The 116,232-nt window shown below is 41.8% G+C and overlaps 9 protein-coding genes across 13 annotated transcripts; 4 read left to right on the top strand and 5 right to left on the bottom strand.

The window, feature by feature from the left end:
* The first annotated feature begins 10,816 nt into the window (after nt 1-10,816).
* On the top strand, nt 10,817-13,568 carry ribc2 (RIB43A domain with coiled-coils 2). The gene is made up of 7 exons (XM_069686323.1): nt 10,817-10,953; nt 11,742-11,823; nt 12,009-12,326; nt 12,403-12,521; nt 12,894-13,052; nt 13,151-13,317; nt 13,410-13,568. Exons 1-7 carry the CDS (start codon nt 10,837-10,839, stop codon nt 13,477-13,479), a joined length of 1,032 nt encoding a protein of 343 aa, XP_069542424.1. The 5' UTR covers nt 10,817-10,836; the 3' UTR covers nt 13,480-13,568.
* Nucleotides 13,430-22,029, bottom strand: ada2a (adenosine deaminase 2a). Of its 2 annotated transcripts, none has more exons than XM_069686321.1 (10): nt 21,992-22,029; nt 21,020-21,333; nt 20,267-20,486; nt 18,106-18,319; nt 17,897-18,024; nt 17,697-17,787; nt 15,533-15,641; nt 14,890-15,047; nt 14,534-14,736; nt 13,430-14,425 (listed from the first exon to the last, which is right to left on the bottom strand). In XM_069686321.1, the coding sequence occupies exons 2-10, from the start codon at nt 21,330-21,332 to the stop codon at nt 14,335-14,337; spliced, it is 1,527 nt and encodes a 508-aa protein (XP_069542422.1). In that variant the 5' UTR covers nt 21,333; nt 21,992-22,029; the 3' UTR covers nt 13,430-14,334. The 2 variants fall into 2 exon arrangements, with proteins under 2 accessions (XP_069542422.1, XP_069542423.1); XM_069686322.1 differs by lacking the exon at nt 21,992-22,029 and adding an exon at nt 21,729-21,786.
* Nucleotides 22,030-23,261: 1,232 nt separating this feature from the next.
* On the bottom strand, nt 23,262-63,782 carry cecr2 (CECR2 histone acetyl-lysine reader). Its single transcript, XM_069686787.1, has 19 exons — nt 63,538-63,782; nt 45,109-45,203; nt 41,542-41,725; nt 39,300-39,427; nt 38,984-39,067; nt 37,210-37,313; nt 36,907-37,067; nt 33,474-33,566; nt 33,037-33,187; nt 31,987-32,116; nt 31,859-31,896; nt 31,680-31,771; nt 31,393-31,519; nt 30,311-30,690; nt 29,970-30,119; nt 29,041-29,845; nt 26,455-28,498; nt 26,005-26,072; nt 23,262-25,789 (listed from the first exon to the last, which is right to left on the bottom strand). Exons 1-18 carry the CDS (start codon nt 63,655-63,657, stop codon nt 26,021-26,023), a joined length of 4,938 nt encoding a protein of 1,645 aa, XP_069542888.1. The 5' UTR covers nt 63,658-63,782; the 3' UTR covers nt 23,262-25,789; nt 26,005-26,020.
* Nucleotides 63,783-67,099: 3,317 nt separating this feature from the next.
* On the top strand, nt 67,100-75,549 carry slc25a18 (solute carrier family 25 member 18). Its single transcript, XM_069686447.1, has 10 exons — nt 67,100-67,215; nt 68,297-68,687; nt 68,916-69,038; nt 70,053-70,108; nt 70,348-70,438; nt 71,551-71,666; nt 72,228-72,414; nt 72,976-73,148; nt 73,916-73,991; nt 74,097-75,549. The coding sequence occupies exons 2-10, from the start codon at nt 68,668-68,670 to the stop codon at nt 74,236-74,238; spliced, it is 984 nt and encodes a 327-aa protein (XP_069542548.1). The 5' UTR covers nt 67,100-67,215; nt 68,297-68,667; the 3' UTR covers nt 74,239-75,549.
* A 15-nt stretch (nt 75,550-75,564) lies between these two features.
* atp6v1e1a (ATPase H+ transporting V1 subunit E1a) lies at nt 75,565-80,442 on the bottom strand. The gene is made up of 9 exons (XM_069686446.1): nt 80,289-80,442; nt 79,404-79,469; nt 79,206-79,315; nt 77,918-77,984; nt 77,634-77,723; nt 77,466-77,534; nt 77,225-77,319; nt 77,050-77,137; nt 75,565-76,172 (listed from the first exon to the last, which is right to left on the bottom strand). Exons 1-9 carry the CDS (start codon nt 80,319-80,321, stop codon nt 76,110-76,112), a joined length of 681 nt encoding a protein of 226 aa, XP_069542547.1. The 5' UTR covers nt 80,322-80,442; the 3' UTR covers nt 75,565-76,109.
* A 2,257-nt stretch (nt 80,443-82,699) lies between these two features.
* Nucleotides 82,700-99,101, top strand: bcl2l13 (BCL2 like 13). The gene is made up of 6 exons (XM_069686451.1): nt 82,700-82,899; nt 84,725-84,808; nt 86,262-86,418; nt 89,365-89,437; nt 89,566-89,694; nt 96,365-99,101. The coding sequence occupies exons 1-6, from the start codon at nt 82,758-82,760 to the stop codon at nt 97,394-97,396; spliced, it is 1,617 nt and encodes a 538-aa protein (XP_069542552.1). The 5' UTR covers nt 82,700-82,757; the 3' UTR covers nt 97,397-99,101.
* A 135-nt stretch (nt 99,102-99,236) lies between these two features.
* bida (BH3 interacting domain death agonist) lies at nt 99,237-102,309 on the bottom strand. 2 transcript variants are annotated; one of them, XM_069686648.1, is made up of 4 exons: nt 102,214-102,309; nt 101,642-101,923; nt 100,450-100,580; nt 99,237-99,806 (listed from the first exon to the last, which is right to left on the bottom strand). In XM_069686648.1, the coding sequence occupies exons 2-4, from the start codon at nt 101,904-101,906 to the stop codon at nt 99,609-99,611; spliced, it is 594 nt and encodes a 197-aa protein (XP_069542749.1). In that variant the 5' UTR covers nt 101,907-101,923; nt 102,214-102,309; the 3' UTR covers nt 99,237-99,608. The 2 variants fall into 2 exon arrangements, with proteins under 2 accessions (XP_069542749.1, XP_069542750.1); XM_069686649.1 differs by having other exon boundaries at nt 101,678-101,923.
* A 1,129-nt stretch (nt 102,310-103,438) lies between these two features.
* On the bottom strand, nt 103,439-108,600 carry wee2 (WEE2 oocyte meiosis inhibiting kinase). 2 transcript variants are annotated; one of them, XM_069686810.1, is made up of 12 exons: nt 108,457-108,600; nt 107,411-107,689; nt 106,343-106,551; nt 105,913-105,970; nt 105,388-105,557; nt 105,166-105,287; nt 104,905-105,051; nt 104,707-104,811; nt 104,534-104,619; nt 104,237-104,407; nt 103,909-104,057; nt 103,439-103,755 (listed from the first exon to the last, which is right to left on the bottom strand). In XM_069686810.1, the coding sequence occupies exons 2-12, from the start codon at nt 107,678-107,680 to the stop codon at nt 103,590-103,592; spliced, it is 1,653 nt and encodes a 550-aa protein (XP_069542911.1). In that variant the 5' UTR covers nt 107,681-107,689; nt 108,457-108,600; the 3' UTR covers nt 103,439-103,589. The 2 variants fall into 2 exon arrangements, with proteins under 2 accessions (XP_069542911.1, XP_069542913.1); XM_069686812.1 differs by lacking the exon at nt 108,457-108,600 and having other exon boundaries at nt 107,411-108,001.
* A 383-nt stretch (nt 108,601-108,983) lies between these two features.
* dennd11 (DENN domain containing 11) lies at nt 108,984-115,541 on the top strand. Of its 2 annotated transcripts, none has more exons than XM_069686576.1 (9): nt 108,984-109,544; nt 110,193-110,292; nt 110,415-110,573; nt 111,441-111,594; nt 111,686-111,824; nt 112,351-112,482; nt 112,576-112,726; nt 112,931-112,999; nt 113,100-115,541. In XM_069686576.1, the coding sequence occupies exons 1-9, from the start codon at nt 109,118-109,120 to the stop codon at nt 113,293-113,295; spliced, it is 1,527 nt and encodes a 508-aa protein (XP_069542677.1). In that variant the 5' UTR covers nt 108,984-109,117; the 3' UTR covers nt 113,296-115,541. The 2 variants fall into 2 exon arrangements, with proteins under 2 accessions (XP_069542677.1, XP_069542678.1); XM_069686577.1 differs by having other exon boundaries at nt 113,134-113,238.
* The last annotated feature ends 691 nt before the right edge of the window (nt 115,542-116,232 follow it).

Below are 116,232 nucleotides of genomic sequence, written 5' to 3'. Positions count from 1 at the left end.
AGTCGGACAGACAACCAGCATCAAGTGACAGAGGCATTAGATCAAGATCATCGAGAGAAATACGACAGAAATCCACCACCGTGCTACAGGTAAGCTTCTCTTTCTTTCTCCTTGATGAAGCAGCGTTTCTGAGCTCAAGAGACACAAACTGTTTCATCTACATTTTACTGCAGAGACAGAATCTATGTGTCTAACACACAGGCGTACAATACAGCAATGTAGCTGGTAACCTGTTATCCTTAATCAAAGAAAATTAAACTTCATTCTCCATTTCTCTCATTTCTTTTCAGATTTCAGAAAAAATCACAAAACACGTTTTCAGCCTACCCTGACCTACGACTAAAAAGATTCACGTTCATGGAGAAGCTGGGTGAAGGTGGCTTTGGCATGGTGTTGAAATGTTTGGACCCGGACACCAGAGACACCGTGGCTGTGAAGCTTCCCAAATTCAATGACGTTTCAATACAGGAGGTGAGATAGTCAGAGTTCAGGAGGTGCCTTGTTTGTTGTCAGTTATATTTGGTGTGATTGAGTATAACATAAATGGGTATTGCTGTTAACATATGGCGCTGCCTGGACTTAGCTTAAAGCAACACAATATGCAGACAGTCCACCAACATCAAAGCAGTAAATGTCGTCAATTCAAGCAGCAAATAAGACCCATATTTAGGACGTTTTAAGGTGGCGGCCTCTAGTGGCCGTAGATTTTATGACGGAAGCATTGGAGGAAGTCAGGTGACGTAGAATTAAGAGGGAGTAAACTTCAGTCAGAGAACCATGGTGTCAGACTCGGAGATGCTGACTCTGATGTGGTTGAAGTTAACATTTGGGACTTTGAGGAGACTTTAAAAGTAGGAAGTCAGGACAAGTCAGGAACATGATGTAACTTACATCAGTTAGAATAATTGAACTTTGACTTTTGGTCTCACATTGGACTAAAACTGGTCTCTGGTTTCCTTGAACGCCACCATTTCTCTACTAAACTACATCACCTGATAATCTAAATACATTAATTTAAAGTTTGTGTAGACCGACACAGAAAAAAGGGAAATATGTGTCCACGAACACAAATCTATATTATAATTTGGTAATTATTTTGTGGGTGTAGGGGTCACTGACGATCGACCTCTCTGTCATTTGGAGGACGTGTAACAACATGATGTCATGACTTTCAAATTGTTCTAAGCAGCCATTGTTTTTCCTGATATTTATAATTTTAAACATAATGACTTACTTTAAAAACGTGTCATTGCCTCTTTAGGTCACCATACTGAGAAAGTTGATGGACAAAGACATGGACGACTGCAACATTGTCAAGTTCTGCGGCTGTTTCGACATAACACTTGGACCGGCGCTCGCCTTTGAGAACTTAGATATCGCCTTAGCGGACTACCTTGACTACAACAAATCTGAAGCTATGATGTTAGATGACATTAGGATCATCACCCAACAGGTATGAATACAGCACCATCATTAGAAAGTACAGGTCTGTAAAACATGGTTCAGTCTCTGAAATTATTTATGACTTTGTGCTTGCAGCTGGCCACAGCGCTTAACACACTGAAGAGCGTTGGGGTGATCCATACGGACATGAAACCAGACGACATCATGCTGGTGACTCTGACACAACCCTTTGAAGTCAAGCTGATAGACTTCGGCTTGGCCATAACCAGATCTCAAGCCATGCCGGGAATGGCTATGCAAACTATTTGCTTCAGGTAAGAACCAGAGAAATGACGATTTTCAATTCATTCATTCGATTTGTGAGATGTTCTCTCTGTGTGTATTTTGAATCCTAAAATATGACAGTGTAGCTCATTGTGATTCGTTCTTCCACAGAGCTCCAGAGATTCATTTGGGCCTACCATTTTCAGAGGCCATTGATATGTGGGCATTGGGGCAGTTGGTTTTCACCATGCTCTTTGGTTGTCTACTAATCAGAGCAAAGTCTGAATATGAAGCAGTAAGTAATTTTCTACTCAACTTTTTTTTGTCCACTCTTCCTAAAAGATTGAGTCCAGCTACAAACGCAAGAAAGCGATTTGTCCATTGTTAAAGTTAACTTTCAGGATGATTGAGGGACATAATGTGATGTTTGATGCTTAGAGATCTTTGAATGTTAGCTATGGCAGTAGTTACTAGCATTAGCATGTAGAGCAGACGAGAAACGAAGCGTTCCTGCTGCATTTCTCACGTGACACTCTTTTATCTCCAGATGAAGTTAATAGTTGATCTTCTGGGTGTGCCACCTGACGATCTTCTCAACCAAGGGATAAGGGCGCACCTCTTTTTCATAAAGACGGAGTCCGACACCTGGAGGCTTAAGGTACTAAAAGTTGGTTTAAAGTGTGTTTCCATCAACTGGTTTGTGGGGAATGAGCTCATTCAACATATTCACACAGTGGATATTTCCTCTGACGTCTTGCTCAGGGTGGAAAGCACAAATGTTGTTCTAATGCTGTTATCTAGTTTTGCTAATCATATATACTTCATGAATCTATCTATTGATCATTTCACTGCGTTGCAATTGAACAGAAACTGTAAAGACAATGGACTGTTAGGAGAAAAACGTATTACTTATCACCCAATTAACAACAGTTAAAGGTACAATTCAACCATTTCCTAGCCAGCGTTACGGTTTGTTGTGTTAAACCACAAGATAGAGAAGGTGCCACTTCCTAGCTAATGGTAACGCTGGCTAATTATCAGTAACGTTAGCAAGAAAAGGGTCGCCTACGAGTTATGAACAGAACGTATTTGCAAGCTCATAAGAACAGCTCATTTAAATCAGCTAACACAACACTTAACCAGTTCCTGGCTAACATGACTAGGAATTCACATCTTTCCAATCCTGTCTTATAACACTACCAAATGGTGGTTTTAGCGAGGACACGGCTGAATACTAATGTAGATGCTGTCAAATGGTAGCTGATGAGTTATGAAATTAGTTGTTTTAATAAGAACATTAAAATGAATTCATTGAACTTTTCTTTTGGACACCTGAGGAGTATCTGGGGAAAGCCCCTGACAGCACATTCATTGGATATACATTTTCCTCCCTGGATGACCTGAAAACAGTAAATGTGAAGTTCTGTCATTTTTAGTTTAGTTTCTTTTCATGAATCATGAGGATCACTTGATTGATGGTGGATTTGACACTTGTTTCCTAAACTAGATCTATCGGGAAACAAGAAACGAAAAAGCCGAGGCTGGGCAGACAGAGCAGTGCTTCGAGCTGCTCAAGGCCATGATGACGATGGATGAGAGCCAGAGGATCACTCCCCTTGGAGTCCTCAGTCATCCATTCATCACTCAGGACAACCAGCAAGACCAACAAGACCAGCAAGACCAGCAAGACTACCAAGACAACCAAGACCTCCAAGACCAACAAGACTACCAAGACGACCAAGACCTCCAAGACCACCAAGACCAACAAGACTACCAAGACGACCAAGACCTCCAAGACCACCAAGACCAACAAGACCAGCAAGACCACCAAGACCACCAAGATGACCAAGACCAACAAGACTACCAAGACGACCAAGAACAACAAGACCAACAAGACCAGTAAGTAGAGTTTTTGAGTATTTCCATGTTGGTGGACCATTTCTATTGCAGTGTTTAGAAAGGTTAAGACCTTTACATCAGACTAACAGTGATTGTTTGTACACAGGAAGCGTACAACCAATGAGGGAACCATTCCACCTCCCACAGCCCCTCCATCCCGTGAGATCCAGGTCCAGCCTGCAGCAGCCGAGAACACGCTGCAGCTGGAAGATGAGGAGAGAGCCGACAGGTAAGGGACTTTTACTTTCTGAACTGTAGAATAACTGCTTCTACTTAAAGATCAAAGAACTTCTACCATCTCTGTGTTTATGTGTTCATGACAATCACAGGAACAAAACTCTAACTGCGCGTGTGTGTTTAGTTTGCAGGACGGGCCCAACGAGACATTTGAGGTCTCATGTGACACATCACCACCTCAATCACCAGGGATGACTTCAGAGGACAGCAAGGATGAGCAACAGAAGAAGAAGAAGAAGGTCTGCCAGCGCATCTGGTCATGGATGAAGAGGACCTTCTGCTGCAACCGGGTCGGCGTCGTTGGGAATGAGGATGGTAAGAAGTGAAGCTCTGTGAAGGTTTGTGCAGCACAGTTATCGTGCTGCACAAACCTTCACAGAGCTTCACAGAGCTTCTGAGGGCAGCACGGTGGCTCGGTGGTTGGCACCGCAGCCTCACAGCAGAACCACTTCCTGTCTGTGTGGAGTTTGCATGTCCTCCCTGTGCATTCGTGGGTTTCCACCGGGCGCTCTGGTTTCCTCCCACAGTCCAAAAACATGCAGCTTGTAGGTCAATCGGACACTTTAAATTGCCCCTTAATCTGGTCAGAGAAGAAAAAATAAAAAGTGAATTAACAATTGAAAAAGAATTTGAACTCTGTGTTGTGACTTTGACTCAAACTAAGTGAAGAAATAAATGCTTTTGAACTGATTGACTGTGTGCTGGTCATTATAACAAGTTATTTCACTGTTTGCTAATTGAATCAATAATAATGCTTCATATTTAATAAAAAGCTGATATCATTTGTGTAGAAACACTTCAGGTGTTTTTATGTTTCCTTGTTGGACCTCCTCTCAGGTCTGTGGGGGTGTGAACAAAACGTGCTTGACTGACAGCTCTCTCATCCTTGTGTTGACTTTGTTTTACTTTCTTTTTACAAATTGGTGAAGTCGCATCCTTCCCAGCCTTTAACACCTGACCAGAGGCCTCTGAGACGCTTAACCTGCACAAATGAGACAACAGAAACTGACTGAAAAGAGATGCACCCCAGACTGTGCTGCAGGTGAAACAGCATCTCTGTTGCATTTATAGTCACTTTGTCTTATTAAAGCATTTAATATTATTTACTATCTAAATAACTCATCATGCAGACATTTGAGCCTCATGGCAATAAAAAACCAAACACCAGCGCCAGGCATGGACAGGCCATCTGGGGTACCGGGCAATACCTTTGGGCCGGCCCGGGGCTGTCATAATTTAACCAAAAAAGTATATCATAAATCATTTCTATCGACCATTGGTAGATTTTCTTGAAGGACATTGGGCTAATCCAATGACATCTCTCAGCCCCAGGGGTCGCGTTAACCAAATATTTTCCCTCGTTGACCGTTTTTTTAAAACGGTGACGGAAAAATCTGAAGGCCATCTGTCATTTTGACAGATTGCAATTCACACCCCTGACCACTTGGTGGCGACTGAGCATATTAATTAGCTATGGACAGGAGGCTTTGACCACTACGGGTCACAGACCGGTGCCGCTCAACCACTGGTGCAGAAGGAGCGCATGCTGCGGGATTTCCTCCCGCTGAAGCAAGTGCTTGCGGGATCAAGAAACCCCTCGTTCAGAGAGTCTTGCCGACTTCTGATCACTTCACTTGGAGAAATGTTCCCTGATATCAAAACTTTGGCTGAAGTGGCGCTTGTAATTCCATTCTCCAGTGTGGCAGCAGAGCGCAGATTCAGCCTCCAGAACAACATCAAAACAGCCATGAGAAGTCGTCTGTCCGAGGCAAAAGTCCAAAGCCTCATGACAATAGTCTCTGCAGCAATCCCACTTGAGACATTTGATTACGCACAAGCGGGCACGCAATTCAAGTCCATGCGGACCAGGAGGAAGGTGTGAGACTGTATGTTCAGGCCACAGCAGGTGAACTGTTCATGCAATCGTTTAATTTCATTGTTCACATGTAGCTACCGGGGAAACAGTCAGTGTTTTTTGTCACTGCGGAGAAAAAGTTGTAACTGCTTGGTGTGTGATGTCACGGTGTATATTGAATATGTCATTATTATCATTTTAAAAAATTAAAGTGACGGGTAAAAATTGATTATGACGGGATTTTTATGACCCTTTCAGTCAAAATGACAGACAACGAAAAACTCTAGCGCAACCTCTACTCGCTGTTGTATTTAACTTCAGAGTAGAGTTGCTGACCTCTGAGTGCCATATATCGCTTAAAAGTCCACTTCTCAGGAACTAAAAAAAAAACAACCGAGTCCTCTCTTCAGTTTAAAAAACGTGGGGTTAAATGGTTCGTTAGCTCAAGAAGGAGGAGAGATTTCTCAGCATGTGACCGATCAATTATCTAATTCTCGGAACTACATTCTCGGACAGATGTAGTGGAGTTAAAAGTACAATATTTACCTCTCAGATGTGGTGGAGTAGACATATTTAGTACCACAGCATGTAAATACTTAAGAAAAGCACCTTGTTTTGCACTTAAAGTAATGATGTATTTTGTTAGGCTTCATTATACAGTGAATTTAAGATCGTATACTTGTGTAATTAAATTTGTTAAATAATTTAAAATTATTATGACTTCTAATTGAGTATGGATTAGGATGGTGTACTCCACAGTCACCTCTAAACAGTCATGAGGGATTGCTTGAGCACTGGTTACGGGACCTACTACTTTGCTCAGCAGTAAATTCATTGAATAGTAGCCTATACCATACTCTTTGAGGAGGCCGCAAGGACGTTGAACTGGTGGATCATGTTCAATTGATTGTAGGGGCGGCTCTGGGAAAAAAATGCCAGGGCCTATTTTTTGTCCCAGTCCAGCCCTGACCAGCCGTCTGCAGAGAGCTGGTGGAAACTGCAGTGCTGTATTTATAAGAGGTGTCACGCTCAGACTTTCCAACCATCATGGGAACAATTCCACCTCTGTGTGACCTAAGAATCACAATACTGTGTAAATAATAGTTTGACATTATTATATGTAAAATCAGGGGTTACACTCACCCCGGACAGTCACACTTTCCCCGATGCTTGGAGACAGCATGGAGCCGTTACAAAGGACAGGATAAGAGAGGAGTTATATCTGGTCGAGCTGCTCTGGAGGTTTCACTGTCTACATTACAGACACAGAAACTGGACTCACATCTGTTGAGGCTGGACTTGCTTCATCAACTGAGATCTTTGAGATTATATCTTAAATAATTCTTTAAAAAGCTGCGACTTTAAAAACTCTAAAGTCTCAGTGATTTCAATAAAAACCTGTTATGAACGGTTATGGAAAGTCTTACAAAATGATTCCAGGGGTGACAGTGAAATATTGGAGTCTGCTGTGATAACAAAGGTTGTGAAATAAAATCAAACATTTCCTGCATTAACCCTCCACAAACCTGAAAGTACATGTAGGACACCTGAAAGCCTGGACAAGTGAAAGTAGGCTTTGTTAAACTGTAACTCATGACTTCCTGTTCAGGGGCGGATCCAGAGGGGTGGTCTGGAAATCTGATTGGCCACCCCAACATCCTCAACCAGGATTGGCTATTTGCCTTGTCAGAGGCGGGACTTGTGTTAAAATCAACTCTTGAGGCTGTGTTGCAACAGGCTGCTAGAAGCTTTCTTTCCATTTCAATGTGGCACATTTCCTTTAGTACTTTAAATTGTTACTCTGACCACATCTTCTGTTTGAGTTTGAGAAAGAATTAAACTTAGAAGGAAGGGTTAATTAAATGCTATTCATTTGCGTGTGTGTGGACAAATACTTCATGCCATTCCCTGCATAAGTCAGTGCCCCAGTTGAGCCAACTCAGTCAAAAAAGTGTCAAGGTGCAAGGAGAAGCGTAATGCCGCCACCTTGTGTTGCATTTACTTGCACTCGAACATTGGAGTTTCACTCTTGTAAATTTCTGACCAGCCTCAAATACATGAATATATACCTTTGTTTTGGATGATGTTTAATGTTATCATTCAAAATTGGGGTGGCAGCTGGGGTGGCAAGACATTTTTAAAGGGTGGCAGCTGCAGCCCCATGCCACCCCGGTAGATCCGCCCCTGAACGTATCCCATTTTACAGTTGGTGTTTTTCCTTTTGAATCCTTTTGTCAGCAGTAGTATGAATTTCTGTGATGTAATTGCAACCAAAATATTGCTTCATATCGAGGTTTAAGGAGTTGTCTGGTGTGTTGTGTTGGTAACTTTATGCAACATGTTACGGTCCAGACTTGCCTGCAATTTAGATTAGTCCACTAATCTGTTAGTGAAGAGTCATATAGCCTCTCTAAAGGGATTTTGTGTTGTTGTGTTTGATTCATTTTCAGTTGACTTCAGTTAATGTTTTGTTTGTTTCATTGTCCTTAAATAAATCCTGTGTATTTGAGTGTTTTAAGGTGTTTCACATGGTTATTTATTGTTCAGATTGTGGGTTGTTGCCTGCCCCATAGGGCCGTCGCCTTAGGGTCAGGTGTAACAGCTTCACTTTTGTAACATGAGAGGAGGTGGTGATGCATTGTTCATCTTTATATAAACTCTTTTCTTACAACCACTTAAAAACAGGCTTTACTTATATGGAATATTATGTGCTAATTATCAATGAAAAATAACCACCGAGCTAATGTAATGCTGAAGAGCAACCATGTTGCTGCCTCTGTAATATTGAGTTACACAATCCGATCAATAAATTAATAAATAAAATCATCTCTTGTCAGTGGTTGTTAAATAGCTACTGGACCAGTTGCGGCACCAGTAGGAAGACTTGAGAAGAATCAAACGTGAAGCTACCAGGAACCCATTATCCTCCAGTGCTGTCATATTCCAGAACTGCAACCTACCTGGAGTGTCCAGAAGTACAAGGTGTTCAGTGCTCAGAGACATGGCCAAGGTAAGAAAGGCTGAAACCCGACCACCACTGAACAAGACACATACGTTGAAACGCCACGACTGGGCCAAGAAATATCTGAAGACAGATTTTTCAAAGGTTTTATGGACTGATGAGATGAGAGTGACTCTTGATGGACCAGATAGATGGGCCCGTGGCTGGATCAGCAATGGGCATAGAGCTCCACTCCGACTCAGACGCCAGCAGGGTGGAGGTGGGGTACTGGTATGGGCTGGAATTATTAAAGATGAGCTTGTTGGACCTTTTCATGTTGAAGATGGACTCAAACTCAACTCCCAAACCGACTGCCAGTTTCTAGAAGACACTTTCTTCACACAGTGGTACAGGGAAAAGTCTCCATCTTCCAAGAAGACCATGATTTTTATGCAGGACAATTCTCCATCTCATGCATCATTGTACTCCACTGCGTGGCTAGCCAGTAAAGGCCTTAAAGATGAAAGAATAATGACATGGCCCCCTTCTTCACCTGACCTAAACCCTATTGAGAACTTGTGGGGCCTTCTTAAACGTGAGATGTACAGTGAAGGAAAACAGTACACCTCTATGAACAGTGACTGGGAGGCTGTGGTTGCTGCTGCAAAAAGAGTTGATGGTCAAGTGATCAAGACACTGACAGACTCCATGGATGGAAGACTTTTGAGTGTTATTGAAAAGAAGGGTGGCTATATTGGTCACTGATTTCTTTTTTTGAAATGTCAGAAATGTTTATTTGTAAAGTTTGAGTTGTTTGTTTATTATTCTGACTGTAAAAGATGAAAATAAAGAAGTGAGATGGGAATATTTTTGTTTTTCTTTGAGTTGCGTAGTAATTGTGCACACTTATAGTTGCCTAATAATTGTGCACACACAGATATTCTCTAAAAGCCAAAACCTCACTTTCAATTCCTTAAATATTCAGGTTTGAGGTTTATTAACATTTTGGATTGACCAAGAGCACTGTTGTTGTTAAAATAACAAAACTAATCCTCAAAAGTGCAACTTGCCTAATAATTGTGCACGCAGTGTAGATTGACAGTCACTGGAACACTCACTAGCCTATACTGTGGTTACACTAGTCCACAAAGTTAGAAACAACATAGAAATAGTCACAGAAACTATAGCCAGTTAAATGCAGTAGCCTAATACAACTTTCACACTTTTCAACTTTGAAAGGGTTAACTAGCATGTAAACAAACCGAAAACAACATCCCTAAAATCGACCACAGCAAAAGCAAACACTAACATGTAACATTAACGTTAATTCACTCACTACATGTCTATGGACTCACACACATCAAAGAATGTCTGTCGGAGATCACGGTTGTGTCTCTGAAGCAGGTGAGGTCAGCGCTTCATCACTGCTGTGTGTTACGGGAGATGAGCTGCGTGGGAATGCGGAGTTCAGGTGCGCAGGAAAAAGCAGCATGAACTGAAACGTGACTCTGATCAGACGTGACCTCCTTCGACACTTGAGAAGTTGACCAATTCAACCTGGTTAAAGTTGAGGCTCTGTTCTTCACTCGTGCCCACTCTATCCCGTTGCCAGAACCCACGCTGCTGCCGAACAATCAAAGCATTACACATCTGCCGAATAATGCTTCCACAGTGTTTATTTCTAAAGATCTGTAAACCAGGGTGTCTAACTTAATGATATTGGTTGTTGTAACAAAACTGTTACTTCCAAAATACGTCTATAGGATTGACCCTGCTTTGCTGGAAATGTCTGTCCCTTGTAAAAAAAAAAAAAAAAAAGGTTTTTTTTTCCCGATCTGTATGATTTTTAGCCTTTTTATTTATTTATGTAGGACTATTGATTTATTTATTTCTGTTTGATCACACGTACTTACTAACACATTTTTGATAAATTGTTTTGTGTCACAGAATGTTTTGTGAAAAATGAAAATAAACAGTTTTAAAAAAAGATCTGTAAAGCAAATGCACAAAAAGAAGGTTTATATCGTTTCTAAACAGTACTTTGCCATAGAAAGCACAATATCTGAGTTGTGTGCGTTCTCAGAGCAAGGACTCGGTATTACACCGGAAAATGCCGACTTCCTACGAACGCTTACAAACTTTAGTTTCCTAGCAACCTGACTGTTTGAAATATAGTTCGTGTGTTAGGCCTTCAATAGTCTCCGTAAACACTGAAAACTAAATATTTGAAGCCAAAATGTTTAACGTGGAGTTACTGTCAGGCCGCATCGCTAAAGCGAGTCTTCAGAGGCGTCGCATCGAAGAAACTGCGAGACAAGAAAGGATTTTTAATGACAAAGTGAGGACGATCGGGGTAAGCTAACTCATCTAGCAGAGGAATGCTAACCAAAGGATGCTAACGCTAAGTGTTAACTTGTTATAAACATACATTTAACTGCTGTGGTTTTTGAAGTATTCGAAATCTGTACTCAAGTAAAACTACTAATACCATACGGTAAAAAAAATACTCCGTTACGAGTATAAAAGCCTGCATTAAAAATAACTCCAAATTATCAGGAAATTTTACGACGAGTATAAAAAGTAGAAGTCATTCTGTTACTGTTATAGCCTACTATTAATGAATAGCCATATAATTATTTTTACTCATGCATTACTATAAAAGCAGGATTCAACTGTTGTAGTTAGTTGAGGTTGGGCTTATGTTTTATCATTTTGAATAAATTAAATTAATAAAAACTATTAATTAAAAAAATAATAATCATGAAATGGTGAGAAATGCTGCCACGATTATTTAGTGACACTTTCACAATGCTTATTTGGACAAAAACAACTTAAAGAGGATAACGAGAATCATAAAATCCTGTCATTTGAAAAGTTGGAATGACTTAGCATTTAAATAGGACATGTACATTGTGTTAATAAATAGTTATAAATAGTAATTTTATAACAAAGCATCATATTTTATAAGGTCTTTGTAAGTTCTGGAATGCAATAATCTCAATTTGAGAAGTAACCAAAGTTTTAAAATACCTGTAGAATAAGTACAAGTACATCAGATCTGTATAAAGGTAAAGTACCTGAATTAAAGTACGTAGTTTCATTTCCCCACTGTGCTATAACAATTGTGTTTTGTTTTTATAGGTTGACAAGGAAGCCCTGGACACACAAATAAAAGAAAAGAAAAAACAAGAGGAGGCTGCAAGAGAGAAACAAAATGCTTATGGTGAGCTCTTTCTTAATGTCACATGACTGAAATTTATCACAGAAAGAGAAAGAGAGAATTTAATCAGGAAAAGAATGAGCTTACACGTCCATATACAAACGCATTATGGACTATATGCTTGTGCAGTTATAATTTTGTATAGTCTCTATCATTGTGTCTGTGTTTGGGATGTGTTCCCCCTCTAGATGCCGACATGCTCCATAATAGCAAAGTAGCTTGCCTTCTCCATAACAGACAAGTGAAGGAGAGGCATGCGGTGGAGAAGGCCATCGTCAGTTACCGGCATCAGTACCAGCAGCCACGGAGCCAGCGAGAGTATGACCTGAACGACCCGGACTGTAGAAAAACAGAGCTGGGTGCTGCACAGATGATGCTCCCGGGCCTGGTGGGTGAGGATCTGGAAAGTAAGAGCAGACGGCAGAGGCAAAGAGAGCAGCTCAGAGGGTGGCTCATGCAGCAGCAGAGCGAACGAGCTTCAGGAGGACATCAACAAAAACTGGAAGGTAGATCCCACACAGGACTCGGAGTTCTCAACCACATAAAACCCAAGCTCACTTCATCCTCTTTGCTGTCCTTCAGAGCAGCGCAATGACCAAAGCAGAGTAGAAATGGACACCAGAGCTCTGCAGCTTCAGAGCCTCGACACTGAGAGGAGAAGAGCTGCAGCTGTTGCCACTAAAGAGTACAACCTGGCCAAGGTAAGACATTCTGGTAATCGCTCAGACTGTCAGGTTAAGGGGGTTAACTTAGACTTAACTTGCTTAGATCACACCCGGAGATGTAATAATTGTAATGGAATGTACTTTGAATGCCATTTGAGGCACCAAATGTCATGCATGTAAACAGGCCAAAACAGATTGTATGAAGATCATTTATAATGTGACCTGGATTGAACCTGCCTTTTCCATTAAGTGAAAAACCTTTGACCTCACTGACGTATTAAAAAAAAACAATAATATTTTAATTCATTTTGAACAATAAAATTAAGTTTTTACTTGAGTTCAACTTTGAGGTGTAGCAACTTTCTATCATCCCCCCCTCCTTTTTTTGCTGCATCTGGATGCGCAAAGATTGAAGAGAAGAAGCTCTGTCAGAGAGATTATCAATCAGACACCACCCATGGAATGCTGAGAGTGCCTGGTCTTTGTCACAGCAGTGATAGGACAACCCCTCCAGAGAGCCTGCAGCAGGTCATCCAGTTCCAGAAATTTCAAATGGAGGAGAAAAGGGTAAAACTGGGACACCTGACACTGAAGATTCTTTCTTTAACTCTTAGAACAATGTGGGAGATGTTTACTGTGTTTGTGTGTTATCTGTGCATCTGTAGAGGATAGAAATGCAGAAAAAGCAAGAAGAGGAGCAACATGATCGTGTCCGTTTGGACTCAGCTCGTGCAGCTCTGCTGACTGAGAGGAAGCAGGCGCGACTGAACAAGCAGCTGAGGCAACACCTGGACAGCACCAACGTCCAACTGGCTGAAACACACAAAAAACAGTCAGTATCATTAAGTAAAGTGCATTTTATGTGTATTCAAGCAAATAAAGCATATTATCTCACTGTTTTTTTTAAACTGGTGTCATTTAAAGGAAACCAGACATCGAGAGAGGATGCATAGACGACAGCTTCTTCTCCAAGTTCAACACCTGCAGCAGATGATGGATGAGCTGTCCATTGATGACTGGTTTGTTACAAGTACTGATAACAGTGCCACATCAGAAGAACAATGAATAAACTGAACCATGCAGTAAATTATCAGATTTTTTTAATGTCAAATTTAGGTTTGGCAGTTGACAATGTTTAAATATCTCTGGATGATGCCGACTGTTCAAATCTTGGCTATTGCTATAAAAGTATGTTTGAATAATTCTCTTATTCTAATTATGTGTCTTATGGATTACATGAAATGTGCCTGCATGAGCAAAGCTCAACTATGCCCCCTTCCAACACCTTTCTAAGCTAAAACTCCACATTCAAATACATGAAAATTTTACATTCAAGTACAAAGAAAAAACAAATAAAACTATGTAAAAACTGTGTCTTCAGGAAGAGTGTTCAAAGCTTACTGAATTTGACACATTATCAGGATATCGAAATCACTCTTACAAAGCACATGCAGCACCACAAAATCAAACAGTAATAACAATGCTGCCTGGCACCTTTACTGTCCCCAAATATGAGCCTGTACCTTAAAGTCCAAACATATTAAAAGTCTTCAACAAAACTGGACACAACAAGACACCTTCCTTTGAAGCTTTTTACAATATTTAGCCCAAATTATTGACCTACATGTTATAGTACACAGCTTAAGCACGTTTCACACTGCTCAATGTATGAACTGTTTACAGCCAATTCCACTTTGTGGCAACTTGGACAGACACTTTTTCCACAGCAGATATGACTTGTCACGATAGGAAAGACACTTCTCCTATTCACTTTTAGAATTTGACCACGTCAAAAGGCTTTCCTTTCTCAAAGGAACATGAAGGCATTTGAAGATTGCTGCAGTTCCTCCTAAGGAGCATTTTCAGAGACAAATTTATCCCATCTTCTCTGCCACAGAGCCAGGGCTTTCTCCTGCTGCTTTGGACTTAAAGAACTGTACCTGAAAGACAGACAGACAGGGACATGTCAGTGAGCGGGCAGTGAGCACTCAGGCACAATTCAGCTGTAATTTTAAACTCCATTTCTTATCATCTCAGCTGAACATTACCTAATAGAGTTCATGGCCAGCTCTTTGAGGGAGCCTAAATGAGAACTGATGCCCCCAAAGCCCACAAAAGTTTCATAGAAGTCATGAGAGAGTCCAGAGGAACCGAACATGGCGGGGTCGTCGGAACTGATGACCACTGGTTGGTTCTCTGACATCAGAGCAGCTGCTGGATGGTTTCGCAGATCTTTTACAAGTTTCAACACCTGGAGGAGAATAAAAAGAAGGATGATTGTTTACAAGACACAAGAGCAATTCAATTACAGTGATGTTTCATAAGATTCAAAGTATTTCACTCTAGAACCTATAAAATGTGTGTATTTTGATGGTCCAGGTTGGTTTCCAGGATTACAGAGTACCTGGTTAGAGATGGGGCACACTTCCACAGCCACCCCTCTCTTCTTGGACATGTCTTTGGCCACCGGATGGCGAAGCAGAGCAAATCCATGTCCAATACGAGAAGTGTTCAACAAAATGGCATCTAACAAGTTCTGGTCCACCTCTGTGCCCTCCAGATCTACATGTTGTAGAGAGGAATTGTTATTTTAGGATGTTTTAATAACAACGTGATGGTTCTTATACAACCTTTATTTCTTCATTTCATTGTGTGTGTGTGTGTGTGTGTGTGTGTGTGTGTGTGTGTGTGTGTGTGTGATAAATAAAAAAAATCTAACACTTACATTGATTGTGTTCTTCTGTCACAACCTTTTTGACTATGAATGGATTTGAATCTTTGAAAGAAGCTTAACAGTTCCCCCTTGTGGAACATTAAAATACTACATTCTATAATCTACACCTTTACATATTGGTGTATTTTATTGATAAACTTTGAATCTTACATTCGTCTACATGCAAGGAATGAGCTACTTCTTTCACACATATTTATCTAGACAAAGTTGATTATCTCATCTGTTTAAAAACTACTGAGCCGCACACTCTGGTATCCTGTAAATGCACAAACTGAATGCTGAAGTTTTACACATCAGGCACTGACAAGCTCACCTGTCTCTCCAGCATGGAAAAAGAAAGGAAGCGTCACTCCTCTCTCTACTGGCATTGATAAGGCCTCTCTGAAGTACCACAGGGGTCTACCACTGTCCTCACGGCCCACCTGTACACATAGAGACAAAGTTCCTCCACAAATTAGCCCTGATTTTAAATTAGACATGTTTACAATTGTAGCTTCTTATGAAACAGACTGAAATGAATACTGATGCATCTATATGACCTACAAACAATGTCTGTAACCGCTGCAACAAGGTCGGTGTTGGGCGGAGATTGACAGATTAACTTTGTTTACATTTTCTGACTCACAAAGAGTGATACATTTGACTGTTGAAAGTTTAAAAATGTGTTTAAAAAAAATCAGATGCCGTTATTAGAATAATCCTAGAATAAAAAGGAAGGTTGTACATCTTTCATGGTCTGATTTAGAATTGTATTACCTTGCCTCTCAAGCATTTTACCTAGGCCATATTGCCAAAAAATATTATTAGAAGAGCAATGGAGGGTTGAAAATATACAGGTCTGTACTCAAAACCTCTTTTCATACATATTTACAAATGATAGAGGAACTACTTTTATGGTAAGGAACTTGGAGGTAACTTTGAGGAAAATGAAGAGATTTCTGAGCAATTCTAAAACATTCTTAAAGTTACAATAGTTGTTAGATATTCTTCAAAATTCCCCATTAAGCTGGACTTGGACTGATATTCAGACCAGATTTTGTTTGTCTAGTGAAGAATTTTTCAGGTATATGCAGCCAAGAAGTTAATGTAAAATCTCTTACCTTCTTTTATTTATTTATTTTATTTATTTATGTACAGCATTGTACAGTGATTTGAGGAAGCTATATCTGAATCTAAAGCAGGTAATAAATTAAACTGTAACGCGACTGTGCTAAATACTTGATTCTGATTGGTTAATTACGGCATTCCAAGGTCTGCTATTTCTCAATAACAGGCCGTTGTTATGAAGTACAGACCGTTGCTAGGGATATGGCTCCAATCGTACAATTCGGAGGACTAACTGTAATCATATGAATCCGTGCAAAGAACTCCTGCATATTTGAGATCGTTTTGTTTACAGCGGGCAAAAAAGATTGGACAAAAACAGCTGAGAGAAAAGATGCAAAAACTGAAGGCTGCGACAGAGAGATCTACAAAACTGATGACGGCACATGAAGTAAGCATAAACAGAACACAGTACAGGATACGTTGGTGTTTAAAGAGGGTGAATGGAAAAGAAAATGTCAACAGACTCTGACAGTGACGAGACAAAAAAAACCTCAGTCAAGTGCTGTGTTGATTCCTGCGGTCCGGTTCACTGTGTCTTCCTTCATCATCAGTGGAAATGTTTCCATAATGTGAGTAATAACAGCTAGCTTAGCTCATTTTAAAGTTTTAATCTCTAAGATCTCAGTTTATTTTTATCATTGTTGAGCAGGAGACCACCACATAGGTGACAATCAACACAGGAAATATATGATTAAAAAAAAAACATAAACTTCCATTTTGAGTTCAACAGAACTTGAATAAAGCTTACCTTTATCAGCGTTTAAAGTAAAAATCTGTTATTGGTACTAAACACCAGTGGTGTGACCAAGTCATCTTTGCCCAAGTATGTCTCAAGTCATTTTGTCAAAGTCTCAAGCAAGTCTGGAGTCAAGTCCCAAGTCATGTCACTTTTTTTCCACCCAAGATCCAGCACTCTTACCTGTAGTATCCGGTCTTTATAAAGAGAAAAGACAAGGTGTTAGCAGCCCGTCTAATAATGATATTGGCCAATTAATATAACCTGTTCAAAAAGTATGACAATGAATTGTATCTGTTTTATCTTGGCACAGGCTTCGATGTTGCATGTTGCCATAGCGAGGAGTTTGACTGACAGCCAGCCATCCAATCATTACGATCACAGACCGGGGGGCTTTTTGAGTCATCCAATCATGATTCCCACTTTGCACTGCGTACATACTGGATAGTTAGATAGAAACTTGACAGTGAACAGTGAATTTTATCATTTTATATTTATCATCAATTATTTTCATTTATTTTTGTCAAGTCAAGTCGCAAGTCATCAAAACAGTGACTCGAGTCGACTTGACTCGAGTCTCAAGTCCACATCTCTGCTAAACACTGCCCACACTATAACTGCTGCTGCCTCTCACCAGGTCAAAACCAGCCATGATGTCTGGGAAGTCCCTCTTAAGCTTCATAGCCTTCTCCACAACTCCAATCATCACGGACATATTTACTCCCCTGAAACGCACAGTGTTCAAGTGTGATCAATGTAAAAAGCATCTCAATAAGAAGAATGCATTTCTAACTAATCAGTACAATCCTTTGCAAGGACACTCAGAGGATTTACCTGTTGACTGTGAAGATTATTCTTGCTCCAAAGAAGTCTGGGTGCTCGGCTGTGAACCGTCTAGTGACCTCCTGGTAGGTCTTCAGAGTCCACACTGTGTCGTGAGTGCTCCCGTCCAACTCGTATATCTGAGAACCACAATTATTTTTAACAATACATAAACAGACAGGTGATATACTGAACACAACATGCTCATGGCATTTCTGTACCTCTGGGAGTAGAGCTCGCAGCTCCAGATACATGATGTTGTCCATGTAGAACTGGGTGAGGCCTTCGTAGTAGTAGTCTCTGAACACAGGTGCGTATGTGACCAGACCCCACGCTGCGAGGAAGGCCTGTTCAAACCTGGACCACACCACATCCTGGCTGGGGTACACAGTTTCTGGATCCTGGTCGGTGTAGAGCGTCAGGTTACCCATGATGCTATTAGTGAAATCATGAAGACATGTTGTGATCAGAATATTTGGATGAGTTTGGATCCACATATTTATTTCTTGTTTTTTCTGTGTAGACGACCTTGAACTTTAAGGAAAACATCTAAAGTTGTGACCAAAAAGTACAACCATAAAGTTATAATCTCAAAGATCTCAGTTTTGTTCTCTTTGGGCGGCACCCGTGGTGATAAACAGTAATAGCGGGAGCACACTTCCCAGATATCCAGACAGTGCTGCATGTGTGACGTCCACGGTTGGCTCCGGTTGTAACTCTTGATTTTCCTGGCTGACGGTCGCTTTCCTTTTCAGACTGTTTGCTTCATCTGAGCGTCGAGTTTGTTTCTTTTTCTTTGGATTTTCACTTCTTGTTGAAGTTGTATCTGTAGTCATCCATCTTTTCTTTGTTTGTTCAGCCATAGTAGATTACTGTTTACTCGCAACACTTGCAGAGACCGGAAAAACAGCTGCTTAGCTCCGCCTACCCTCTCTGGCAGACCAACCACTGCTGGCTGATGGAAAACGTGTCACTAACTGGGCGCCGCTTGGGATTTGTTCTGTGAAAGTCACACCAGACACCCAGTCCATAATAATACTATATACTGCAAATGCAAAGGCTTTCATCAGTGGGCCATAGGCTCAGTCACCATTGTTACCTCATTCGGCGATAGATAGAGACTTAACAGACATTTATTTACATGAAAATCTTCGATCTTATCACTTTAAAGTAAAAATGTCAAATCTTCTACCTGTCCTACCAAATGCTGTATAACTGTCCTTCAGAATCAGGGTTTGTTGCAAGTAGATTTACACATACAAGGAATTTGTCTTGGTGTTTTGGTGCATTACTGTAAACATACAGTCAGAATAAACAATGGGAAACAAAGTGAGCATCTGTACTTTGATAAAATGATAAAATAAACAATATAAATATAAAAGAATAGTATATAAAATCTGTAAAATATGTCTTTGGTGTATGAAAACAGCGGTTAAGTTTGTAAAAGAATGCAGTGTTGCCAAGGCAGCGTGTAAAAGTTTACAGTATGAACTAACCAAGTTAACATTTGATATCTTGCCACAACATCTTGTTTGGGAAATACATCACGGTAAAGAAGTAATGATATGATTTTATGGAACTATAAATAAATAAACTGTATTGTGTTAAACCTGATCTAAATTAAACTGCCATCCTGGATAAACAAACAATGATTACTTCAGTTAGATATTTCCTGTTTTCCTTGTGCCATTCAGGTAACGGGCAATAGTATCAGAGTGTGAAGATACACCGATTTAAGTGATTAAACGTACTGCAAACTGTTTTTAAGTATGAAAGTAAGAGCGCTGTACTGGTGCAGGGCAGCGGTGGCATGACAGGTCAGAGGGAGAGACCGGACATCCTGCAGCTTAAAAAGACGCCACATTGGGAGGAAGTATTTGACAGGTGGAACTTCAAGCTACTGTGGGGAACAATCTTTTTGTGTCCATCTTGGCGACCCCTGTGGACAAAGCGGTACATCATATCTCTTTGCTGATCTTGTCCTGTACATGCAGGCGCTCAGAGGGAGGGTGCGGGTGAGTTCGGACTGAAGTGATGACGTAATATGAAACTTTGTTTGCTCATGAAGCCTGATGCTCCTCCGCAGCTCTGCGTTTAACACTGAAATATATGAACTGCACAGCATATGGACATATGACAGCGTGTGGAAACGGAGTTTATACTTTAGATCAGATCGTGACGTTATTGAATAAGGTACAGAGCATGAGGAACACACACAGATCAGCGTCCTCACTGCATGATTACAGCATTGCTGCCGTCTCTTCTTCTTGTTATTGCCTACTAGTGCGCTTCAGAGAAGAAATAGTCTAATCTTTGTGACGTGATGACATAATGTAGTGTTGTTAATATAGTGTTGTTCTGCCTGTCTTCAGTTAAAGTCACCTGTTGTCTAGATCTGTGGGGTTGACCATCTTGGCCCTGAGGTTCTCCAGCAGGGTCCAGGCAGAGCAGCGAGCCAGCGCTTTGGGCACTCGTGACGAGAAGATGAATCTGATGGAGTGGTTGTCTGTGCAGCACATGTAGCAGTTTGGACGATAGGTCACGTTCTTCACCAACCACTCAGCATTAACCATAGAGAGGTCGTGGACATGGAGAGCTCCCCCTGAAGAACACATTATGAAAGAAATACAGAAATTAACAAATCAGATCCTGTGTTAGTTTTGAACCTCTAAATAAACCAGCTTGGACAAACTGAACTCATACCCACAAATTCTGCCCAGAACCTGGGTGTTATAATTGACGATCAGCTAACCGTTCATGTGGCCTCGATTGCTCTGTCAGGTCGATTTGCCCTGTACAATGTCAGGAAGATCAGACCCTACTTGTCAGAGCATGCAACACAACTGCTTGTACAGGCTCTCTTTAAATCACGCGTTGACTGAAAATTGCCTCAGAATGACTGTAGCACAGTCTACCTATATTGAGGATGCTCTGTCTATATGATTGTTGAGTTGAGAAGTTGCCCTGTGTCTCTCAAGGTTTTTGATGTTATTTAGACCCCTTTATCGCCTGCTGACTCGCTGAAGTTGTATGTGGCTGCAAATTAAAACCCAAAGCAACAACCACCAGTCTACAAAGACAATAGCAAGAGTAAGACATGAAAAAGCTTGTGTTTCGATGTGACACTAAACATACCTTTGGGCATCTTCTGGAGCAGGCTAAAGATGGGGCTGTTATTGATGAGGGACCTGGCCCTGAAGAAGTGCATGGCAGGAGGAAAGTCTGCCTTAATTATCTCCTCCTGCTTCATTTTAAACAGAAGAGCATCCAGACGCTGCTCAGCATCAGTTAAAACCACCCGTCCACCTGTCTGCATGGAGGCCTCCAGCTGCATCAGGGCCTCTCTCTGCCGGGGGTCTGGGATGGACAGGCAACCATTCAGGCAGTATAAGAGCAGACAGAAGACAGCCGCGTGGGGGCGCTGTGGTAAGACTGTCATGGTCTGCATGCTGTGAGAGGAAACAGTTACAGAGGTAAACAACAAGCCCGATTGAGGAGACAGATATGAAACGATTTTTCTAAGAGCATCAAAAACAAATGTTTGACATAAGCTAAGCTAAACCTTCAACTTCAGCTAGAAAATAGAAATCATTGACCCGGTGTTTTCTCAAACCGCAGATAGAGTAAAAGGGGAAGCACTGCTCATGTTTAGTGACGTTATATCTTAAAGTGCACTGCATTCAGGGAAACAGTACATTACAACAACAAGGGAAGGCTAGGTTAACTCAGTCATATATGTGTTAATACGAGAGGAACATTGACTTATATCGTGCAAAACAGGTTAAACACTAAACAGACATTGACACTTCATTGCCTGTTAACGTTATGAATGTAAAATCCTTACTACGCTTATATCTTAACTGAAGGTTGAAGGTGAAGAGAAATCTGTCGCTTAGCTGGTGCTTCCACAAGTGACGATGATTCAGTCAACAGTCCATTTGGGAGTCACCTATCAAACAGCAGACAATCGCTAAACTTACTCGACAGTGTCAGAAGAAATATCCTTGTTGTCAGATAGCTTACACTGTTACATCAGTTTCACGAAACAGGCTCGCAAACAAAGACCGCTAACACGAAAGCTACCGGGGGTAACGTTTATTAAAGCACCTTATTGGGTTTGTAGTCCTTGTGCTTAGCCTGGCAGGCAAACGTTATTTTAGCTGTATCTTAATCCCGCCTCCTTCGCTCTGATTGGCCGAAAATCAAAACTGATAACCATTTGATTGGTGGAGTGAGGAGGTCGGACTAATAATCGCCAAGACAAAGATTAGGGAATCAATTCCAATAGTAGTAAATGCATGTTATCTAGGGACACATTATCTTACGTATTTTCCCCCCTGAATATTTCATTCTATAAAACAAACAGTAAAAATATTGGGCTTAAGCAGTAATATCTAAAAATCCAACCGTAAATAAATATTTTTTCTAACATTATACACTGCATTTATCTACAAAATAATGCTAATAATCAAGTTTCTATATGAGGCATGCACACATATTAAACAGAAAGATAAGATAAATATTTATACCCAAGATAAAAACAAATAATCTCTCCAGTCACAATGACAAAAATATAATATAAATACAGAGACATCTGTTACCCTTTAATATACACTTTCATATCTGGTCATCGATGTGTGGAATATTTTAAAACTTACTGTCATCAAAACAACTGATATTTATCAGGGTGGAAATTATAACGCCATACACTTATTCTACAGTTCTTTATGTTTCAACAGAAATGCAATACTCTTACAGGCAAATAACACAAATGAAATTTACTATAAAAGCTGTTTGTTTACTGTTGTACACGTTCTTGTTTTCCCACTTTCAAAATTTAGTTTAACAACCTGCCTATTTAGGCTCTATTAGAGGACCTTAATTACATGCAGCATCTGCCAAGTTTGTCCTCATTAATCCTCAACAAAAGAATATATTACTTGTTAGCTCAGGAGGAGCCTCTTGACTGAAGCCTGAGGAGTCGTGTGGTGGTTCCTTCTCGTACTCTGACGTCACATCATATCTTTCACTCCTGCAGACATGAGAAGGGTCAGACAGAGCAGTGACAATCTGTGGAGGGTGTTCGTCAAGAAGAGGAGAGCTAATTAAAGGTGACGATGTGAGGTGCTCTAGTAGATTAATTCACTGTCTTGCATTGGTCCTGTTTTCCATTTTTGCATGTCATTACATTTGGCCTTTCTGTTTCTTACCGGATTACTATGGCCTTGTTGTCTGTCTAAAGAAAGACTGTTACAATAGAGGAAAATCCACCAATCTGCTCCTATCGATTTGTGCTTAGTAAGGATGAAAAGTTATTTTTTTCCTAATGAAACAACCTTTTAATTGACATTGACAAAACATACTCTTGTTCGAGAAAAGTTATTTATTTCTAAGAAATGTACAGTATAGAAAATACTCCATTCCATTTCCAAAATAATCTATGTCAGTCAGATAAGAACTTGTAAACGTCACTTAAAAATGAAAAGTACAGGTCTTCTGTTTCAATGCTGCCATGCTACTGAGGTAAAAGACAACTGCCCAAAAAACATCAAGAAATAAAGAAAACATACACCACATTTATATTAAAACAAGTCCAAAAATGTACAAAAATTATTAAAAGAGCAAATAAATATGATTCACATTTTATCACGTCTAAATGGTTTTCACTAGTGCAGAGGGATGACAGCAGAAAGAAACATGAAAGTTGAATGTAAAATTGCTGGTGCCGATTCTACACACCAGAAACACACACACAAACACACACTCACAAATCTGTTCACCATAAGAGAGTATCACTTTTAAAATCAACACTGTCCTTCACACATTAGACAGCACGGGTGAACACACTACCTCCAAAGTGGCCCAATTAGGCCCACGAAATAATGAGACAATTCAAAGACTTGTGTGACACATTTACAAAATTGTCTCACAGCTTCTAAAACTCTCCTATTTCATCTTCTTCCTCAGTTATTTCCTCACAATGTCATAGATATCTACTGCTAAAGAAATCCCCAGTAATGCAGCCAAACTCTATGCAGTCGATAACAGACCCTCGACTGGAATAACGCCTACTTTGTCTAGTTTAAACAACATGTAGGCAGGAAATCATGCAATCTGTACAACTAAAACGACCCACTTACAGAGCCCCACTTCAGACATATGACAACATATCGTCCATCATACATTTAAGACGACATTAAAAACTGAGAATGAAAGTGCTGTCTAATAAAACGATAGTGTACACTTTCAAAGGATTGCTTCTTTTGCAGAACACCTGCATTCAAAGTCGAACTGTCAGCTGAACTATCACGTCAGCATCTCGTCGACAAGGCCAACAAAACAAGCTGACAGGAAAGATTTTTCCTCCTAAGATGGTGAGGTATTGTAAGGCCATTTCACCATTAGTTCTGTAAGAATACAAACTGAAAGTGGTGCTAAAAACATCAGCTGGTGCAGGAGGGACTCTGTAGATGCCACTGAGTGTTTGGATGAGGTAGATTGTGACTGTGTTGACAAACAGTGACATCAGGAATGTAGAATAAATCACATTTAATCCCTCTCACTTGTAGTCAACTTTGAGAAGAGGGTTTTTTTGGGGGGGGGGAGTCCAACCAATAAAATAAAAAGTTCTTCACATGAGCTGGATTGATTTGCCACGGTTGCAGTCCCATTTTCCTCACGCTGCTCCTCCTTCAAATCATGCAGAAAAATACCCGTATATAGAAACTGTACACCCTGAGGATACGTTTAGTATTGACATGGGGAAGAGGAAGCACTCAAAGAAGAAACCATGCAAAGGGCAGAGCGAACACAGAGCTAAAGAGGTGGAATGCATCAATATGTCACTCTTATAAAAACAACAGGGGGTTTAATGTGTGTTTTTTCTGTGTTTGTGCATTATGCCAGCTAGAAGGACAAGTCACAGTTTGAGAATTTTAGAATTCCCTCTCCTGGGACAAGAGGTAAGGATATAGTTTCACACATATATGTTTGACTACAAATAAGACTATCCAAGGCCACTCAATTTCAGGATGTCTAGACTAACAAACTCCATAGTGCATAACAGAGTTAGCTACAGCTGGATACAAACTGCACCATCTTTGCCAGTCCCTTTCTTCTAGTTAAAGACATTCTTAACAATGAAGGCAGCTTTGAAAGATGCATATACTGTGTGTTTACTCCACGAGCAGAGAAACACTATTAAGAGTTGGGGTAGAAATGGACAGTAACTGGGCCTTTTTCAGGACGGTCAATGTGTTTGTGTCCTTTCACATGCGGCTAATCTGCTGCACACACCTCTTTGTCCACACATTCACTCATACATTCACAAAGGAAACCAAGGCAATTGTAAGGGGTCTGTGAGTGACTTAAATCAGGTGACAGTCTCATAGTACCTCCTTTTCTACACCTGAGTTTAAAGATATGGTTGGAACAGTAAATAAAAAACAGCCCCTCTTGTTTTCATCAGTCTGCGACGGCTCAAAGAGGAGAGGGCTGTCCAGTGTTCTTGAAGGCAGTGTCCCTTGTAATTGGCAGGTCGGCCTAGTGGTTAAAAAGCCTGCCCTTCTGCAGGAAGATCCAGATTCAAATGCTTATGTATGAAAGCAACCTTGAGGGCGAAGTGTCCTTGAGCAAGTCAGTGAATCCCACTGTGCTGTTCAATAAGTGACACTGTGCAAGTCAAGCCAACACAGATTTGTTCTCCAGGATTTGATAACATTTCACGTTATTATCTTGGTGCTGCCTGCTTGGATCTTAAAGTCCAGTGGAGGTCAAAACAGAGCCAAAAGTTTTTGTCCAGTGTAAGAAAAACAGAGATGTTTGTGGCGCAAAGTTTAGTCTCTGTCAGCATGCCCACACATTCTCCCTTTCGGCTCACTCCTTTTGTCTTCAATAATAACATGCCTGAAAGGAGGAGAAGAAACACTTTGTTAAACATCTACAGTTGATATCACCATGGTATCATTTCTGTGTTTGGCAGCATGTTCAGGTTCTCAGGAAGAGATACCAGAGGCAATGCATTTACATTTATATTTAAGAAAGGAAAATGAAACAGGAAATTACTGTAAGCTGTGAGAAAACATATATAGTGTATCGTGCCAAAAGTTATATCTACTCACACTAATATGGAACTTGTCACACTCCTTGTTTACTGCTCGGGCCGCCTGGAGCTGCCATCATCTGTTGCCTGTGACCACAAAGTAACAAAACAATGAATGTTGTTAACATTGTTGTTAAAAAGGTCAGCCTTCAGTGTTGGGCCAGCAGCTGACACCAAACAAAATTAACAGTGTGTTACTGTTGTCAAATTTAATAAGAAATAGCAGTTTCCTACTTTGACTCGACACAGAAACATTAATGATCTATTAGTCACAACCCACAGCTTTTTTGTGTTATTGGATTTTGTTTGTAGGTTATACAAGCATTTATTTTGAACTACAAGTTATAAGATTTAAAAGTCAGAAGTATACATATAAAAAGTAAACACTACAAATTACTACAGATACTAAGGGAATTATAATTCAAGGATTGAACCTGAAATCAACACAATACTTGATAAATCATTGTACCCTGGATGTAGGAAGTGTTCTGGTGCAAGTCCTCTCTGCTGCATCATCATGCCCTGGAAGTGCCCCATGGGTCGTGGGTGTCTGTACATGGCCATGCGAGTCTGGCCTGGGGAGTAGGGAAGCTGCTGGGGCCGCTGCAGAGCCTCCATCAGGTGTGGGTGAGGTCTTTGGGCAGCATAGCGTCCTGAATCTGGGTACGGCTGGCCAGGGTAAGGGGCTCCGTTACCACTTCCTTGAGCATGAGCCATCATGTGGGGCGGAGGAACGCCGCCTTGCTGCATCCCAGGGTGAACGGCGCGAGGGTCGTACATGAAGCCGGACACCATGTGTGCCGCAGAGGCAGGACGGTGGTGCTGTTGAGGAGGCTGGGTGCTTCGGCGGCGGGCAGCAGCATTGTGGCTGTCGAGGTCCAGGATTTCTTTAGGGCTTTCAGATCGTTCTGAGCTCTCAGTGTGAGCCTGGTTTGCTGGGCTGCCTCCACTGGCCTGCTCCCTGCCTGCACGCTTTCCCTCCTCTGAGCCGCCGGGGTGCGGCCCAACTTCAGGAGCAGGTCCAGGGGACAACAAAGAGCCCTCAGAGCCCAGTGGAGACACACTGCTCTCCTTTAACTGACCAGTTCCTCTTGAACTGAGTACAGGGACATAGGCATTGGGTGGCACTGTTTGGCGAGGCTGATAATGAGAGCGATGCCACTCCTCTGGAGGATAACTCCCTCTACTGTTGGCCTGAGCTTGTGTATGTTGTTGGGGGTAGTAGTGCTGCTGGTACTGATGAGGTGGGTACATGTTGGGATGGGCCTGAGCGTGCTGTTGGCCTGGCATGTGGTAGGAGTAGGCAGGCCCTCCTTGCTGGTGGTAGTTTGGGTGTTGAGCAGGATTGTGGAGGGGGTTCATGGTCTGATTGTGATACGGGTGGCGGGCAGATGGAGGCACGGGCCTGCTCATGTTTGTCTGGCTGTAGTTTGGATGTGGATGGTTCCCCATGCCATAAGGACCCATGGCTCCGTCTCCCTGGCCTTGGACGTGAGGGGGCATGGCTGGATTGTGAGCAGGTGCTGGCCCTCTCTGAACCTGCAGACCTGGGTTACCGCCCACCAGCGGGGTTTGATGATGATTGGGGCTGAAAGTCTGCTGTTTATAAACACCATTTGGAGGCGCTGATTTCATCACACTGTGTTGTTGGGGAACAGCAGTGCCTTCAGTGTCTGGTCTACTCGTGGGCTCACTCGGTCTTTGATCTCCGTGGTCTGCAGGGCTAGGCTGGGAGGGTAATAGTGGGGTAGGATGGCTGGGTGGCAAAGAGGTGAGAGGGGCTGGTTGAGGGGGTCCAGGTTGGGCTCCTTGTGTGGCACTCTGTGGCATCCCGTGCATGGGGCTGTTCTGTGTAGGACATTGTGGAGAGAGGTTTCGGGGAGGACGCAGAGAATTGTGTTGCTGTGTGTTCTGGGTCATCTGCTGTGGGGAACTCTGCGGGGGGCACTGAGGAGGGGAACTCTGGGCTGCTTGAGGTCTCTGCTGTTGGATGCTCTGCTGGTGTTCACTTTGCTGATGTGCATTCTGCATGTTTTGCAATTTGTTCTCTGCAACTTCCTGAGTGGAATTCTGTGATGCTGAAACCTGCAGTGGTGGTACGTTCTGCTGAGGAAGTACAGTGCTGGGAGCTTCTTGCTGTGGACTCTTCTGTGAATGTGGAGGGTGGTTATGTGGAGAGTAATTAGTGGAGCTGTCATTACTACCGTTGAAGTGGGATGAAACAGTATTGGCACAAATTTGTGAGGGATCATGGATGGCAGATTGTCTCTGGGCAGGTACGTCCTGCATGTGGCTCTCTGTTGAACTCTGGGGGATCCCTGGTCCAGACGGATTCTCCTGTGACTGGCCTGCATGAGGGGTCGGGGGGCTCTGCGTGTCCTCTGGTGGACCAGCGTGGTGTCCTGTGGGGCTATGGATGGACGGATGCTTTTGGTGTGGTGAAACAGTGTTTTTGTGTGATGATGCTTCATCTGAAATGTTGTTAGCAGCCATTTCGTTCCCTGATGTCGAGTCTGTTGACATACAAACAAACAAAGGGTAGTTAGCATTAAAAGAAACATGGAGAGCTTACTGTTGAAGACATAATAACTATTCAACAACAAGGTAGTAAGTAAATACTATTTCAAAATGCTGAGTGCTATGAAAAAGACTATCTTGACAATGTTTGTTTTCAATTTTCAAAAGCATGATTGACAAGTCAATTTAACAAAACAAAACTCATGTTTGATTTCACTCATTGAAGGTGAGACAGCAAACACATTTGTAAGCTTGCTAGTGAAGCTGAACTGATGACATGCCATCTCTTTTGTTCCCCCAAAGCCATCACTAAACTAATGAATATTCAATCTGCCACTTACTGTGAAAAATAATTAAAATCAAATTGCAAAAAACCATTGACACAGAGGACAGAAGAGAGTGGGGGCTGTGCTGATTCAAACACAGAGACTGTACATTGTACAAATAACATTTCTGTAGAGAAAGGTTAGACTGCGCTTGGGTTTCTTCATGCAGAATACAGACGGGGGAAAAAATTGAGAGAGAAGGTCAGGTCTACCTTTGGGCTGCATTTCTGTCTGTTGGGAAGGCTGGCTGTCTGGCCCATTGTCTCTAGCAGGACGCAGCAGCTGAACCTCAGGGGCAGGGGGAGGCTGCTGAGACGGCTGAGCTGGGATGCTGCCAACTCCTGATGGGGGCCCAGGCTGCTGAAAGTTGCTCATGTGCTGATGAGGGGGACCAGCAGGGGGTCCAGAAGAGGCTGACAGCTGCTGCAGGGCCAACATCTCCGGGCTTTCCAGCATGGAAGCCAAGCGTGTCCTGCCAGAGGAGTCTGGGTGGGGAACAGGGGGACGAGAGGACATGGGCCCCGGGGAGCTGACCGCTGCAGGGATTTGGTACTGGGCATTTGGAGGAGGGTGGGGGTATCCGGCAGCTTCCGGCCATGGTTTATGTCCCACTGGAGGGGGGACTCCACCGTAACTAAAGTTGCGCTGATTCACCATGTTGGGATCTTGCATGCGCATCCCATTTGGTCTCTCCTGGTGACTCATACCAGTCCACATATTGGATAGGCCCATACCAGGAGGCCTCATGCCAGGGTAGTTGTGCTGAGGAGGTCCTTCTGGCCCTGAGAATCTGTTGACCATGGGGTGCATGTTGTGGCCCTCTGGACGGTGGTGGGATGGATACATGCTAGCTTCAGGAGGAGGTCCAGGCTGGTGGGCTACAGGACGTGGGCCCAGAGATGGGCCATGTGTCGGACCCATGTATGGGTGCTGCTGCGGGTGTGGGGGCTGCTGCTGGTTAGGGTTTGGGCCTATTGGATACCTTGAAACCATGCGATGTCCTTCAACCATGCGATGCTGGGAGAAAAAAAAATGGTTATGGTTTTGTTCAACACGTACAATAGGGTGTTTCTGCTGTAAAAACTGAAGCTTAATCATGGTTATAATACATTTAATAAAAGGTACAATTAAATCCATATACCTGCATATTATAATTGTGGGGCAAGTGGTTAAAACCGGGGTCTCCATGCCGGGGAATGTGAGCCGGGTAAGGGAAGCGGGGATCCATGGCCATTCTCTGGGCATACATGTGAGGACCATGAGGACCAGGGGGGCCGTGAGGACGATGAAGCTGGTAAGATAATGCAGAGAATTCACTATTTTAGTTATTCTACAACATTTCAGACAGAAAACTAAAAGAAAAACAAAGATTAAGGTGTTTAAATGCCTTCAAATAGTGTGAGGGACAAATGACAAATTAGGTGCATGTTTATGTCTATAAATATAGAACAGCTTTAAAGAGCAAAGTTATGCTGTGGATACCTGTTGCCCAGGGTGGTACATGCCCCTGATGTTTCCTTCATGGATGTGCTGCTGGCCTGGATGAAGGCTGTGTGGGTGAGGGGGGCCGTTGGCCCAGTGAGGGGGAGGAGGTGGGCGTGTTGGTTTGTTGTCCTCTTCCTCTAAAGGTGAACTGCCTTTGCCTCCCTGGGAGTTTCTCTTACGTTGGGCTTGCTCAGTGGCCTTGATCAGACTCTCAGGTCCTAAATGTTTACTGCCACGATTGCGCTTTTTGTCCTTGCGCTCCTTGTCTTCTCTATCAATGTGGAACTCCTCGTCTGTGTCCCCGTCCTCTGATGGAAAGTGTTTCAGTAAGGCCCGGCTAAAACACCGTTCTAGAGACTCCGCCATGATGGTGTACTCTGCAGAAAGCCACACATAAAACACACAAAAACATTTACCTGTAGCACATCCAGACTTTTCATCTGCATGCCGCAAGTCACCTCCTCCCTTGTACACACACTCCCACACACACTCCAACAGGACACCTCTCTTCATCTATCGGTCATTCCCTTACACTCACACTACAGACCAATATGGAGGCCATTCCCCCACAGACACACACTTGCTGCTCTGTTCTCAGCCCAGCGCTGGCCGACTGACCAGGTCAGAGGGCGTAGGTTGACCCCTGCTCCTCGGAACCCTTCCTCCTCCTCCTCCTGCTCCACCCTGGGCCCCCTTACCACTCTCCTCCCCCCTGTCCCTGGGGAGAGTATTCAGTTGGATGGATGGCTCCAGACAGGGGGCTTAGGGGCTGGAATGTTTCTCTGGCACTGCAGGGCTCAGATCCCCCTGAGCACTGGAGCACAGCTCAATCACTCCTCATTAATCACTGTCAAGGCTGCCCTGGCCCCGGCCCCTGCACAGCACTTAGTCCGGCCCCCTTTCTTTTGCTCTCTCTCCCACTCACACCCTAAAAATTCATACATACATGCACCTCCTTCTCACAACATACACCAACTGAAATGGACTGTGATACACTAGTCTGAGGACAGATTCTATATGAAGGAAGCAGGATTTTCGGGGTGTAACTGGTTAATGTTTGTGCAGCTGTGTTCATTTACCACTGTCTTCTCCATTGTACTCATTGCAGTTCTCAAACATGAGCTTCACATCAGCCACAAACTCTTCCTTTGCAACATAGTCCCCATCATTGAGCTTCCTCTCAATGGTGGACAGGTCCATCGGGGTCTGAGGGGCAGATTAAACCAGCAGATTAAACCTCAAGTAATAATAATGTGTGTCTGTAAATTTTAATGAAGATGTTAAGCACTGTCACACAAACACAATATCACACCGTATCACCATAAACTACTATTAGATGCCAGATATTATTGCCTGTCATTAATACCTTGATGATCTCATGATAATTGGGGGCATATGAGTCGTCCACAGGCTCCAAGAAAGGCCAAGCATCTTTATGGGCTTTCAAGGCCTCAAGCACTGTTGGGTAGACAGCGAGGAGATATTAGAACAAATATAAATGCAGTTTTAGTTGAGAAAACTTTAGTAATATCTCAGTAAGCATACCTTTGTAAAGAGCCGTGTAGTCGTCATCAATTTCATAGCTGAAATGTTGAATGTAACAGTTAAAAACCTCAACCTTGACTCATTCAAATAGAAAGTAAAGTTAAAATCAAATGTTCAAAGCGTCTTACAATTCTTTATTCCTGCGTGTTCTGTGCACTGGAGAAGAAGGCTCCAGATTCAGGAGTTCAGGTGGCAGGTCTTTTCCTTGAGACAGCAGCCAGGCTTTCTCCTCTCGCATCTTCCGCCTCTTTGCTCGCTCTGAAGGATGAACACAAGAGGCAATTAGACACAAACACTGAAAAAACACCAGTCTCAAGAGGCTGCAGGTAAATATTGCTTTGATAGTTTAGGCTCTCGAGTTACAGTAAAAGTGTGTTTGCTGCTCATTGAGGCCATAAGAAGCATCAACGACTACCAGGCCTTGGTCTTTAGAGACAGAAAAGGCTTAGATAAGTAGAAAGTGAAAGATTCGTCAGCCATCTTTCATCAGGCCCAGTTGATCAAAAGAGCAGAACAGAGCAGAGAGAGTGCGTATGTATCGCTGCTTTATCTTTTAACATGAGAGGCCTGCCAGCCCCCCTGCCGTGTGGATTAAAGAGGTCTGAGGGAGGATTCCTCATATGCAATCCACACAGAGAGCAGCCCAGGTCCTGCTGTTCATCTATAATACATTAATGAGGCTCCTCCACTGAAGCACAATCAGCAGTTCATTAACCCTTGACAGATGACATCAGAGGGAGGGAGAAAAAGAGGAGTGATCCTGTGATTAAAAGGCCTGAACATTCCCTCTCACAGCCTCTCTGTACTACACATAAATCACAAGGCTTCCAGCGCTGCTGAAGATTTTTGAGTCGTGAGGAGCCAAACCACAGCGATGGAGAAGTGCAAGGAAAGTGTGTGCAAGACTGCCCTTCACAATCTATTCTTCCTGTCCCAAAGTTTGAAGAGGAGTATGAAAGCTCCCTACCTGCTGTGAAAGGTTTGTGATGAAAGAATGTGAAACTGTCGCCCCTCCTTGATATTTGACTTTTGGCACTTTGCCTAATTTTAATCTTGTAATCTTTCTAAGTTTATCTGCTTGATGCATATTATCTAAACCTGAAAAGAAAGAAAACACAAATAAAAGAGCCCTTTCCATTTGTGTTACATTCATCCATCTACACAGCCATCCATCTTACCCTCCACAGCTTTTATCTTCTCCATCTTTTCTCTCTGTTGTTCCTCCTGCAGAAGCCTTTCTTCTTCTCGTCGCTGCTCAGCCAGCAGGACCTGCCTGTCCAGCTCCTCATCTTTCTTCTTCTCCTCGTCTGTGGTGGCATTCAGGTCGTCCTGAATGTAAACATTAGCTCATTAGTCAAAACTCTGCACTCACAGAAGGACAACTTTTAATGCATATTTGAACGCTGATAGCTTGGATACCTGCAGCTATATCAGTCTTGTGCATACAACATGAAAAATGTACAGAGGCAACAAAGATACCTGGCAAACCCAAAACAAAATAAAATACATGATCTGTTATAAAATCATAACAGATTATGTCTGCAAATTGAAGCAGATGTGTTTTTTGAAATGTAGCTACCATTAAAGAAACATATGCACAAATAAAAGCACAAACCTCGTCCTCTACTTGGTTGATGTATTTTACAGAGAACCGCTGCGATGTGCGAACTGGGGTCGGATCCAGAAGCTTCTGTTTCTGCTCTCGCTCCTAAAATAGGATAAGATGATGTTCAGCTGTGCTCCTTATATCCACTGAAGGCATAATCTGTCATCCACATGTAAGAAAAATCTGGACTGAAACCACCTAACACTCCCAAACGATAATTATACTTTCAATTGTGGTCATATTTCATCTTCAATTCCAACCCTTTTTTTCCCTCTCTGAATTATATAGGTCGATACATCTGCAAGTTGTATAGTGAACAAATAACTGATTGAGTCTTCAAGACAGAGAGACAGACCACCACCCACAAGCCGACACAGTGGCAGGCCCTGGGGAGTTGCGGAGGAGCAGTGAGTATTGAGAGGTCATCGGCTCTGCTCTCCCCTCCCCCATGATGCCCTCTCTCCTCTGATGCCTGCATTCCCCCACCTTTCCCTGGGGTTTACAGCCAAGATTATGGAAAAAAGAAATAAATCAAACCCGGTGTGTCCCCACGAATTTACTAATCATATGAAATGATGAGCTCCATAGGAGAAAGAAAGGAGGTATTGCAAGGGGATGCTGTCCTGTTTGTTGTCAGCCAATCCTGCACCTTTAAAGCAAGATATTTTCAGTCTACAGTAGACAATCACATCAATGAAATATCAGTGATCCAGATATAGCACACTGTAAATGAGGGAAACACCAGTCAACAGAGTGCTCTAAGCAGAAGACCCCTTTAAGGCCTGTCTTTATCAGGGACCAGCCTCTGCAGCTCATGTCAGAGTTCATCAGGGAAGCCTGACTTTGAATATCTGTCAGCCCTGTGCAGCCAACAGCACTTAGAGGTGTCACAGTCAGGCTTCTGGTCGTCCATAAAAAAACCATGGGAGGCCTAAAAATGCACAAGCAGCTGTACGACGCCTGCGTATGTGTGCAGGTGAGGAGTTAAAAGAGGAAGGAGGATGTGGGTGGGGGAGGAGATGCAGAGAAAAGACTGATGTTCATGATCTGATCTATAGTGCCCTCTACAACTGTTCTGTCCACACTCCATCTCTGCCTTGTCTTAGCATGAAGCACCGGCATATCCTCAGGCTGCACAATCCCTCCCTACATTACCACCAGCACTACACCCCCCCCTCTCCATCCAACATGCACAAGATAGAGTGCCTCTGGTGTCACCACTTAGAGAGGTCGAGAGATTCCTGCAGCACAGCAGAGCTGTCATTCAAGAGGCTCCTTCCTGCCTCAAGGTGAGCTCCCGCCTGCTGCCAGTGCCCCATGAAATGGCTGGTGACAGCAGCCTGAGACACATGGAGGGACAGATTCAAGAGGCTACACACACTGTGTGTTGACACACTTGTACGCACACACCAGCAGAGAGACAGATAGATGTATTTAAGTTTTATATAAGTTATTATAAATTGGCCAAATTATAAAAAGGGTTTTAGAGAGGGGTTGGACTATCAGGCAAAAAGGAAACCATCAAAAACGTTACTATTAAAGTGATAATCTCGAAGATTTTCATTTAAATAAATGTCTGTTAAGTCATTGAGCCTATGCCCCGCTGATGAAAGCCTTTGCATTTGCAGAATTACAGACTGGGTGTCGGTGGCAAAAAAATCCAAAAAAGTGGCGCCCGGTTAGTCACGTGTTTTCCATCAGCCAGCAGTGGTTGGTCTGCCAGAGAGGGTAGGCGGAGCTAAACGGCTGCTTTTCCGGTCTCTGCAAATGTCTGCGTGTAAACAGTAATCTACTATGGCAGAACAAACAAAGAAAAGATCAATGACTACAGATACAACTTCAACAAGAAGTGAAAATCCAGAGAAAAAGAAACAAACTCGACGCTCAGATGAAGCAAACAGTCTGAAAAGGAAAGCGACCGTCAGCGAGGAAAATCAAGGTTACAACCGGAGCCAACCGTGGACGTCACACGTGGACGTCAAAGAAAAAGAAACTGAGATCTTGGAGATTACCACTTTAAAATTTAACTCAAAGGATAATTTGTCATCTGTTGTGTGAGATCAGTGTAATTAACTATATATACTACATGTATTAAGAACATTATGAACTGCACTTCCCTGGAATTGATTCTGTACTTTAATAATAACCTGGTTTTAACTGTCTGATATAAAAATGTAAAGCAGAAAAATCTCCTTCCCTTTAATCTTGCTCTCATTACATCTGAAGGGGGTTTCTTTATTTTAAAAATTTAAATAATTTAAAACAACAGAAACTAAAACCAAAAATCTCCAACATGCTTGTCTACCGATGAGCCAAAACAAAAAACTACTTGTAGGCATTCTTGGTTTTCCGCTTTCATTGGAAAACCACCTTCACACTCTGCTTAGTGAACAGCTACGATAAAGAGTCCCATTGAATGACATTTATAAGGCGAGTGCGAGTCTCACAGCTGAGTGATTCATCCAATGATTGCCTGTGATAAGTGACTGACCGCTCTGCTGTCATCAACTGCCAGAAGGATTCTTTACTTCTGCATCACAGGAGTGGAAAGAGCTTAAACATCTTTATGAAAACAGGTAGGATAAAGAACTAGGTGTAGCCATCGGAAACTATAGATGTTAGCTGGAAGGAAAACCGAGTAGGTAGGGTTGGCTTTGACTCATTCTTGCTGCTGTGCAAACAGTTTGTCTTTAATCTCTACTTGAGGTATTTAACACACATTCCACGTACGATATGAAAGACAAATGAGCGTGACCCTAGGAAAGGCCGAGCCCAATGCCAGAACTTCCGCCCCTCATTCATCCAAACTAGCATGAGAGCGTACAGTAGTTCTTAAGTTAAAGGCCTGGGGCACACTTCATTACCGAGATGGTGTGAAGATTTAAGGGCAAGCACAAGCCGGCTTTCCTTCACCTCACTTGTCCTGCAGCAGGCCAAGCTAAAACGTTGATAGCAAGGGGTTGCTTGTTGAGACAAACCCACAGAGAATTATCAGTCAAGATGCTAACACATTAGCCCTTAGAGTACTTTCCCCCAAACTAACACTTTCCATCGTTGTCAAACCTTGCCAAGCCTTCCTCCCTAAAAAAAAGCCTATTAAAAGGTAGAAAGCACCATATAAGTTTTTCACTACCACAGAAGAAACCACCACAAATATAACGAGTATATTGGCTGTTTGTGGCAAATAAAAACAGACAAAAGAACACTCCAGTCCTCAAATTTGTGGGAATATGGGGGGAAAAAATCAATTTGTACTTTTATATACGAACATACCTACAAACATACATAACTACCATGGTTGGGCTTGCTGTTTATGAGCTATGATTCCTTCATATTCCTCTAGGTAGTAGCTGACTCCCTCCTCCCAGACTCAATCAAATAGAAGACATAATTAACTGCTATAATGAAAACTAATAGCCGTGGTGTCTCTGTGGCGTCTGACCTTGTGCTCAATCATGCTGCTGATCTCAGGCAGGAAGTTCTGGGTGATGACTCGGTAGAGGTGGCGGTCCTCTGGGGAAGTTTTGTCCTTGATGCTTTCTGCCAGACTGACCCATTGTTCCTCCGTATCACACACCAGGGACCAGGCGCCTCGCTTACGGCCTGGTAGAAGCGAAGAGGAGATACATAGGCTTATTACGTCCAGGGAAAATGTGTAGAGAAGAGAAGATAAAACAGAAATACACTGACTCCTCAATGAACTAAACATGAAAATGAAAAGCTTATACGCATGAGATCCTTTTACCTGTGCAGGGCCGCAGATCCTCCAGCCCATTTTCTGGTTTTACTTCTGGCTTTACTTCTGGCTTTACTTCTGGCTTTACCTCTGTCACTTCAGTTTCCGTCTCACTGAAAGGTCAAAACGTTGGAGAATAATGGAGCTTCAACATTACTACAATCAACAGATCAATTAAAACTGACAACTGGTTATTTTAAACCTCCATCTGTGTCACAATTGAATGAAATATTAGGCTCATTTGACAATGATTGGACTTATATGTAAAGACCATTATTGTCATTTATCGAAGTTGGATTGGGAGTTACATTCTGCAAGTCCTTACTTTGAATCAATCAGCCTTCTTTTACTTAAAGCTCCTGTGAGGAACTCTCTGTTTGTCGATTTTGGCTCCCCGTGGACAAAGTGGTTTTTAACAAAAAATCTCATCCTGCTTTCTTTACTGCTTGTATGTATCACTCACTTTAAATGTTTGCCCTGAAAACGTAAATAAAGGCATCATGCAGTTACTCTCTTCGTCTGACACCTCCCCCCTGCCAGCAGTTTTAGGCATTAAAAATAACTATATAAAAATAATTAGGGATGCACCGATGCATCGGCTGAACATCGGAAAAGGCCGATATAAGCCGTGTTGACAGACATCGGCCCATCTGCAAATAAGGTGCCATGTGCCGATGGCAGTGGCTGTTGTTTTTATTATTTACCTGCTTTAATTGTGCAGTAAATTTAATTGTAACATTAAAGTATTTATGTTTTCAGAAAGATTTTGTTAGGCTATGTAAGCACTGAAAAATGTTTGTACTATGAGCAGGTGATTCTAAAACAAGCTGAAGAGGCTTTTCAGGCAGTTATTCTTTGAAAAAAAAAAAAAGATTACTTTTATGTGAAACAAGTTTAAATAAAAAGATGTTTTGGGAATTTGAGAGATTGAATTCATGCTTTCTCAAACAGTGTGAAAGCCTCAATACATTTATTTTTATAGTGGACCCTTAAGCAGACGAGGGCATTAATGATTACAAAAATTACAGTTATTAAAAAAAACATCAGCATCGGCCCCGATTTTCTCAATCGGTGCATCCTACAAATAATCAATCTTGTTGCTGATGGTCTGGTTTGCTTTTGTAGCTCATATAGAGTAATCAGAATACATTTCAGTCTGTTTCAGAACCAGATAAAAATTCCTCACAGGAGCTTTAAAAATGTAAATGAAAAATATACAATATAAAGAAGCAACACTATTTTGATGACTGCGTATGAGAAGAAGGGAGCTACAGTTGTGGTCAGTTGGCCAAGAAATACTTAACTCATCATTTATTAGTGTTCAGATCTAACACCAGGCTACAGGTCAGTCCAATCTTAAACACATCTCAAATGACACAATCATGCATCAGCATGTATCAACTATTTGATACAAATAAAACTAATTAACACCATGATGTCAAACCACTTCCTCTCAGTGTACAATAGTTTTCCCTCAGTATTGTACTTTGTGATTAGTTTACATTGTGCATTTGTCTGCATCTCGACATCATTGCAAATAATGGAAACACCAATAACTTTTTAGGCTTAAATACATGTTTGGTTGAATACTTAGATAATTGCTTAAACAAACACTAATATAACCACACTCAAAGACCACTATAGCAAACAGCCATGTCATCTGCTGTAACAGTTAAATGGATGTTTTCCTTTGACATAACAGGTTCATCTGTGCAGCACATGCACAGCTACATTTTAGCGTTTCTCCGCTGTTGGCAGTGACAACAAACAAAAACGTTCTCACCTGAGCTGAGGGTCTTCCAGTTTCCTCTTCTTTGGTGGTCTCCCCCTTTTCTTCTTCTCTGGTAATGATAGCTCAGAGGATTCACTGTTGGAAAGAAAAAGAAAGGAACTCTTTAAAATGATAGCCTTTTCACACGGGTAATTAGCAATGTGAGGCCTCTGTAATTAACCCTTAACAGGCCTGTAAATTAGTGTCAAACTACTACTGCAATTACCACATTCACACTAGTTTACCACAGAACAGGACCAGCGACATAACATTCATTCTTAGTGCAGTGGACAGAGAAAGAAGATACACAGCGCATCGTGGTATTTACCTGATTTTCTCTGCTTTCCTCTTGACTGGCTCTTCTTTGTACATACGAGTGCCGTAAAAGTACCAGTAGAGGGCTCCATTTCCATCCTGCCCCAGGGGTTCAACCCTCAGGCTGTCTGCATCAAGGCCCTAATGGGGGGTTGGGGGTGGTGGAAATAACATTTCTTAAATCATGTGTAGGACTCCGTTTTTAAATCATCAGTGGGTGATGTCATCCAGTCCCTTGAGCCCACACGGCTGTGAATCATGAGCTGACAAGAAGCCCTTTCAGTGTCTTATTGAGTGCATACATAAATTTAATCTGATAAATTATTGCTAAAACTCTTATCTCACGTAGATAAATACATTAATGGAAAATGATAACCTACAGACAGACAGCATGGTGGTAAATCTGTATTATCTTTTCTTCAGGTGTAATAAAAACGCTACACTAAATTTAGTTAGACTGCTAAAGTGTGTTACAAATTAAAATGTGCTTAAATAACATCTTACAGCTCCTCCTCAGGCCACAGTGAAACAACCCAGCAGTGTTTTTAAATAATAAAACAAATGAAAAACTCTTGTGATGCTTAAATATTCATCAACCAGTTTCATGTATTAACCATTAAGTGTTAATAGGATATAACGCTTAAAGGCGAGATACCATCATTCTAATGTATCTTCACTGGTGTTTTTCATCATTGCCTGTATGACTTTGAATTCACTTCAGTCATATGTATATTGTAGGGGCGGGCAGTATGACCTAAAATTTATATCACTGTATTTTTTTTTTGCTTTCTGCGGTAACAGTAATAAAAATAAAAGAGGTATTCTACTCAGAACATGATTCTAGCTCTGTTCACTCCATTGTCAATGTAAGGAAACGTATGTTAGCAGAGAAAAATGATTTTTAAAGGAACAAATATGTTTACTGGTGCAAAACCGCAAAGAAAATGAGGTAAAGGCCTGGCTTTCCCACACAAAAAGTAGCAGTAGCTGCAGTTGTGTTACGGGATGTCATCTACTATTTCTAAGAGTGTTCAAATGTATGTTTGATTAGCGTGATCATCCTCATGTCAGTAACTTTTTGAAACAAAAGCTCACCGTATTCCACTTCCTGTCGACTTGACACACACACCGTTTATGTGGCCACAGAGTTAATGTGCACCGGGACGAGGTGTCGCTGATAACAGCAATACACTCACTAAAAAGCCACCTCGCGTAAGTGTTCATCTGCCTCGATCATCCCAGAGGCACATTGGTGACAGCAGCAGCGTTGCGCGCATGTTTACAGTTTACAGGCAGGTAATCTCTATTTACAGATTCTACATAGTAGAATAGCCTACATAGTAGAATCTGTAGGCAGGGACGTGGATTTCCGATAAGGAAAGTGTTCCGGTTTTCATTTGAACTAAGCTTGTAGTCTGAGTAATATTGACCAATCACGTATCAGCAGGCTGCGGCTTATGCAAGAAAAACAGTCCGTGAGGAGAGCAAAAGCAGGCGGAACGTAATCCGCCGTAATGCCATCCCAGCCCCCATCAGTGTCATCAGACGATGATTTAGCTTCTTATTAATCTCGATTAAACAGACACCTGCATGTAAGTTCAACTAAAAATCCATTTTAGATCTAAAATTTTATTTCCCTTGTAATTCCCTTGACACTGTCACGAAAGCCGTACAGCGTTCAGATCGCCCATCTTCCTCGAATGCATCAGATCAATCCAACCTCCGTTCAACAAATGAGCATTTTAAAAGTTTTCTTCTCTTCTTGAGGAGGGCAAAGCTTGAATTTTTACTTCTCACAAATCTGCATCATAATGTTGAAATTTCGACAAAGGTAAGACCGGTTTCTCTTTCTGTAACAACGCAGCACGCGGAAAAGGAAGTCTTGACGGGAAATTGTTCATCGCTTACCGCCCAGCACGTTCACCGGTGATCCCAGAGGCCATATCGTCTCAGACTATAGCCGATGGGATCAGAGATTGACAGGCAGGTGACACAGACTCTGCATGCAGGTCAGATCAGTCTGTGCTCTGATGACGAGCTGCACTAATGTGATATCAGACGGACTTTTCCTGTTTTACTATCTGTGGGGAACACTGATATGGGTGTTACATAGGACATCAGTGTTGGAAGTGAATCTCTCTCGTCTGGCACTAAAACCAAAACGTGTGTGTACGAAAAATAAAATGTGTGTGTTTATCCCGGTAATGACGGTATTGCAAAATCCATTTTCGTGTTACTGATCCTCATGTATGTACCTTCAGCAGGTCAAAGACATCAGCAGCATCCAGGCGGTAGTCGCACAGCCGGTGAAGCAGTTCCACCTGAGTGCGAGGAGGGAGATTCTCAAAGGGGTCCTCTCTCAGTGGGTTGGGCTTCCCTTCTTCCAGTTCCCACCTGTAGCTGATGATGTCGTCCAGGTAACTGCTAAATGACTGGGGGCTAAAGGGAAAAGCAGGAGAAGAGGAGAGTAAGAGAGTGAGAGAGGCAGGTTTAAGACCATTTATGCAGAACTTTCAACAGTAAGAAAACATTTAAACATTAGATAAAACACCTAAAATACAAAATTTGCTGGATATTTAGGCAAACATTGAAATTCATTAGAAAGAGTACCAACATCAGCACAAAATGAAAGAGGTCAGATACGAGACAGTCTTAGCAGTTTCTTTTGTTGTTGTGGCCGTCTCATTATCATTATGCGCTGCGGCGGTGCTTATTCTACTGTTTTGTCTTTGGAGAATCTGCACAATAAGCCTCTGTAGTGCAGAATCACTCCCTTATCCACCTCACCTCCTTTTTTCATGAAAAGTTGTAAAAGAGACGTTACTTCCTGTGAGGTTACAGGTTGGTGGTGCTGACAGTTTTATTTACTTCCTACATGTAATCTGCATGTTGTGGTTTATTCAGAGCAATATTTTGCAGAAATTGTTATTTCCTCGGCTTGTTTCGTGACAAATGATTAGTTGCATTCAGGCTGGCTTGTTCACTGAATAGTTATTTTAAACATGCTTATTCAACTTTATAAACAAAATGGTTGGTGATTAGTTAATGCCACTGAAATGTGTGATCCATTTATGTTAGATTCAAAGATGTAACTGTTTATACAAATCTGAACTAGATCAAGTTATAAGGAAAGAAATTGTGTATTAAAGACCCCCTCTGGTGAAAATCCAGTGATTCATCTTGTGAACATCTCCATGTGGTGTTTCTCATGTGCTACAAGACATATCAGGGACATAGTCAGCAGTCATCTCCATGGCTGGGCCTGTCTGCTTATAAACTGCAGTGTACCAAGGACAGACTGAACAACACGTTTTCAGATTGGCAGGTTTGAGACGTCACAAACCTAAGGAGCCAATCCTGTTAATGGACGGGGTGACGCGATGCATATCATTATGTGCAACCTATGGCAACCACTTCGGCAATGTGCGAGCCAGCTGTCATCGTCATTTTTGCAAACTCACTACTGACTACTAACGTTACTACTACTACCGATTGCTACATTTCAAGCTACCTAAGTTTCAACAAGTTGCCTCTAAATGATGGCAGAGACGTGTTTCGTTTTTGCAACGGAGGGGGCGGTTGGAAATTTGCACAGTGGGCGGGGACTATGAAGATTGCGGATTTTTTAATGAGGGAGAAGGAGGAGATGCCTTGGGGAGATTTTTACAAATTAAAACATATTTTGCAGAAAAAAAATATCAGACACAATTTATTATTTCAAGCATAGCATTTTATATGTCTTAAAACATGACTGGAGCTGTTTTTTCACAACCTATTTAGATGTTGGGAAAAACTCTCATGATGCCAAAATAAAAAATAATCAAAAAGAAAACAGACAGGAGGTGTTTTTTGGTCCACTGGAATCTGTCAAAATAGATAAATGCAAGCAATTCAATTGCAAATTTAGCGTGCAGGTTGTCAAGCACACAGACAATGTTTCAATATCAACCAGCGTCCTTTTGTAAGGTGTAGCTTAGCAAACAAGCAAAGTTCAAACTACCACAGTTTGTGTGAAACAGAGGAGGTGGGGCTGAAAAAAAAAAGAGTAGTTTCTTTGAATAGGAGTGGGGTTGTATCTCTGCTATGAGCGAGAGCTGGTAAATAAACGTTGGTTCCGGTTCAGGTCTAGCCGATTAATCTGTACCTTTCAGTTCCAACTCACATGAACAGAACAAGGGCTTTGGGGCAGGGGTGAGCATCTATGCAGTAGCACAGAGAAAGAGGGACAGACAAAAATGGCTTATCTTGAAAGAGCAGTGTGCACTTTTCACACAGCTGCAGGCTCCCCTCCTCCGTGCTGCCCCATCCCTCTCCCACTTTCTGTCCCTCGTTCTCTCCGACATCCACCCTCCCTTTTCTCCCCCGCTCCGGCAGAGCGTTTAACACGTGCGGATGAAAAGGGCAGCTCAGTGAAAGGCCAGTGCCGAGCAGCCACCCCCAGGATGCCAGCGCCTGTCCAGTCCAATAAAGCAGGTTGTCCTCCTGTTACCGGTTGCTTGGGCAGAAATACTGGATAATTCCTGCCTGTATATGCTTATCGGTTCATTGGTACAACTCTGCTACTTTCTAATATAGGCCAGAGGAGGAGGAAATGAAGAGGGGAAGCCCCGTTTGAATATCAACCTCTGCTATGTACTCACTTTCTTCCGTCACCTGATCACGGGGAAAGAAAAGTTTCAGTGGCTTATGATGTTTTCATATTTCCTGATAGAAGTGGAGCATGATTTCACCACAGACTTTGAGTCAGCGTATGGTGAGTAAATTCTGACTCCTCAGTGAGACATTGTGCCTGTGACTCACTCTTCCTATGAGGGTTCATAGGGCTATGACTAATCTAGGTAGTTGGAAATACTGGTTATACTTTGGCAGCTACAAATCAAGCTGAATAAAGATGTTTATTGATTTTTTTCCAAGGTGTCTGTGTCACAACTACAACAATTAAAGCATCTCCTGCAAACATCAAAGTTAAAGTGATAATCTCAGAGATCTCAGTATCGTCCTCTTTGGCGGCACCTATGGTGAAGGTAACAGCGGGAGCACACTCCCAGATATCCAGACAGTGCTGCATGTGTGACGTCCACGGTTGGCTCCAGTTGTAACTCTTGATTTTCCGAGCTGACAGTACTTTCCTTTTTAGACTGTTTGCTTCATCTGAGCGTCATTTTTTTATTTTTTAGTCATCTTTCTATCTGTAGTCATTGATCTTTTCTTTGTTTGTTCAGCCATAGTAGATTATGGTTTACTCGAGAATCTATAAAAGCACATTAAACAGTAGCCGAGTACTTAGGATTTCATTAAATATTCTAAAACTGATGTCATTTTTTTGCCTGATGAAGGTCTAGTACGGAAACATTGCCAACAAATGTTTTTTTTGGTTTTTGCTGTTATTATATAGGACGACTGAAGAGAGACAAGAAATGTAGGGAGTTGGGGGGGGGGGGGTGACATGTTGAGCCTGCGATCAGTGCAGTGTGGTCTCTATATACTGGCCGCCTGCTCTACCAACTGAGCTACATCAGTGCCTGTTCTCAAATGATTTTAAGGTGGAAAATGTTTTATTCTTCAATGTACAATATCAATGTAGTACTTTTGTGGTATCACAACCATATCCCCGGTTAAATATTACAACCAGATTGATATCTTGTCCTAAAATTATAACTGATTCCCATGTGTATTGGAGATAACACAAGATGTAGACTCCCTGCCTCTCTGTCAGAAATGATGGCCCACTTTTTTTACCTTTGGATATATCCTTATGGTACAAAAAAACAGACCATGACTCCAAATCTCAGGTATGTATAGACTGATTCTTTCATACTTACGTGATGTCATTGCGCTGGTAGCATCCCTGCAACAAACAAGCAATGAGGTCCCCGAGGAAGTCCAAGTCCTGCTCGGACAGGGCTTTCTCTAGCTCCTGGACACAACAAAAAGAGAGGGCAGGGTCAATGAACACATTAAGAACTGCCTTTCTGCTAACAGACTAAAGATACATTGGTACAAAGGAATACATTTAGAGATATAACATGGTGCTAAATGTTGCTCAGCTGCACAAAGATGGAACCACATGGTTTATCAGTGTAAGGTGAGCTGGCAGAGGTGAGCAGCAGGAGGGAGGGTTGGAATTTGCAAGTTGTCCGATTAGGGCTTCTTGATTTGCCAGTGGTTGTTTGGCTGGAGCCGAGGTTCAAGTTCAGCCATGACCCCTCTCCTGCCTGGCTTTGTGTTTCAGCCATTGAGGTTTTATGAAGCGGCAGTAACCGGCAGAGCAAACTCTAAAAGACCTGAAAGCACCAAGGAGAGATGGCAGGCAGCAGGGGCCTAGAGCTGCAACACAGCCATGGCCCCCTCCTCTCCTCTGCTGACCAACCAAGACAGAGCACCCCACACGGCTTCCCAGCATGCACCGCTTTCCCCAATGATACCCAAAGGCTCTGAAATAGAACGGGAGGGGAGAAAGAGAGAGAGGGAACAGGAGGCTGAGAGGGCAGAAATGCAAATGTAAAGTGCTCCGTCAGCCAAGTGTCCATTTCACTTAAAGCCCCCTTTTTGCAGGATGCAAAGCAGCCTCTTCAGGCTGTAGCCCAACCAGTTGCTCTTTAGAAAAAGAACATGACTGACTGCAGCTGATCTCACCCCTCTGTATCCCTGCTCTCACATTGACACAGTTAAAGAGTTTGGGTCTGTTGTTTCTCTTCCTCTCAATCATAAACATTCGCAAAAGTCCGACTGCAGGTTCAAGAGGGGTAAAAATACAAAATTATCTCAAGGACGAGGAGGAACGTTTAACTATTGTGGGCTTGTCTCCTCAGTCTGCCTCTCTCTCTCCCTGGAGGAACCAGGTTGAGCTCTGGGGTCAACAAAGGTCAGCGTACACACCCGGCCACGGAGAGCGACGGAAACCAGGAGCCAACAAGTCGAGGTCGAGAAAGAAGTTGAAAAACAGAAAAAGTTTAACGTTTCTGCTTCAGGTTAGAAAAGAAAATAGTATCAGGATAAACCCGAGGCGGTGTTTTCCTGCTTCTGACTCAGGCTTCTAAAGAAACAAACCAGGAGAGCCAGTTTGATGGCATGAGATAAAAATCAGCTATGTCCCATGACTCAAAGGAAGAACAGTTCATTCATTGTAAGGTTTTTCTAAAGACCAATTTGAAAGCCTACACATCATCATGCTCACAGGGGCAGAATGGGTATGTGCATGAACAAGTAAGGGCAGGAAAACACCAGATGATATTTTAAGTCTTTTGGCATTTTCAGACCAAAGCGAACATGTTCCTCACACTACTTTATCCATGAGATATCCAATATTTTTACCACTCCAGATAAATCAGAAAAAGAGACCCCATTTTTCTAAGTTCATAACACAAGTCGGTGAACTTCACCGCCTTCTCCAGGGACTGTGCCTGGTTTAACTTCACTGCCGCTTTAACGTACTTGACCGGTGCCAGTTTGATGACCTGTTAGCGTGGTCAGGCTCGGTATCATGATGTCTTGGATGGTGAGCAACTTCTGGCACTACAAGGCCTTCTGTTTCAGTTGCAATTATCTCTGGTGTTTTAGTTTCCCACACTTAAATCTCACTTACTACACCTGTATGACGCCAAAATAAACACATTTTGCTTTGATTTAACTGCAGTAAAAGGATCCAAACGATGCTAGAATACATGCTTTGTCAGGTCTGTCTGTAAGAGGGATTGGTCATGAATTTGGAATTAATTTATATACAATCAAAAGTTCATGTGAATGATGATTATGTCATCTTGAAAATGTGTTTTTTTCCCCATTGTCCTTACGAACGCTCGGTCGGCATTAAATAACAAAAGAAGAAGAAAGCATCCGCAGCATGTGCCGGTAAAACAAGCATTGTGGGTCTTTGAATTATACTCAAACAGTGCAGTGATTATTGAATAGTATAGTGCCAGGTGATAACCTGACATTGTTCAGACCAAAAGCCAAGCCAAATGTCTTGATTATATATGAACACACCTTTAAGGTAGAAGGAAGTCACAAATTTACCAAACAAAATGTTCATCCTGCCATGTTAATTATGCAAACACTTTGAGACCAGACAGACAGATAATGTCTGAAAATAGTCAAATCCTGTCTGTGGTTAAAACACCCTTTATGATGGCTGCAAACATACATGACAAAAAATGGACAAAGTATCCCTTTACTGTCAAACAATGGCACAGCAACTGTCTGAATGGAGCACCTTTGCACATTCAGGTAGCAAGACCAAAAACTTTCAGGCATGCTTGTTAGATGGTTTAGCAGTCAACACAGACAGTATTTGATTTAGACTACAGCTGCACTAATGCTTGAGCAAACGCTTGACAAATCAGCATGTTCTTCATCTCACACTCCAGAAGGATATTCCCTCAAATCCACCCATTTGGCTGGCATACTGTACACAGTAAGGTCGTACATACAGGCGAGGCAGAGCTTTGACAACGAAGAGACGGACTAAAGGTTTAGGAAGTTCCCATAGCGAACACATGTGTCACAGCTTCTTGAAATGCATGTATCCTTTACAGCTGAAGCAGTCTGTCATCATAGCCATGAGCTCTGATCATTAAAGGATAGAAAGATAGTGTGTGTATCTCTGTGTGTACAAGCAATCCTGTGTCACGCCTCCTTCCACTTCCTGGTCCCCTGTCAGGCCGCCTCTGGGCCAGAGAGAGCCCATCCATCAGAGACAGACTGCACTTTGATCACACTTGGAAAAAGCTGGGGGCCAGGGCCGGGGGGAGAGTGCAGAGTTGAGTACGACGCAGCAGAGCCGTGGGCTCGCTACAGCCCCTGGATTAACACCGCCCTGCTCCACCTTTGAAGTGCCACACGGCATCTCAGATGGCAGAGGGAAGGGGAATTAATGTGGTGTGCGTGCCCTTTCTTCAGCCATCCATCCAGACGGCCAATCCCTCAGTGGCCGAGTGCTAACACACCAACCCTCTGCTTTATGAATGGCTGCGAGGGACACTCCTCTGCAGCTGGACATGTCCTGTGGGAACCTTTTACCCCTACAAGCACATACACACACAAAGTAGGACCAAACTTATACAGTACAAGGACACAACCCACAACCTTTGGCAAACATACTCACAAAGCAGACAAAATACACACAGTAAACAACATCCACTCATGCACCTGTCTGAACAGAATAAACAGTGCAGTACTTTGACTGCTTCACATTAATGATCAATGGGACTCAAAGATAAGACCTGATAAGTGATAAGCTATAAAGAGTATAAATCATTGAGCTGAGGCGTCAAATTTATCGCTGAGCTACTGCATTGAACAAAAAAGGCTAATCGTATTCACACTCCGGGACAAAGATTGGTGGGTGAGTCAAGGCTTAGTCAAAAGGTGTGTCATCACCACAGCCCCTCTGTAGGCCTACTTGCAATCAGCAATACAGCCTGAAGGTATTTGCCACTTCTCTCACCCGACTCCCCCGCTGTTTCTCTCTCTCTCTGGCTTAACCTCTTATTGCTCTCTTCCACACCATTTTCCTCCCCCTGTGCTGCTGCCCAGTGTCTGTGAGGGCCTCTGAGGCATTCTATTATTCCCCTGACAACACCCTCGCTCCACTCTACACCCCGCTCCTTTCCTCCCTCTGTCTTCCTTATCTCTCTCCCTCCACACATGGTCCTAACTCCAGCCAGTCGCCAGCTTCTCTGCAGCTGAGGACAGTGAAGACTCCATAGCAAAAGAGAACGTAATTGGCCATACCACTCCTGAATTGATTGATTGACACGATGGGACAAACGGAGCATGTTTACTGAAATTCTACACTCAAAACAATTATTTCTTAGCTTCTGTTCAATACAATAGCCAACAGTGTGAGAAGCAACACCTGTATTGTCATAAGAGCTCAGCTCCTGTCCTTCACAATGCCCAGTCAGACCTACCTCCACTAAGATTAACATGAAGAAATTACTCAAACACACACCAGAAACACTACTAATGTAAGTAATACTTCTGTTCAGAAAGCATAGAGCATACGGTGGATTAATACTTCATCAGCTAGAACTTACAGTTTGGTTTGCATTTATATTTTTGCATCAAATTGAAACAGTAATCTACTATGGCTGAATAAACAAAGAAAAGATGGATGACTAATGGATGGATGACAAACGAAAGCGAAGAAAATCAAGAGTTAGAAACATGACAAAGGGAGCCAGCCGTAGACGTTTGGTTAAATTGGGAAGAGTTCTCTTGCCACCACCGATTATCGCCAGTGGGAGGCGCTCAAGAGTGCAAAAATTGAAATCTTCGAGACTGTATCTTTAAACAAGTAATGGAAAGTGATGGAAAGTCAAATAGCTTAAACTACTACTGCTATTGTGATTTTGGCTACTTGCGTAAACATGAATTTATGCAGATAAACTTAAAAAATAATTACTTTTGTCCCAAGTGGTGCTTCAGCTGCACTGAGCTGGCATTGTTGACAATATAAAAAAAGATGTCAAAATGTCAGGCTTTCATTGAGATGATTGAAAGAAGCATGACAGCTAAAATGGCTTTTGTCATACGTGTGACTTACGGTGTTTAAAAAGGAGAAATGACAAGCGATTAACACCACTCCTTTATAGTTAGGCTTAAGCTACAAATGCAAAAATCAAGCAAAGTAGCAAAAACAAATGACCTAATCTGTTTTGATGACTCCCATAATGTTGACAACAAGCACAAGCCTCTGTGAAAACTTCAATCACACTCACCATTAATGATTTCTATGCGACTAAGTGTTCCTCACATTAAGGTTGTTTCATCCATGCAAAAACACAAAATACATTTTCTATAGAAGAAGACATGAACTGGTTCAGTATTACGTGTGTATGATTTACAATCAGGGCTGTTTTAAATATGGAAGGCCTAAACTAAGTGGAATATACCGAAATATCTTCATCAGGTAGAAACTGTCATTTTGAAATTTAAAAAAAATTGTTTAATTGAAAAAACATTAAATTTTTTTAACTGCTTTTATTCTATTTGTGCATGAAATAATTGATTTTAGTTGTGCTGAATGCACCAACTTTTTCAGGTTTTCAGGTGAGCCTGAAATTCAGAAACTAGGATTAGGTTTTCTCTTAATTATAGGTAGGGATGGGTATTAAGAACCAGTATTTTTTTTGGTACCGGTACATGACTGGTCAGCACCGAAAGTACTGATAAGTTCACGGACAAACGGTGCTCCTATTGTTATTCAACGTTAACATTCCGGCTCGTCGTTTTATGTTAGTTGTTTCATTCTAACGTAGCTGGCATCCGTCCCCTAGAGAGATGGAGAAAGTTTAGTAGGTCTATATGGCATACAGAGCAAAGCATTTGATAGGCTGTGCTCACTTTACCAAATTTAACTCTGGTGCATCTTTTATGTAAAAAGGCTGTTGCGTCTAAAGGGGGTAACACCAGCAACCTCGTGAAACAAAAACAAGTACAAATCTGAAGCAGTGCAGCGTGTTTGACTGCTTTAGCAAAGTGGCTAATGCTAATGCAATTGCTAGTGTTACTGCTAGGTGTCAGAATGAACACATGAACCCAATAACAACCACCTGGCAAAAAGGGCAGTGGTTGACTGACCTAACTAAAGCAAGAGGGCATCCTATAACCCTTCTCTGCTTTTGTGTTTGCTGTGTTTGTTTGATATTATCAAATGATTTTAATGTCTTGGACAGAAAAACAAAAACATGCAGAGCAACGGAGAGGTGTAAAACTGAAAGTGTTAAATAGTCCTGATCTGGTGATTTCTGTTATTCTGTGGTTTGAATGTCTGACTGAAAACTGGGGGTTTTCTGCTGAGGGTGACAACCACAAAGTAACCTGTGAAAACTTCTCACAAGATCTGGTTCAAAATAGGTCAAATGTGCATTCAGTAAACCTTTAAACTATCATTCACATACTATGTAGTGTAGTGTAGTATGAGGGGCAATTAATTATGCCAAGCTAAAATTGAGTCCCCCCTTGGTGGACCAAACCTTGGTCTGTGAAAACCAGTATGGTAACTGTTAGGAGGTGTGAGACATGAATCAAATGAGGGGAGAAAAGGAGCAGACTTTTTAAAAGAAAGGAGACATCAAGGCTGAACTGACTTCAAGGCAGAGCACACCATCTGCATTGGCAGATAAAAGTGAAATGTGCTTTTCTCAGTAGACACTAACGACTCCATCATGTGTCCCAATTCATATCTGTAGAGAGGAAAAGTGAGATAAAATGTATGCGTGACTGGCCAACACAAGCTGCAAGTGTGAGAAAGAGAGAGACAAATGATAAGCAGAGCAGCAGCGTTTGCATCAGCAGCGTTAAGGTTGTGGCAGATCCACAGAGCCTGTAGTGTCAGGGGGTTGGCCTCTCTGGCTACGCTCAGAGCAGACACTTTCCATGCCACTGCCGTTAACAGCTCCTCCGGGGTCTATATCACCAACAGTTGGAGGACGAGTGCACGGCTAGCTGGAGGGGGAAGGGAGGCCTGTTTGTTGTGTAAAGGCTCCTCTCTTCCTCTCCTTTGCTTCTTTCTTTATTCTTCCTCCCCCACTCCCCTCCCTCTTTCATCTCACACATGGTTCCTTCAGGAGCCATCATCTGACAACACCCTCCTCCCCCACATGTAGCCACCTCCTGCCACATGACAAACATGCACATGCAGCCATAACACCACAGGAAAACGCCCTCGCATCCTCAGGATGTACCGTTCATCTGATAATCAGAGGAAAGCATCAACATCTTCGACTTGCTGGCAGACACATCTGACTGACGCATCAAAAACAACAACTTGTTGACTGATTTGTCTTCATAGTCAGTCTTGATTTACAACATGTCGGTTCGAGCCAGAGTGAAAAGTCCTCCACACCTACCTTAAGTAGCATTTCAACGCATCCAAACAATTAGAGCCTCCAGGCAAGGACACCATTTGTTCATGAAAATATGTGAACAGGAAGAACGACTGCAGGTTGTAAATATACTGCACTGTGACAAACACTAAATATAGCTCATACACAAATGTAGGTTAGTTTTATTACAGTGTCAATGTCAGGGCCAGGTGGGACAGGTGGCTGGGCTGTACGAAGTGGTGGTGGTGGTGGTGGTGGTGGGTGGGGGGTAAGGGGCAGTGAACAGATCCTTCCTCAGACGAGCTCCCTGCAAACAGATGGAGACCCTTTGCCTTGGCCTGGCTCGCTGGCTATGTGGGAGAAGATCATCAAGCACAGGAGATGGGAGGCCACCCAGTGCAGCCTCTCATGCTTCCACTACCAGCTCTGAGGAAACCATATCATCAACTTCCCTATATAAAATGAAGCTTCCTGCTTCAGCAGACATCTCAGTGGTCCTATTCTCTGACTACATAAACATGCATCTGTATGTGCACATACACACACAAACAGGCCTGGGGAGAAAAGAAGTCCCCAAATCAGTGTGGTTGAGGATAAAGCAGATGGCTTTACAGCAGTGGAGTTACAACACAAATGAGGAGGCTGCTGAGACTGATATTTTAAACAAAAGTAGCCTTCAGAAAAATATGAAATTTAAACATGTAAAGTGGCGCACTAAAAACAGAATCGTATTGCTTTCAAAGACACTTTGGATACTGCTCAGTGGCAGAGACTCCAAACAGGTGGTGCAGGGGCAGCTACTAGGGGTGGGGTAAATAGGTTCTACAACGCTTTGCTGATGAATTCTGTATCGATGTAGGAAAGTCTATAATCGATTATCAACATAATTTTCAACGGCCAACCACCACCGGCTTTTTTAAAAGCTGATGTTTGGGAATACTTTGGATTTCATGAAATCGATGGTAAAAAAAAGAGCTAGACAAGGCTTATGCAATTTGCAAGACGTGTCACACAACAATCAAGTGCATAGCCAATATGACCAATATGAGAAATCATATTGGTCGTTTCAACTCTGAGCTAACTTTAGCAGGGAAAAAAACAGTTGTTGTATCCAACCAGAAAACTATTGAACAGACACTCGAATCAAAGCTGGCACCTTACTCTGATAGGACCAAAAAGATAACAAAGGCTGTCTCAAGTTTTATTATTCATTGCTAACGTTTTCTCCTGCATACCCTGGAACCAAGGTACAACGTCCTGTCCAGGCAATTCTTCACAGACATGGCTCAGGTAATGGAGTCATTAAGAAGTGCGAGTCTGAGAACTCACTCAGCTGCTGAACATTTATTTTTTCAATATAAATCAGTTTTATTTTGATGCATTAAAATGTAATGCACTACAAAAGCACTATGTTCAGTCTTATCAGGTGATTCATGTTAAATAATTTGTTACAAAAAATGATAAATAAAAGGGTTTTAATTTCACCTGATTGTTCGTATTGATGGGGGGAAATAAACCACGTATATAAATCTGAAATTGAGATGCATCATGATGCATCGAGAATCGTTTAATAATCAAATCGTGACCCTATGAATTGCATCCTTGTTTTTGGTACAATGTGCTGAACTGGCATCATAGGAGGTCATCTGTAATCTGTCTGACTAGCTGTTCAGTTCTAACTTAACAAAAGATGTGACACAACACAATGATTGTTTGTTGGCTCTAGTTCTTTGAAGTCAGCCTGCTGTGTCAATGTCCTGACATCCACTGATGCAAACAATGATGCAATCGCTTCAGTTAACTGTCTTTTGGTAGACCTGCTAGCTGACAACTGGCTAACTAAGTTGAAAACATGCACCTCACTTTTTCTGTAGTACGTCCTTGTACTGCAGCAGAGATGCATTTATGTTGAGATTGCTCCAAGTGTGCCAACCAGAAATCTTCTTTGCAGCGCCTGCAACTCATTAGTCAGCCAAATGTATGATATTCTACACCCCAAAAGAGCCTCACAAACCCACACTCTCCTATGCATCCTTTTATGCCAGTTTTCTGAATTTTTACTGAGCGATGCTGATTAGAAAGTTATCTACTTTAAAATTTGTATTCCCAACGCCCCCTCCCTCTTTGCATCGTACTTTCTATGCCTACTCTATAGGGTTTCTATAGAAACAACAGCAATATTACCGCCTCTATCTGTGAGGTTGCATCACACACACTAACAAACACTGTTTCTAGGCAAACACACACATTAATCAGTGGTTTCAGTGAGTTTTCCAGGGCTCCCACTGGATGAGCCCTGGTTTGGTGAAGTTCTCATCACATCTCGTCTCTCACTCTTCTCATCTTTGCTTCACAACATACAGCAAAAGCACAGAGTAAGAGAGCAACACTGGAGGGATGCTGCCCCAGACTGGAGACAGAGAGAGGGAACCATGGGGAGCTGCAACAATGGAGCTGGCTGAAACAAACCCTGGTGTATTCCCCTCTACCTCCCCCTTGGTGCACATGCTCCCCATGTGAAACCATCTGATGCATGTACTGCTGCTCTCACTTGTCAATCACAACTGGGGGAGGGGCAGCTGCCTCTCACAAAGCACCCCCTCACAGCGCATGCAAAGGAGGGTATTAAAAAAGACATGCAAAAAGGTCTTGATCTTCAAGGGGTAGTCACAGAGAGTGCAAAAGTTTTGAGGGCTTTATGTGCAGCCTGATCTGGAAGGGAAAGTGTCAGAGGTTGGTGTCTAAGGCTGTAAGAAGGGCTGAGCCGGGGATGTGTCAGTGGGTGGGACAGCAAGGAAAGAAAGGGATGCGAGGGATGAGTGAACAGTGCAGATCTGGGATGAGAATGGATCATTGTTGTTGTGTGGTGGGCTCAGATATCCTCCCTGACACTGACAAAGGAGATGAAGCAGCCCAAGCATGAAAGTAAACATTATCAGTGATTCAAGCCACCGGCCCTGATCTCTGATGATGATGGTGCAGATATGACAGCACAGGTTGTAGTGAAGATACAGAAGACAAATCACCAAATTTAAACCCCTACTTGCTATTGCCATCTTCATATCTGCACCACAACTATCCTTGGCCCCAACATCAAAGCCACCCAATTGGAGCCAGATTAGAAACACTTATTAAGTGAAATCTCCAGTAATAATCAACAAAAAGTGGGATTCAGCAGGACTGTGCGTATGTCTGAAGTTGGACCACGATGGAGCAACACTTAAGCCATGATCCTATTCCCCATGTTAATCCATTTTCTTGCCAGACAACAGAAACAAGGACGTGTTCACACCCAGCCTGCTCTCGGTTATTTACCAGATCTAATAGGACTAAATCTTCTTTTACAATCACACTGGGGGCTTTAGGAAAACAGGAGCCCCCTCCCCAGAATGGGCTGCAGCAGCAGCTAGCAGCACCCAGTCAGAGAGGAGACCCTCCACCCTCCAGGGGGAAGGGGAAGAAAGACCCACCATCTGGGGTTTAGTCATGGTGATGCCAGGGGCTGGGGCTCAAGGACAGGGAGACTGCTGGGGCTGGAGAAGGGGATGGGGCAAAGGGTCTGATAATGGATGTGGGGTTGTGGAACAGGGGATGGCAGTTAGGATGGGGCTTAGAGAAAAGTAGACAGACAGGATCTTTTCTTTGGAGAGGGGTTAATGTAGATTAAGCTTAGTTTTCAAATTGGAGTTTTTAATCGCTTTGATATTTACACATCTTGTTGTGTTGAAAGAAGTTCAGTTGGGAATTATTTGATGTCATTTATTCTATGAACAAACTACGATGATAATGTTATTACCTGCCCCACCCTTTCAGTTGCAATTCAACTAACAGGAGAGTGAGAGCAGGCTGTGCATGAACAAGTTCAAGGACACAATGTTGAGAAAAGGTCTCAAGAGGGAACGTAAGGAAACACTAGGAGTATTGGTTTCAGATACTGCCTCAAATGTGGTTTTAGGTAAAGGCAAGTATGCCAGTCAATGCACCGATCCCATATAATAAGTAATTAGCTCCATACAAAACCAACTGGTATCGGGTAAATTATTATGTGACGTGTGTGTATCTCGTGTGCGCTCGGAGGATTTAGCACTGTGTTACCTTCACTTGGAAATGATTTCTCATTTATGCTACAAAAGAAAATACCCATTTTAAACATTGGCAAAAGTTGCAAATTGAGGTACAGTATAATCTAATGTAAATACTACCATTCTTGTTCAACCACAAAGCACGAGATATACAAGGAAGAGACAGACTCTGTTTTATATTAACTGTGGAAAACATCTGGAGGGTCCATACATTGTCCAGAATTGCCCTTAAAGACAGGTAGCACACAACAGGTGATTGTTTGCGTCAGGTGTGTTATGAGCTGCTAGAAATATCTAATTTAGTTTAGGTAAGGGGGCGACATCAAGGTAGTGCAAGCAGGAAGAGGAGGACTCCTCCATAATGAAGACTGTCATGGAAAGCAATATACAGTAAAATAACTGTACTTTGTGCAATGTTGTAAATGTAATCAACATGTCGGCATACTCACTATAAATTATCCACAATATTAGCTCTTCTTTTTATACATTTGACTACGGGACACCTGTCAGTTTAAAGTCTGTTTAATGTCCAATTCAACTGATTGAAACATCTGCATTCTTAAAGCTTCTCTAGATGTAGGGAATATCAGATCACATTCCTGTCACACCGGGTTGCAGCAAGGCCTCACATTATGTCTTTGACTTAAAACCGTCAGGGTCATGACTGAAACCAGACCTTGCTGTACAAGACAGGCAGCTCTAACCCAAATGGGCCATAACTTAAAAACTCAATGTCTACCCTAGACACAGCTTTAACATCTTCACATTTTAAACTTCAAGATAATGTGAATCACAAAAAAAATACAATTGCTTCTTACAGTAACACTGAAAAGCAGGTCTTTAATCCTCAAACAAGACTTAAGACTCACCTCAAGAGTAAAATGCTAACGCCAGCATGCTAATTTGCACACAGTGATAATGCTCAATTGCTCAAGATTGATAGTTTTTCAAATGATTACTATTAAATTGGACGTAGCATGCTTTCATTTGCTTGCTAGCCCTAAACACCAAGTACAGCTGAGACTGATGAGAAAGCCCTGAGTGTTGCAGGCATTTGGTCATAAGTATTGGAGAAATACATTTTTATAACTTCAGGTAGAGATCAAGATAAAGTTAACCACAGTTTTTAGAATACATTCTCTGGAAACCGTGCCTGTCTGAACAAAACTTTGTGCAAATCCATCCAGGTTGAACTATTGTGTGAACTTTGCCGTGATGAAAACTGCCTTTGAAGTCAGAGGATCATCGAAGTCAAAAGGACTCCATCATAAAGCTGCTGCTATTTCAGTCTGGACCAAAGTTGTGAACTGACAGACAGACTCCCATTCTACATTCAAACTCTGCAAAGATTGTTCTTCAGCCAGAAAAAAAATAACCCTAGTTATTTCTTTATTTCTTGATCAAAACAAGGATGTGCATGGCTCTTCTTTTCAGATATCATATTGCTTTGTGACAAGAAGATTCCATCTCAAAAGATCTGGCTTTGTTAGCCCACTACTGTCATTTCTGTTATTCCTGTCATCATTCTTGACGAATTAATTAGAAGAAAAACAACTCATATGTCACAACTTCCATTAAGGGAGCTTTCACACCAACAACTGTGCAAGGAAAACTGCAAAGAGGTTTGTCGGTCACTTTTACAGGAAAAAAGTCAAATTTAGGGGCTTTAAATGTCCCATGTCCCTCTGCAAATCCCTAGTTTAATAATCAACATCTTAAAAGGGGAGACCAATTCAAGTCACAACAGGGATGATGACAGGCGGCTGATGAAGATACATGGGGAAAATGTGTGTCGATGTGCCAAAACAGGCTGCCAGCAGAGCATGGAGAGTGAAGATGACGGGGACAGAGGTCCTTGGCATGAAGGTCTATGTCTGAGGATACAGCAACAGAGGCCTACAGCGTCTGTTGGCTTTGGGATTTCAGGCATCATTTCACAGATACATAGCCAAGAAATCAAGCATACGCCGCAGAGACAAGGAGCCAGACAAGGAGGACAGGCATGTTGACCCTGAGCCTGTTTCCTGCAGATCACTCTCTCACTCCTTCACGCTAATGTGCTTTTGCTTCCTTGCTCTCCGTCTCTAGGACACTTTTTATCCATTTCCCCTCTTTCCCCTTCCCTCCCACTCATTCTTTCGTCACTCTCTATCTCACCCACTCCTCTTCCATCCACACACACACAGCCTGAGGAAAGTGGAAACCAGGGACAGTGAAGTGTATCAGCCAAGGAACAATGTGCAGGGGGCTGCTTTGTAAGGCTAGCCAAAGAGATTGGGGGGAGCCTCCATTATCACTGACCAGCTCCATGGAAGAAAAGAGCTGCCCCAACAGAACCACAGCAGAACTGTCTGAGTGAACCACTGAGTTTGTTAATGTCCACCTAGGTAGCAGTTTCACAGGCTACACAACTTTAGTGGCCTCAGTGTGGCATCCATTACAGAAGTCTCCTTTATGAGAAAGAGGAACAGGTGTTTCAACCATCCTGAGTTCTCTCTACATATTATACTTCAGCTTGGACAGAAAAAAAACTATTGTTGTTGAGTTGTTACAATACCAATATCAGTATCGGTATCGGCTTCCAATACAAACTAAAATGCTGTTAGCAAGTTTGTAAGTCAGTGCATCAATCTGATACCAAAAATGTGTAAGCCCTCCAATAAAATCAACAGGTCCTAGGTTATCAAGTGACGATACACAGAAACAGTGTGGTGGTAGCAGAGAGCTTAATGGTACATTTTGACATTTCAAGTTCAAGGGCAGGATTATCACGCCTCATCTCTGGGGCGGCTGTGGCTCAGTAGTAGAGTCGGTCTTCTCTCAATTGGAAGGTTGGGGGTTCGATCCCTGACTGCCACAGTCACATGTCAAAGTTTCCTTGAGCAAGACACTAGGCTTGTTCGAGATGACTGCCGGCTCGCCTCGACAACAAGGGAGAGTAGCCAATTGCTGTCGGGGCAGGAGTCATAAAGTCGGACACTTCTTTGTTGACAAGTTTGCTGCTCGCCTCGTCAAGCATCTGTCATACCAACACTTCACTGTAAATTGAATTGAATAAAGTCTTAATTTGTTGTTGTTGTTATTATTATTGTTCTCATTATATTTTATTCAGGGCTTTTGATAGTTATTTCGATATAAACGTCAATTAAGAGACCGTTCATGGGGAATGAGTAAAGCATTACATTGTGAATGACAGTAGGCTACTTTCATAAATGCGTTTGGTGTCTGTCTGACACTTCATTTAGTTTAATGAATAATGATGAATAAGACAGAAGTCTCATCACGTCCTTGTGGGGGGTGCAAAGCTTTGTTCAGCCGATAGGTGCTTCATTCAAACCAGAGCAAGTCGTTTCCCATCATGCATGGAGTTCTGCAGTCAGTGGAGAGCAACTGTGGCGCCTGGCCCCGAAAACTGCGGCCGCCTTGCTCCCACAGGACTTCAAAGCCTCGTGCAGTCGGGTTTTCAGAGCAAGTTGGACAATAATCTAACCGTCATGCAACATGCTCATCTCGAACAAGCCTACTGAACCCCAAATCGGGTACTACTGCATAGATCCTGATTGGAAATTGGCACTTATGTCATTGCCATCAGTGTGTGAATGAGCGAATGTTACATGTAGAGTAAACGCAGCTTTGAGGGGTCATAAGACTAGAAAAGCACATTTAAGTACAGCCCATTTACCATTTTATCTTCTATGTAAGACGCACAGAGGCGGAATGGTGGGGTGAAGTCGTTCCGCCTCTGAGCCGGCATAGGAGGTAGTAACAGAGGTGAAATTGTGTCAGTGTAAACAGCGGAGCCAGCAGGGCAGAACAGCGCTGTGTTTTGCTTCTGTACCACCAGAACACTGTAAAATAACGTACACTGAGGCAGCTTTACATCTTCGTTATGGCACTATGGCCGAATCGCAATGTAAAAACGGCTTAAATTTCAGCAAAGAGTGTTTTGACACCAACCACACATATTTTTTTATTGCACTGGTATCAGAAGGGTGGTTGATATTAGCCAATTCACGGCTGGGAATCAAGATCTGTTACGGGAAGGGAAATGACTGTCTAATGCTCTGAAATAATGATGAAACAGGAAACAACACTTCAGAGGTCATTCAAAACAATTGAGCTCCACAGTAAACTAGTGTGGAAATATGCATCCACACAGACTTCGAGGTCATCTGCACAGGCCGACACTAGAGGGCAAAACAAAAAACAAATGTCTAAGTAGTAAAAACTAACTTACTAACCCCTGCTGTCTTTACTTTAATGGCAAAGACTGACAAAGACAACAGCAGCCAATATAAGTCTCCACGTCCACAAGAAAGGAGTGATGGTATATCAGCGAATGTTGACACCAAAGCCCAGCACAGAGTGAAATCACTCGACGCCCCCCACTCTGTCATGACAAATGACAGTCACTTCCTGTCCTCCTTTCCACCTCAGATTCTTGGGTAATCCAACCTACATCCAGAGATAGGATTGCAAGTGGAGCTGACTGATATTACTCAACCATTCTTACACAAGCACGGTCAGAAGCATGCCTTAGAGGACGACAAAAGAAGATTAACTTCAAGTTGAAAGACTTTGTCAGTTGTTAAATTTATATTGATTGACTTTTACAAAAAGTGGCACTTAATTTTCATCAACCTTAACCAACAAGTCAAGACAAAGGCAAAAGGTAGAAAACAGTCAGGCCCCAGTGTTTGACTTGTGACAGTGCCCGAGCCAGCTCGTCTTGTTGCTGGTATGTGGCATTAAGCAAAACAAACATGTCCGCCTGTTTCCTTTTATTTCTATCACACAGAGGCCTCAGAAAGTAAACACGTTGGATCCAAATGTTCAGCCTCTGGAACAATCCATTACTGACTACTGTATTACATTAATGGAGTGCCAGAAGTTAGTGTTGACATTTGGGTTCGCAAAGCCACACAGAAGCAATAACTGGACAAATAGTACAGGACAATTTCAGCAGTTATCTTAATGTTGTCATATCTAAAGTGCAGAGATTTGTGTGGTCTTACTGTAGCGTATAGACTAAGGGTAGATCTGCATCACCTAATTTGTCCAAAAGCCTGCTTTATACACCAAATATAAAAGTGTACACAAGTGTAAAACCAGAGCTCCAATGCTTGTTTACTGAAAGAGACAAGAGACAAAAAAAAAAGAATGTCCTGAACAACAGCCTGGGACATGATGTTGAACAGTACCTGAGACGTCAAAACATCACTTCAGTGGGTGAACATGCAAACACAGAAAACAAAAATTCAAAGTGAGAGGGAGAGTATTTACATGACTGATTTGAGATCATGGTGTCTGCTGGGGCTTTTATTGATACCAATAGTGGATAAAAGTCTCCATATAAACACGGCTACTTAAGTAGATTTAGTCTTCCACTCACCCAGAACACAACATAACAGCATTAGAGTCGCTGGATTGCATTGCATAAAAGCCTCAGATTCAGGATCAACAAACATGACCCAAGAATGCCATATGTCCTTTTTTTCTATAATAACCCCATGTGCCCACATTCAATGACTAAAGTCATTCACTGATTTGGACCACAAATATGCAACAAACAAGGTCAACTCATGTGCTCTACTCCTGATTTTCCCACCCAAAAAGACTAAATGAAAAGTGTACTTTTTCACGTCACAGACACAATATTTCTCAAAGAAATGTGTATTCCACTGGCTTCAATCAAAAGGCCTAAAGGAGTCAGCTTCTACAATTTACTACACAGCTATTATGTAACTGCGGTTGCAAATAATTATACGAAGCACCAGAGGAGATATGACCTTGATCACTTGCATGTCAGATTGAGATGTCAAGGAATAAGGCAACTGCATCCATCTTAATATTTCCTCAAAATCCAGCTGAGGGGGTGTATCCGCACATGTGATCTGCTAAGCCATGCGTTTAAAGACGAATACATTATATATGCAGTAGAAAGACCCTCGTGTTACACTGAAGGGCTAAATTTATGCTTATGATAAAGGACATATTGTACATTAAAAACTAAGAAACTAAGCCCATCCGTTCTCTGCAACTGAATAGATGTTTTTAAGTGATTTTCTCATTAATCCAAACCCATGTTCAGGAGAAATTCAACAAAACAAGACGCTCAACTTCCATGTAAACTAGGCGCAATGCAATCCCCCATCTGCCCTGCACCTCGTTTAATAACAAAGCGGTGCCTGCGTGTGTTTCTCTGCGGAAGGGGGTGGGGATGAATGAGTGATGGGGACTGTTGATGCGTGATGTTGACCTTACCAATTTCTCTAAAGTGCAATCGTTCCTCGATAGATCAAACCATCACCGTTCACTCTTACATAATAGCTGAATAGATTCATGTTAGAAGTAGCTGTTTTGGGAAATCCGAATGCATTTAGAAGGAAAAAGGGGGTCAAATCGACTAATAAAGTTTAATTATGTCATCTTTATGGGATACATTTCATGTGCTTTGTTATAAAACATCAACCAGATGGACGATTTTACCTCTATAAGTTATTGTGCCCATATGATATCGGAAAATACGCTGAAATCATCGATTCAGCAAAACAGGACTTGCGCGAGCAAACAATGCCTGAAGAGCATCTGCGTCCCTATGGCTACCCCAGCCAGATGGCTGCAAGACAATAAACTCGAACCTCACGCCATGAACTTAACTTTATATGACAGAAAAATAAGCAAAACACTGTGGTATAGTCTTCTCCGTAAAAAGGACAACACAACGAGATACTAAGCGACTTTTCGCTCAATTAACATATTTATAGTCGCATAAATAACTTTACAATGCATTAAAAGGATACAGCTTAGGCGCTCACAAGTTTTGTATCGTTTTAGTCACTTAGTTTCAGAGCATTTTTGTTCATCTGACCTGAAATAAAGGTCGCTCTGTCACATAAACATGAGGCTCTGGCCAAATGAAAACAAACGAGTGGCACATGGTTCGGTTACAAGAGCCCCTCCGGCTAAAGTTACTCACAGTTAACACACAAGCAGCCTCTCATATAGAGCAACACGTAATATTACTACGGACCTGTGCCCATTAAACTGTATTATGATGTCTCTTATATTACTTTATAACTTTGAGGACCCATAATTAGCAAATAAAGCTAGCGTTCAGCCGTGCTAACGAGCTGGCTAGCTCGTGAACGTTACCTAACAGGATGTCCTTAGTAACGTTATCGAAGGAGAAGTTCATAGAGCAGAGCTAAGCTGGTTAACCGGGTAGCTAGTTATGCGCTCAACAGACCACGTAGACAAAAAAGCTGACACAAACAACTTTTCATTTCCGCAATGAAAGACATCTGTGTAACTTTAAGCAAGCATAACTCTTATTTACCTCTATTTCGAAGTCAGGAAGGTTGAACGCTGTCCTGAACAGCGAGCAGAAGTGGGCTATGGCGGGGACTTCCCACCAAGACTGGATCTCTTCCACAGAAACTGTACATCCCTGGGACATTTTCGGACTGAAGAAATTGTGTAACGTTAGTTCTTCACATCAGAAAGTACTTTCTTAAGCCAGTTATAACGTCTACGTTACATTACAAGTACGAGAAAAGTTGCTGTTGCCGTCCCGTTCGGACAGTTGCCATTTCGACCCGCGTAGCGCTTCAATCTGTTTCAATCAGAGCCTCACCGGAGCTGAACAGATGGGAAGGAACATACCACCGCATGACGGAAAGGGGGGGAGCGATTACTTACCTCTGTTTGTTTTTACTCCATGTACGCATAAGTAGTCCTATAATGTTAAGCACATGAATCATCTTTGATAAAAACTTATCGTTATAAAAAAGTTTCCACGTGTATTTGTCTATTTGTCATATTAGCACATGTCTACAGACAGTTGTACCCTCCGGTTTGATAGTGCGGCCATCGTTTAAAGGGAATGCTTATGACTGGTGATTGAATTAAAAAAAACAAACCAGGAAATTAAACCAGGTATGAGCCAGGTAACTTGTAGAGAAATTATCGAGATTTTAGTTTGTGCAAAAAGAATAGTTTAGTTTTAATCATTTAGCATATTTTGCTATATTTCTGTTCATTTCCTTTAATTATTGTTTTTAAATAGCAACATTTGATTTACTACAGCAAAAACAGTTTCTAAACAATCCTAAATCCTTTAGATTTGTTCAGATGATTATTGTCACGGACAGTAAATTGAAATCTCAATTTAGATTTTGTAAACAACATCGTGGGGGGAAGTTTTTGGCAATTCACTACACAGGGGCTCCCCCTATTGCAATATTTTATAAGTGCATGCTTTGAGACAGCAGCAACTCCATCCTGCAAGGCTGTTTCCAGAGTAAGATGCCCATGCACATACATCTTAAAATATACTCTTCTTTATTAATTTTAAAGGGCATGTCATTAAACAACACTCTAGATTCTACTTAAGGTGTTTGCCTTTAGAATAAAAAAGCAAACACCAATGTAGTATAAACAAAATGCAGGTGTCAACAGTTATTATCAATAGCAAAACTTAAAGTCCAAAACCTAAAACCCATTTAAGAAACCCCTAGGAGCTAAAGCTTTAGAACAAAAACATTTGAATTATTTAGTTTTACCAAAAAGTTGGGGGGGGGGGGAACTATTGCCCTGAAGGTGGCAGTAGAGGGAAGGCCACTGGCCCAACTGCTATGTCTATGTGACGGAAAAAACTTTTGGGAAGAACAAGTATCATCAGCAAATTTAATGGCACTAAATTAAATACTTAGATTCATGAGATATCCTGTGTGCAAGATGACCTAATGACCTATTGCAAATGTAAGCTCATTCATTCTCTAACATGGACAAAGTTCATTGTCCTGTGAACCTCATATATAAATGATAAACAGATAAGAGTACAAAATAAATGTATATTATATTTACATATTATTATATATACTGTATACATTGTACATATTGTTTATCATGCAATATGTGCTGGTCATAATTTACACCTAAACTCACACTCATTTATCTGTCGTGTCAGTCCACCCGTCTAAACCATCACTGTTTCATAGACAATTATTAAATAGTTGTTGCTGTCTGATATGTGTACTTTTTTTCCTTTAATGCTAAATGCTTATTTATCAAGAAGGATCGTCTTTGCATGTAATTATGAATTTATACATTTCTGTTTATTCAGATTTAGGTTCCCGTAGTTTATATTAGTAGTTTACATTATTATTATTATTCACAGTAAACCAGTCGATGTTGCTGGCCCACTGAAATACAGAAACACAAAGAAGAGGAGTTGGATCATTAGCACAAAAAGGGGTGGCATAGAGATAGTGTAAAATACCTTAATGGATTTAGCAGAATGCAGAGAAGCACCCTGGACAAATTGCCAGCTACATTTAAATGCTATATACTTAAATGCATCAGTGGTAACATAAATCAAATGTAAATGTTCCACTCTGGAAGTATTTTTAATTGAATGATTGATTGATTGATTGATTGATTGATTGATTGATTGATTGATTGATTGATTGATTGATTGATATCTTTATTTTGAACATGTAAATAAAATAACAAAGAAAACAAAAATAACAATAAATATGAAAAGGTAACCAATACAACAAATTCTACAGCTAACTTTAACACAAAGCAAACTTTATATTGGTAAAACTACCTTTTGTCTGAGAGTATTTCTGTATTTTAACTATATATTCAATAAAGGACTTTTATTTTTATACACTGGTTTTGATACTTTTTGTATCAAAGTAAGTATTTGATTACTTCTTCCAACCCTGCAGGATACCAAAAGTAACAGGTTAGTTGTTTATTTCCCAATATATCCAATCATAGTTTATGTGTATACACGTTACTGGTTAAATGGGTATGACTACCTGTTATGCTTTTCATTGTACATTAACTTTAGGGCCACATTTGACCTATTACAATTTAATGAAATCTTAAAAAATCCTTTAGTCTACTTAAGTAGGATATTTACGCATATGGTACTGTTAATAGTGGTAGCTCTCTGACCCACATATCAATATGTCACATGGAAGACCAATTAGCTTATGTGTCAACCATATTTTATAAAGAGTCAAAGTTGACATCTCTATCCTTTTTCAGTAACCATTGATCCTCTATCAAAGGATTCTTTCTTTAACCTCAGCCCAAATGTTAAGCATTGTTTCGATTGCAAAAGAGGTGTGGACAATTCTGCGCTGGCAGTTGTGTGTCCTGGTTTTTAACAGACAAACTCATGAAGTGCTATATATTGACATGCAATTTTCTATTTGCGCCTCTAATTATCGGTGTGTGTTATCACAAAGTGCTTTAAATATGACAGCTAGTTGAAAATATGTCATCTTTAATGAAAGTCTTTCCCTGCTGATGAGTGAAATGATCATTGAAAGCAATAGTTTTTTCCATTAACAGGAATCAATACGTCAGTCGATGCTCATGAGAAAATACTTTAAGGGCAGCGAGTGGTTGCTGTGGATTGTCACATGCTTTTTTCTTCTTTATATAACCATCTTGTCCTTTAATTACCTCCTTTTAAATCATTCCTTATAATAAAATGTCTCCAACAGATATAATCACATTGGTACATCACTGTTACCGTGGTATTAATTGTAAATCTGTGAACATTTGTGGTATTCATTGAGCCTAGATGTATTATGTAATCAGTGGACTGTTGAACAGAGAGCTCATTAGAGAGCAGCTCCTTTTCTGCTGCTAATCATGTTGTATTTTTGTGTATTTTTATGAAACAAGAGACCAGAGAGTTATAATTGTGGGTATTTGGCCCTCTGTTGCGTGTGTTGTGTCAGCAGCTCCACAGGCATGATTTTATGTCGAGTTGTGTTAGTGCAGAGCTGTGTTGCCGGGGCTGTGTCACACAGGGAGTCACCACGAGAGGGAGGGACTTAGGCAACAGGACAATGCTGGTGTTTGTGCAACGGCCCCTGAGTGGCGGCTGGCTCTCTCAGATCGCTCTCGCTTGACTACCATTGCTGCACACATTGTTGAAGTGAAAGGAGAGTGGACAGCTTGATCCTGTCTGTGGGATGCACCGACAGAGGTAAGATCCCCGATCCCCACTGCTGTGTCTCTGTGATGGAAGAAAGATGAAGTTTTTTTAAAGCTGTCTCGTGGGGTTTGTGCGGTGTGAACTGTGAGCAGGCTGTTCTAGTGCAGTTTTTCAGGGGGATACAGAGGTCTGGGAGAGCTGGAGGTTCGCTTGGGGTGAGGCACCCTTGTCTGTGTTTTGGCAGGGTCACTACTGTGTGTGAATGGAGCTGAGCTGAAAGAAAGTTTCACAGAAAGAGGCTCAGTGAAAGGCATGTGTAGAATGTGACTAGGATTCAGCACTGGAAAAGACAGAGTATGAGCGGGGAAATATTGGGAGATGAAAAAAGTTGAGGTGATGGACATCAAACATTCAGGATGAGTAGGATAGGAAAAACAGACTGTTGCTGTTTCTCTCTGCAGAGAAAACAGTGGAGGGTTTACTGGGGTAAAAATAGAGGCGTAATGGAGGTGGAGAGATTAAGAGAGAGATTAATTAGGGAGCTGAGAGAAGGGGGAAGTCAGGGAAGGAAAGCAGAAAGAATGGAAGAAACAGAGAACATAGTACAGGAACGCCAGAGCTGTAAACCCCTGATAAGGTTTCAACAGCCTTTTTATTATCTGTAAGACACACTTCATAAGCTATTGTACTTCGAGAGCAAAAAAGTTGTCAAACAAATTCCACAACCTTTACTCAAATCCTTTTCAGTCCTTTGGATTCCAAATGTTGAAAAAGGAATAGAGATAAGCCCTTCATTTTCAGTTCTGCCCGCCTTGCTAGATCAAATACTCTTATCCCTTTTAGCTCGCAGATTAGAGAGACTCAAGATGTTCTGTCTCAGTGTGGTCGTCCAGGGATATGCGGCTTTTATGAATGACTTAGTCTGGATTTCATCGACCTAATAGTTAATGTGAGGTGTGTCAAGCCTCCATCACAACAAAACCCTCCTACCCTCTGATAAAGCCATCACAATCGTCTATTCAACATGGCTTTGAGACAGACAATACCTGTCAGAGAACAGAGAAACTTTGGTTTCACATGCACTCTTTAGAAATGTATTATCATTATTAACTGCATGTCTTTGTGTGTCCAGGTGGTTGGAGAAAGATTGGGTTTTTGTGAGGTCCAACAAAGCAAAAAGACTGGACACGAGGCACAGATCAAACACTGGTGTTTTTAAGGACAACTGAAAAAAGGGCGTCTACCCCTGCCGAACCAAAAGAAGAAGAGGCACAAGAAGAAGGAGAAGAAGAAGAAGGTGGTTCCACATTAGAAGAAGTTTGTACAGGTGGTTCTTTTGGCACTGACTGGGCAGGTGAGAGTTGAGCTGCGGTGACAACTTTGGGCTGCGTGCCGAAGCGTGAGAGGGAAGAGGAAACAGAGGACGAAGAGGAGGAGTAGGTGGAGGAAGAGGAGGTGGGGGAGGAGTAGTGGTCCTGGGCCTGGAGCCCAAACAGAGGCAGGATGGCGGAGAAGAAGGTTAGGTAAGTTTCTTCCCCTTGTTTGTTGAGGTTAATGAAGACAGATCAGAAGGTGCTCATTAAGTGGATGCAGCAGCTGTGTTTGTGCTGATCTTTTATTCTCTTTGTGTGCTTTATTTCTATCTTTGTCCATGAATGGATGTGTCAATTGCATGTCTTGTCTTGGTGCATTGTTTGCATTGGTCTGGCATACATGCATGTGTGCGTGTGTCTGTGTTGATCCCTTCACAGCCTCCCTGCTAAGCTGATTAATGGGGGCGTGGCAGGCCTGGTTGGTGTGACATGTGTATTTCCTATTGACCTGGCCAAGACACGCCTACAGAACCAGCAGGGTGTCCAAGTCTACAAAGGAATGTGAGTAGGGCTCCCCTGGCCCGAGTTAACCCAGTCTACTGTCATTGATCTGCCACACAAGACAAGGGCTTCCTAAATACTGACATTTTTAAAGCATCCTTGAATGATAAAGAAAAACATATTTTAAAGATATGAAAGGTCTACAAACATCCTTTTTGTCTGCATTGCATATGCAAAACCAAAAACCCTGTCTGAAAATATCTGCAGCTGATGAATGGTTTTAATTAAGCTTTCCTCTAAACCGCACTCTCTCATTTGAGCTACAAACAAATCAGATTTAATTTTCAACCCGCATACTTTTCCTCTGAATCTCGGAGGGTGGAGCCATATTTGGTCCAATATTTTGGTGTGTTTGTACTAAACTCACTCATGGGATCATATAAAGAGGAATGGCCACAGACTGTATGTTTTAATAAGGAGCTGGGGTAAATATGATGGTAGATTGCATTTACTGATTTGTGTAACTACTAGAAAGATTTCATGTTCAAATACTTGGCTTGCGTTGAAGTAATAATCGAAAACACATTAAAAACTTGCAGAGAAAATAGACAGTGTCCTTAAAAGACTCTTTTTACTGCCCACATCAGCTGGGCATCAATACTGCTGGCTGATTGGGCGCGGCCCTCATGTGGTCACCAGCAAAAAAACATTTCAGACTGTGGTTTTCCACTATGAGTCAGACATGGAAACATAGCCCGGATAACTTCTCCCCTCAAAGGCCCAAATCACAAGGTTGGACTCTTTGTTTTTGGCTCAGAGAAAAAAGAGAGAGAACGTCAACAGAAGTGCTCCAACAGACAAAACTGGTCTCTGTTCAGTTTGTTGTCATGACAGAATAGATGGTCATTTCATGTTGGGTTGCAGAAAATGCCTGTAATGGTAATAAATAAAGCATTATACAACAGATTTGTCATTAGACTTAATGGAAAAAGTGATGAACATTGTTATGGTGTATTAAAGAATCTAGTTAGTAAACTGATCTTGATGTCAATAGTTTCCTTTTTGTCTTTAAAGGTTGGACTGCCTGGCGAAGACGGTCCGCTCAGAGGGCTATTTTGGATGCTACAGAGGTATTCTTTGCATTTCTAATCACCACCAACAACACTACGTGTGCTTTACTATAAGCTTAATCTCGCCTCCTGCGCTGTTGTTTCCCCGGGGAGCACCTAGTTCTTTGTCATTGAAACCTGTGTCCATGGATATTAGCCCACATAGGTGAGCCATAAGCTGCCGTGTAGGTTCGTTCTGGTTGTGTAACTCAGTGGAAACTGTTGTATGTCGTGGTCATCAGCCTGTTTGTGTTCTCCAGGTGCAGCCGTGAACCTCACGCTTGTTACACCAGAAAAGGCCATCAAGCTGGCAGCCAATGACGTCTTCAGACAGAAGCTCTCGAAGGACGGGTACATTGATTTTTTTTCTCCTAATGATAAATCAAATAATGTAGTTACAGAAATATGTCCTCATGTTACTTTACTGGTTCAACTGAGACACTGCCTGCCATTAAATTTATAGCAGTGCAGTGGATACCTGCGCACATTAAGTTGGATCAAACATCCAAATATTTACTTTATTTTACGATAAAGTTCCCATAATTTCCTAATAGATATTTGATGATGACTCATCCTGCACCCGGGTGGTGTGTACTAAATGAAAGTCTCTCTGGAACCTTTGATCCTCACACATGATAACTTACAAAAAAACTACAGCTTTGGTCGGCTTTGTGTTTTTATTCGATTGTTCTGACATTCAGTGCTATAGGCTGTAGTTGACACCAATCAATAGGAAAAAGCCCCGCCCTTGTCTCCTGCATTTCATTTAAACTTTGATTAACATTAGATAATTTATAGTATTTAATACTTGAAAAATACTGTTTCTCATTTGATATTGTTTTGACTAGTTAGTACTAATTAAAATGCTGTAACATAAAAAAACAAATAAAAAAAATAGTTTAACATACATTTTAATTCTAGGGAAGTATTACCAGAACCAACAACCAATACTGAATATAAAATTACAATGAATATTTGTTAATTATGCCTTAAAGACATATCACTATAAGTCCGCTCATATTTGTTACAAGAGAAACTAAAATAAAGCTAATCTAAATTTAAAAAAAGGAATTATATTGGTTTTTTTATATGAAAATAAACATTTGTCAAATGAAAATAACTTGCATAGGTTAGCAGAAAGAATATTACAGTGTAATTCCTAATATATGTAATTTAGTAACAACTGTTTATGTTGACTCTGTTTTAAGTCTTAACTTTAATGTTAGACTGTACTTTTTGTGAATAACAGACTAATATTAAAGTGACCTTCAAAGTTGAAGAACTTGGTGCTGAAATGTGTAATTTCCCCCAAATCCTGCAGGTAAACAAACTCTGACCAGACATACTAAATATCTCAGGCTTGTGCATTTGTTCTCATAAGTCACGTTCTGGAAACGTGGATTATCATTAGAGGAGCTCGTGTTATGTTGTTAATGCTTACTGACACTCTGCTGTGTTTCCAGCCATTTGCCCCTATGGGGGGAGGTACTTGCAGGGTGCGGGGCAGGGACCTGTCAGGTGGTGGTCACCACGCCCATGGAGATGCTGAAGATCCAGCTGCAGGATGCTGGAAGACTGGGTGAGTTGGTCACTGGAGTTTTTTTTAGCTCAATACCTAGATGTAGTGTGTCGTAGGGGTGGGAAATGCAGGGTAAGTTATGATACAATACGCGATACATGGCCCATGATAACGGTCATATTACGATGCAGTGATTCTGCAATAATTGATATATCGCAAGACAACGATTCATCACTGTCATACATCAATGTTTGTGTTTTCAGCCTGTAAATTAAATTGATCAAATTAGGACTGTGGATTTGAAAGTGGCTGGTGCATCTCTTAACTTCTTTTCGCGGCTTCTTTCCAATTTCTTCTTCGGCCAACTAATTTCCGTTCACGTTGCCCTCATTCATGTCATAAGCGCCACTGCAAAGGGTCAAGAAGTAGTGACACAGTGAGTCAAAATCGCAGGAAAAACTGTTTAAAGCACCATATATTTGTAAATTTAATACAAAAGGGTTTGGCACACTTCCTGTTTAATTGTTTGCCCTAAATATGAAAACCAGTCCTTCCTTTGTACAGGAAATCATTAGCCTGCATGTGTTCTCTAACCTGGAGCTGTCTGCGTTTAACCCTCAGCTGCTCAGAGGCCAGTTTCAACCCCAGCTCCGGCTGCTGCTCCTGGTCCAGCTCCATCGTTGGTGGCCCCCCCATCAGCAAGACCGAGCCCTCCACCTCGACCCTCAGCCACCAGCATCACCACGGAGCTGTTAAAGACTCGTGGACTGGCGGGCCTCTACAGGGGGGCGGGCGCAACCTTAATGAGGTCATACACACAAAAACCTAAACAAACGTACACTCGTCCACCATAGATGACGTTTGTTTTAGTGCTTTACTTCTAATGCTCACATACCTACTTTAGTTTTAAGTCAAACTGAGACAGAGGATAACCAAAGTGACATGCTGTGAAACATATAAATACATATCAGCAGAGGAAAAGAATACTGTCTGTCATTTTAATACGTTTTCTAGGCTTAATTATACGTCCGTTACATGTGTGTCACTCGGTCCATGACATTATATTTTTGTACATGACCATTGACGTTGTGTCTCCAGTTCTTTCTCTGCTTTAATGAGTTGATTTTTCATTGCATAACTCATACTGCCTTAGTTGTATTTCCCGACACATAGTCCAATCAACACTGATCAATAGATTCCTGCAGCTATGTCTGCTGCTGTGCTGTGGTTGAATGGGGCCATGTCTCTCTCTTTAGTGACTCCTCCACTTTGTTTCAGTCCATCCCATTTCTGTCACTATGCTACAAATATTCTACCATTTCCTTTCCATCTCATTTAATCTGACCATTTATTCAAATTATATTTTCAGGGATGTCCCCTTCTCAATGATATACTTCCCCCTGTTCGCCAACTTAAACGCGCTGGGCCGGGAGAGTGTGCTGGGCCAGGGTGATGTGCAGGCTCGGGCGCCGTTCTGGCAGTCATTTATGGCCGGCTGCAGCGCAGGCTCTGTGGCAGCTGTGGCTGTAACACCGCTGGATGGTGAGTTGAAGAAACAGACTAATTAAGAACAGGAATTTGATTGTAAAGAGGGACTCGCAAACATAGCAAGTGGGGTTGCAATCTTTAAGTTCAATTTGGTGCTAAAAAACTTTTTTTAAATAAAACTATGTAACTTTCTAAAGATAACTAACAAAATCTTCCTCTTGAAAATGACAGCAACAAAAAGCAACCTTGCTCAGTTCAATACCCTGATACCTTCTGTCACTACAGCCTCACTTAGTCTGGCCTGTAGTTCATTGTTGATTAGCTACCTTTTATAGATATTGGCAGCATCGAAAATCACTCCATTGTGCATTGGCTTGTCCCAAAACAATAGACCCTCAGTTCTTTACTGAATAGAGAGCAGCACAATGAGATTACATCCACTTAATCACTTCCAGCTGCAGTCACACAATGCTAATTTTCATCTATAAAATGCTAACTACTTCACTGTGGGGTTTTCAGCAGAACATGGTGGTAATACATTGATGGATGCAAGTGCATGCTGCGTTTTGAGTCATTGGGGAACTTTCTGGAGGACTACATTGTTAATAAGTGCCTTTTATAGTAAATAGAGACTGATCTCATATACAGTTACTGTGTGAATGTTATATGACTGAGTCAACTGGGTTTTTAACTCCTCTATTTGTGTAACTACTACCTGGCCTGCACTTACCATTGCACTGTGATGTTATTTGTTAACAATCAGTCAGCTTTGATTTGATGTAATGACCTTCTTGCATCCTGTGTTCACAATGCCTCCACAGTCATCAAGACTAGACTTCAGACCTTGCAAAAGGGTGAGGGGGAGGACACGTACAGAGGAATTATTGACTGCACACGGTAAGATTTTAGCAGATACTAAAAGGTTTGTTGCCTTAACATTCATAATCCTTGTAACATGTCCTTTCAATGCTTTTCTCTCATCCTGTCGCTGCAATTTTGCAGGCGCATCATGACGCGGGAGGGCCCATCAGCATTCCTGAAGGGTGCAACGTGTCGCGCTCTGGTCATTGCTCCTCTCTTTGGCATTGCACAGGGTGTCTACTTTCTCGGGGTAGGGGAGACGGTGCTGGGAATGCTGGGATAGCAGAGCTTGGCATTGGTGGCGGTGGTTTTGTTGTCTCTGTACAGATAATTTGCTGCTTCAATCAGCGGTAACTGACCTAGGTGAATGGTGACTACTGAGAGAGGGACAAGATCTGATAACCAAAGGACGGGGGATTGAGGAAGGTTTGAAGAGGCTCTTTTTACTAATACGTGGATCTTTGGGTTCACACTAATCAAGTTTCTCTAGGTTTTTACATGCTGTCAGCAGGGTTCCTTAGGTTAAACAGGGCCCTGTGTATGTGTGTGACTAATCTACGGGTGTGTGTCCCAAGTTGTCTGGGTTGTCCCAGCTTGTGGCTGTTATATATCCGGGGCTGTTCCTTTCACCTGAGAGGGATTATTCTGCCTGGTTATTATGAGAGAGCTGCTGCATGTTGTCTGAGGCTGCTTACTAAAATGCCTACCAATCTGACGGTCATGACGAAGAACTGTGCACCATCCTACGTAAGTGACAAATTCCCCTTTCAATCTTTATCAGAAGCTGATATTGCATAACCTCTGAGTCCAAACTTTGTATTTGGCTCAAATGTCAAGCATTTAGATTTCAAAGTTAAACGTGTCTCTCTGGGAGAGCATCTCAATCTCCTTCTGCCTATCCTGTTAGGCATTCCTCCCACTCCATCCGTGAGGTCTGAGTTGTAATCTTGGATGCCTTCACTGGACTGGGAGGTGCTGCCTGCCAGAGTCTCTAAGGTCATTTGTTAATCTGACAGTAATGCTTTAATCCCTGTATTTAGCGTACAATATACTCTAACTCACAGCTCACTTCCTGCCTAAAGGCCACAGGTTAGACTGCTGGGCCACCGTCTCGTAGCCTTGACTTCCTCTTCACTTCAGCTTGGAGGGTTTTATTCTAACCCGGGATGAGCTGATTTACTGCTTAGTTACACATAAAAACATGTTGCTTCAAATGATGTGCGCACAGTAACAAAGAAATACAATTAAAGCCTTATCACTGTTGATAGTTTCTAAATCATCAAAACTGTAAGTCTTAATGGAGTTCAGTGGAAATGTTTGGGTTAAAACATGGATTTGGTACTTGGGTCCAATTCAGCGAGGACAATTATATTTGTAAGGCCTGTGGAGGGAGTATGGCAGCTCGTCTCGCCAACTGTTTGCCATTACTTAAGTCCACTGGGTGGCACTAAAAGATTTTTTTTACATTTTTAATGCAAGACACTCTTTGATTAGTGGCTAGAGTATCTAGGCTACTACATTTTCCTCCTTGTAGAGTGAACATAGCCTGAGTAAAATGTTTGTTTACAAGCTGTAAATAAAGATCTCTCATACATGTGGATTTCTCTGTGTCACACACATTTATTTCTTTGGTTTTGGTGCTTCAGAACAATGACGAACATCCTTTCTCTGTCCATATGCACACACACACACGTGCACACACATGCATTCTTTTTGGCAAACATACAAGAGAGTTGAGCTTGTTATAGACTTCAGTGTCAAACAAAAAGAAAACCTGTGTCTTCAAATGTGTATCTTTGGTGACCTAAACATGTATCTTTGATTACTTTAATCAAGTATGAAATCGCAACAGATTTCTCACATTGACCTGAAGGAGCACATATTTTCAATCACATTGCAATTAAAAGCAGTCCTTTGGACAACACCTGGAGAGGTAAGATAGAGCACCCTTAAACATAATTATACGTGCATTTGTCGTATCACTCAGTCCATTAGTACAAAAATAAAACATATATAAACACATCTGTAACATCCCATTAAGTAACTCAGGGTTCTCTTTGACCCTGATGATTAGTAGGTGATTGTACAGACACTGATGATGGTGTCACCTTTAATGCTCCACCTGTGTACGCACTGACCGCTGCAAATCCACTGTTAATCTGTGAACCTGCGGTTGGGGTTGGCACCAAACAAGCTCACTCTGATTTCAGGCATCATCTGTCAAGTGTGAAGTAAGGACACAAATAAGTAAACACAAGAAAATAAAGGGAAACCCTGAAGAGAAGTAAACAAGTAAAGAAACCACTAAATGCAGATACTTCAGTCTTTTCTTTTTTCACGGACATAAAGAGAGGCTCACTTATATTATTGTATTCCCTGAAAGATAAACTGACAGCTAATTGTTTTGCTGATAAAAACATGCTGCCTAATTTGTGTTGATGAAAGCAAATGATACAAACAATACTACTAACTTAGAGTATATTATCATGTGACTGGTTGCACACATAACCATTGACGGGCATGCTTCCTATTTACTTGTTCATATTTATATATATATATATCTTCTCTCCGAACTTCCTCAGCTTATATCTACCGTTACACAGCTTAACTGTGCATGAACGTTTGTGAAGTATGTCTGCAAAGGTTGTTAGTCTTTAGTTTGTGCACTCATAAAAAGGTTTATTATATAATATGAACATTTATGATTGTTTTTACGGGAAGCATATACAGGGAGTCTGTCTTTGTCTGATTTAAGAGCTGTGTGTAAGAAGCAGAAAACATTTGGGATGCAAACTCATGCAATCTATTTCCTCTGACCTCTAGAGTTACTCTGAGGTTAAAACATAAAAGAGATCAGTATATTTACTTCACTTTCAAAAGCTAAATATTAATAACTGTAAATAAAAAAAGTAAAAAATAAATCAGTTACACCCAATTGAAGTGTGGTAAATTCAGAGCATGACAGTCTTTCTACTATCTCAGTCTAGGTAATAAGGGCTCTGCTGCCCTCTACAGGCAGAAAGTAAAAACTACATTTAGTGGTTAAAAAGTAAATAGATGATGCTTTTAGACACATTGTAAAAAGTTTCCCTACCTGTTGTGCCATAAGTTCAAGCCTGCTCTCCATTGTGTTAGACACCTTGATCTTCCCATTATCGTTGTACATTTCAACTCCTCCGCAGCTGTTACGGCAAGGATTTTAAGTCAACAAATCCAACACTTCTTTAAAAGAAAGATGAAGAGTTGATGTTCAAGTTAAATAATCTTACATCTCTGATGGAAGAAAACGTTCCTGGTCAATTCTGACGACTATGTTGTTCTTCACAGCCTCTTTGTAGATCGGGATGTTTTTATTTACTGCAGCCTGTCAAGCAACAAAAAAAAACAAAGCGATAAAATACAACATGCAATGTAACAAAAGACACACAGGCTCCTTTCATTACCTCTGCTTTCGTAAATAATGTGTCGTAATAATCACAACATAGCACACTACAGTCAGCTCATCCTCACCTGAACCATCTCTACATCCTGCGGTCTGCAGCGAATTGTTACTTTAGGCTCCAGCAGCCGATAAAACCCCTGAAAAGTGAAAGTACAAACTCAGAAAACATGTACAATCACAAACTAACCAAATGCCAATTTACCTGTATCCTACGTGTGAGCAGTTGGACATTTTACCTGAAGCACCAGGCCCTCCAACAGGGTAGAGTACTTGGCAGGGTCCTTGACAATCTCTGCAAGTCTTTGACGAGCCTCGTTCAACAATTCCTGAGACAAGAGCACAGGAAGGAAACAGAGGAAGCATCTGTGTTCGCTCATAAGTGGTTCAGAAATACTGTTATTCAGATACTGTGGACACATTTAGAAAATATATATAGAATATAAGTGTGAGACATTTTTCTGTCAGTGTCACATCAACTGGTTATATGAATATGTGTAGGATACAAGCTTTGATCTCTTACATTGATCATGTCGTCTCGGGCTTTCAGCACCTTCAGCCTCGCCTGGTTCATCAGGTTGGACATCTGGCTGCAGGAGGGAAAAGAAAAGTCCAGGACTAAGTTATAGCTGCTGTGTCGCTCACTGTTTGAAGAGGCTTTAGCATGTTTATTCTGCATGACTCACACCAAGTGCAAGTCATCATCTTGTTGAGCTACTTGCATATAGATATATTGACAGTATGTTAGGAAATCACTTGGATGTGTCCGCCTATCTATCTTTAATAGAAATAAATAATCAATTATTACAAAATAGTTAGACTGTTTATGAAGAACAGACAACATACAGTGTAGTTTGGTGTCAAATGTCAGAGTTTTTGTAATTTAGCCATCATGATTCTAAACCCACATACAGTTAAGAAGGTTTGGCATAGGACTGATATACTTGTGCACAAAGTTAGTTTCACCTTCATGTATGGAAAAGCAGATTTGGTAAGGTAAGTAAAAGCAGAAGAGGAAAGGCAAAAGCAGAGCTGTGAAGCCCCTAATCAGCTACAGACCAAGGCCATGTGACACAGCACGCTTATAAACAGCTGTTCTGCATCTTAAAGATGGATTTTAAATAGCTTTTGACATTAAAACATTTAACAGGCCTGATACTGCAACATTCAGGCTAAACAGATATGACCCAGAAAGATTGTGTAGTTACAAATACTTAATTCCTCTCAACTGTAAGGAGGACATAGTTTAGTGTCATTAAAGATTAACAAGGCAACTATAACAGAGGAGAAGAAGAAGAACTCAAAACAACATGGAAATAGTGTCATAAGGTGACTATTTAAGGGGGGGGAAATAAATACATGTCTATGGTACGGATTGATTTAAGCTTCAATGCAGTTAGATCGTTACTTCCCCTGCTTGCCATCTGAAGTCAAGGCTGCCAAAGTTTCATAAAAAGTTAGACTGTTGAAACTTAAATGTGTATGTATTGGAGACAAAAGTGTGAGACAAAAAAAACACAGAAACAGGCAAACCAAGAATCACGCTGAGCTCCAGACAACAACAAAGGCAGCCTGTAGTGGTGTTGCATTATGTCAGCAACACAATGTTCCCTGGAGATGTCAATGAGTACCTTCATATAAGTGCAGTGTATGTGATCCTGGTGTGTCACTTCAAGTTCATGTGCACATCAATCAGACAAAACTCTAAACAGGTTTTTCAAGCACCGCATAAGCACTGTTCAGAGTGTGTAAAAAGGTCCTCAAACACTGTTATTCTTTCCTAAATGGGCAATAAATTACCAAAAACTCACATTTTCTTATGTTGTTCAATCTGCTTTTCCTTCTTCTCAAAGTACTCCATGATTTTCACTCGCTGAGTCTGCACCAGGCGACCTTTCTCAATGTTGAACTCTTCCTCCGCCTGTAAACAGATGGGCAGAATGACATGGCCCATTACTGGTCACTGCAGCTGAAAATCACAAGACTACAGACGGATAGAATTGAATTACCTTAGCATCAATTTCCTCCACTTTCTCTTTGGCTTCTTGCTCAATGAAGGCCATCATGTGCTTGATCTGCCACAGTAGACAAACACAAAATAGCTCGTTTTATATATAGACGTTAAACCTTTATCTAAAACGTAATGGCAACTTTCTACATGCAAATACAAAGCATAACAAACATTTTATTACTGAAACTATGAAAGCCCATTTCCGCCAAAGTACTGAAAATAAGGTTCCTGTAAGTCACTGTAATGACTGAGTATCTCATAATCATGAGTTTGTATCTTATAATGAGTGAGTATCCCAAAATGATGACATAGTTTTTTGAAATAATTACTTAGTATCTAGAAATAGTAGGTATCTTAAAAAGTTAGAAACTAGTAATGACTTGGTTGTTTCAATGATATACAACATCACCATTTTTTTTAGAAAGTTTTTCATTATTTCGAGATTCTTAGTCATTGTTTCGAGATAATAACTTACTTTGGCAGAAACGGGCTTCCGTATTAAACAGAATTCTGATGCAAAAAAAACTTAAACTTATTCGTTTACTCTAAAATATTATCTTGACTGCATTATGGAAAACATTACTGTTACCTTGTAGTTATTAAAGATTTGTTTCAACTTTACACGTGGTGTGTTACCTTTGCATACATGTCAAATGACAGAAATCCAAACTAAATGCATTGTGACGTTCGTGAATATAATAACATAAAAAGTTAACTGCTATTGTCGAGTAAAGATTAAACAGTTAGCTGCACGCAGCTATTATTCGGGATTTAGGCCGTTAGCTAGCGTAATCGTTTGTTATGTTCAGATACCTTAAGTTATAGAAACTGAAATAAACGTCGTTGAACGTAACCGTTACAAGTCTAACATCGTCTTCTTTACCTGTTTTTGAACGTCAGCATCGGTAAGCGCCATGTCTGTTTCTTAAAAATTGTGTATTTCATTAAAGTCTATAACCAATAAGTTTTCCCGACCACTTCTACAATCCAGTTAAACACAAACTGTTCGGGTGTACACTTTTCCTCTTCTTACGCTATTCACGTCAAGCTTGCAAAACAAGCCAAATCAGAACATCCGGTCACAACTTTCAAAATAAAACACAAATAAAATAGGTATTGGCCCTGCCTTCAAGTGTTGTTAGAATTATCGGAAAGATTAGTTTCCGTCTGGAAAAATTCATGTGAAGTCTCCAAGAAAATGTAGGTACCCCTACAGAATTGACATCATATTAGGCAGAAACATGGCTGACTAAACCAAAGTAAACAATGGCTTGAGGGACACAAATGTTGCATATGCCCCGGAAACAAACTTTTTGGCTCATTTGTTTATTGTAATATGGTATTATGTTGGACAAGTTAGTTGCTGTCCATTTAAACCAATTAGTTTTGAATAAAATATAAAACATTTTATTTTTATAGAGCCCGTGTTTCTCATTATGACTTAAAGTTTGTCAAGACACTGAAGCTGAATTGACTTTCAAACTTGGAAACTCCAAGCATCTGAGGAGCACCTAAATGCAAAGGTCAAGTGCAAGTTCTTAAAATAGAAAACAAGAGGAACGGGTGCCTCTCCCACACACCTTGCAGTGTTTTCAAATAAATTCAGATAACTGCTAGCAAAATACAGTTGTTTGCGTGGACTTTAGTACCCTGACCATAGACCCTGACAGGTAAATTTTTGTGTAATTTTGACAGCCCCAATATTTTGTCATATCACCATCTTTTAGGTAAAAGGTTTAGGATATTATTCTCAATGTTCTCTCTCTGGAAAGGAAATTTAATTAACATGTCAGGTTCAAAACGTAGAACCTTACATGTTAATTAAATTACCTTTCAGGAAAACTAACTTACTGTATCAGTAAGTACAACATCCTAAGTATACCCGTCATCTACCTGCGTTTGCTAGGATACACTTGAGAGTTTAATTAATTTTATTTTGGACAAACTGCCATGCACTTTCACTCGTAAATCAGAGTAACTTTATTGTCATATCAACAATATGTAACACTGTCCGCTATTTAGTGAGAGTCTTATTTTGAAAATCATAACAGGAACTGTGGTGTTGGATTGTCGCTGACTTGCGTATCTTTCAAAGCACACAGTGTGCTAGTGCTACTGCTGTATGCCAGTGGTGGTCTACCCTCGTCAGTTACTTCTGCACGGGTCTGTGTCGTATATTCCCCTTTAACCTGTCGTTTGTGTGCACCTGGTTGCCTTTGGACAAGGACGGTAAGAATCCTCTCTCTGGGCTTCATTAAATTTCAAATGCAGTTTAGCGTCTTTTAAATAGCTCATAAAACGTGTACCGTTAAGCTAGCTACAGCTTGTAGGTGTGCTGATGTGCTCAAGCAACCATTCGTCTGTGTAAACGGACTTTCTGTATAACACATGTATGTAGTATGTAAGGTTATCTAACGAGCTACCTGTGTGATTATTAATTTGGTATAAGAAGATACTGATATTTCACGGTCTCCTGGAGTTATGTTGTCATTTGGAAAAATTAACGTTGATAGTACTTAAATCTTATTTACTCGTTAGGAATATTTAAATTTAAATTTTGGAGCTTTGATGATTCTCGGTTTGGAAATGTCACAAATCAGCAAGGTGTTTTATTTTGACAGATCAAGCCGGAAGTCTATCTTTAGTTCGTCATTCTTGACTTAATTAATTTCACTTTTGGTCCGCGTGGTTTCTCTTCAGCCCCAGGGGACGATGTAAAGTGATAAACGTGGCTTTAACATCTGCCTATGATTGAGTTTGTAACCCGCTCTTCAATGTTTTAAAAAACCTAAAGGAAACAGTATAGCAGCAGTATTTTGTCTTTAGTAAAGGGTGAAGGACATTTCACGCCCCTTTGTCCACCACGTGGGTTATGTAAGTTGCATTGTGTCATGTATGATGTAGGTACAAAACGTACCCATCCATGAGATAGACATGTCTTAGGGTTATCTCTCACTTTGCTTTCAGTTAACATCTTTGCAGTCTCAGAGGCACCATTGATTATATTTAGTCATCAGTTAAAGCCTCCTCACCCCTCTTTGCCAGATGGGCAGATGAACGTTTCCACCTGGCTCAATGGGCGTGTGACAGCGTGCCGTCAAGCCAATGATGTAACTGAGTGGGACATTTGTTATATATCACAGCTGTTTCACAGTTTGACAGCAGATGTCGTCATGACTTTTGATGTGGACTCCCTCATGTGGCTGATTTGGCCTGTGCCGACTGTGCTGCAGAAACCATGACTATCAAAATAACAGTATTTTCCTCCTCTGGCTGTCTTTTCTCTCAGGTGAGACGTCCAGCTTTGACTGTCACAACGTATGTGCCTGAGAGTCTGACACACGTCTGTTCGATGGCTACCTCAGGCTCCACCTCTTCTGCCTCCATCACCACCTCTGTGCCTGAGGGTTTTCATTATGAAACCAAGTTTATTGTGCTCAACTACCTGGGAATGCTGCCAGTGGGTAGATCACAGGCACAAAGCACAACTCAAGGTGAGAAGAAAGGCTTTAGATTAACGGCTTTATGTCCTTTTTTATTCTTATTGTAGTTTAGTGTTATCTGACTTAAGGTGTTGCTTCATATGAATTTACCCTGAAGGCACACACTGCTCATTAATGCAGTGCAGCTGCTGTCACGGACACCCTGTTTCAGTGCTTCTCTCTCCTAATCTTGTGCAGTGTGTGACACATTTGTCAGGGCAAACGTCACACTTGTGCATTCACACAGCACCCAAATAGAGTTGTGCGCACATGCACACATGGCAGTAACAACAAGTATTCAGGGTGTGTGTAGGCAGGTTGCCACCTGTTCGCCAGCTCAGTTTATCCTTCCCTCACTGTGGCACAGATACACATCCAGACACTGGTGTTCCCTTTTAAACAACACTTTATGACAGTAAACAAATAGAAGGCATGTGAGTGCAGCCAAAATCATTTCAGTGTGGTGCCCAAAGTCGCCCCAGGCTTCAGGATATCTGTTTTTCATCTTGTTCTCTATGCAGCACGCAGACCAAAAACACACAGAAGAGGATTTTTTAAACAGTTTTGAGCTATTTTGCAGACATATGTAACATCTGTAATCATATTTTGGTTAATGGGCTGTCAAAGAGGTGATGTGACAAAACTAAATTTTACTTCACGTTGTGACTCTTACTTTGTAAAGTGAAGCCGCAGTGAAATATATATATATAGTGTGTAGATTAAAAGGAGGAAAACATCCAACTTAAAGGTTTTTCAGGAGGGCCATTTAAGGCCATGCGTGGCATCCCCTCTGTCACAGGATATGAACAGAGCTTTCAAAAGCTTCAGTGTTTGGAGCATGAAGAACAGGAGAGAGACTGTAAAAGATATTTCCCGTCACTTTCATTGTTGTGTGAATTCTTGAAATGGGCGGAGAAAGGCAGAGGAGGGGCTGATCCCTGCTTTCCGCTTGACCCGGTCCAATTTCTGACAGCCTGTCATGTGTAATCACTGCAGGATTACTCACACGCCGATGGACCAATACAGAATAGTTGGCTGGCGAGCTGTCTGGCTCAATGCTGAAACAGCACCGAGCCCAGAAAAACCAACAGTGGTCCTCAGAGAGTTCATGTATGAGCTGCAGGGACACAAACAGAATAGAAAAGTGGGTTGACTGAGTGTCCTCTTCCTTCCTGTTTCGAAAAATTCTTTGTTACATCATCCAGCTGCTCAATCAATAGAACTGATACTTAAAGCTCATTATTGTTTCTTTTCTGGTGCTTCAAACTGAGCTAATAGAGTCCACATGGAAATAACTAGGATTGTATGGGCTGAGTGAGCAAACACTGAATAATGTCACTACTTCTTATCGAATGACTGCTGCATCTTCACAAGCTCAAAGGCCGCTACATTTCTAAAGTTTTCTGCGTGAATGTGAGAGCTCATGTTCAAACTCCCTGTCAGCCTTTGTGTCAGTTTGGCCCCTTGCGTGGTTCATTATGCGTCCAACAGTGTAGACTGACTCTCGTTAATAATTTACATACCTTGTATGCACGCGATGAGGGAGCACCATTCAAATATTTTCTCGTAGTAGTTCAGCAGATCGCTTGCAGAGGATCTTAAAGTGAAAGGGTACTTCTGTAGCTGCTCCTCTGTATTTCATGCTCACCTGGTTTGTTTGGCAAACTGTGTGTATTTAGTGTTATGGTTATTGTTACAGCATCATTGGCTTGTGATTAAACCGAAATTCAATCCAATATTTGCTGCTTAATTGATCATTTCTTTAAGACGAAGTGATCGATAGAAAGGGAGAGGATTAGAGACGGTTGCTTTAATGTCTTGTGTTTATCTCTTGCAGAAGATGCCCAGAGAGAGAGGACAACAGTGATAAAAGAGCAGATAGAGGAAGAGCTGAGACAACTGGAAGATGAAATCACTGCTTGTAAGTGGACACACCAACACACACATACACAAGCACACTGAAGGACAGCCAGTTCCAGTGCCAACCTTCTGTAATAGTTTGAATATAAGAGTATTTCAGACGTCATCTCTTTGATTTACAGTTAACTATACTGCAGTCGTGTCTCCCTAAGTTTTCAGATGTAACACCACAATGTCTGTAAAAACTGCAGACACATATGAAACACAAATATGATACTTTAAAGGGGCCATATCTTTTGAATGGATATTCTCAAATTTGATGTTTGGTTGACATTTTTTTAAAACTGCATAACTCAGTGTTTTTCTAGAATCACGTTTAAAAAGGTCGCCTCTGAAACGGGCCGTTCAGAACAGCTGCAGGTTTCTACGTAGAACCTTGCTTATGCTGAAATCAACCAATCGTCATTCTCCTCAGGCTGCCTTCTTGCACTAGCTTGTGGTCAAGTCGTCAAGATATTAACTCACCATTTCAATACCTCCTGGTGATTCTGGCTCGTACATGTAAGGCAAAATAACCGATCCCAGAGCAGCCATGTTTTCTACAACTTTGGAGTGACAGTGCAGTGCAGCCGCTCCCCCACGTGGATCATCGCACACGTGGAGGAGGGGCTACGCGATCACTCCAAGTACTGTCAGCCAATCAGGGCTAAGGTCTGACCTTTGAAAGGCAAAACGGCTTGTTCGTTTCCGGAGGAAAGAGAGGCTTCAGAAAATAATTAAATCAAAATACGTTTACAATTTATAATATTAAATTAACTTTTACCAGTACCAAAATTAGAAAATTGACTGCAGAGCTAAAATATGTCCCCTTTAAAGCATAAAACTGTAAATAAATGCATGGAAACAAAATCAAATATCTAAATGCTTTCAAACGTTTCTCAGTTAGAAATGACTCGTCTTTACTTTCTGTGTGTGTTCATGCAGAAAGTTGCAATTCAGAAGTCAATATTTGACAATGTTAACCATGACATGTATGCTTTGAAGGAGAACTTTGGCTTCTTTACATAACCACCGTTCTCTGAGTTACATGAGTAAGACTGCACTCTTTGCTCACGTTTGGCCTGAGGGGCAGTTAGCTTAGAGAACAGTTAATCATGAGAAGTTCCCCGAGTCTTTGCTGTTACCAGATGTGAGACACTCCTTCATGCCTCTCAGAGATCTGTAGCTGCATGAAAGAAATGTTCCTTTATGAAGTCAAAATCTCAGTGTGCAGTGTGAAGAATATATTTGTCAGGAGTTTATGAGTTTGCACCTGTATGTGTGACAGTGTAAAAGCTTTTATGATGTTCTCTAGCAGAACTTCCTTTTATACAATATGATTTGAAAATTGATTATTTTCCTGCCATACTGTGTTTTCTTGTCATGCAATGTTAATAACTGCTAAAAATGAACATCCCTGTCTGCGTGAGATATCATTGTGTCCTGTGGTGTGTGTGTGTGTGTGTGTTCTGCAGCCGCTTCCACGACAGGCTTCGACCGGCACACGTCCCTGGTGTTTAATCCAGCCAAACCAGAAACCTCCATCGAAGACTGTCTGGCTGCAGCCGGAGACAGAGTGGCCAGAGAGCTCGACACACACCTGGCAGAAGCCGTTCACACACTCCTTGCAGGGTCAGTGTACAGCTCTCTGACATTATTAAACAATACTAGTTCCTATGGCAGTAATAAGACTTTGAGGTTATGATGTGTGATCCCCTTCAGGTGAAAAATGGCTGATATAAAACTGAACTGTGAGGTTCAGTAAGCAACTACACTGATCAATACTGAGTTATATTCCTCATGGCACTACATTCACACAGTATGAGGAGGGTGAGTTACAATTCTTAAAGGAATGACAAAGTCAATGTTGACACACTGAACTGCTGCTTACTTCATTTTCTCCTCAGTGAACTCTTCAACTCTAACAGTGATTCAATGCAATGCAGTTAAACACATTCATTTATTTCATGGCCCGTCTAGCTATTATAGCCTCCTGCATCCAAACAGTCACATGTCCACACTATTGAATTTATGAAGTAGTGCACAGTCTGTCTCTCTCTCACACACACATTCTGTTCATTCACTTTCACTTCTGCTTTTCTAAACCAGGCAGCTTTGACAGTTTTCACAGTCTCAGTGGGTGCTTGTGCTGTGCTGGAAATCTGTACAAGACAGCAAACATAGGTGGCGGCACCTATGCCGATAAACGGTAATTGCGGAAGCACACCTCCCAGATATCCAGACAGTGTTGCATGTGTGACGTCCACGGTTGGCTCCGGTTGTAACTCTTGATTTTCCTGGCTGACGGTCGCTCTGCTCTCTGTTTGCATTTGTGTTTTGACACCCCGCCCCCACCCCCTATAGCCAGCCCACTTTGTGTCTCTCTTTCTTCTGTGTGTGTGTGTGTGTGTCTGTGTCTGTGTCTGTGTCTATGTCTATGTCTATGTCTATGTCTATGTCTATGTCTGTGTCTGTGTCTGTGTCTGTGTCTATGTCTATGTCTGTGTCTGTGTGTATCTTCATCTCTCTGGCGCTCTGTTTAGATACTGACAAATATATAAAAGCACACAAACATTACATCGCATTTGTCAATCGCGGTGTTTTATTTAGAATTTTTTAAAAATTTTGAAAATTGACCGGATTCTCTCGTTGTTTCATGTGTGACTTCCTGCAAGGATTGACGCGATCGCTCGCGGCTCGCACAAAAAATAGACCAGACGCCGCACTACATTCACACAGTATGAGGAGGGTGAGTTACAATTCTTAAAGGAATGACAAAGTCAATGTTGACACACTGAACTGCTGCTTACTTCATTTTCTCCTCAGTGAACTCTTGAACTCTAACAGTGATTCAATGCAATGCGGTTAAACACATTCATTCATTTCATGGCCCGTCTAGCTATTATTATAATTGCGGGAGCACACTTCCCAGATATCCAGACAGTGCTGCATGTGTGAGGTCCACGGTTGTCCAAGACAGCAAACATAGGTGGTGGCACCTATGGCGATAAACGGTAATTGTGGGAGCACACCTCCCAGATATCCAGACAGTGTTGCATGTGTGAGGTCCACGTTTGGCTCCAGTTGTAACTCTTGATTTTCCTGGCTGGCGGTTGCTTTCCTTTTCAGACTTTCTTTCTTGTGTGTTTGTGTGTGTGTGTCTGTGTCTGTGTGTATCTCCATCTCTCTGGCGCTGTTTAGATACTGACAAATATATAAAAACACAGGCGCGTCTGGTGTGAACGACACAATCGGTTAACATGGGCGGCGTAAGGAAACTGGCTCCGCTTCGCGGCTATTCGCAGCGCTTCCGCGTCCGGTGTGTTCCCGGCGTAATACTGCAAATGCAAAGGCTTTCATCAGTGGGCCATAGGCTCAATCACCATTGTGTTACCTCATTCGGCGATAGATGGAGACTTAACAGACATTTATTTATATGAAAATCTTCAAGATTATCACCTTAAATGTAAAGAATACAAGCGAGATGAACTTGAGAGAGGTTCACCTGACAAAGACTCTTTATCTGCAGTGCTCAGCTCCAGTAGAGTCACTCTGTGGCCAACAGATAAGACTGTACTGGGTGTACTGGGCAACCTCCAACCGTGACTGTGCAATGGAGTGAGACCTTACTTACAACGATAATTAACATTCAGGGAAATACCCCACAGAGTATAAAACAGCTTTTTTTTTTTTTTAAATACAATCCTATGCAAAAAAGGGATTTTGCGATTATGGTAAAAGGCTGAAATCCACGTTACAGTACAAATTAATTTACAGTATAAAGCACATAACGCAACACAAAACAATTTCAGGTATGTTAATCTGACCCTGGAGGAAGGGATAGCTTCAGAAGTCATCACAGGCTCACATAGTAAACTTAGATCTGACTTAGAGGTCATCACGTGTCCACAGTGTCGTACCCGAACCCAAAGAGACCGAGACATGTCAGACCTGACCCCGGCTGCATTAAACACACCCGATTAGCACCGACTTCACAGCTGATTGCTGTTTACAAGTTACCGTTTTGTCCTACTTAATGTGACGTAGCCTTCTCCCCTGTGCCTGGCTGTGCGTATCATCCATCCTCTTTGCCAAGAAAGTTCATAAAACACATTCAGGTTTTCTGTTGTCATGTTGATTAAAACAGCAATGCTAATCCACAAGTTATTTCAGATTAAAAGTCCACTTGCTGTCACGCAACCGGACGATAAATGCACGGCATTTCCATTTGTCCTTTTGAACAATAACAATTACTCTTTGCCACGGCTGCTGACGTTAGCATTTCTAGTTTGCTATCATTTGGTTTCCAGTGGACCCTTGAAGACCTCTAATCTGACTACATGAAAGCACAAATCAAAGATATAGAAGGACCCAATACAAAAATAAATGCTTCAATTCGTCCATCAAATATTAGAGTTAGAAGCTAAATGTAGCCTCAGCCATCCAGCCAAAGTCTCTTTGCAGGTGAACAAGAATTATTTTGACGTTCTGGCTATGACAAGTCTTTTGACAATAGTTCCCGCTTCTACATGTAGAGCTCCTGTTTTATACTAATGATGTTATTTGTGTGTGTTTCAGGCCTCTGGACTACCAGAGATTCAGAGACACAGCACTGGATCTCTCGGCGCACACACAGGAAGGCTGGAGCAAGGTGAGCCTCCATGTACAAAGGCCTTAATAGAAGCATGCCTGACTGCTCCGTGATCTGTTTTTATTGTAATGTATTTTCCCATATCTCTCTTTTTTCCCTCTAAACCTTAACTTCTGCTTCTCTCCCAGGTGCTAGTGCCTTTGGTGTTGTTGCTGGCTTTACAGAGCGAGGGCCAGACACTGACAACTCTGCTGCAGCACGGGGTGCGCTTCCTGGAGGAGGATGAAGCCAGCTTCATCATGCAGCAGGGCGGATGGGTGAGTTTTAAGCACATGATGGAGAAAACTAAATATGCTTTACCTTGTATTTATACTAAAGTCACCTGGGGAAAAAAGTTTTGTAGTGTGCTAAGAAGAGATGAGGTGTTAAGATATGCACGTCTTCAGAGCCTATTAGTCAATATGTTCCTAGAAAACCTTTCTAAGGAGATTTCAGGGAAGGAAAACATATTTAAGTAAAGTTAAAATAACTGAGTTTATATGCAACATAGTGCAGAGGTTGCATGGATGGAACAGGACGTTTGAGAGTAGGGCAAATTGAACGGGAAAATGCCTGCACAGAACTCAAACTAGCCAGATGAGGGCGTCAGTGAGCTACCTGTACAGATGTTTCATACCCCTGATCCTTTTGTTATCCACCACAACCACATACATTATATTAAAATGTACATTACACTGTCAGTATGCATGTATGACATAAACCCTCAACAGATTATCTACCTTAATCACTATGCAGTGTTTAAGTGTAATGATACTGCTATACTTGAAACTAAACTGCCAGTGTGTCCTATCAGTCCGGAGTGTAATCTACGAAACATGCGTCTGTTCAACATTCAATCATAGTTTAGGACAATAATGTGATTGTGTTTCGGTTACATAGCATGTCTTTAAGGTAATTTTTCCTTATTTAATAGAGGTAAAAAGCTTTCACAGCATAAACTGTGCTCATGTGACCTCTGCTGCCTGCGCTGTGCACTCTTGGCAGCTTCAGTTCAGCCGTTGTGACTGATATGTCCTCAGGTGTGAACCCTGATGTAAAGCATCTCCAGTGTGCTGTTTAATCATGCAAATGAAGGGAGAGCAGCAGTGTGTCTTTCCATCTCGACACTATGATTTCTTCATGCTGTCTATATGCTCCAACCTTCCCTGTTGTTCATACTCGGGCGATGCAACTTTTGCGACTACAATTTTATTTGTTTTAGTGATAATATTGGCTGGGGTTTCTTTGTGATGCTGTAAGTGCAAAAAGTGGAACACTGCGTCACAGATGGCTTCCTATGAACGAGGTCATGCTGACGGAAGGTCACGTGACTTGTTAACCGCTGCTCTGGTCGCCATTACCTCATTGTCATGATGCTGTGCCCGGTGTCGTGCAGTGTAACGTGAACACAGAGTGCTGGCTCCAAACAAAGCTACATTATTACTCTGCGTTATGTCATAGGGGATGAACGGATGACATGCTGGCAGGATCAGCAATGGAGGGGTGAAGAGAGAGGAGGAGGAGGAGGAGGAGGAGGAGGAGGAGGATAGACATTGCATGAAGGGAGGGAATACGAAGGAGGGAGGGGTGTGGTAGAAGAGGGGGTGGGCATGGTGAGCCAGTAGGAGCAAAGTGAAATCTCCATTAGTTTGACAGCTGCCTGCGTTCACACTTCTCTTCAGCTAGCTTCCGACATCCACTCCATCTCAGGTGAATCCAGGGGTTTTCAGGACTTCACACTGAGGTAGGACGTTTTACTTATGATGTTGAGCCTCGGCTCGAGCTCTTTGGTATGGACGTGTGCGTGCGAGTGTTTCCTCTGAGAGAGTGCAGCAGTGACAAACTCTCAGGAACCGTGTTAGTGACTCCAGTTCTTGTTATTGTTGAGCGGTTGCATGTCAACATACTGCACGGGTTGATTTTTATTAAAGCACAAAAATCTCATTTTATGAAAAGTGCAAGAAAAATTTAAATATAAAAATTGCTGCCGAATGAGGACATGACGTTTATCTATTTATGTAAATATTTGTCTAAACGACACAAAAGAAGTCTTTAACACACGGATCATCACCGATCACTTTTCCGTTGAAATGCTGGAGATATTCTTTGCATTGTTGTTGTGACTGTAGTGTAGTGAAAACCACGTCCGCTTTGGGTGCCCCTCATAATGCCTTTTGTTAGTTACATCTGAATACAGTAAGGATTATTATGACCCTAATGTGATGTACACTTCATTTGGCAGGAACAAAACCAGCAGCCCTCAGACTGCACAGCCAGGGGCCGGCAGGAGGGATTGGGGGGAGGACATGATTTGAGAGGGACTAGGAGGGAAATGAGCAAAAAAAAAATGGCGTCCAAGGGGAAACAAATGATAAAATAAAAGAGATGTCCGAAAACTGTGGAGCAGACTTTATGCTGAATATGTACTATTAAATGCGGCTGCTCTGTGTCGTCTCTAATGGTTAATCCACAGTCAGTCTCCGGTCTGTCTTTGTGCTTGCGTGCTGATGCTGGTCGTTCCCCTTGAGTCCCCTGACAACTGTCCTTCAGAGTCTGACGGAGAACACTGCTGCATGAGTTTGCACAACAGCCATTTCACATTACAGTCCTTGTGAGCACGATGTAACGTGACTCCTGAGGTTTAAAAGTGGCACACTGACAATAACACCTGACCTCTCATGAAAGACGAAGAGATAATGAAGACAGACGACATTAACCTACTGTGGAGATGACTGTGAATTGATAGTCAAAGCAGCCTATCTTAAAAGGCAATAAAGAAACTCATACAGGCCCAAGGTTTTATATGAGCTTTAGCTGATGCTGCGTAGAAACAGTGATGTAGTGGTGATATTTAAGGACAGAGTGGTGTCAGGGTTGCAGCCGCGGGCCGTGTCTGGGCCCGTCACGCTGCGCCCTGTACAGTGCAATAGTGCTCCCCCCTGTTATGTAAGCACCCCTCTCTCTCCATCTCCAGGGTGTGTGCACTACTGTGCCGCTGCATCAACATAACACTGGACTGCTTGAGTAGAGTGCCGATGCACGCTGAGGAAGCCCCAAAAATAACTCCCATAATCCTCTAAAAACATCATCACCAGGGGCTCGACTGGCCCACTTGTAGCTCGCTGAAGAACTGGCTGCAGCAGCGGTGCGCTGGCTGACTGCCAGGGTTTAAACAGGGCACCCATCCATCCCCCTGTCCTTCCCTCTCTCCATCGGCCTCACTGCTGCCACAACACGGTAACGATGACAGGCCAAAAACCAATATTTACTGATGCAAATTGTCTGGTTGCACATAACAGTCTGCTTCAAAGAAGTTTGCCCGAAGCTCTCCTAAAGATGTCAGATACCATAAATGCATTCAGTCTTTACCTTTTAGGGGCTTGTGTGTAAACATTAAGTTGACTTGTCCATGATGATAGAATATAAATAAATACTTATAATATATGTGCTCTTCCTTTTGTTGGAGGATAAAAATGTGGATACAATTTTGAGATTGTTTCTGTGGTAGCAAGTGGTGGGAGACATGTGGGCGCACACACAAGCATAAGTGTTCAGTAGATGTTATGATAAAGTATTAAAACATGAATATAAATAAGCTACCAGTGGTGATGAACATTCTGCTTTGGGTGTAATTTAATGTTGTGTGTATCTGGAAGTGAAAGAGCCGTGGCCACAGTCTACATTGCTTTTCTGGGTGATAACAGAGTCCAACTGACACTGTTGTGTTTTTATCTTATTGTAGTTAAGGTACACATAGATGCTGAGGAACCGCCTGTCTGTCCCTTTCAGTCCCGGGTTTGACTTAACTCAGGCCAGCTGCTGTGTGACCTCTGGCTGAGCCTGTCCAGTGATTACATAATCCTCATAAATGTCAAGAATAGATATGAGCCGGTGAATATTACTATGATGAAAGTAATCCTGATGGTGAACGTTTGCAACATCATTCATTTTGTTTATGATGAAAGTGTCTTTTGCACTGTTTGGGTTTGCAGGAGGATGCAGCATGCTGACAGTATGTGGCAGTCATGTGCCAATATAGCAAGGACTTGTAAGTGTCACAGAAACGTGGCAGCTGTTTTCTTCCCCCACAATCTCACCGTGTTGAGAGATATTTTCATTGTTTTAAGATCTTAAAGGCATCTGGTTTGTAATATGACGGCAGTGGATCGTTTGGTTACCAGCCTCATGAAAATAAGAGAAGGCAATTAAAGGTAAACTCACTGTACACCCTTGGCTCTACAGCAGGAATGTGTCCTCCTGGTTTTATAGAGTTAGTGTTTGCCTTGGGGCGAGGGTGGAGAGCTCTGAAACACACCTGACAAGAGAACGGCTCTTTTAAAGTTAGTGCGTTTCCCAGTTTCAGTCGTGCTGGAGGACAAACGTGAGAAGCTTTCAAGAAAGAACGAAGAAACACAGAGCAGATTCAGCGCGTATCGTCGTCTCCGGTGTGTATTTTGTCAGTGAACAATCTTCATTAACTTGGTTTAAACGTTATTTTTATGTGTTAAAGGCCTCAAGCATTGGACTTGGACCCAGTTAGATAAGTGAATATGTCTTGTTGACATACTTGAAGCTGTTTTGTAAGAAGATAACCACCAAACTGCTCTGATCAGTTTATTGAGGACTTCATAGCAGCAGAAACCTTAAACTAGAAACGCACAGGAAGCGTTGATTATTCCTGAATACCTTCAGCAACCTTTTGCTGTGGCTTTGACACCACATGGCAGCCCTGTCTTGTCCGGTCCAGCTGATTTGGAGCTGCTTCCTGAGGACCAGGGTTGCTCTCTCACATGCAAATCAGCTTACGGAGAAAGCAAATGTTGGATAATGATGGAGCGCTGTTCGATTTAATCTCTTTGCTGCCTCCCTGGATGCAGCTGCCGTGCGCAACACGAGTGTCCTTGTAAGGCAAATAACCTTCACAGCCATGTTATTTAAAATCACATTTACATGGGTCAATAACAGTTTTCATACAGGGTGCTTGTTCAGCTTAACGATTATTTGATTCGATGCAAATTAGAATTAAATTGACACTCTGCAGTTGATAATACATACATACACATACATGTTATCATGTTGTGAAATGAGTGTTGCTGTGGGAGCAGGTCTCTGCTGTCAGAACCTGTCCGTCTGCTGCACGCACTCTCTCACACACACAAACATACACCCTCCCTTTTAGACAAACAAGTCAGTGCCCACTGTCTGTTTGAATCTCATCCGTTAAGGTTACACCTATGTGACAAATGCGTGACAGATCCAACTTTAGCCACAACCGCAAGTCATGCTTGTTTCCTGATCTGTGAACTCAGATCAGTTACTTATCGAACGCCCAGCCTTCTTTCAGAATCACTGTTCGTCTCTCCTCATCTGCTCGGTGTGCCTGCTCAGACAGATGTGACTGTTAATTGCCGTGTCTTTAGCATAGCATGTCAGTAAATTGGTGTTACTGAAATATCTCTGTGATCATGGAGTTAGTTGCCATGAAGTTTACTAGGATATTCATGGTCCCAGAGGATGAAGTCGACTGACTTTGATGATCTCATGTTTCTTCTGGCATCACTAAGAGGTTAAAAAAAGGTGGAAAAAACATGTGCCTAATGTATCGGTATCAAAATCGGCAATGAGCAATCCCTATAATTTATGTTCCCCTGAGGATGAGAGTTAATCTTTGGATATCACTTTTCCCATCGGCATCAGCTTTACGGTGCTGATAAGCAGATGCTAGCATGCTAAGATGCTAAACATTATTATACTTCCAAAATGTCACCTTTTTTTTTTTGTCATTGTAATGATGATAGCATGCTAAAGTTAGCATTTAGCTCAAAACCGAAGTACCTCAGAGTTGCTAGCTTTGCTGTAGACTGTCGAGGATAGTAAGTGATTAAGAGAATAGGTTTGGTGATTAGGGACTGCCCTTTTCTGATTACAGAGATGGGATGCTAATAAGTGATTCTTTAACTCTGTTATAGACCCGCTCCAGTCATGTTTTAAGACATATGAAATGCTCTGCTTGAAACAATATAGTGTCAGTAGTGAGTTTACAAAAATGACGATGACGGTTACAGCTGGCTCGCACACCGCTGAAGTGGTTGCCATAGCCAGCCATGGAGATGACTGCTCATGTTGTCCCTGATGTGTCTTGTAGCACATGAAAAACACCACATGGAGATGTTTACAAGGTGAAACACTGGATTTTCACTGGAGGGGGTCTTAAAATGTTGCTGCTGGATGGTGTGGGAGGAGAACTTTTATGCTGTAGAAAGCTGCGATCCACAACAAACTCTTATTAACCTCTTAATTCTTCCAGTGTTTTAAACACGTGTGCCCTCAGGACAGTGAGCATGTCAGCATGTATCTCTTTCCTTTGTGCTCATTGTGAACTCACTGGCCTATTTCTGAGCCACATACTGTAGATTCTGCATCACTTCACTGCTCACTCAGCACTATGGAAAGAGTAGTCTGTTTTTGTTAGTGTCGACTGAAAAGAAGCAAAAGTTTGACCTTTGTTAACATTTTAAGCACTTTCTTTTTCTTTTTTTTTACATATTTCAGCAGCTCCACTGTTTGATTTTTTTCCCCACATTCTGCCTCAGTAAGCTGACCTCTGTGTCAGCCTCTAATACCAGATGATAGTATGATATACTCGTTACATAATGAGAGCCCTCTGCAGATGGCTCCTGGTATATTGTTGTTTTGCCACTAGGTGGCGTAAAAGGTTAACTTAAAGTAAAAAAGCAATGCAGCATTTTGTATTTTCTATATTTTCTCTTGATTTTTGTATGAGTTAAATAATCCTCCATCTTACACCAAAGGTGCAAGCTCATTACACAAAACAAAAAATTCAATTTTTTCCTCTTTTACTCAAAGTTCTTGAATTTCACAATATACAATATAATATATAATTATATATAATAATGTTGATACCATCTCTGTCTCTGTTTACCACAGGGGGAAATATTCAGCCTTGAGTCAGAGGAGGAGCGAGGTGTGACCATTGCTGAAGACAGCAACGACATTTACATCCTCTCAGGGGAGCAGCATCCCGACCAGCTCAGCCCCCCCTCCTCGCTGCTCTGCACAGGAGACAACAGCAGCGGGCAGAGCTCCTGGCAGACAGAAAGCTTACCTGTGTCTCTGGCCGGCCACGAGTCTTGGGCACAGGTTGCTGCGATGGACCCCGAAGACGTCAAGAGCCTGGACAGCAATGAGGGCGTGGCTCTGGCTGAGGAGCGCAGCGAGAACAACTCCTCAAACTCTGACATTGTCCACGTCGAGCGCGAGGACGCGGAGCTCCTTGAGGAAGGCGGAGAAGGCGGAGCGATAGAAGATAGCATGATGAGCGTTTTAGGCACAGAGAGCGAGCTGGCCGAGCTCAGGGAAGAATTTAGGGACCAGACTCCACCTGTTCCAGAAGCAGCCGAGGCGGACTCCACAGCCCCGGCCTCTCTGCTTTCATTAGAGGAGCCCGTTGTAATAGAGACGCCTACAATCTTGTCTGCAGAGCCTTCCCTCACCTCCTCAGAACCAGAGCTGCCTCCCCCGGTCCCTGAAGCTGCTGCCCCCCTTCCCTCTGAGCCAGAACCAGCAGCACCTTTATCTGTTCCTGCAGTAGAACCAGAGCCTGAGCCAGAACCAGCTGCTGTCGCTGCCCCAGTGCCTGCTGAGGTAGCACCCCCGTCTCTAGCCAAGGAAACTCCAGAAGCACCAGCAGAGTCTGAAGCCAACTCAGAACCAGCTCCTGAACCAGAACCGGAGCCAGAACCTGTCACAGTGCCTCCCCAGCCAGAACCAGAGACTGCGGCAGAGCCAGAGGCCGTGCTTGCTGAACCCCCTGTACCACAGGCCGAAGCCCCCGCTGAGGAGTCCCCGGTGACGCCTGAGCGAGAATCAGAGCTCCAAGTGCTGCTCTACGGTGGAGCTGCAGTGGTGGCCATCATTGCTGTAATGGCGTACGGTGTCATGAGCTACAGGAGGAAGTAGAAAGTGTCTCAGGGGAAGGAATGCAAATTACAAGCTGTTCAGATAGAAATAAATGTCTTAGCACACACATGGTGGGACTCTCCTTTCAAATTGTGTTGGATATCAAATGAGGCTACATTTTTTTAAATATCTGGTTTACTTTTGAAGGTTGAACCAGAATCTGACACCATCCACAACCTTACTGCTGGGAGTCCTTGCTGCTTCACTGCACCTGGTGCAAACACAGAAAGGGGGGACGCAATGCACTCCAATGTTCTCCTTTTTTCATGTTTTTCTTCTCTCTTAAACTTCTTGGGGTAACTTGCAACTTTGTGTTAAAATTCTCCAAAGTCCAGCCCATCATTTCTAACTTTGCAAAGAGTGTGGAATTAAATCTGCCCTGTGCTAGTTTCGGTTTCTGTTGTGTCTGCACGAATCACTGATTTCCTTGTAAGTAAACTGACTCAAACGGTGCAAATCTATCTTTAACAACCCTCCCTTGGCTGAAGTCCATAGTCCACATTTACTGTTCCTGTTAATCCTTTCTTTCCCCCTGTGACTGTGATGACTAAACCAGAAACTTTCTCTGATAAACAAAACCAGATATGTGATTACGGTAATGCAACCGCTAATTTGATTTTATGCATATTAGATTTATGTTCCATCTTTCTATATTGCACCGCGGTGTCTCTCAGTTCACATGCAGCAAGTTTTTATGAACTGAAACATTTTGCTCAGAGAAGGTAGAGAACTTATGCTGCATTTGATTAAATAATAAATCAGACTTTTGATTAACTTTGCCACCATCAGATAAACATATAATGTGAAGGTCCAACACAGAAAGTTACAAACAATTAATTCTGAGCCTAATTCTTGAATTACTACAATACTGTGGTCAGGAAGGCCACAGTGGTCAGGAATGTGACTGAAGAAGTACATTTAATCATTAAATCCATTTAATTTCAAATTTAACATTAAAGGGATGACTCATATGTGCTGCAGTCTGCAGTTTTTCTTTGTATATCTTGACCTGCATCGGTCCCAGTGACTTTGTCCAGTTACAATTTCAACTCCATACCCTGCATGAGTAGAACAGCACTGTAGAGGGGCATTGTGGGGTATTAAAGGCATAAATGGGTAGTTCAGCAGCAATCAAAAGTCCTGGTTTTAGAGTATCTGAAGTAAAATCCTCTCATATTACACGAGCTCTCAACCTCGAGTTGCTTAAATACATTTTTGCAAGACTACATCTCCCAGCTTGAGATATTTGTGCAGTTACTATTGAACCAATATACATTACAGTGCAGGTTATGTAAACAGAACATGTGAACATATGCTGGAATATTTCCTGACCTACCCCACATTCAGCCAAGACAGAAAATCTGTTTCCTGCCCTTTGAGAACTCGTGTCATCGAGTCTTTAGATGCGTCAGTACAAGTTGATTGAAAAGAACCCACTACTGCCTCACCACTTCAATATTTTCTTTTGGGAGAATTTGGGGAGATTGCAGTAAGTTGTGTCACTGTAACTTCATGATTGCTGGTAAAACATTTGAAACAAAAGGGATGTTTCCATGTTAAACATAGTGATAATCATGGTGTCAAACTCTGCCTGCTTTTAAAGGGAAACTGCAAAAGAACAGAGCAGAATGGATGGATGTCAAAAGGTCCCAAATGTGACACTTTGTACCTTGAGTTTCCTACAATACACTGTTTGAGATGAGAATAAAAGGATTGAATTATTTGAGAACCTTTTCTGTTGTGGTTTGTTAATATGCTTGTGTGTAAATTTAGACATGCCAAAGATCAACACATTATGTAAGAAATGTGAAAATCTCATTAAGATAAAGATGAACTCAAATCCAGGAAAAATAGATTTATTCAAGTTACACAATGTAATTTCATACATGTACATGCAAAAAGCGGAATACCTGAGTACAAAACAAATCATGTATTTCAAGTGTATTTTGAAAAGATACATTTTAAGACAAATTAAACAAAAGGAAAAGTATCAGAGCACATTAATAAATGAAAAATTCAAGTGTCAAACCAAACCTTCTCTTTCAAAATACTGACTTAACTCAAAATGACTCATTCTCACTTCCCTTTGTTTCTGCTACACTGAAGACTGCCCAGCTCCCCGCAGTCAGTGGAGAATGAGGCACAGGTGCCACTTTCATATTCTGTCATCCTCCCCTTCATGTTTTACAGCTTCTCAGCGCACAGCTCAAAGTCACCCACTCCCCCCGGATCTGATGTGCTGCAGCGCGATGTTGAAGAGGGTTCTCAGCAACTTTGGAGCCTGCTCGCACACTCCCTTCACCAGGGTCAGAGTGAGGGCCATGATGACCCTCTCCTGGGCTAGATGCTCCAGACCCACGCCCTGCCTCATCACCCGCTCCACCTCACGGGTCAGGTGGTCTTTCCACTGCTGGAAAGTACAAAGAACAAAGGAATCAATCACAACATGAAGACAACACTCTATTCATGATAATGTACAGGCTGTAACTGTTGGATCTTCTTTTTCATCTTTAAACATTGTGTTTATTTTCATATGAAATGCATACATGATGTGAGAGAAGTTAACAGGGAGATGTAAACCTCCTCTAACGGAGGATTCAGAGGACATAGCCCCAAATAAGGTTCAATTAGCACTTTTGCAGAATATTGTTAATTATCCTTATCACCTCATTGTAATCAGAGTGACACAAGCACAACATGAAGCATGTTATTATATTTTTATTATGCACATGGTGGAAACTGGACACAAAGTGGGTTCTAGTAGCTGGAAATTATTACTAAATTCATCAGTGCAAAAATCAATGCATGCAATTTTACTTCTATTATTTTTTGAAAGCTATAAAGCATTAGCTGTAGGCTATTGCAAAGGTGGACACTGATTTAGAGAAAATTATATATGGTTGAGCTACAAAGGAAATCAATTACTGCAAACCTTTGAAAGTCCTAAATCATTCCAACTTAAGTAATGAGGCGAAGAAGAGATGTTTTCTACATCTATTACAGTCAATAACCATTACAAAATCAACAATGTAAAATACTTAGAATAGACTCACATGTAAGGGGGAGTTTGATATTTTCCTGCCCAGGTTCTGAGTTGCCTGAGCCACAACATTGTGCTCAAGCTGGGCTGCAATTTCTCTCAGCTCCTCTGCAACTTGACGAACTCCAGCATGGTCCCAGTTTCCTGCAGGAAAACAAGATTGTCCAAACATCAGTACACTTACATTGAATATATTATTTATTACAGGAAAGCCAGTGTATAAAAGTAGGTTTCTAAAATTGAGACAACAGCAATGAGCATTCATTAAATGTATTTTGCTATGCTGGACTTCAAGATCCCGTTTTACATTATGTAGCAAATAATTGGTTGTTAATTAGGTTAAAACCGCAAAGTAAACAAGAGAGAGACGAATGAGTGTGGATTTAAGTTTGCTTTAAATGAGACAAATGATTTGAAATGGATGTTAGTGAACTTCCTGCTTTCACTTTCTAAGTGACAAGTTGTTTTGTTGCTGTAAATGCAACTCCTCACATATCTTGGTGAATACTCTGACTTTTGGACTATGATACAATGTGATAACTTTTTAAACAACATCAGTGTGCCTGTCCCCTTATACCCTGTTAACAGGAAACTTTGTATTTCCTGGCAATGCTCTCTGTCTCTCTCCCACACGTGCACTTTCTTTCCTGGCTTACTTTTGATACATATATACTCAACAAAGTATGTTTTTCTTCAAGCTCTCGCCCCGTCTCTCTTCTTTAACCTACTATACTTTGAAGTTCTATTTCTTCATTCTTTATGTACAGAAATTCTGCTCTTTTCAAGACTTAATTGCTTTCTTCACATTTCTACTCATACTTTTTATGATATAAATGTCTTTGCCGTATTAAGCTTCTGTGGCTAATGCAGTCCAGCTTCCAGGTTTTTGAGTCGTGCAGTAAATGCATTTAATGGTCAAGGTTTTAAAGCGAAGTTTCATATTACTACATTTACAGTAGTGTTATGCAAATTCATTTCGACTCTCACCATTCCCACGCATCCTCTGCAGGAAATGCATTTTCTCTAGTTAATTTTGGTACAACCAGCACAAGGCTTTTATTTTGCACTCAGAAGAATCAGCCAAAAACAAGCCTTGTTGATAAACGTCAAACAGCTGTTCGAGATAACAGTGGTTCTAGTATGAAGCTAATTCCACCTGTATGTTATGAAAAGTGCCGTTTTAAGCGACAGATTCAGTTGCTCACTCGCCCACTGTAGATCCACTGAAGGCTGAATATCACCTAGAGAAGCTTTGATGCAACTGGACATGTGGCCATCAGTTTCCAGGTGCCCATCGTCCAGAGTATCTTTCCAGGAACCATTGGCATTTATGTCTCGGGTTAGATGTATTTCTTGCCCCAGGGAGAGAAGCTCCTTCCCGTACTCTGGACTCCTATAGTCCGCCTCAAGGAAGGTCAAAATGACCAAGGCAGCGTTTTGCCCACCACTCACATTTCCCAAGTTATCCATCGACAATCACGATCGACCTTTTAAATTTAGACAAAGAATAAGTTAAATGTTGGCTCAGTATAAAAATATTGCTACCAAAAAGTTTTATCGAAGAAGAAAATGATTAAAGCAGGGCACCAAAACAAGTAGCGAAAGTACATACGTCATTGATCGTTTGTTGTCTAATTTGTAAGCTAGAGAGACAGATAAGCTAATGCTAAGTATCTACATTTGCTACCGTTAAGTACCGAGAATAAATGTTAACGTTCAGCAAAAACAAAAGTGAAACGAAAGCTAAATACGTTATGAAAGGATAGCGCATACTCACATTCGTTACTTTTGCCTGGTTTGTCAGCTTTTGACTTAATACAAAAACTTCTGTAGTGATGCAACTGAGACAGTACCAGGCAGTGATGCACACACAGACAACTGAAGATCTTTATCATGTCGTGTCGTGTGCGCGCATCTGGAGTTTAGCTAGGAGGCGGGGTCCTAGAATGCAGCATGATGCATTCCATCACCGTCGGAAATCCGTCAAACACTACAAATATTCATCCTTGCACTCACATGCGCCACAAATGCTCAAATGTTCATAAATTTGGAAGTGCTTCTTCTGACTTCTGCGTGTTCAGGATCTTTAAATCGTAATATGACCTAAGCCTATGCTACAGATACGCGTTGTCTTTTATTGCTCAGAAAAAAACGGACGGTTACAGCCCAATACAATATTACATATAACAAATTAGCCAACATTTGTTATATATCAAAATAATGTTCCGACTTGAGTGTTCCTTCACATCATATACATGTATTTTCGCACTCGGAAACTCTTTATTCCGATTATTTCGACGCCAACTGAATGTCGGAAGTAACAGACCGAGCAGCACACACAAAAACGGAAGAGCTTCAACGTGTCGTGTGCGTATCTGAGGTTTTATGATTCCTTAAAACCAGTCAGATATTCCTAATTCAATATTTTATTTCCATTTCAACATAGATGACAGGAAACCTGCTAACTAAGGAGTCCAAACAAATCAGAAACGTGGGCACTGGATAACCACACAGAAGACATAAATAAGATTATAAAAATTTGTAAAATTAAAAATTTTAATAATTTGCCAAGTCAAGACATTGAAATGTTATGTTTAGTGCAACTTTGATTAATCTACTTACGGCTTTAACAATTGTTTACGAACCAAATTCGTAATATAAAACCCCTCAGCAATTTACTTCAGTTAAAACTGAAGGGAAATTTAAAGCTAAATATTGTCAAACAGTGTAATCACGGTAAGTTAACGCATTCTTCCTCGTCTATTCCTAACAACGGTCACGAGTCACTGTACCGCAAAACCGTGGTACAGTTGGCTGCAGTTATAGATAAGAGCAGCATGCCGCTGGAAAGTCCCTGCTGTTGTTTTGTACAAAAAGCTTTTTGCATGACATCGTGCACCATTGAGACAACAGTTTAAGGAATAAATATAACAATAAAAGATTAAATCCATCTGATCAAAAGGTTTAAAAAGTTTATTTACAGTTAAAAATATTCCCTTGATTGTTTAAGTACATGCAGGCATGCAGAACAAGTGGTTGAAATCAGTGCAAGTGTCAGATTGAATCTTTAAAACTCATGCTGCATTTTACCAAAACATGGTAGCAGTCACATTGCTTCAGAGCAGAGCAAATGCATTTGGGCCTCTCATCCCATCAGACTCCATACCCTGGGCAACCAAAACTCATGGATCGTGCAGTCTTCCTACCCACAAGCCTCCTCCCTGCTCTGGGTAAACACCCCATCTTTTCAGAGGGTTGCAGCCCCGGAGGGAGGCTCTGCTTGGGTGACAAAGCTGCCTGACGAGCCTCAAGGAGCTCTCTGTGGAGAAAATAGCACTAAGTGGATGCTTTAACATGGAATCAGTATGGTACAAAATAGGATGGCAGGACCAGGTTAATTTAATAATAAATGGTGAATTAGATGAAGAAGATATGGGCCTGAAACCCAGAACTGGGGATATTTTGCTCTTACTTTTCAAGCATGGCCGTCCTGAACTTCTCAACATTGAGCTCTCTGCGTAGCTGAGCAGCCAGCCTCCCGGTCCTCTCATCCCTTAAGACTGTGTGCTTGCACAGCTCCCTGGCAGACGGCCGTTTGGTCAGGTCTGGATCCAGTAACGCCTGATAAAGAAAAAAATAAGGTATTTTCAACCAGCAATGCTTGTGATAAAAGGGAATGAATGCACTTTTGTTAATGTCACGTATACAGGCTGCAGCTCAATAATTAAACCAAAAAAAGTCAGGTGTGTTACATTTAAATATTCTAAATACATAAAAGCTCATCCCGAAAATATGACTACCTGGAGTAGGCTTTTAAAGGGGGGTGATAGTTCCTGTGGCACTTTGGGGAGCTGCCCCTGTCTGAGGCTGTGCCACTCATCTCCATTTTGGGGCAGAGGGGGAGCCCCGGCTGCCAGCAGCACCGTAAGGCCCAGAGCAAAGATGTCTGCCTTGGGGAGCTGGCTGTAATCCTGCAGGGCATCGAGACAAATGAAACAATCAATACAAACATTAACAGAAATGGAACTGAACCGATTTGTTTTCATCTACAGGCCTACAGTGAGATGCAACCAACTTTACTGATGCAACATTTGTACCTCATGCAGGACCTCACTGGCCAGAAAGCGGCTGTCCCCCTCCTCTACTTGAGGACTGTTTGTTGATGTCACATGACCTAGATCCCCTGCAGAAAACAGAAACAACAGATTAAAGCAACCAAAGATTTTAAAAAAATGGTACATTTTTACACATTAAATCATATTAATAATACCAATTTTGTAAATGACTCCTGCTGAAGTGCTGCCGTCATCTTCCTCCTCACTCTCCCCTTCTCCCGGTGCACTTGTGCTTGAGCGCTGGCAGATAAATATATTACCTACAAAACAAACACAACGCAGATTTAGGCACAGAAGGCTAGACATTGGCAGTGGAGCAACATAACAGACCCACCCTGATGAATGAGACATACTTGGTTTTATGTCCAGGTGTACGAGGCCTGAGCTGTGGATGTATTTGAGCCCCATAGACACCTGTATGAGCAGATCTTTTAGCTCGGCCTCTGAAAACAGCTCACCCTGCACCTCCTTCTTTATGATGGCATCATTGAGACTTCCACCTGACACATAAACACATTGACAGCATCAAAAAAGCATTATTCAATTTATTTCATTAGATATTAATAGTTCCGTTCAAGCCCAAACTGAGCTTTTAATGTCTAGGGGAAACCTACCATCACAGTATTCATTCTGAATAATCATGTGATGATCTTCTGCCCAAGCTGAATAATAGCGAACAACATGTGGGTGGTGCCCAAGAACAGCATGTGCATACACTTCTTTTAGGGCCAGCTGCCTGAGAGGACCAAAAAAGGGATACATTTGAACAATTCATGAACAACATGAGAGAAAAGTGGACAGTGTCTTTGGCAAAGAGAGCCATGCTGCTGACTCACTCGTTGGCAGAGCCTGCCAGGGGTCGGCGAGAGCGTTTTATGGCGTATAAGCAACCATCCAGCCTCTTCACGCACTTGTAAACTGCCCCAAACTCGCCCACACCAATGCACTCCAGCTCCAGAAACTCGCTCTCATAGCGCGACAGCATTAGGGCCTGGACAGCTCGTCTCTGCCAGATAAACAGAGAGTATCATGTGGTGAAAAACCCAGGAAATATCTAAAAGGAGAAACGCACGTCACTGAGCTCACGCTTGAGTTTGATTACAGCGAGGAGATCCACGGTTCTTTTGTGTGATGCTTCACCAAATATGGTAGCACTTCCACAGGGAAAGGGTTCTGACAGAGCTTTTTGCTGGAGATTTCTTAGACATATCCCGGAAGTAGGACTGGCAGCATGTAATTTTGGACTAAACAACAAGTGAGGAGGCGGCCGAGGATGACAAAGCCTGATGATGAAATCATATCAGAGGCATCTGAAAGGGAGGGTTATATCCACCAGAAAGCACTGACAAAAATAGCCGTACCTTTGGTGGGAGAAAGGGTTCATCATCCTCCTCAGATGACGTTAAACTGTGTTTCAACCTGAAAGATGAAAAAGGGCCTTTAGACCTTCATATAGTCTAAAACATACGGCATCGGTAAGGCATTTCAGTCAGGCCTATGTGTGGGGGCACTAAAAAGAGATAGGTGGAGATATTTAAACTTTCAGTTTTCCCCTCAGTGCCCTGTGTGGGTTATTTACCAGCCTATTAACACAATCAATGTTGGCCGTTTAAAAATGGCTCATTGTGAGAACTACAATACATTACAAGTGGGCCCATTCCCCCCGTGACATGACATGTTCCACATTACACATTTTACAGCTATTATCACCATAACAACCCACCAGTGAGTAATCGTGCTCAACACAAACCGTACAGATATGCACTACAGCACAATTAAAAAAGAAATTACCTGCGTCCGTAATCGTCATCATCATCACTCCGACAACTGGTCCTTCGCTGCTGCTCACTGCTCCTGCGGACTGTGTCAGGGGTGAAAGGATTCACGTTGACAGAGGGAGCCTTGATGTGGTCGGCTGCAGCTGAGAGGAAACGCAGGGTCCTCTGATGGCGACTTATCTTCGTGCTGGAGCAAGGCTGGGATGCCTTGGAGAGCAGGCTCTACGGGACGGGGGGGGGAGCAAATACTATACCAGAAATATGCACCGAGCAATAGAATTTGTAAAAGATGGGATTACAAAGCAATGCATAACAACAATAAAGTGCAAGGGACAAGAATAAAACAGTGACAATAGGTTAAAGGCAATGTCAAATAAAAACATTTTTAATTTCTGTAGTCAGAGTTTGAATCTTTTACAGCCTTAGGTGGGGAGTTCACAGGTTTTGCTTCAGAGTTTAAAAAAAGGCTGAACTTTTCTTTAATTGTGTGACAGTTTGCATTTACATAACTGGCTGTAGAGGATCTAAGAGGCTGTCAAGAGTTAAAAAAATGGCAGAGATAGTAATGTAGACGGGTCCCCAACGATTAAGCAACATGTAAATGAGAAATGAACATCAAAATAAATCCTAATAGACTATGGTATGCCTAGGTTGGGTAACAAAAAAGGGGTTATATGTGCTCTCTTTTTTGTTCTGGTTAAAAACCGGCAGCAGATTTTTGAATTAAGTGTAGTTTATCGTTTGGAAGACCAGTAAAAAGAGCATTACAGGGGTCTTAACTTCAAGATAAATCCATAAGTAGGGTTTTCAGCAAACTGTTGGGATAGGAACGGCTAAAACCTTGCAGTGTCTCAAATAGAAGAAAGCTGCTTTGATTAACTTCTTTATGAGGAATTTAAATGTTAAGTCACAGTCTAGGATATGACCAGGCTTCTGACTTGATCTGACTTCTGATTGATTTAATCTGTTGGGGCTGACAACTGACAAGTTGGAGAGAATTAATACTATTTTGATATTTGAGACTCATTTTTACAAATCATCTCAGACCACAGGTTCAAAATCATGTTGATAAATTTCCCACCTTGGGTGTGCTGGGCGAGTCACAGAGCCTGAGTTTCCTCCAGGAGGCGTAAGGTATGGGGCTGGTGCACTGCACAGGGGAAGATATGATGCTGCTTCTGGCGCGGTGGCGTTGCACGCGGGGCGTCCTGCACACAGAACTTGGACTGCGTATCCTGGGACTGCAGATCCTGAAAGTGCAGTCATCTGAGCTGTTGTCACTGCTGCTGCCCTCCTCTCCACAGCTCGAGAAGTCCAGCTGCTGGCTGATCCCTTCAAACAGCGTCGCCATGCTTGGGGCCTGCGTTTGGCAGAGGTATCCTTTAGATTTTAAGACTTAAGTGCTCTCAATTGAGTCAAATGGAGGATTAACTTTTAACCTTTGGGATTGATGTTGTGCAGATTAAATTAGAAGGCCTGAATTTGAGTCTCTTTAGGTACTGTACCTAGCATAAGTATCCACCGCACTTTGACATTTCTACATGTACAGCATTAAAACCTAGAATTCAAATACTTATTTGGGTCATTTCATAAAAATACAAGAGCAGTCCAATGATCAGATAACTGTTTAATGCAAAGTTAAGCTGAAGGCAATTGGTTGCACCTGATCTCAGTCAGGGGTTTCACAGCAAAGCACTCAAAGCTTTTGTATTTTATTTGTTAAGAATATTATATACCATGAAAGATCCCCCATTTCAATATTATATACCATTTTTTTAATCTATTGGAGACAACCCCAATAAGTCAACTTAAATATGGAGTTGTATGCAAGGAATGCAATATGCTGCTAATACATCACTAAGATCCCAGGTCACAACTATAAACCCACTGTTGACTTCTACTCTTCTACTGCCTCATCACGCAATCAGTAAGTCAATATTACTTAATAAAATGCTTTCATAAATGTAATTTTCAAGACGTCTGCCAACCATATCATGTGAAACAGCGCCACTTGTTACTTTTAGACTCAAAGCTCAGAAGGTGCTTCACATATTGTGTCATAAAAGCACACATCAGTACGCAGTGTGAGACTGAATTATATTATCTGTTTGTTATGTTTTTACTCACGAACAAGTCGCTTTCCCCTCTGCCACCACCTGCACGTTTCAATCTCGCGCCCTGTATGTAAATTACTTCCTGTTTAAATTACCTTTGCTGCCGGGTTAACACACCTTGCTCTCTGGTTGGCTGAAAGGTTACTCTAAAATTAATGTTAATTGAATAAACGACTTCATGTAGCGTTACCATAAAACATAGAAAAAACAATTGTATACAAACAAACAAACAAATGTATATATGGATTTACATTTAGATGTATTATTTAATCTCAAATTTATAAAATCACATTAAAAGTTACATTAAATAATATTTAAAAAAATACTATTAGGGATGAAAAAAAAACAGGCACGCTATATCTGTATCACTAAATAATTATTATGAGAGTATGAATTATTATGGATAAAATAAATGCCCCCAAACTAAAATTAGGTCATTGAATTAAATAGTAATAAAGACACGTGGGCGGAAGTCCGCGACGTCATCAAAACAGTGAGACAGGCGGAGGGAAAGCAGTCCGTCAGTGGATGTGACACGCTTACAAATACACAGAAAACAACCCAGCGAGCAGCAGGAAACCATGATCCGGCTCCAGCAGCGTATTTAGTGCGCTCGATACAACCGGACATCGGACTTAAAGGATATTTTTCTTCCGTCTTGAGACAGCAGCACCATGGTGAAGAAGTCGGACCGAGCCCCGCTGCTGGACTGGGAGGAGGTCCCACCGCCCGATGCGAACCAAGCGGCCCCGCCGCAGCCTCCGCAGCAGCGAGAGGGAGACGCAACGGCGGAGAAAAGTTCGCAGCCAGCCGGTCGGGGGACACCGACAGGCACCGCGGCTGTTACTGGGTGGAGCAGCAATGGCAACAGTAACGCCGCCATCACCTGCAGCCCGACGAGGAGTGTGACAGCTGTTGTTGCCAGCGGGAACGGAAGCCCGGGCCGACCGCGGACAGGGATCTGTGGGCACGGCTGGGATCGCCCGGAGCCTCTCGGTACAGATCGCAATGTTCCCTTCCCCGGCCTCTCCGTGAGGGATCAGTGGGAGGAGAAAGACCAGATCGTGGCTGTTTTTGTAGTTACCTTTGATACAAGATCAGGTGAGCAATCAGATTCAGACTCTGATCTTTTATTTCGCATAATTAAAATATCGGTTGTGGACTACATAACGAAATTTTCTGAAATGATCATCCGATGATATTCTGTAATCTTAGGGTGTCTGTCTCCTATGTCTTACGAGCTAAAGTGCATTATATTGAGTCATGGGGGGAGAAAGATTCATGCTGCTATCAGTCCAGGCTGGACTGGCAAACATTTCTAATGTCAAGAATCCAATAAATAATTGCAAAATCAATCCCCAGAGGTGAAATAACTCTTATTTTGGTGGGGAAATCCTTTCAAAGGAAATTAACTTTCAGATCTGGCTTTCCCGTTTTCGCAAGCTGTCAAACTTTACGCAAGATTTGAGAAACTGAAACCAAATGTTGAACTTCAGGGAAACCATGTAGTTTGATTTAGCATAGAACATGGTTTATTATTTAGCAGACAAAATATACAACATACAAAAAACATAAAACAAGGCCATACGGTCAGTGTATGGATGTGTACAGTAGCTGAGTCAGTGCTTTCTTACTGTCTCTGACCTCCTGACTCCCCATGACTCGCATACAGAATAAGGAGAAGTTGTGAGGATGAAAGTAGAGAGATGACAAGTAACTTCCTGTTAATTTTCTGTGTGTGAATTTCAGGGAATATGGTAGAGTGGTGTCTGCCTCACGACATCAACCTCGATGGAGTTGAATTCAAGTCGATGGCGAGCGGTTCCCATCGGATCACCAACGATTTCATGTATGTACTCCCCCAAGAGAAGAAGCGTGAAATGTGGTGTTTAGAGGGTCACATTTCTCTTCAATCCCTGCCAGAAATCTGTCTCCGTGTTTACTCCTCGTCTCTGTTTTGCCTTTGGCTAGATATTTCCGTAAAGGCTGTTACTTTGGGCTGGCCTGTTTTGCGAACATGCCTGTGGAGAGTGAGCTGGAGCGAGGTGCCAGGATGAAGTCTGTGGGAATCCTGTCTCCCTCCTACACTCTGCTCTACCGCTACATGCACTTCCTGGAGAACCAAGTCAGGTAAATCATGCATATGTGTACGTCCTTTTCTTTAAACCTTTTTTCTTATTTTGCCACCTTTGTCTGCACCACTTTATTTGTGTTCTGTTTACCTTATTTATTTCTCACCGAGCCGTGTTTACAGGTTTGTCTTTATGTGCCTGCATCCTGTCCTTGCTTCTTTGTAAGAAAAAAAAATCTCATCTATTAAACATAAACTCAGAGTCCCAGCTTCAGCTTTCATCACCGGAGCCCATTTACATGCAGTTTCTGTCAGAAGTGTAAGCACGGAAGTGGAAGAAGCCTTGACAGCAGTTCTCTTATCTTCAGTAGCTCTGCTCCTCTGCTTCAGCCTTCTCACGGAGCTTATCTCCTCACTGACTATGTATAAAATATGACACGGGTTACACACACAGGTGGCTCAGGTTGCAACCTGAATTAACCTTTTTTCCAGTCACTATAAAGTGGCAAGCACATCTTTACAATAGTGTTAATATGACATATGTAGAGCATGATTACTGTTTGGTTAAACAGGTTCAAACAAATAGAAAAGGGGCATTTCTGTAACATTGATGGATACCAACCAAGCATGATCTGTAATCTTGCATTATAGATGACCCAAACTGTGCCTGAAACTAAATACAGTCTTCTCTTTACAGTTTAGGACAGATAGAGATTGAGTTAAGACTTTCAGATGAAAGCTACAGTTCTTTAGACTTTAAATCTATTGAATTAAACTGCTTGAAATGTGAGCATGGAAAGTTTCCTAGTAGAGCAACTTGACAGATCATTAATATAAATATGTGATTTGTTTAAACACCCAGAAGCACACTTAATCTGCTTAATTATACAAATCTGAGAAGCCTTTGATGTCTTGTCGCCCTGCAGACACCAGTTGCAGAATCCAGGCCAGTATTCTCCACTGGAGGCTTTCTACGATGATAAGAAGGCGGTCCTCCCCCCTGCAGGAAACGGTCTGGTCACCGCCTGCCCAACCTGGAGTGTTACCACCATCAACCGCTGTATGCACCCGGAAATGAAGGTCTGAAAGCAGTAGAACATACCTAAATTGTCAATGAAAATAGGTTTGATCAGCAGGAAATAACCTTTCTGTCCCTTTTTCCTCCCTGCAGATCACACACCCAGCTGGCTGCATGTCGCAGTTCATCCAGTTCTTCGGGGAGCAGATTATGGTGCTGTGGAAGTTGGCGCTTCTTAGGAAACGTATTCTCATTTTCTCCCCCCCGCCTGTAGGTGTGGTCTGCTACAGGGGTGAGAGACTCAAACACACACGCTTACACACGCTCACAGCCATGTAAATGCTTTAACTATAGACAAGTGTCTTACTCAAAACTCCACAGGAACATTGCCCCTAACACCACACCCCCAACACTGAACACAACAGGACTTTCATTTGAACAATATTAACAAACAAAAACAGGCATTAATTTGCAATAATATTTAATTTGCACTATAACTCAACATGCAAAAACATTAAATGTGCAATAAGGTTTTTATAATTTGCTATAATATCTCTAAAGGGTTGTAAAACCCACGAGACTGCACTGACTGCACTTGTTTTTACTACTTTTTTAGTCTAACTTTTTTAGTACATTTATATATGTGTGTGTGTGGTTGAGAGCGTGGGGGCGTATAGAGAGTATTCGTTTGAAGTGATGCATAGCAATAAAAGCAATATTCTTATAAATCTGTGCTTATAATAGATCAGGATGTAATAAATGCCCGAGGTGGGGTCTTATGTGGAGATGTTTCATTAAGTGCTCTTGTGCTTCCTCAGTGTATTGCTGTTGCTGCCTGGCCAATGTTTCTTTACCTGGAGTCGGTGTCACTGTGCCTGAATTACGGCCTTTCTTCTACATCAACGTCGCCGACATCCCCGCCCTGGAAACAGAGATGTCATATGTAGCCTGTGAGTGATGCTTTACCGTGCAAAATGGTGATTTGACTTGTAATCTGTATCAAACAATCCCTAATATGTGAGCATGTTTTTATTATTTTAAAGGCACCACAGAGAAGATTTTCGAGGATAAGAAGGAGCTGTATGACGTCTATGTCGATAACCAGAACGTGAAAACGCACAGAACCCATTTGCAGTCGCTGCTCCGAGTGAACGCAGCGGATAAAGAGAAGTACAGAAAACTGAGCGAACAGAGGTAAACTGTGTAAATAATAGCAATATTTTAAATCAAGTGCAGCTTTTTAAATGTTGAACATGATGAAAAAATGGACTCATAATTTCTGGGAAGTGAAGTTTTGTTGTATTTCAAGGAGTGTAATCAAGTGGACCTGCAAAATTAAAGGCTAAGGATCCTATTTTTCCAGTTTTATAACAGTAGATGATTACTTTTTGTTTCCAGGCAAATGTTGCTGTACTCTCAAGAGGTGGATGGAGACTGCACTTCAAATGAAGAGGACCTTTTCATTCTGTGAGTCCTTGAAAGGTGTATTCAATATGTTTAAGGAGAGCAATGCTTTTATGTTGAGGGCCGTAGTATGACGCAGCCGTCTTTCATCCTGCCCTCCCAGGTTCTTCATGGAGCTGAACAACCGCATCTTCCAGACCCTGTCAGAGGTAGCAGGGAGCACTGATCCCACCCTCACTGAAGAGCACATGAGGGCCATGGGGCTGGATCCCCAGAGCGATCGCTCCTTCCTGCTCGACCTGCTGGAGGTGTACGGCATCGACGTCGCCCTGGTCATAGACACCCTATGCTGCCCCTGAGCCCCTCCTCAGCCTGGAGAACTCAAAATGCCACTGGATATTTGTGCCTTTTAAGGCCCACAAACACACACACACACCAAGACACTGAAGACACTGCCTCCACCCTGGGACTTCCATCTCTCGCTTGCAGTCCCCTCCGTGGGCGTCTGTTTTCCCTCTTTGTGTGTCTCATCTGACCTGTGGAGACTGTTTCCAACCAGTGTGGATGGTATGGACACTTAATGTTAGTCCCACAGTGGCTGATAAACACTTGCCTATCAGACAGTGCCCAGGGCAGCAGTGTGTTCTTATAAACGTTCACATCTCGTTTGTCAGCAATATTTCGTTCAATTTTTTTTTGTCCTTTTTTGACTCTGACTCTGGACTGATACACTGGATAAAAATTCACTCTCCTGCAGCTTTGGTGTCCACTAACAGTTTCTGAGAAGAAAAGATTCATAAAATATGGGTGAGTTTTGAGTTTTGACTACTGGAAATGCATCTTTGTGCTTCAAAATATTTTTTTGCAGATTACAGACGAAAAACATGATATGTTTCTTGTTCTGATACTGTTGGAGTCTGTTAATCAAAAAGGAAGCAATAGGAGTCTGTGTGTTTGTTGAAACCATCAGCCATCATTGCTTTTTCTTCTAAAAGAGAAAGTGAGCGAGTTGTTTGTTTATGAGGTGAAACATGTTTGTTAATGAGTGTTTTTATAAAGAGGATGGTTTAATAATGAAATCAGAATAAGAAGGGAAAAGCTGTTGTTCACTGTTTAAGCACCTTCAACACCCGGTCGATGTGATAATGTGTCTCTGTGTGATGGAGGATGTTCTGGAGACTTGTAGTTGTGTCATGTTTTACCTTCAAATGCTGAGCTTCTTCTTCTGTCAGTGAATGTGACTCTATATCACTAACTTATCATGAATGCTGCACTATGTAAACCACTGGACCATTTCTTGTTGCACACAATGATCATGCTTAACTGTAATCTTTTAAAACCACGTTTATGAATTACAGTCTGCAGTTGCAGACTCCCATTGTTTTTGTACTTGATCCAGAGGCTGGTTTGACAGCGTAGGCTAATATATTATATCCTTTGTGCTCCTGTTTAAAGAAGAGTCCCTGATGGAGCTGTTTGTAGTTTACTCACCAGCTTCAAAGAGATCCTCTCTGTCTGTCTATGTCCTTGACAAAGATCTCTTTGTGTTTTGGAGATCTGGTGTTGGTCCTCTTTGGGCAGATTCACAGAGAGGCCCCCCCGTCTGTTCCAGCTGAGGGGTTTTCTCCTCCTTTTCATCACAGTCCCATTGAGTGAATCCAGCTCGAGGGATGGGCCAACTGTGTCTTTTGAATTCGCCTGGCAAGACTGGTTTAGTTACTCCATCACATTGCCAATCAGAGCGATAATTTGTTCCATGTTGGAACACATGAGGTTGATTCTTGCCTCTAATTAATTTGGACTGAGTGGTTCTCAAACATGCAAGCTTAAATACCAAGTCTTCTTTTTTAATACACATCCTTTTAATTTCACTTTTTTATGGCCACATTTCAGATATGATCTTTCGGGGAATGTTCCCCACGTTGAGCACTACTGTTGGTCTTAAAGCCTGTGCTGTACTTTGATTTAACCCCCATCAGATGTTTTCTGGGACGGTTAAAAAATAGAAAAAGTGCACTAAGTATTGTAATATAAAGAGAAGGGCACTGAAGCTTTATTGTTTAAATGGGGCCTTAAGGAAACGTGATGTTCTCGTACTTACCACAGCAAAGTGTCCGACTCTTTCCTGTACGTACGTCAACAGTGTTTGCTGAAAGATTAAGAACATCGTACGTTTACTGTTGACTCTTTTTATTTGTCAGCAGCTGATGCTCTTGCCTCTGATGGTGTTTGCTTTACAGGTGTACGTTAAATGTAAAAAGGAATGTACACAACACTCACCACTGTATAAAATGCCTTCTTTGTGGAGCCGTTCACAGACGTGTACCAGCATTAGCTAAGTAAGTTGTTTGTACAGCGTGTCACTCTACTGAATGTCAAAGACAGCAAAAGTATTGCACACATGCAGCAACACATCCAAGTAGTGTTTTTCTTCTGGATTGTACTGTAAATCAAGAGCTTTCACCTGAATAACTAATAAGTCTTCACCTTAATAATGTGAAACACTGTAAGAGATGTCAGTAATGTACCCATGACTTCAATAGCATGAGCAACTGTTATTTTCACTGTACTGCCATTGTAAACCAATAAAACATTGATACAGTCAGGTGTTATCTAATCCTCTGCATCACTATTTTCATCTATATTTTAAATAATCCAAGTCAACCTACACCTCTCTCCTCCCTGTCCGACCACGATCACTGCTTTCATTGCTCTCCAAGACACGTTTAGGATGAGCTGCAAACAACTCAAGTTGCAGTGCCACAACAATATTTAATCTTCTTTAATATGTAGGAATATGCAGAACGTACGGGTTGTAGATGGTCAGGAGGGGGTACTTTAACTGCTGCTGTGGTCATATTAATAGTTTAATATTAAAGGACTCCACTCCACTAATTTTACACATGAAGTTCAGTTTGATTGTCATGAGTATCACGTCTTATTTGTACAATGCAGAAGATATTATAGGACTGAGTCTGCTCTAGAGGAGCTTCCCTAAAGTCAGAAAAAACCAGGATGGTAAATGGACTGTACTTGTATAACGCTTTTCTTCTGGCCACTCAAAGCGCTTTTACACTACACGTCACATTGACCCTTTCACACTCACGATCACACACTGATGGCAAAGGCTACTATGCTAATATCCAATCAGGATCTGTGGACATCATACACCACTGTGCCTTCAGGAGCAATTTAGGGATCAGTGTCTTGCTAACTGTAGCGGTCAGGGATCGAACCAACAACCTTCGAATTGAGAGAAGACTGACTACCAATCAGCCACAGCCGCCACACAAGGG

Source organism: Semicossyphus pulcher, unplaced genomic scaffold (assembly GCF_022749685.1).
Source record: "Semicossyphus pulcher isolate SPU_LCO1_2020_fin unplaced genomic scaffold, fSemPul1.0.p SCAF_8, whole genome shotgun sequence".
NCBI lineage: Eukaryota > Metazoa > Chordata > Actinopteri > Labriformes > Labridae > Semicossyphus > Semicossyphus pulcher.
Note: the sequence above shows the minus strand (reverse complement) of the source record. Positions and strands in the feature narration are given on the sequence as shown.

Excerpts from the sequence above, each read along its gene's own strand:
- ada2a (XM_069686321.1), bottom strand. The coding sequence starts at position 21,332 with ATGCAGACCATGACAGTCTTACCACAGCGCCCCCACGCGGCTGTCTTC. Across the intron at positions 18,320-20,266 it reads CCCACAGATCTAGACAACAG|CATCATGGGTAACCTGACGC; the intron begins GTGACTTTAACT and ends TTTCACTAATAG. Across the intron at positions 14,737-14,889 it reads TGTGCCCCATCTCTAACCAG|GTGTTGAAACTTGTAAAAGA; the intron begins GTACTCTGTAAT and ends ATTCTCCTCCAG.
- cecr2 (XM_069686787.1), bottom strand. The coding sequence starts at position 63,657 with ATGTCCCAGGGATGTACAGTTTCTGTGGAAGAGATCCAGTCTTGGTGG. Across the intron at positions 39,428-41,541 it reads ATGTCTTTGACCTGCTGAAG|GGCCTTGATGCAGACAGCCT; the intron begins GTACATACATGA and ends ACCCCCCATTAG. Across the intron at positions 31,520-31,679 it reads ATTATCATGAGATCATCAAG|ACCCCGATGGACCTGTCCAC; the intron begins GTATTAATGACA and ends TCTGCCCCTCAG.
- wee2 (XM_069686810.1), bottom strand. The coding sequence starts at position 107,680 with ATGGCGACGCTGTTTGAAGGGATCAGCCAGCAGCTGGACTTCTCGAGC. Across the intron at positions 106,552-107,410 it reads ACTCGCCCAGCACACCCAAG|AGCCTGCTCTCCAAGGCATC; the intron begins GTGGGAAATTTA and ends CCCGTCCCGTAG. Across the intron at positions 104,812-104,904 it reads ACACCTGGACATAAAACCAA|GTAATATATTTATCTGCCAG; the intron begins GTATGTCTCATT and ends TTTGTTTTGTAG.
- slc25a18 (XM_069686447.1), top strand. The coding sequence starts at position 68,668 with ATGGCGGAGAAGAAGGTTAG. Across the intron at positions 70,439-71,550 it reads CAGAAGCTCTCGAAGGACGG|CCATTTGCCCCTATGGGGGG; the intron begins GTACATTGATTT and ends CTGTGTTTCCAG. Across the intron at positions 73,992-74,096 it reads GGAATTATTGACTGCACACG|GCGCATCATGACGCGGGAGG; the intron begins GTAAGATTTTAG and ends GCAATTTTGCAG.
- atp6v1e1a (XM_069686446.1), bottom strand. The coding sequence starts at position 80,321 with ATGGCGCTTACCGATGCTGACGTTCAAAAACAG. Across the intron at positions 77,535-77,633 it reads TGGAGGGCCTGGTGCTTCAG|GGGTTTTATCGGCTGCTGGA; the intron begins GTAAAATGTCCA and ends TTCACTTTTCAG. Across the intron at positions 76,173-77,049 it reads TTGAACTTATGGCACAACAG|ATGATGCCTGAAATCAGAGT; the intron begins GTAGGGAAACTT and ends CACACTTGACAG.
- bida (XM_069686648.1), bottom strand. The coding sequence starts at position 101,906 with ATGGATAACTTGGGAAATGTGAGTGGTGGGCAAAACGCTGCCTTGGTC. Across the intron at positions 100,581-101,641 it reads AGTGGATCTACAGTGGGCGA|GAAACTGGGACCATGCTGGA; the intron begins GTGAGCAACTGA and ends GTTTTCCTGCAG. Across the intron at positions 99,807-100,449 it reads TATCAAACTCCCCCTTACAT|CAGTGGAAAGACCACCTGAC; the intron begins GTGAGTCTATTC and ends TGTACTTTCCAG.
- bcl2l13 (XM_069686451.1), top strand. The coding sequence starts at position 82,758 with ATGGCTACCTCAGGCTCCACCTCTTCTGCCTCCATCACCACCTCTGTG. Across the intron at positions 82,900-84,724 it reads GGCACAAAGCACAACTCAAG|AAGATGCCCAGAGAGAGAGG; the intron begins GTGAGAAGAAAG and ends TATCTCTTGCAG. Across the intron at positions 89,695-96,364 it reads TCATGCAGCAGGGCGGATGG|GGGGAAATATTCAGCCTTGA; the intron begins GTGAGTTTTAAG and ends TGTTTACCACAG.
- ribc2 (XM_069686323.1), top strand. The coding sequence starts at position 10,837 with ATGTTTAACGTGGAGTTACTGTCAGGCCGCATCGCTAAAGCGAGTCTT. Across the intron at positions 10,954-11,741 it reads ACAAAGTGAGGACGATCGGG|GTTGACAAGGAAGCCCTGGA; the intron begins GTAAGCTAACTC and ends TTGTTTTTATAG. Across the intron at positions 13,053-13,150 it reads TTCAAATGGAGGAGAAAAGG|AGGATAGAAATGCAGAAAAA; the intron begins GTAAAACTGGGA and ends GTGCATCTGTAG.
- dennd11 (XM_069686576.1), top strand. The coding sequence starts at position 109,118 with ATGGTGAAGAAGTCGGACCGAGCCCCGCTGCTGGACTGGGAGGAGGTC. Across the intron at positions 109,545-110,192 it reads TACCTTTGATACAAGATCAG|GGAATATGGTAGAGTGGTGT; the intron begins GTGAGCAATCAG and ends TGTGAATTTCAG. Across the intron at positions 111,595-111,685 it reads GTATGCACCCGGAAATGAAG|ATCACACACCCAGCTGGCTG; the intron begins GTCTGAAAGCAG and ends TCCTCCCTGCAG.